This window comes from Homarus americanus, unplaced genomic scaffold (genome assembly GCF_018991925.1).
Source record: "Homarus americanus isolate GMGI-L3 unplaced genomic scaffold, GMGI_Hamer_2.0 scaffold21914, whole genome shotgun sequence".
NCBI classification, from domain to species: Eukaryota; Metazoa; Arthropoda; class Malacostraca; order Decapoda; family Nephropidae; genus Homarus; species Homarus americanus.
The window spans coordinates 1,331,587-1,448,578 of record NW_024719665.1 but is presented as its reverse complement, the minus strand read 5'-3'; the positions used below and the strand labels follow the sequence as shown (position 1 = coordinate 1,448,578).

Here is a 116,992-nt window from a genome sequence, read left to right as displayed (position 1 = left end):
TATTACATATATATATATATATATATATATATATATATATATATATATATATATATATATATATATATATATATATATATATATATATATATATATATATATATGTACCGGTCGGAATTTGCTGACTTTAATTTCTCACTTGACTTGGGGTTTATTAAAATTTAATAGTTAAAGGTGAAGCGCCTTTGAGAAAAATCGAACCAGCACAAGAACACTTAAATCTACTACACAAAATGAACTGTCCGTGACCCGTGGAAGGATAGCGTCTGGACTGGGATGAATGAGACACACTGTAAAATTTAGACACTTATATTCCCTCCAACACTACAAACACAATCAAATAATGGTACACCAATATGCGCACCTCTTAACTTAAACTTTAACCACTACTCTGGGGAATAAAAGTTATACATGACATAGAAATATTAGACACACAGGCAACAATAAATTTAAAGTATTAAGAAATGTTAATTGCACATATAACAGGCTTAAGGCTTTCCCAAAATAATATCAGTCACTTAGGAAATGGTACTAAAAATAAATTAAATCTACAATGAATAGGCCTTAAGGGCTTTCAGCAAGATAATATCAGTCACTGAGGAAATGGTAATAAAATTTAAGGAAATTAAATACTCTACAATGAATAGGCCTTATAAACTCAACAAATTATATCAGTCACTGAGAAATGGTAATAAAATTTAAGGAATTAAATACTTACACTGAATAGGCCTTAAGGGCACTCAGCAAATTAATATCACTCAACAAAATTATAGCACCCCAAGAGGTGTACCTTCAACCTAACCTAACCACTGCTCTGGGGAACAAGGTTATACCTGAGATCAGAATTATGAAGAATTAGAGGCATTAAAAAGAATCAAATCACAGTATCACTCTGGTTCCACTTAATGACAAACATTCAAAAAACACTACTATCAAAATTATTTAGAAATATTAAACTACACACGTCAAGATAATATCAGTCTGAGGAATGGTGTTAACTACACCGTGATAAGGAAGATAAAATGTTCTCTAGGTATCTCCTAGAGTCCTAGACTCACGGTCTCAGTGTGACCATTAATATACTCAGATAGCCTCAGTGTACTCCCAGTGCGTCCATAAAGCGGAAGGGGTGAGCCAATCAGACCTTGTACAGTTGAGAGAAACTTTAGCTTCCCGTTAGCAAGAGGGTTTCACTAGCTGCTCGGGACATGTGGGGTTGTGCACCGGAGTGGTAACTGATCACCCACTGCTGATGCTGGTCCCGTGTCGTTTGGTTGTCAGGAGCACTCGTTCACTCAAGATCCTTTGCTACCCGCTAAACAGTGACAGGCCTACACTATCGGTCCAATGGCGACAATCGCCCTCAATCATCAACGGCAGTCAATCTCGCAGTCAACTCCGGTCAACTCCAGTCAAGTGGGTTCTGACGGAAACCTGAAATGAACTCACTGTTAGCTCTAGTTTACTTTATCACTGCCCTATCTAACCCTGTCTGAGATCGAATGAGACTTACTTGTTATACTGCAATAGCGCAGGTGACTAGGCCACGTGACTATTTCTGATGGACAGCGGAACGTCTTGTCTGTGTGAATGCTCTCCGGAACTGGCCTAGCCAGCATCGCGTCTCCCCAAGGCGCTAGCTTGGGCCCATTGATATATTTTCCGCCTAACTAATAACTCCTTGGGACACCGTAACATTATTCAGACTGCTAAACGATCTATAATAATTTCAAATTCAATAATAGTCCTTAACTTCATGAATCGCATCATTATTAATTCGGTAAATCACATTTAATATCATATAGGCCTAGTTCCGCAATCTCTCGCTACGAGCAGGCAGGCTACCTCCCTCAGATGACCTTGAACGCTCAGTATCACTCATGGCAGGGCATTTGAAATTACTCTGAAATTTCTGGATATCATATATATATATATATATATATATATATATATATATATATATATATATATATATATATATATATATATATATATATATATATATATATATATATATATATATATATATATATATATATATACCTTAGATTTCGCTATATATCTGTATATCAGTGGCGTATTCTTAATGAATGCAAGGCATACATTACATGCCTAGTAGAAAGCAAAATATATTATAAATAGTATTTTCAGTAATACAGATTTAATTTAACTTTAGTCTTCACAGATTTCACTCAGGAAAGTAGAGGAGACTCAGCGTCCCTCAATGGATAAGTCGCGTGCCCTCGATGGACATATAGACGTAACCATTATATCAATAACATACTAAAATAAACTTTATTGTGTTGGACCATAAGGAATTTAAGCCATTTTAGTCAAATTTAATATTTTTTCCCTTAATAAGCCTGAAGTCTTATGTTATATAGTGATATTATATTACCTAAGAGTTGTTGTTCCATAAGAGTGGATATTTAATAAGGTTTCTGTAAATGTAATGGGTACAAATGCATGCAATTGGAAAACTACATTCACTTGAGAGGCTATGTAGGCCGGTGGCGGCTCTCCGTCAGCTGGACAAAACTGATCCACATTAGTTTTAATATTTCTAAATAACCCAACAGTCAGCTTTCTGTTATAGTTTTTTCACTTGGGAAAGTTATTAAGTTTTCTGTTTTACTTGAAATAATAATCGGATCAATTCAATTTTTTCAATTTCAATTGTTTATTCCATGATAGAGGAAGCGGGATCCTAGTGCTGTCACTAGGTACCCCTGTACAATAACACCAGAATCATCTGGCAAGTGTCACAAGTATATACAGTATAAATAAAAACAGTTACTAATTATTTAAATGTTCAGCAATAAAATCATTGGCAACGTTACAGAGAGGCAACGTCATTTATTAACTTCTTTATTTTTAATTTACTGTAGATGACACTGATAGCTTAATATTCTTTTACCCTAAGTATTATTGCTCCCATTATTTAAGGATTTACAATAGATACTTTGTCAAATGCCACTGATATAATTTAAGAAATTAGCTGTTTATAAAAGCTTGACAACCCTTATTTAGAGAGAGGCCATATCCCACACGCACACTGCCCCTACATAGACTACATACACACAACAACCTTCAACACATTCCTACACACACAAGCCATTACCCTCCCCCCCCCCATGCAAACAACAGTCCGAAAGTCACAATAAATAAAATACCCTTATCTACACACCCACAACACCCTCCCTCCCCACACCCCTTCCCCCACACCCATTCACAGCGTAATATTCCCACACACACCCTCCCCACACCCACACACCCTCACCCTACACCAAAAAGTGGCCCCCATAAGCACATGATTACAATGTTGTTTTTTAAGCCCTCCTTCCCCTCACTACCCCACCCTCCTCACTACGCCCCACCCCACCTCACTTGGCCTCCCCTCCCCAGCCCCGGGCGTGGCCAGGAGGGGCTAAGGGATAAGGGGTAGGGGGAGAGGAAACCCTTAAAGGACCTGATAATTGAACTGTGGTTAATATGACAACCCGAGGGAAAGTGTCGGGAAGGGAAGCAATCATACGAGGATAAATGGGGAATAAGTAGACGGGGTGAAGAGGGGTGAAGAGGGTGAAGAGGGTGAAGAGGACACGTAAAGAGGGTGAAGAGGGTGAAGAGGGACACGGGGAAGAGGGTGAAGAGGACACGGGTGAAGAGGGTGAAGAGAGGACACGGGGTGAAGAGGGTGAAGAGGGGACACGGGTGAAGAGGGTGAAGAGGGTGAAAGAGGGTGAAGAGAGGACACGGGGTGAAGAGGGAAGAGGACACGGGTGAAGAGGGTGAAGACACGGGTGAAGAGGGTGAAGAGAGAGGACACGGGTGAAGAGGGTGAAGAGGAAGAGAGGACACGGGTGAAGAGGGTGAAGAGGGTGAAGAGAGGACACGGGTGAAGAGGAAGAGAGGACACGTGAAGAGGGTGAAGAGGACACGGGGTAAAGAGGGTGAAGAGAGGACACGGTGAAGAGGGGGTGAAGAGGACACGGGAAGAGGGTGAAGAGGTGGAAGAGGGACACGGTGAAGAGGGTGAAGAGGACACGGGTGAAGAGGGTGAAGAGGGGTGAAGAGAGGACACGGGTGAAGAGGGTGAAGAGGGTGAAGAGAGGACACGGGTGAAGAGGGTGAAGAGGGTGAAGAGAGGACACAGGTGAAGAGGGTGAAGAGGGTGAAGAGGGACACGGGTGAAGAGGGGTGGAGGACAGGTGAAGAGGGTGAAGAGAGGACACGGGTGAAGAGGTGAAAGAGAGGACACGGGTGAAGAGGGTGAAGAGGGTGAAGAGAGGACACGGGTGAAAGGGTGGAAGGAGGGTGAAAGAGGACACGGGTGAAGAGGGTGAAGAGGGTGAAGAGAGGACACACGGGTGAAGAGGGTGAAGAGGGTGAAGAGAGGACACGGGTGAAGAGGGGTGAAGAGGGTGAAGAGAGGACACGGGTGTGAAGGAGGTGGAAGAGGGAGAAGAGAGGACACGGGGTGAAGAGGGGAGATGAAGAGAGAGGACACGGGTGTGAAGAGGGGTGGAAAGAGGACATGGGTAAAGAGGTGGAAGAGGACATGCAGATGAAGAGGGTGAAGAGAGGACACGGGTTGAAGAGGGGGTGGAAGGACTGGGTGGAAAGGAAGAGGTGAAAAAGTGGACACAAAGGTGAAGAGAATAGAGGACACAGGTGAAGAGGTGAAGAGAGGACACGGGTGAAGAAGAGGGTGAGAGGACACACGGGTGAAGAGGGTTGAGAGAGAGAGATTGAAGAGGGACACGGGTGAGAGTGAAGAGAGGGACACGGGTGGAAGAGGGTTGAGAGGACATGTGTGAAGAGGGGGTGAAGAGGACCTGGGTGGGTGAAGGGGTGGAAGAGGGTGAAGAGAGGACATGGGTGAAGAGGGTGGAAGAGGGGACGTGGGTGGAAGAGAGGGAAGGGAGGACACGAGGTGAAAGAGGGGTGAAGAGGGGTGGAAGAGGGTGAAGAGGGACCTGGGTGAAGAGGGGTGGAAGGAGAGGACACCAGGTGAAGAAGAGAGATTGAAAAAGAGGACACGGGTGAAGAGGTGAAGAGTGGACACGGATGAAGAGGTGAAGAGTGGACACAGGGTGAAGAGTGGAAAGAGAGGACACGGGTGGAGAGAGGTGAAGGGGGACACGGGTGAAGAGGTTGAAGAGAGGACAGATTGGAAGAGGGTGAAGAGAGGGACACGGATTAAAGAGGGGGTGAAGAGGGTTGAAGAGGGTGAAAGAGAGGGACACGGGTAAAGAGGGTAAAGAGAGGACACGGGTGAAGAGGGTGAAGAGAGGACACGGATGAGAGGTTGAAGAGGGTGGAAGAGGTTGAAGAGAGGACACATGGGTGAAGAGGGTGGAAAGAGGACACGGGTGAAGAGGGGTGAAAGAGGACACGGGTGAAGAGGGTGAAGAGGGACATGAGTGTGAAGAGGGTGAAGAGAGGACACGGGTGAAGAGGTTGAAGAGAGGACACGGGTGAAAGAGTTGAAGAGGGACACGGTGAAGGGGTGAAGAGTGGACACGGGTGTGAGAAGAGGTGAAGAGGACACGGATTGAAGAGGGTGGAGGACACGGGTGAAGAGGGTGAAGAGGACACGGGTGGAGAGGGTGGAAAGAGGACACGGGTGAAGAGGGGTGAAGAGGACACGGGTGGTGAAGAGGGTGGGGACACGGGGTGAAGAGGGTGGAGGACACGGGTGAGAAGAGGGTGGGGGACTGGGTGAAGAGGGTGGGGGGACCTGAGATGGAAGAGGTGCATTTGAAGATTGAAGAGAGGGACACGGGTAAAGAGGGTGAAGAGGGTTTGAAAGAGTTAAGAAGAGGACACGGGTAAAGAGGGTTGAAAGGGACACGGGTGAAGAGGGTGAAGAGGACACGGGTGAAGAGGGTGAAGAGAGACACGGGTAAGAGGGTGAAGAGGGTGAAGAGGGATGAAGAGAGGACACGGTGAAGAGGGGTGAAGAGGACACGGGTGAAGAGGGTGAAGAGGGATGAAGAGAGGACACGGGTGAAGAGGATGAAGAGAGGTGGGGAAAAGGTGAAAAAGGGTGAAAAGGGGTGGGAAGAGAGGGACACGGGTGAGAGAAAGAGAGGACACGGGGTGAAAAGGGTGAAGAGGGTGAAGAGGGGACACGGGTGAAGAGGATGAAGAGAGGACATGTGAAAAGGGTGAAAAGGGTGGAGGACACGGGTGAAGAGGATGAAGAGAGGACACGGGTGAAAGGGGTGAAGAGAGGACACGGTGAAGAGGATGAAGAGGGACACGGGTGAAAAGGGTGAAGAGGGTGAAGAGGGGACACGGAGTGAAGAGGATGAAGAGAGTGACACGGTGAAAAGGGTGAAGAGGGTGAAGAGGGGACACGGGTGAAAGGGTGAAAAGGGTGAAGAGGGGACACGGGTGAAGAGGGTGGAAGACGGTGAAGAGGACACGGTGAAGAGGATGAAGAGGGACACGGTGAAAAGGGTGAAGAGTGAAAGTGGACACGGGGTGAAGAGGATGAAGAGGGACGGGTGAAGAGGGTGAAGAGAGGACACGGGTGAAAAAGGGAAAAGGGTTAAGAGGGTAAGAGGGTGAAGAGAGGACACGGGTGAAAAGGGTGAAAGGGTGAAGAGAGGACACGGGTAAAGAGGATGAAGAGAGGACACGGGGTGAAAAGGGTGAGTGAAAAAGGACATGGGTGAAGAGGATGAAGAGAGGACACGGGTGAAAAGGGTGAAGAGGACACGGGTGAAGAGGATGAAGAGAGGACAAGGGTGAAAAGGTGAAGAGGACACGGTGAAGAGGATGAAGAGAGACACGGTGAAAAGGGTGAAGAGGACACGGGTGAAGAGGATGAAGAGAGGACACGGTGAAAAGGGTGAAGAGGGTGAAGAGTGAAAGAGGACACGGGTGAAGAGGGTGAAGAGTGAAAGAGGATTAATTATATTATTATATGGTATCTATTTATATTATTTACATTATTGTTATTATTATCACTGTTATCATTATTGCTATTTACTAACATCATATATTATCATTACACAATAAACAAACTTTTCTTATTAAAAGTAAAATAACAAATCAACTTTCAGAGAAAACTTCGGGACTGACAGTGAGCATGTTGTAATTCCCATTCCTGCATCGTTCCCATTCCAGGTTCCCGGGGCACCGTTCCCAGGGGCCCCCACCTCGCCCCCTCACTTCAGATTGAATTACCGTTCCCAGAGATTCCTACTGATATCACCTAATATATATTGATTCCCAGTTTCCCAGATTCTCACTTATATTTATATTCCTAGCGATTCCTTCTTACACTTGGATTCTTATTAATTCTTACTTTTAGATTCCAACTTATTCTTAGATTCTGAGTGATTCTCACTTTACATCAGGGGTCCAAATGATTCTTAATTCTATCTAGATTTATACTTATTCCTGCAGATTTTTTATCGATTCAAAAATTCGTAATTATTCATTAAATTTCTCCAGATATGCACTACATACATACATACATACATACATACATACATACATACAAACAACGGTTGACCCTCATGTTAGAGGATGGCCGGCCCTATGGTCACCTAGGCGTGAATTTGTTAAAAGTGTAGAAGCTGTCGCCAACACAACAACCACACCCTGAGTTAACGAGCTGCATGACCCAGTGTTTAAGGTGTAGAAGTAAATTTCTTGAATATGCACTACATACATACATACCTTACATACATACATACATACATACATACATACAAACAACGGTTGACCACTCATGTTGGAGATGTAAGCCGGCCCTATGGTCTTAGTAGTTGTTAAAGGGTGTAGAAGCTGTCATAACACAACAACCACACTGAGTTAACGACTGCATGACCCAGTGTTTGGAATTATTAAGCTGTCGCCAACACAATAACACACTGAGTTAACGAAGCTGCATGACCAGTGTTTAGGTGTAAAGCTTGTCGCCAACACAATAATCACACCCTAAGTTAACGAGTTGCATGACCCAGTGTTTAAGGTGTAGAAGCTGTCACCAACACAACAACCACACCCCTGAATAACAGGTTGCATGACCCAGTGTTTGGGTGTAGAAGCTGTGTAACACAACAACCACACCTAAGTTAACAGGTTGCATGACCCAGTGTTTTTGGGTGTAGAAGCTGTCGCAAACAACAACCACCCCGATAACGAGTTGCATGACCCAGTGTTTGGGTGGCCAAAGCTGTCGCCAACACATAACCACACCCTAAGTTAACAGCTGCATGACCCAGTGTTTTGTAATTGTGAAGATGTCACCAACACAACAACCACACCCTAAGATAACGAGTTGCACTTGACCCAGTGTTTGAGTGTAAAGCTGTCCTCCAACACAACCACCCTAAGTTAACGAGATTGCATGACCCAGTGTTTAAAAATTGTGGCTGTCGCCAACACAACAACCACACCTTAAGTTAACAGCTGCATGACCCAGTGTTTTGGGTGTAAGCTGTCACCAACACAACACCTACACCCTAAGATAACAGTTGCATGACCCAGTGTTTTTGGAATTGGCCAGGCTGTCGCCAACACAGCAACCACACCCTGAATAACAGGTTGCATGACCCAGTGTGTTTAAGGTGGCAAAGCTGTCGCAACACAATAACCACACCCTAAGTTAACGAGTTGCATGACCCAGTGTTTGGAGTGTAAGCTGTCGCCAACACAGCAACACACCCTGAGAATTGGCTGCCCAGGCTGCACTTGACCCAGTGTTTGGAGTGTGGCTTTGTCGCCAACACAACTAACCACACCCTGAGTTAACAGCTGCGCGACCAGTGTTTAAGTGTGGCTGTCGCCAACACCAGCCATCACACCTAGGGTGCCAGGTTGCATGACCCAGTGTTTAGGGTGGCAAGCTGTCACCAACACAACAACCACACCCTAAGATAACGAGTTGCATGACCCAGTGTTTGGAATTGGCAAGCTGTCGCCAACACCTTAACCACACCCTAAGTTAACGAGTTGCATGACCCAGTGTTTAGGGTGTGGCTGTCGCAAAAACAACAACCACACCTAAGATAACGGTTGCATGACCCAGTGTTTAAGGTGTGGCTGTCGCCAACACGCAACGACACACCTAAGTTAACGGTTGCGCGGTGACCCAGTGTTTAAGGTGTGACTGTTACCTACAACAACAACCACCTGAATAACGAGTTGCATGACCCAGTGTTTGAGTGCTTAAGCTGTTACCAACACAACAACCGCACCCTAAGTTAACGGCACCATGATCGAGTGTTTTTATGGTGTAGATGTCACCAACACAACAACCACCTAAGTTAACGAGTTGCATGACCCAGTGTTTAGGTGTAGAAGCTGTCGCCAACACAACAACCACACCCTATAAGACTAACGAGTTTGCATGACCCAGTGTTTGGGTGTGAAAGGCTATTTACCAACACAACAACCACACCCTAAGTTAACGAAGCTGCGCCCAGTCAGTGTTTATGGTGGCAAAGATGTCACCAACACAACAACCACACCTAAGTTAACGGTTGCATGACCCAGTGTTTTAAGGTGGCAAGCTGTCGCCAACACAACAACCACACCCTAAGATAACGAGTTGCATGACCCAGTGTTTGGGTGGCAGAAGCATACCAACACAACAACCACACCCCTAGGATTGTGAGTTGCATGACCCAGTGTTTGGGTGTGGCTGTCGCCAACACAACAACCACACCTTAAGTTAACGAGCTGCATGACCCAGTGTTTAAAATTGGCAAAGCCTTCACCAACACAACCACACCTAAAATAACGGTGCATGACCCAGTGTTTGGATGTGGCTGTCGCCAACACAACAACCACACCCTAAGATAACGAGTTGCATGACCAGTGTTTTAAGGTGTAAAGCTGTCGCCAACACTTAACCACACCCTAAGTTAACTTGAGTTGCATGACCCAGTGTTTGAAATTGCTTGGCTTTGTCACCAACTTGCTTAACCACACCCTAAGATAACAGGTTGCGCGGCCAGTGTTTGAGTGTGGCTGTCGCCAACACAACAACCACCTAAGTTAACGAGTTGCACATGACCCAGTGTTTGGGTGGCTGTTACCAACACAACAACCACACCCTAAGATAACGAGTTGCATGACCCAGTGTTTGGGTGTGGCTGTCGCCAACACAACAACCACACCTAAGTTAACAGGTTGCATGACTCAGTGTTTTGGAGTGTAAGGCTGTCGCCAGCACAACAGCAACCACCTAAGTTAACGAGTTACATGACCCAGTGTTTAAAGGTGTGAAGCTGTCGCCAACACAACAGCACACCTAAGATAACGAGTTGCATGACCCAGTGTTTAGGAGTGTGAAGATGTCACCAACACAACAACCACCCTAAGATAACGAGTTGCATGACCCAGTGTTTAGGTGTAAAGCTGTCACCAGCTTCAACAACCACCACCTAGATAACAGGGAATTTGCACTTGAGCCAGTGTTTGAGTTAAGCTGTCGCCTTCTCCTTACCTAAGTTAACGAGTTGCATGACCCAGTGTTTGGGTGTAAAGCTGTTACCAACACAACAACCACACCCTGAATAACAGTTGCATGACCCAGTGTTTGGGAATTGGCAAGCTATTCGCCAACACAACAACCACACCTAAGTTAACAGGTTGCATGACTCAGTGTTTTAAGGTGTAGAAAGCTGTCGCCAACACATTAACCACACACTAAGTGCTTGAGTTACATGACCCAGTGTTTAAGGTGTAAGCTGTCGCCAACACAACAACCACACCCCTATAACGGGGTTGCGCGGCCAGTGTTTGGGTGTAAAGATGTCACCAACACAACAACCACACTGCCCTAAGAATAACAGGTTGCATGACCCAGTGTTTAGGAGTGTAAGCTGTCGCCAACACAACAACCACACCCTAATTTAACGAGTTGCATGACCCAGTGTTTAAGGTGTAAAAGCTTGTCATAACACAACAACCACACCTAAGTTAACAGGTTGCATGACCCAGTGTTTAAAGGTGGCAAGCTGTTATAACACAACAACCACACCCTGAGTTAACAGGCTGCATGATCCCAGTGTCAGGAATCGTCCAAGAAGACCGGACCCAACTCGCCAACTGCACTGGCTAACCATTGCCGGAACACGATCCTGAAATCAGTTGTATCCAGGTCACAGTACTGCTGGGTGAGCAGGGCAAATAGCGTAAAAAGCTTTTGCCCATAGTTTCACCCTGCCCGAGATCCAGGCTCAAAGGTCCCCTTTGCAGAAACGTCATACTAACAGCCACCCACAGTGTACGAGCAAATACACAAGACATTCACAAGATACACACACACACACACATTACTCATCATTGAACGAACTACCCACAATGGCTTGGTATATACTGTCTCATAAAACAGTAGAGAGTGCATTACTAGTACAGGATAAGTAGTATATAAAACAGCCTTTTTGTCTTCTTTGAGAAAGAGGGTAAGTAATGCAACAACCACACCCTGAGTTAACGAGCTGCATGACCCAGTGTCAGGAATAGTCCGAGAAGACCGGACAACTCGCCAACTGCATTGGCTAACCATTCCCGGAACACGATCCAAATCAGTTATATCCAGGTCCCCAATTACTGCTGGGTAGACAGAGGCAAATGGCGTAAAGAAACTTGCCCATAGTTTCACCCTGCCCGGGGATCGAACCAGGGTCCACCCCTTTGCGAGGCGATCATACTAACCAATACACCACAGTGTACAAACAAATACACAAAGACATTCACAAAGATACACACACACACACACACACATTACTCATCATTGAGCGAACTACCCACAGTAAGCAGGTATATACTGTCTCTATAAAACAGTAGAGTACATTATTAGTACAGGATATTAGTATATAAAACATCCTATTTTTTGTCTTCACTACAGAGAAGAAATTAATTAATGTATTGTCTAATGGTGAGGCCGCTGTGTGACCTCCTTCTTCCCTGCCGCATTTCTCACCCCAACCATGATCCTGTACCACCTTCTCCCTACCATGATCCTGCATGACCTACTCCCCCCTACCATTCTCCTCCTACTGACCTACTCCTCCCCTACCATGACCTACTCCTCCCACCCCCCCCTCCCTACCATGACCTACTCCTCCCCTACCATGACCTCCTCCTCCCTCACCTCCTCATCATCATCTCCTCTTCTCTCCGTTTCTCTTTCTGTCCTTCTCTCCCTCCCTGTCCTCCATCCACCATCTTCTTCAACCTCTTCTTTGCCTTACCCTTCCCCCTCACCATCACCTCCTCCTCCATCACCCCTCCTCCATCACCCCTCCTCCTCCTCCTCCATCACCCCTCCTCCTCCATCACCTCCTCGTCCTCCATGTCCTCCTCCTCTAACCCCAACAGTACAGAAACACAACAGAGTACTCTCTCCGTACTACCTCACCCCCTCCTACCTACCTCCTTCACCCCTTGTCTCTCCACGTACTACCTCACCCCTCCTACCTACCCTCCTTCACCCCTTGTCTCCCATTGCTACCTCACCCCTCACCTCACCCCTCCCCACCTACCCTCCTTCACCCCTTGTCTCTCCACGTACTACCTCACCCCTCACCTCACCCCTCCCACCTACCCTCCTTCACCCCTGTCTCTCCACATGCTACCTCACCCCACCTCACACCCCCTCCCTACCTACCTCCTTCACCCCTTGTCTCTCCACCTACCTCACCTCACCCCTCCCCTACCCTCCTTCACCCCTTGTCTCTCCATGCTACCTCACCCCCACACCTCACCCCTCCCACCTACCTCATACCTTGTCTCTCCACATTACTACCTCACCCCTCACCTCACCCCTCCCCACCTGCCTCCTTCCCCTTGTCTCTCCACGTACTACCTCACCCCACACCTCACCCCCTCCCCTACCCTCCTTCCCCTTGTCTCTCCACGTACTACCTCACCCCTCACCTCACCCCTCCTACCTACCCTCCTTCACCCCTTGTCTCTCCATGCTACCTCACCCCCTCACCTCCCTACCTACCCTCCTTCACCTTGTCTCTCCCGTACTACCTCACCCCCACACCTCACTCACCTCCTACCTCCTTCACCCCTTGTCTCCACGTACTACCTCACCACACCTCACCCTCCCTACCTACCCTCCTTCACCCCTTGTCTCTCACATGCTACCTCACCCCTCACCCCCTCCTACCTACTCTCCTTCACCCCTTGTCTCTCCACGTGCTACCTCACCCCTCACCTCACCCCCTCACCTACCCTCCTTCACCCCTTTGTCTCTCACGTGCTACCTCACCCCCACCTCACACTCCCTACCTACCTCCTTCACCCCTTGTCTCTCCACGTGCTACCTCACACCCCACACCTCACCCCCCTCCCTACTACCCTCCTTCACCCCTTGTCTCTCCACGTACTACCTCACCCCCACCTCACCCCCTCCTACCCTCCTTCACCCCTTGCTCTCCACGTACTACCTCACCCCTCACCTCACCCCTCCTACCTCCTTCACCTTTGTCTCTCCGTACTACCTCACCCCACCTCACCCCCTCTACCTACCCTCCTTCACCCCTTGTCTCTCCACGTACTACCTCACCCCACCTCCCCCTCCACCTCCCTCCTTCACCCAATGTCTCTCCACGTACTACTCACCCCTCTACTCTCCTTCACCCCTTGTCTCTCCACGTACTACCTCACCCCTCACCTCACCCCTCCTACCTACCCTCCTTCACCCCTTGTCTCTCCATGCTACCTCACCCCTCACCTCACCCCCTCCCCACCACCTCCTTCACCCCTCCCTACCTACCCTCCTTCACCCCTTGTCTCTCCACATGCCTCTACCCCACACCTCACCCCCTCCCACCACCCTCCTTCACCCCTTTGTCTCTCCACGTACTACCTCACCCCCACCTCACCTCCCTACCTACCCTCCTTCACCCCTTGTCTCTCCACGTACTACCTCACCCCACCTCACCCCTCCCCTACCTACCTCCTTCACCCCTTGTCTCTCCATGCTACCTCCACCCCCTCCCTACCTACCCTCCTTCACCCCTGTCTCTCCACGTACACCTCACCCCTCACCTCACCTCCTACCACCCATTCTCTCCATGCTACCTCACCCCACACCTCACCCCCTCCTACCTCCTCCTTCACCCCTTGTCTCCATGCCTACCCACCTCACCCCTCCCTACCAACCCTCCCTTCACCCCCTTGTCTCTCCACGTGCTACCTCACCCCTCACCTCACCCCTCCCTACCTACCCTCCTTCACCCCTTTGTCTCTCCACGTACTACCTCACCCCTCCCACCTCACCCCCTCCCCACCTACCCTCCTTCACCCCTTGTCTCTCCGTCTACCTCACCCACCTCACCCCCCTCCCTACCACTCCTTCACCCCTTGTCTCTCCACGTGCTACCTCACCCCCACACCTCCACCCCCTCCTACTCCTCCTTCACCCCTTGTCTCTCCACGTACTACTCACCCTCACCTCCCCCTCCCTACCTACCCTCCTACCCCTTTGTCTCTCCAGTACTACCTCACCCCCCACCCACCTCACCCCCTCCCCCACCCTACCTACCTCCTTCCTTGTCTCCACGTGCTACCTCCCCCCCACACCTCCCCCCCTCCTACCTACCCTCCTTCACCCCTTGTCTCCCATTGCTACACTCACTCACCCTCCCACCTTCCTGCTCCATACTCACCTCATCCACCTCTCCCTCATTTATCTCACGTGCTACACTCCATCACCTACCACCTCTCATTATCTCCATCATACCTCTCATCACACCTCAACACTACTACCCTGCCATCATCCTTGTTTCTCTCCATGCTACATCCACACTCACCTCCTCCTACCACTCCTTCACCCTTCTCTCTCACGTGCCACGCCTCCACCTCACCCTCCACCTACCTTCCTTCACCCCATCATCCGTCTCTCCATACTACCTCACCCCCTCACCTCACCCCCTCCCCACCTACCCTCCTTCACCCCTTGTCTCTCCACATGCCTCACCCCTCCCTACCCTCCTTCACCCCTTGTCTCTCCACGTACTACCTCCCCCCACACCTCACCCCCCTCCTAACCCTCCTTCACCTGTCTCTCACGTACTACCTCACCCCACCTCACTCCCCCCTCCCCACCTACCCTCCTTCCCCTTGTCTCTCCATGCTACCTCCCCCCACACCTCCTCCCCTCCCCTCAACCCTCCTTCACCCCTTGTCTCTCCATGCCACCTCACCCCCCACCTCCTCCCCCTCCCCTGCCCTCCCTTCTTGTCTCTCCACATGCCTACCTCACCCCCACACCTCACTCCCCTCCCCTCCTTCACCCCCTTGTCTCTCCCATGCTACCTCACCCCCCCCTCCCCTACCAACCTCCTTCACCCCTTGTCTCCACGTACTACCTCACCCCTCACCCCCCCCCTACAACCCTCCTTCCCCCTTGTCTCCCATCCCTCACCCCTCCCCTCCCCACCACCACTCCTTCACCCCTTGTCTCTCCGTACTACCTCACCCCTCACCTCACCCCTCACCTCCCCCTCACCTACCCTCCTTCACCCCTTGTCTCTCCATGCTACCTCCCCCTCCCCTCCCTGCCTCATCCCCCTTGTCTCTCACATGCTACCTCACCCCCCACCTCCACTCCCCTCCCACTACCTCCTTCACCCCCTTGTCTCTCATTGCTACCTCACCCCTCCTCCCCTACCTACTCCTTCCCCTTGATCTCTCCACTCTACCTCACCCCACACCTCACCCCCCTCCTACCTACCCTCCTCACCTTGTCTCCACGTACTACCTCCACCCCACCTCCTCCCCCTACCTACCCATCCTTCACCCTTGTCTCCACGTACCCCACCTCCCCACCCCACACCTCACCCCCTCCCTCTCCTCCTTCACCCCCTTGTCTCTCCACTACTACCTCACCCCACCTCACCCCCCCTCCCTCCTTCACTCCTTCTCTCTACCTCCCACCCCTCCCTCCCTACCCAGCCTCCTTCACCTTGTCTCCTCCACACTACCTCCCCCACACCTCACCCCCTCCCTACCAGCCCTCCTTCACCCCCTTGTCTCTCCCGTACTACCTCACCCCACACCTCACCCCCTCCCTACCAGCCCCCTTCACCCCCTTGTCTCTCGTACTACCTCACCCCACCTCCTCCCCTCCCCACCTACCCTCCTTCACCCCCTTGTCTCTCCACGTACTGCCTCACCCCCTCCCTACCCTCCTTCACCCCCTTGTCTCTCATCTACCTCACCCCACCTCCCTCCCCTCTCACCAACCCTCCTTCACCCCCCTTGTCTCTCCACGTACTACCTCACCCCCCCACCTCACCCCTCCCCACCTACCCTCCTTCCACCCCTTGTCTCTCCACGGAACTACCTCCACCCCCTCACCTCTCACTCCCCCACCTACCTCCTTCACCCCCTTGTCTCTTACTACCTCACCCCCACCTCACCCCCCTCCACCCTACCTCCTTCACCCCTTGTCTCTCCACGTACTCTCACACCCCTCCCTACCTACCCCTCCTTCACCCCTTGTCTCTCCACATGCCCCCTTCACCCCTCAACACGTTAAACCAACAACTTAACATATATTAAGCTGGTTATCTTACATCATAAACTTTTCATATATTTAATAAAGATAATATAGCGTATGTTAATTGCACTCCGTCATACCATTAGTCATATATTAACAAGGTAGATTTTTTTTATACTAATTTTAGTATGAACATTATAGCTTAGATTAATTATACACACACACACACACACATGTCAGGACAGTGCAACTTTGAGGCTTCGTTTGTTCATTTGGTTTAGTTAGTGTTTCAGGTTAAGTTCGAGTTGGTCGCTGAGGGTTGGTGGCAATGAGTCACCCAGGCTGTGGTTGAGGCAGCATGGGTCGCCCTCGTGTGGAGGGAGAGTTAACAGGTGCTGGAGCAGAGGTGACCGGTGTTGTGACCTGGTGGGAGGAGCCTGAAGAAAGTGCTGGGGGGGTAGGAGAAAACAGTGAAGGGCCTGAAGAAGGGCACTGGGGGTAGGAGAGCAGTGAAGGGGCCTGAAGAAGGTGCTGGGGGTAGGAAGGCAGTGAAGGGCCTGAAGAAGGGTACTGGGGGGGTAGGGCAGTGAAGGGCCTGAAGAAGGACACTGGGGGTAGGAAGGCAGTGAAGGGGGCCTGAAGAGAGTGCTGGGGGTAGGAAGGCGTGAAGGGGGCCTGAAGAAGGTGCAGGGGAGTGGGAAGGCAGTGAAGGGGCTGAAAGAAGGTACTGGGGGATATAGGAAGGGCCTGAAGAAGGGTACTGGGGGTAGGAGAGGAGCAGTGAAGGGGCCTGAAGAAGGGTACTGGGGGGTGGGAAGGCAGTGAAGGGGCCCTGAAGAAGGGTGCTGGGAGTAGGAAGGGGTGAAGGGGCCTGAAAGCTGGGGGGGGGGTAGGAAGGCAGTGAAGGGGCCTGAAGAAGGGTACTGGGATAGGAAGGTGAAGGGGCCTGAAAAAGTGCTGGGGGTAGGAAGGCAGTGAAGGGGCCTGAAGAGTACTGGGGGGTAAGGAAGGCAGTGAAGCCTGAAGAAGGGGTACTGGGGAGTAGGAAAGCAGTGAAGGGCTGAAGAAGGTACTGGGGGATTGGAAGGCGGTGAAGGGGCCTGAAGAAGGGTGCTGGGGGGTAGGAAGAGCAGTGAAGGGCCTGAAGAAGGGGCTGGGGGGAGGGAAGACGGTGAAGGAGCCTGAGCTCTGGGGGTAGGAAGGCAGTGAAGGGGCCTGAAGAAGGGCACTGGGGGAGGAAGGAAAGTGAAGGGGCCTGAAGAAAGGCACTGGGGGGGAGGAAGACGAAAGGGCCCTGAAGAAGCACTGCGGGATAGGAAGAGCAGTGAAGGGGCCTGAAGAAAGGTACTGGGGAGGAAAGGCAACGAGGAAGGTCACTGAACTAAATACTAAAATGTGGTTGGTGGACGCCTAGAGTCAACACCTCCTACCGTTAAGAACCCAACGACAACACTCACCTGTTGAAGAGAAAACACACTCATACAACAATAACAACAACAACAACAACAACAACATAACAACAACAATAACGACAACAATAACAACAATAACGACAACAACAACAACAACAACAATAACGACAACAATAATAGCAACACCAACAATAACAACAATAACGACAACAACAACAACAACAACAATAACGACAACAATAACGACAACAACAACAACAATAACGACACCAATAAAATAATAATAATAATGATAATAATAATAATGATAATAATAATAATAATGATAATAATAATAATAATAATAATAATAATAATAATAATAATAATAATAATAATAATAATAATATATCTTCTACAACAACGACAATAACAACAACAATAATAACAAAAATAAAAACAAAAACAACAATAATAATAAAAATAAAAAAAAATAACAATAACAAAAATAAAACAAAACCACAATAATAACAAAAATAATAACAACAACAATAACAACAATAACAAAAACAACAACAATAAGATCACCAAGGTTTTGTTGAGGTTATAGAAGCTGTCTATGAGCCAGTATCAGAGTAACCCAAGAAGACCGGACAACTCGCCAACTGCACAGGACAACCATTACACTGAAACTCAATCTACCAATCCGTTAAAATCCAGTCTCACAATACTGCACTGCTGGGTAGGTTAGGTTAGGTTAGGTTAGGTTAGGTTAGTAATAATCTCCCTTACTTGACACACATTATAGTCTGTTTATTATAGAAACGGCAAATTGCCCCGCCCTCTTTCTCTCGTCTTGCCTTGTGATTGGTCAGTTAATGAAGTGCTGTACACTAACTAATATTTCCTGCCACATTATCCAATAAGAAAACCACACGTCATATTGGTGGGCGGGGCCGAGTGTATTTACATAGTGAACAGACTATAGTTTAATGAAGACAAAATATACAAAAACTATCTGTATTTTCCAAGTATTCCTGTATAGCCAGACTTACACATACATACATACGTACATACATACATACGCATACATACGTACATACATACATACAGTACATTCGCACAAAATTCCATAGACAGTACTTAAGAGAGTTTGGTGGAGATGGTGTCAATGCTTGTATAATATATAACATGAACACTGCCCTCACTAGTTATGTGAGGTAACAACACAAGCGAGGATAATATTGCTATAGTAAAACATTCACGCCTTCTCTACAAAAACCTGTAAAGCTGTGTGTATATTTCTAAACGTCCTGTGCTGTATGTAAAAGGTGAGATGGGAGGTAGTGAGTGACCGCCACATCAACTCCTGGGGTATATAAGCCACCAGTACCCTCCTACAGGCTATTGTTACGGTCACTGAGGGAGAACGAGTGCTGAGGCGACTGCTGGTGCTGGTGGTGCGAGAGGAGGAGGAAGGAAGGGGGGAGAAGGAAGACCCTGGTATATCCTTCTGGTGCTGAGGAAGGACTCTTTACACACGAGTCGGCGGATACAGAACAACTTTCCTGTTGATCTTGATCGGATTTGAGGAGCTGGAGTAAAAGCTGCGTAAGGATCTTCACACCCCAGAGCCATATAGAGTTGGGTCTGGTGTTGGTGGTATAGTGTTGGGTCTGGTGTTGGTGGTGTTAGTGCTGGGTCTGGTGTGGTGGTGATAGTGTTGGGTCTGGTGTTGGTGGTGATAGTGTTGGGTCTGGTGTGGTGGTGATAGTGTTGGGTCTGGTGTTGGTGATAGTGTTGGGTCTGGTGTGGTGTGGTGATAGTGTTGGGTCTGGTGTGGTGGTGATAGTGTTGGGTCTGGTGTTGGTTGATAGTGTTGGGTCTGGTGTTGGTGGTGATAGTGTTGTCTGGTGTTGGTGGTGATAGTGTTGGGTCTGGTGTTGGTGGTGTTAGTGTTGGGTCTGGTGTGGTGGTGATAGTTGTCTGGTGTTGGTGGTGATAGTGTTGGTCTGGTGTTGGTGGTGATAGTGTTGGGTCTGGTGTGGTGGTGATAGTGTTGGGTCTGGTGTTGGTGGTGATAGTGTTGGGTCTGGTGTTGGTGGTGTTAGTTAGGGTCTCTGGGTGGTGGTGATAGTGTTGGGTCTGGTGTTGGTGGTGATAGTGTTGGGTCTGGTGTGGTGGTGATAGTGTTGGGTCTGGTGTTGAGTAGGTCTGGTGGTAGATAGTGTTGGGTCTGGTGGTGGTGATAGTGTTGGGTCTGGTGTTGGTGGTGATAGTGTGTCTGGTGTTGGTGGTGATAGTGTTGGGTCTGGTGTTGGTGGTGATAGTGTTGGGTCTGGTGTTGGTAGTTATGTTGGTCTGGTGGTGGTGATAGTGTTGGGTCTGGTGTTGGTGGTGATAGTGTTGGCCTGGGTGGTGGTGTTAGTGATGGCTGGTGTTGGTGAAGGTCTGGTGTGGTGGTGTTAGTGATGGGTCTGGTGTGGTGGTGATAGTGTTGGGTCTGGTGTGGTGGTGTTAGTGATGGGTCTGGTGTTGGTGGTGATAGTGTTGGGTCTGGTGTTGGTGGTGTTAGTGTTGGGTCTGGTGTTGGTGGTGATAGTGTTGGGTCTGGTGTGGTGGTGTTAGTGATGGGTCTGGTGTTGGTGGTGAGATTGGGTCTGGTGGTGGTGTTAGTGATGGGTCTGGTGTGGTGGTGATAGTGTTGGGTCTGGTGTGGTGGTGTTAGTGATGGGTCTGGTGTTGGTGGTGATAGTGTTGGGTCTGGTGTGGTGGTGTTAGTGATGGGTCTGGTGTGGTGGTGATAGTGTTGGGTCTGGTGTGGGTGTTAGTGTTGGGTCTGGTGTGGTGGTGTTAGTGATGGGTCTGTGTTGGTGGTGATAGTGTTGGGTCTGGTGTGGTGGTGATAGTGTTGGGTCTGGTGTGGTGGTGATATGTTGGTCCGGTGTGGTGGTGATAGTGTTGGGTCTGGTGTGGTGGTGATAGTGTTGGGTCTGGTGTGGTGGTGATAGTGTTGGGTCTGGTGTGTGGTGATAGTGTTGGGTCTTGTGTGTGGGTGATATGTTCTGGTGTGGTGATAGTGTTGGGTCTGGTGTGGTGGTGATAGTGTTGGGTCTGGTGTGGTGGTGATAGTGTTGGGTCTGGTGTGGTGGTGATAGTGTTGGGTCTGGTGTTGGTGGTGTTAGTGTTGGGTCTGGTGTGGTGGTGATAGTGTTGGGTCTGGTGTTGGTGGTGTTAGTGTTGGGTCTGGTGTGGTGGTGATAGTTGGGTCTGGTGTTGGTGGTGTTGGTGTTGGGTCTGGTGTGGTGGTGATAGTGTTGGGTCTGGTGTTGGTGGTGTTAGTGTTGGGTCTGGTGTGGTGGTGATAGTGTTGGGTCTGGTGTTGGTGGTGTTAGTGTTGGGTCTGGTGTTGGTGGTGTTAGTGTTGGGTCTGGTGTGGTGGTGGTGATAGTGTTGGGTCTGTGTTGGTGGTGTTAGTGTTGGGTCTGGTGGTGGTGATAGTGTTGGGTCTGGTGTTGGTGGTGTTAGTGTTGGGTCTGGTGTTGGTGGTGTTAGTGTTGGGTCTGGTGTGGTGGTGATAGTGTTGGGTCTGGTGTTGGTGGTGTTAGTGTTGGGTCTGGTGTTGGTGGTGTTAGTGTGGGTCTGGTGTGGTGGTGATAGTGTTGGGTCTGGTGTGGTGGTGATAGTGTTGGGTCTGGTGTTGTGGTGTTAGTGTTGGGTCTGTGTTGGTGGTGTTAGTGTTGGTCTGGTGTGGTGGTGATAGTGTTGGGTCTGGTGTTGTGGTGTTAGTGTTGGGTCTGGTGTTGGTGATAGTGTTGGGTCTGGTGTTGGTGGTGATAGTGTTGGGTCTGGTGTGGTGGTGATAGTGTTGGGTCTGGTGTTGGTGGTGGTGTTGTGTTGGGTCTGGTGTGGTGGTGATAGTGTTGGGTCTGGTGTTGGTGGTGTTAGTGTTGGGTCTGGTGTGTGGGGATAGTGTTGGGTCTGGTGTTGGTGGTGTTAGTGTTGGGTCTGGTGTGGTGGTGATAGTGTTGGGTCTGGTGTTGGTGGTGATAGTGTTGGGTCTGGTGGTGGTGATAGTGTTGGGTCTGGTGTGGTGGTGATAGTGTTGGGTCTGGTGTTGGTGGTGTTAGTGTTGGGTCTGGGTGGTGGTGATAGTGTTGGGTCTGGTGTTGGTGGTGTTGGTGTTGGGTCTGGTGTGTGGTGATAGTGTTGGGTCTGGTGTTGGTGGTGTTAGTGTTGGGTCTGGTGTGGTGGTGATAGTGTTGGGTCTGGTGTTGGTGGTGATAGTGTTGGGTCTGGTGTGGTGGTGAAGTGTTGGGTCTGGTGGTGGTGATAGTGATGGCAGCCCTGAAGGAGTTGGTCTTACACCCCACCCCCTAGCCGTGACCGGTCAGGCGTCCTACCCAGATGTGACCCACCAGCTGTGGTCCTAACCTTGGTCCCAGCCTGAAGTTGTGGTCCTAACCTTGGTCCCAGCCCAGAAGTTGTGGTCCCAAGCATGGTCTAACCTTGGTCCAGCCTAGAAGCTGTGGTCCCAACCTTGGTCCTAGCCCAGAAGCTGTGGTCCCAAGCATGGTCCCAACCTTGGTCCCAGACCAGAAGTTGTGGTCCCAAGCATGGTCCCAACCTTGGTCCTAGCCCAGAAGCTGTGGTCTAACCTGGTCCTAGCCCAGAAGCTGTGGTCCCAAGCATGGTCCCAACCTTGGTCCCAGACCAGAAGTTGTGGTCCTAAGCATGGTCCTAACCTTGGTCCTAGCCTAGAAGCTGTGGTCCCAACCTTGGTCCCAGCCTAGAAGCTGTGGTCCTAAGCATGGTCCTACCCCAGAAGCTATGGTCCCAACCCAACCCAACCGAACCTAGAGCACCAAACAGTCGGGCGAATTCACCTCCCCCACTCCGTCCCCTCCCTACCTCCCCCCTCTCTCCCTTCCCTCCTCCTCTTCCCCTCCCTCCCCCTCTCCTCCCATCCACCCCTCACCTCCCCCTGTCTCTCTCCTCCCTTCCCTCTTCTCCTTCCTCTCTCCTCCCTTCCCCTCAAGCAGCAACAAGCACCCACCCCACCCACTATCCTTGCCCAGCTCAGAGCAGCGTGAAGATTGACTCATGAATATTTGAAAATAAAGTTAGAAAGAGCGAGTTTGTTCTGGCTGAGAAAGACGTAAGAGCGCTTTTAGGAGTCTCCTCACTGTTACCCGAGAACCAAGACCAAAAAAATAAAACCCTTTCGTTTCCTCGTTCGTTGTTGTGTGTATATATATATATATATATATATACTGTATATAGCTTGTTATAAGATAAGCCAGTGCCTCGTTGTGTGTAGGTAAGACACACACACACACACACACACAAACAATTCTCAAGACAAAAGCTTAAATGTTTGTCATATTTTAAAAATTATAGATGCCTGTGTGTGTGTGTGTGTGTGTGTGTGTGTGTGTGTGTGTGTGTGTGTGTGTGTGTGCAGGCTCTATCAAGGCTCGGGAGGTAACAAAGCCATCTATCTCGCGTTTTATGGACGAAAGGAGGAAATTTTTTGTGAACTCTCGACACAATAACGCGTAATAATTATCGCCGTCCGGGAGGCCTTTTGAAGACGATTTCCTGAGATGAATTCAAAGTAGGTGCCGCAAATGAGCATCTGTAAACACGACAAAGCCAAAGGAAAGACACAAAGAGAAAAAGATTAATAAGGAGGAAATAAGCTCTCGGGCCAATAATCGAAAACAAAACTAGATATATACACAAGACGGGGAAAATTCGTCCCCACTGATATTCCTTTGTTTGGAGACGGTTTTGTTCACCTGCCGGGGGAACAAAAGCGAATCGATCTCAGTCTTCAGGCGGGAACCTGGGAATTGGGCAACCAATGGCGGACCTCCGTTCATCTCCGCCACCCACCCAACCCAACCCTCCCTCCAATCCAGAAAAAAAGTCCTTTCAGATAAGGTATAAAAGAGGACGGCAAGAAGAATACGCTTTGGAAAAAATGGAGTATTGCTTTACCGCGTTGTCTCACGAACCGCGTAAGACGGATTCTTGTAATTGTCTAGAAAGCATTGTGTTGACAGCCCACAATGGCGTCAACCAGGAGACTGATTGTAAATAAGCTTAATAGGCGAACTTCTCATTTGGATTGGACCGAAAAAAAGAAGTCTGTGTGTGTGTGTGTGTGTGTGTGTGTGTGTGTGTGTGTGTGTGTGTGTGTGTGTGTTTGTGTGTGTGTGTGTTTCTTGATAAAATGTTTTGTAATCTCTTGGTCTTGTTCATAAAGATGTTTTAATTGATAACTATATTAATATTTGCGGATACGAGGAACTCTCCTCTAAATGTTACCACCTCCCCCACCCACAACATGATCCCCTGCCATACACACCCACACCCCCTCCCCCACCCACCAGCAATCCCCCCATACCCACCCACAACACCTCCCCATCCACCCACAAAATCCACCCTCCCCACCCACCCACAACACCTCCCTCTCCTCATATCCACCCACAAATCCTACCTTCTCTCCCCACCCACCCCGCCCGCCCACTTAGCCCCCCGCTAGTGTTTGTCACTGGTGTATGGAAAGGCGTCATAAAGAGGGCGCTAATTGTATTACCCGTCATGACAAATCGCGCCCGCCGAGCTTCTCCCCTCAACAACGTCTCCCACCCATTTAGAAATTGACTCCCATTATCCATTATCTCCCTCGAGGTGACTATTGGCGCCTTTTGTCCTTATTAGTTGTTTATTATCTGGTTCTTATTGACTTACAAACAACATGAAGGTTTAAATAGAGACAGATGTCGTAAGAGTCAAAAATAGTTTACGTTCGTGGTCTCTGGATTGAGGTTCTCCGCCCCGACGAAATCAAGGAATGTTTGTTTGGGTGGCAAGTGGCGTCATCTATCGGCGGGTCGGGGAAGTATCAGAGAGTTAATGTAGTAAAAGATGGATGGCGGCTGTCTGGTGGATGATGATAATGCCGGAGTTTCTTCACCCTCGCTGTAGTTGCTCACCACCTCACCCTCATAGCAGCCCTCACCACCTCACCTCATAGCTGCCTCACCACCTCACCACTCATAGCCGCCCTCACCACCTCACTCATAGCTGCACCACCACCTCACCCCTCATAGCCGCCCTCACCACCTCACCTCATAGCTGCCCTCACCACCTCACTTATAGCTGCACCACCACCTCATAGCAGCCTCACCATAGCTGCCCTCACCACCTCAAAAGCCGCACCTCACCACCCTCATAACCACCCCCACACCCCACTCATAGCTGCACCTCACCACCTCCTCACCACCTCACTCATAGCCGCCCTCACCACCACCTCATAGCTGCACCTCACCACCCTCATAACCACCTCTACACCCCACCTCATAGCTGCACCTCACCACCCCCTACACCCCACCTCATAGCCGCCCTCACCCTCATAGCAGCCTCTCACCACCTCACCACCCCCTCCTAGACGCCCTCACCACCACTCCTTATAGCTGCCCTCACCACCCTCCTCCACCACCCCTCATACGCTCACCACCTCACCACCTCCTAGCTGCCCTCACCACCTCACTTTATAGCTGCCTCACCACCACTCCTCATAGCTGCACCTCACCACCTCATAGCCGCCTCACCACCACCACCTCATAGCTGCCCTCACCCTCACTCATAGCCACCCCTCATTACCGCCCTTCACCACCCCTCATGACACAGGTGCTCTAACTCAGCCCCACAATTGTTCAAGATTTTACTATTGTGCTAAAAATTATCTATATATCATATCTCACTACCTCATAATGTGTGTGTGTGTGTGTGTGTGTGTGCATCTCGATCAATGTAAACAAACTCACTTGTGAATCGTGTCTTAATTATGTGATAATAAATACCTGTATATATCGGAAAAATCTAAACATATCTAAACACGGAAAAATCGGACAATCTGACACAAATCGGAAAAACGAAAACAATAACAAAAAAATCTAAAAAAAAAAAATAATAATCGGAAAATCAGAAAACAAAAAAAAGACCAAAATATAAATCAGAAAAATAAAAAAATCAGATTCTGAAAAATTCTACAAAAAATCTAAATCTGGAATCTAATATTAAGTGGAGCAACACAAACTACGTGATCTGTCCCCTGGTACACACACTGAATCTGCCGCCCTCCCCTGCCCACCCCCGCCTACACAAACACCCCCACATGTGCACAAAAACTCAAACACCCACACTTCTGGCCTTCCACACCACCCCCACACACGCACATAACACCCACACACTCATTGTATACCCACGTACCATTATACACACACACACACACACAGTCATACACACATATGCACTACTACAGAGCACTCTCACCCCCTAGAACCCTTTGCAGCAACCCGCCGTCTAGGAATGGTGTGCCCATATGTCCACTGAGGGGAGAGGCACACTGAGGGGAGAGGCACACTGAGGGGAGAGGCACACTGAGGGGAGAGGCACACTGAGAGGAGGGGAGAGGCACACTGAGGGGAGGTGGGGGGAGAGAGAGAGGGAGGGTAGAAAGAAAGGAGGTAGATGGAACAGAGGGAGGAAGGAGGGAAAGACGAAGGACGGGAAGAGGGGAGAAGGGGAGGAGGGATGACGATAAGAACAGAGGGGAGACAGCAAAGAAGGAAGGAGAGGGAGATATGAGAGATAGGGGAAGGGTAGAGACAAGTGGAAGGAGGGGGGAAGAGGAGGGTTAGGAAGAGAGGAAGAGGAGGAAAGTAAGAAAGGAGGGAAGGAAAGGAAGAGGGGAAGAGAGAAGAGAAAATAAAGAAGTAGAAAGAGAGACATATGGAACAAAGAGAGGGAGGAAGGGAGGGAGAGAGGGAGGAAGGGAGGGAGAGAGGGAGGAGAGAGGGAGGGGGAGGGAGAGGGAGGGAGGAGGGATGGGAGAGGGAGGGGGGAGGAGGGGAGGAGGAGGAGGAGGAGGCGAGGGGAGAGGGAGGAGGGAGGAAGGGAGGAGGGAGGGAGGAGAGGGAGGAGAGGGAGGAAAGGAGGGAGGGAGGGGGGAGGGCTGAGAAAAGCCACGGTAACAGTGCCAGTGGGGTGCTGAATGGTCATGTGGTTCCTGTAGTTAAATACAGTGTGGAAAAATATAACCCTAGCTGTATTTCAGAGTAAATTACAGAACGTGTATTAATTCCTGTATTTGTGACCTTGGCAGATCACTGTACCCTGTATAAGAATAGCTGTATAAACCTGTACTGTATCGTGGTTATGATGTTCTGTGTACCCAGATCTGCCTCACCCACACCTCACCTCACCTCACCCCACCCCCTCACCTCACCCACACCTCACTTCACCACACCTCACCTCTCCTCACCTTCACCCCCTCACCCACACCTTCACTCATCTCACACTTTCACACCCCCTCACCTTCCTTCACCTCACCCCTTCTCAAACCTTCACCTCACCCCCTTCCCACCTCCTTCACTCACCTTTACCACACCCTTCACCTCTCTTCCCTTCACCACACCCTTCACATCACCCTTAACCACATTCTTCACCTCACCCTCACCTGCCCTCACCCTCCCTGGACTGAACACACAGACCCCCATCATTAATCTTCCCCTCGGCCGTGTTTAACCTGGCTGGCAAGACTGTGTGACTTACCTTAATTATGGAAGGCAAGACACCGCAATTATATCCCGCCGGTAAAGACCCACTCACCCGTACTCTCAAACACTCCTAAGATCATTTTTTTTTCTCTTATTTCATTATGTGAGAATATCTTAGACTGGTTAACTTAAGGTAGAAAAAAAAATAATGGCGTCATAACTACACAGAGACTTTACCGTAACTATTCCTTCTCTCTTACACGGTATATTATGAAGTCTGTACCGTAGAGGATGGATCAATACGTATCATAACTTAAGTGACTGAAGCAGGTTACGCTCCGTATCATATCTCAAGTTAGGAGAAAAACTTAAGAGGCGTAACTTTGAAAATCCATCTTATCTTCCGTTAAAAAGTTAGAGTTAGAGTTAGAGTTAGAGAAGGTAAGTTAATGATAAGAAGCTCTGACAATCCACCTGTCTACTGAGCCTTAAGTGAATCACAAAGGAAAATTCTCACATACGAAAAAAAAAATTACCGTAGGAACCTCTGAGACTCTACCTAGGGTCTTAAGTCGAAATCACATTAACGTATGAAAGGAACTTAAGTGTGTTTGAGAGTCCGGGCGAGCGAGATAAGAGGGTCGAACGAGATCTAGTTCACACACACACACACACACACACACACACACACACACACACACACACACACACACAGACACAATTGCAAATTGCTGCGTGATGACAGCAAAATTAGCAGGAGCTCTGAGGGATAAATAATGCGACCTTCAATATTGGCTCTGTGTGGAGAGGTGAGGGAGGTGCTGGGTGAGGGGTGAGAGGAGGAGGTGCTGGGTGAGGGAGGATGTGCTGGTGAGGGAGGGAGGGAGGTGCTGGGTGAGGAGGGCTGGAGTGAGGGAGGGAGGTGCTGGGTGAGGAGGTTGGGGAGGGAGGGAGGTACTGGGTGAGGAGGGAGAGGTGCTGGGAGGGAGGGAGGGAGGAGGTACTGGGTGAGGGAGGGAGGTGCTGGGTGAGGGAGGGAGGTGCTGGGTGAGGGAGGAAGCTGGGTGAGGGAGGGAGGTGCTGGGTGAGGAGGGAGGTGCTGGGTGAGGAAAGGTGAGGGAGGGATAAAAGCAGGGGAGGGAGGTGCTGGGTGAGGGAGGAGGTGCTAAGAGGAGGGAGGTGCTGGGTGAGGGAGGAGCTGGGTGAGGAGGAGGTGCTGGGTGAGGGAGGGAGGGTGCTGGGTGAGGGGAGGGAGGTGCTGGGTGAGGGAGGTGGGAGGGAGGAGGAGGAGGTGCTGGGTGAGGGAGGAGGTGCTGGGTGAGGTGCTGGGAGGAGGGTGCTGGGTGAGGGAGGGAGGAAGCTGGGTGGAGGAGGTGGGGGGTGAGGAGGAGGTGCTGGGGTGACGGAGGAGGTCTGAGAGTGCTGGGAGGTGAGGAGGGAGGAAAAGGGGTGAGGGAGGGAGGTGCTGGGTGAGGAGCTGGGGTGAGGAGGGAGGTGCTGGGTGAGGGAGGAGGAAGGTGAGGGAGGGAGGTGCTGGTGAGGAGGAGGGAGGTGCTGGGTGAGTTGGGTGAGGAGGAAGCTGGGTGAGGGGAGGTGCTGGGTGAGGGAGGTGCTGGGTGAGGAGGAGGTGCTGGGTGAGGGAGGAGGTGCTGGGTGAGGGAGGGAGGTGCTGGGTGAGGGGGAGGTGCTGGGTGAGGAGGGAGGTGCTGGGTGAGGGAGGGAGGTGCTGGGTGAGGGAGGGAGGTGTGGGTGAGGAGGGAGTGCTGGGTGAGGGAGGGAGGTGCTGGGTGAGGAGGGAGGTGCTGGGTGAGGAGGGAGCTGGGTGAGGGAGGGAGGAAGTGCTGGGGTGAGGGAGGAGGTGCTGGGTGAGGAGGAGGTGCTGGGTGAGGGAGGAGGTGCTGGGTGAGGGAGGGAGGTGCTGGTGCCAAGGAGGGAGATGCTGGGTGAAGGAGGTGCTGGGTGGGGAGGGGGCTGAGGTGAGGGAGAGAGGAGGCAGAGGTGGAGGGGAGGGTGGGTGGGGAGGGAGGTGCTGGGTGGGGAGGGAGGTGCTGGGTGAGGGAGGGAGGTGCTGGGTGAGGAGGTGGGAGGGAGAGAGGTGCTGGGTGAGGAGGGAGGTGGCTGGGTGAGGAGAGGGGTGAGGAGGAGGTGCTGGGTGAGGGAGGTGCTGGGTGAGGGAGGGAGGTGCTGGGTGAGGGAGGAGGTGCTGGGTGAGGGAGGTGCTGGGTGCTGGGTGATTGGGAGGGAGGGAGGTGCTGGGTGAGGGAGGGAGGTGCTGGGTGAGGGAGGGAGGTGCTGGGTGAGGCTGGGTGAGGGAGGTGCTGGGTGAGGAGGGAGGTGCCTGGGTGAGGGAGGGAGGAGGGAGGTGCTGGTGAGGGGAGGTGTTGGGTGAGGGGCTGAGGTGCCGGGTGAGGAGCGAGGTGCTGGGTGGAAGGGGGAGGTGCTGGGTGGGAGGGGAGGTGCTGGGTGACGGAGGAGGTGCTGGAGATAAGGAGGTGCTGGTGACGGAGGGTGGGGTGACGGAGGAGGTGCTGGGTGAGGAGGGGTGCTGGTGAGGAGGGAGGTGCTGGGTGAAGGAGTGCTGGGTGACGGAGGAGGGTGCTGGGTGACGGAGGAGGTGCTGGGTGAGGAGAGATGTCTGGGTGAGGGAGGAGGTGCTGGGTGACAGAGGAGATGCTGGGTGACGGAGGGAGGTGCTGGGTGAGGAGGGAGGTGCTGGGTGACGGAGGGAGGTACTGGGTGAGGAAGAGGTGATGGTGAGGAGGGAGGTGCTGGGTGACGGAGGGAGATGCTGGGTGAGGGAGGGAGGTGCTGAGTGAGGGAGGTGAGGTGACGGAAGGTGCTGGGTGAGGGAGGTGCTGGGTGAGGAGGTGCTGGGTGAGGGAGGAGGTGCTGGGTGAGGGAGGAGGTGCTGGGTGAGGGGAGGTGCTGGGTGAGGAGGAGGTGCTGGGTGAGGAGGGAGGTGCTGGGTGAGGAGGTGCTGGGTGAGGGAGGAGTGCTGGGTGAGGGAGGGAGGGAGGTGCTGGGTGTGAGGAGGGAGGTGCTGGGTGAGGGAGGGAGGTGCTGGAGTGAGGGAGGGAGGTGCTGGGTGAGGAGGGAGGTGCTGGGTGAGGAGGGAGGTGCTGGGTGAGGGAGGGAGGTGCTGGGTGAGGGAGGGAGGTGCTGGGTGAGGAGGGAGGTGCTGGGTGAGGAGGGAGGTGCTGGGTGAGGGAGGAGGTGCTGGGTGAGGAGGGAGGTGCTGGGTGAGGAGGGAGGTGCTGGGTGAGGAGGAGGTGCTGGGTGAGGGAGGGAGGGTGCTGGGTGAGGGGAGGGAGGTGCTGGGTGAGGGAGGGAGGTGCTGGGTGAGGGAGGGAGGTGCTGGGTGAGGGAGGGAGGTGCTGGGTGAGGGAGGGAGGTGCTGGGTGAGGAGGGGAGGTGCTGGGTGAGGGAGGGAGGTGCTGGGTGAGGGAGGGAGGTGCTGGGTGAGGGAGGGAGGTGCTGGGTGAGGAGGAGGTGCTGGGTGACGGAGGAGGTGCTGGGTGAGGAGGGAGGTGCTGGGTGAGGGAGGGAGGGAGGTGCTGGGTGAGGGAGGGGGTGCTGGGTGAGGGAGGGAGGTGCTGGGTGAGGGAGGAGGTGCTGGGTGAGGGAGGGAGGTGCTGGGTGAGGGAGGAGGTGCTGGGTGAGGGAGGGAGGTGCTGGGTGAGGAGGGAGGTGCTGGGTGACGGAGGGAGGTGCTGGGTGGGGAGGGAGGTGCTGGGTGAGGGAGGGAGGTGCTGGGTGAGGAGGAGTGCTGGGTGGGGAGGGAGGTGCTGGGTGAGGGAGGGAGGTGCTGGGTGAGGGAGGGAGGTGCTGGGTGAGGGAGGAGGGAGGTGCTGGGTGAGGGAGGGAGTGCTGGGTGAGGGAGGGAGGTGCTGGGTGAGGGAGGGAGGTGCTGGGTGAGGAGGGAGGTGCTGGGTGAGGAGGAGGTGCTGGGTGAGGAGGAGGTGCTGGGTGACGGAGGGAGGTGCTGGGTGAGGGAGGTGCTGGGTGAGGAGGTGCGGGTGAGGAGGGAGGTGCTGGGTGACGGAGGGAGGTGCTGGGTGAGGAGGAGGTGCTGGGTGAGGGAGGGAGGTGCTGGGTGAGGGAGGGAGGTGCTGGAGGAGGGAGGGTGCTGGGTGAGGGAGGGAGGTGCTGGGTGAGGAGGGAGATGCTGGGTGACGGAGGGAGGTGCTGGGTGAGGAGGAGGTGCTGGGTGAGGAGGGAGGTGCTGGGTGAGGGGAGGGAGGTGCTGGGTGACGGAGGGAGGTGCTGGGTGAGGAGGGAGGTGCTGGGTGAGAGGGAGGTGCTGGGTGAGGAGGGAGGTGCTGGGTAGGGAGGAGGTGCTGGGTGAGGGAGGGTGCTGGGTGAGGAGGAGGTGCTGGGTGACGGAGGAGGTGCTGGGTGAGGAGGAGGTGCTGGGTGAGGGAGGGAGGTGCTGGGTGAGGAGAGGTGCTGGGGTGAGGGAGGGAGGTGCTGGGTGAGGGGAGGAGGTGCTGGGTGAGGGAGGGAGGTGCTGGGTGAGGGAGGGAGGTGCTGGGTGAGGGAGGGAGGTGCTGGGTGAGGAGGGAGGTGCTGGGTGAGGGAGGTGCTGGGTGAGGGAGAGGTGCTGGGTGAGGGAGGGGTGCTGGGTGAGGGAGGTGCTGGGTGAGGAGGGAGGTGCTGGGTGAGGGAGGGAGGTGCTGGGTGAGGGAGGAGGTGCTGGGTGAGATAGGGAGGTGCTGGGTGAGGAGGGAGGTGCTGGGTGACGGAGGGAGGTGCTGGGTGAGGGAGGGAGGTGCTGGGTGAGGAGGGAGGTGCTGGGTGAGGAGGGAGGTGCCGGGTGAGGGAGGCGAGGTGCCGGGTGAGGAGCAGGGTGCTGGGTGAGGAGGAATGTAAGTGTAGGTGGATGCAGATGATGGATGAACAATGATGATGATGATGATGATGTATGTATGTGTGCGTATGTGTGTGTGTGTATGTGTATGTAATAATAATATAATAATAATATTAACGGTTTATTGAAGAGCTTGCAGCCAGAAGGCTGAAAATATACAGTTACATATTTGGGGAATGGGTTACGAATTACAAATAATATACAAGTAACATAAGTGATACAAATAAGATATATAATAACTAGATGGGAAAGCTCAAACTACAGTTCATTTCAACATAGTGACAGTGCAAGGAGTAGTGTTTACTGGGAGTGAATACACTGATTTATTACAAGTTATTGATAATTTCTACAATGGTTGGGACTGGGCTGTTCTTATAGCGATCAGTTCGTGCACGTATGGGCTGGATGCGGTTGTGGTGTCGAACAGCAATTCTCGGACAAGGGATCTCAGGTGGTAGTAGGAGCCGGTGTCGAGGATGGTGTGACTCTTACCAAATTTGCAGATGAGGTCGTGGTGATGGTCAGTGAGAGTCAGAGGGTCAGTGTGTTGAGCCTTCTTGATATGTGGAGTAGGAAGGAGAGAATAATCTTGCATGCCCTCTTTTGCACTTTTCTAGGTGTTTACGTGGGTGTGTGTGTGTGTGTGTGTGTGTGTGTGTGTGTGTGTGTGTGTGTGTGTGTGTGTGTGTGTGTGTGTGTGTGTGTGTATGCATGTGTGTATGTGGTGTGTGAACCATCAGGAGGAACACAAGGGTAATTTACACCCCTCAACCTCCCCCAACACCTGTCATTAGTAAACATGGCCAGCAGCTCTCCACTCCCCACTCCTCCCACTCCATCTCCTCTTCCCGCTCCTCCTCCCTCTCTTACTCCTCCTCCTCCTCATCATCACATTTCTTGCAGCTTTTCTCTTCATTCTTCTACATATGTCCCTGTTTCTCCCCCCCCACCTTCCTTCCCCTTTCTCCTCCTCCCCATCACCAACGTTAGAGAGAGTAAGTGTGGGACACGACGTGGTGGGGGTGGCCAGCGTTTACAGCAGTGAGAACAGCAGTAGCAATAACAGCAGTACAGCAGCAACAGAAGCTATAACAGGGAACAGCAACAGGAAACAGTAGTCAGGTAAGCAGGCATGGATATAGGCCACAGCTGGGCACAAGCAGTAATAGCACAAGACACAGCAGGAAGCACAGCAGAAAACGGGAGAAACAAAAAGAACAGGCAACAAGAAAAAGAGGAACACAAGGAACAGTCAAAATTGGGCACTAAAAAACAGCAGGTAACAAGCAGGCAACAGCAGGAACCACAACAGAGAACAATAGGAACCACAATAGGGAACAGCCAAATAACAGCAGGAAACACAGCAATAACAACAAGAGGAACCACAGCGGGTAACAGCCAAATAACAGCAGGGAACAGCAGGAACCACAGCAGGGAACAGCAGGAGGGGAGGGAGGCAGCACAAAGAGGGCGGCAGCAGGAGGAAGAGGGTAAAAAGCGCAGCACGGGGCCGATCACGTATCAAGGAGGCGCTTCACGGAGACAAATGTTAGGTCAATAACCCAAACAACGCCAGCAAACAGGGCCAAACGGGGCGTTAACAGTACACACAAGAGGACAAACAGAAGGGGAGATGTGGTAGGGAGGAAGGAGAGGAGGAGTTTGAGGTCGATAGCGGGGCGGCTTGATAAGTGAGGTGACGAAGATAGCTGGGGGAAAAAAAGAGGAAGGGGAGGGAGGGGAGGGGAGGGAGACAAGTAGCAACAGCTAGTGGCACTGAGAACACTGATGGTTGATGGTACTACAATGACGGCTGGTGGCACTGTTGTCAGTGCACCAGCCGTCAGCACTGACAACATCATCATATCGGCTAGTTCAGACCTGCACTGTCAACACTATCGGCTAGTTCAGACCTGCACTGTCAACACTATCGGCTAGTTCAGACCTGCACTGTCAACACTATCGGCTAGTTCAGACCTGCACTGTCAACACTATCGGCCAGTTTAGACCTGCACTGTCAACACTATCGGCTAGTTCAGACCGCACCGTCAACACTATCGCTAGTTAGACCTGCACTGTCAACACTATCGGCTAGTTCAGACCTGCACTGTCAACACCATCGCCAGTTCAGACCTGCACTGTCAACACTATCGGCTAGTTCAGACCTGCACTGTCAACACTATCGGCTAGTTCAGACCTGCACGTCACACATCGCCACGTCAACACATCGGCGTTCAGACCTGCACTGTCAACACTATCGGCTAGTTCAGACCTGCACTGTCAACACTATCGGCTAGTTCAGACCTGCACTGTCAACACTATCGGCTAGTTCAGACCTGCACTGACAACAATGAAAGTTGGTAAAATAAGGCGTCAGCAGTGTTAGATGTTGGCAGGGTCATCATATCAGGTGTTGGCACGGGTGATCACGGACCCATGGCACCAACCTGGCGTGTTTACAGGTGCTTAGTGGCTCTCCTCCTCTTTCTACAACCCTCCCTTCCTTCACCCTTCTCTCCCTAACAAACCTCATTATTCTCTCCTTCCTCACTCTTTCCTCCCTCCTCCATCCCTACAAGTGATGATGGATGAAGGAAGGAAGGAAGGAAGGAAGGAAGGAAGGAAGAAAGAAAGGATCGACATGACTAGCCATCTGTGTGTGTGTGTGTGTATGTGTGTGTGTGTTGTGTGTGTGTGTGTGTGTGTGTGTGTGTGTGTGTGTGTGTGTGTGTGTTGTGTGTGTGTGTGTGTGTGTGTGTGTGTGTGTGTGTGTGTGTGTGTGTGTGTGTGTGTGTGTGTGTGTGTGTGTCTGTCTATCTGTCTGTGTGTGTGTGTGTGTGTGTGTGTGTGTGTGTGTGTGTGTGTGTGTGTGTGTGTGTGTGTGTGTGTGTGTGTACCCTCCAGATCCTAGAGGGCCCTTGAGTCCACTTATTCAACCCCTGTTGGTTTTTTTAAACCCACCCTTCACCTCTTCGTTACCCTTATCTCTCGTATCCCCTTCCTTCCCCTACCATTTGTGATCTTCCTTTCTTTTCTCCATTCCCCAACCTTACCATTAGTATTTCCTCCCCTTTCCTACCAGCCCGTCCCCTCTTTCCCCTTCTTCCCTATCATTCGTCTCCCCTTTCATTTTCCCTCACCAATACTCCCTTTCCTCCCTCTTCCTTACCCAACCTCACATCCTCTGCCTATCTTCTCCCTCCTCTTCCACCCTTCCCCATCACTCACCCTCACCCTCCCCCACCTTCCCTACCACTCACCCTCACCTCCCACCTCCTTCCCTACCACCACCTCCCTCCCACCTCCCCTTCCCTACCACTCACCCTCACTCTCCCCCTCCCTACCCCACCCCACCCTCCCCCCTCCCCTCCCCCCCCCCCTCCCCCCCCCCCCCCAGCCCCCCCCCCCCCTCCCACCCCCCCCCTCCCCCCTCCCCTCACCCCCTCCCCCCCCCCCTCCCCCCCCCCCCCCCCCCCCCCCACCCCTCCCTCCCCCTCCCCACCACCACCCTCCCCCTCCCCCCCCTACCACTCACCCCTCACCCCCTCCCCTATTCCCCATCCTCACTCCACACCCATGTAGTTGCGTCCTGTCGTTGTTATGAAGTGTCCTTGTCGAGTTGTTACAGCCGTCTGGTGTCCTTGTCAAAGTGTATGAGAAGGTGGGCAGGGCATGGACGGTGGTGGGCAGGCATGGGAGGGACGGTGGTGGGCAGGAGGGACGGTGGTGGGCATGGGAGTGGTGGGCAGTGGGCAGGTAAGCCTGTGGGGGCATAACCGAAGGTGGTGGTGGTGGTATAGCTGTAACTCAATGCCCAGGGATATACTTATACCTACACTACACCCTACACTACCCTACACAGCACACTACACTCTACACCACACCCTACACACATACACACACCCCACACTACACCCCACACACACCCACACTCACACTCACACCCCACACCACACCCCACACACACCCTACACTACACCCTACACACACCCTACACTCACACCACACCCCACACCACACCCCTACACTCACACCCTACACACACCCCACACACACTCACACCTACACTCACACCACACACACCCCTAACACACACCCACACTACACCCTACAATACACCCTACACTGCACACTACACCTACACCACACCCCACACACCCTACCACACTACACCCACAATACACCCTACACTGCACACTACACCCCACACACACCCTACACCACACCCACACACCACAGCACACTACACCCCACAACCTACAATACACCACACTACACCCTACACACACCCTACACTCACACCACACCCCACAACACCCCACACACACCCACACCACACCCCACACCACACCCCACAACACACCCCACACAGCACACTACACCCCACACAGCACACCACACCCTACACTACACCCTACACTACACCCCACACACCCCACACGCACACTACACCCTACACAGCACACTACACCCTACACACACCCCACACCACACACCCCACAATACACCCCACACAGCACACCACCCCACACAGCACACTACACCCTACACACACACTACACCCCACACTACACCCCACACACACCCTACACTGCACACCACACCCTACACCACACCCTACACCACACCCACACACCCTACACAGCACACTACACCCCACACAGCACACTACACCCCACACACACTACACTCTCACCACACCCTACTACACTCTACACAGCACACCACACCCTACACAGCACACTACACCCCACACTACACTCACACACACCCCACAATACACCCTACACAGCACACTACACTCCACACCACACCTACAATACACCCCACACTACACCCCTACACCACAACACACCTCCACACAACAATATACCCTACACAGGCAAGGAAACCCCAGCGGGTGGTAGTAGGGTGACCACCTGTTGTGTCGTGCATGGCTTCCACCCCTCCCTCCTCCTTCCCTCCCTGAGGCACCGCCCCAACCCCCTCCTTTCCCTTCTCTTCTCCTCACTTCTCCTTCTGTTCTTCCTCTCTTCTTCCTCCGTCAGTACATTTTATTCTCATTCTCTCTCACAACATGGTCATCTTTATTTTATCTAATTTTATTTTTCAATTCTTAAGACAACCTCTTATAATATCCTATGAGCCTGACCCACAGTTATTCATGTTTGTTACGATATATATTAACACATATACCAGCTATTCTTTTTATCTAATGACAGAATTTCCCGCCCAAATTGGAATATTTCAACCATTAAAAACCTCATAAAAACTAGAGATTTTTTAAAATATAATCAATATATATCCCATCAAACGTTGTGAAACCTAAACATAAAAAAATGCTAAAACTCCTGAAATTCAAACATTTAAATATCCAGTTAAAACTCATGAAAGATAAATAAAGTATTAATATATCCTGCAAAACAAGTAACGTGTATTTTACCTTATTGAAATCTCCCGCCAACACCAACATTTTAACTATAATAACAGAATCTTCCGCCAAAACCAACACATCTAAATTAAAATATTATCAACACCATCTCAGGAGTCTTCCCGCTCCCACGGCGCCAAACTCCCTCAAACAACTGACTCTCACTCCACATCCTCTCCGATCCCTTTCCTCTGCGGCGGCCGATTCCCTAAAACTGTCTGTGATCCTGTTAAGGGGGAGGGAGAGGACGATCCAACCCCCAGGTAGCGCGGGTAAGTGATCCTCCGCCTTCTGTCACCGATATCGCCTTCTGTCACCGATACCTTAGCAGTGACGGTGTAAGCGATACCGGGCGTCTGGCGAGAGGAACTAATTAACCTGTCCATCTCGGAGGTCGAAAATCACAAGAAAGGGAGATAGAGGCTTAGTCCTTATGCTTAAAACCGAATTGTGGGGATTTTGCGCGGTGAGAGTGTAGGTGTATTGATGTGTGTATGACCTGGTGGGTGTATCAGATTTATATGGAGACTTTAAGGTATACTTATTGATGTTGTGTTGTGTTTTAAGGGATCTTCCGGGTGATATATGAGGGAAATACAACTTAACATATACGATAATAAATATATTGTACTATAATTTATAAATAGACATATACATTAATTCATACATTATGTAAAATCAGTCAGTAAATAAAAGGTTACGTCCATATAAACTATACTTATATACAAAAAATGTAAGGGGCTGCACACTTAGGTCTCATAATATATACGCATACACAAACACGTGCACACAAATGCATACAAACAAAGTTCACACACGCACTTGCATACACACATACATTCATAAACAATCACACATGCATACACACAAAATACACATACATGCATAAACATAACATACATACATACATACATACATAAACATATACTGTACACACACACACACACGGAGTACTGTAGCAAAGATGGTGTATCGCAAGAGTTGCAGTGCAGATGTTACTGTTTAATGTATAGCATTTAGACAGACTTGAAGGTATACCATAGACGGAGTTAACAGTATAGTATACAGACAGCTGACAGTGTAGTATACAGACAACTGACAGTATAGTATACAGACAGCTGACAGTGTAGTATACAGACACCTGACAGTGTAGTATACAGACAGCTGACAGTGTAGTATACAGAGACAAAGGATATATACAGACAGCTGAAGTGTAGTATACAGAGAAGCGATAGTAGATACAGACAGCTGACAGTGTAGTATACAGACAGCTGACAGTATAGTATACAGACAACTGACAGTGTAGTATACAGACAACTGACAGTATAGTATACAGACAGCTGACAGTGTAGTATACAGACACCTGACAGTGTAGTATACAGACAGCTGACAGTGTAGTATACAGACAGCTGACAGTGTAGTATACAGACAGCTGACAGTGTAGTATACAGACAGCTGACAGTGTAGTATACAGACAGCTGACAGTGTAGTATACAGACAGCTGACAGTGTAGTATACAGACAACTGACAGTATAGTATACAGACAGCTGACAGTGTAGTATACAGACAGCTGACAGTGTAGTATACAGACAGCTGACAGTGTAGTATACAGACAAAGACAGTAGTATACAGACAACTGACAGTGTAGTATACAGACAGCTGACAGTGTAGTATACAGACAACTGATGTAAGTGTGGCAGGCAAGCAAGCAGACAGCTGGAGTGTATACAGACACCTGACAGTGTAGTATACAGACAACTGACAGTGTAGTATACAGACAGCTGACAGTGTAGTATACAGACAGCTGACAGTGTAGTATACAGACACCTGACAGTGTAGTATACAGACAGCTGACAGTGTAGTATACAGACAGCTGGACGGTATAACATAGACAGCTGACGGTATAACATAGACAGCTGGTGGTATACCAGACAGCTGACGGTATAACATAGACAGCTGGCGGTATAACATAGACAGCTGGCGGTATAACATATTGCAGCTGACGGTATAACATAGACAGCTGACGGTATGAATATAGACAGTTGACGGTATAAATACTACAGCTGACGGTATAAATTATTAGACAGCTGGCGGTATAAATATAGACAGCTGGAAAGAATATTGCATTGGAAGCTGGACGGTATAACATAGACAGCTTACGGTATAACATAGACAGTTGACGGTATAACATAGACAGCTGACGGTATAACATAGACAGCTGACGGTATAAATATAGACAGCTGGCGGTATAACATAGACAGCTGGCGGTATAACATCATAGACAGCTGGCGTATAACAAAGACAGCTGGCGGTATAACATAGACAGCTGACGGTATAACATAGACAGCTGACGGTATAACATAGACAGCTGACGGTATAACATAGACAGCTGGCGGTATAACATAGACAGCTGACGGTATAACATAGACAGCTGGCGGTATAACATAGACAGCTGACGGTATAACATAGACAGCTGACGGTATAACATAGACAGCTGACGGTATAACAGACAGCTGACGGTATAACAGACAGCTGACGGTATAGCAGAAAGACAATTAGAACAACAGCATTAGCTCCTAGCCGCCCGCCTTCCTTGACCTGACTGGTAGATGTTGGCCCCGAGGCGGAATGTTGCCATGGTCAACTCTTGGTTACCCTTGTTTGAGTAATAATAATAATAATAATAATAATAGTAATAATAATAATAATAATAATAATAATAATAATAATAATAATAATAATAGTAATAATAATAATAATAATAATAATAATAATAATAATGTCTCAAATTACAAAAAAAAACAGAGTAGTGAGTTAGGATAGGCATGCTTGTACGTTTGTACAAACGGGCTAGTAGTTATGGTACGGGCTAGTAATATACAACCGCTAGTAAGTTCGGACAGACGGACTAGCAACTCTGGCGGGCTAGCACATACGCGGCAGATTAATTCGGCTTCATAAATAAACATCAAACGTAATAACGGCATTTTACCCCCTATACGTATTATAAACCCGTATTCAGTTTTACGTTGAATATAAAGTTTTATCCCAATAATCTCTTTATGAAACGCAGTGAAAAGTAACAAAATAAAAAGCAACGTCAAAAACAAAAAAATATTATATAACCCGCGACCACAATATTTGGAGATTTTTGACCCCGCGCCATACCTTTCATCGACACTCATTTGTTTCACTTTTGTTGGCTGGCAATTTTAACACCAGCGAGAGAGAGAGAGAGAGAGAGAGAGAGAGGGAGAAAAATATTTATTACCCCCTGGCGTTGGCCTTTAACCTCACTGTCGCTCCTGGTCGACCGCAAATTGTCCGTTTTAACAAAGTACGGGGATGACGACGAGTTTTCACGGACGGGCACGGACGAGCGCTGGTCGTAGTTATATACCAGTTTGCCCTCCCTCTCATATGGTCAACACTGCCGCCTATTGTTTGTTTACAAGGCAGCTTTAACCCTTGCGATAACAGGCCTAAATTTTTAAATATACTCGTCTATATACAAATCCTAGTCGACTACCCCGGACCGCTTTTAATTCCATTTTTTCTCCTCGTCTACGGGCTTTAGTAATAATTTAAGTCATGTGCAAGATTTAAAGGTAACTGAAAGAAAAGAAAGGGGAAAAAAGTGAAAGTTTCAGATATTTCGCGACCATCACTGTTGCCGCGATAAGTTACCCGCCCCCGACTCCATCCTCGCGCGCTGATTGGTCCACGGGGTAGGCAAGACACAGATCCCTCATCAACCCTCAACCTTCCTTAATCCACTTACAAGATTACCGCCAAAATTAGATCTTAAATCGCTATAGACACTTGCGTACTTTACTATTTACGCAATCACGACCTCCACATTGTGTTAAGAAAAATGGAAAGACTTGGAAATAATGATCATGGAGAGAGCGCCCCAAGCAAGGAATCAATATCTGTTAATTCCGCAGCTGTCAGGCGTCCGGTACGACACTCTGGGCAGGAATTGGGATGATGAAGAGCACGTGTACGGAGTCAATACGCACATAACGCGTGCAGGCACCGCCGTCGAGGGACCGCTTCGCTACATTCCCACCTCCTCGTCCTTCAGATAGTGAGCTGCTTGTGGTAAACGCAACAGTAGCTGGCGTAGACGCTTTTATTTATCAATTAACTGAGACAAAGAAATGAAGTGACTTTAATATTCCCCGAGTGGTGTCAGTGATCGGAAGGCGAGAGTGAACAGCTGAGAATAAAAAAAAAAAAAACTTGAGTGATCTCTTTAAACGTGGACATTTTAACCGATATGATTCTCTACGGGAACGCGGCCTTGACTCCCTCGCCATCCTCCTCCTCCTCGTCGTCGTCGCCAATATCTCAAACAACAATGTCGCCTCAGTGTGGGCTCGGGGTTGGTGACATCTCCCTAACACACTGCAAGAGCGAGTTGAACGACCTCCTGCTGCCTCCTAACATCCACCCCATGTTATTGTGTGAGTCTAAAGCGCCTTCACCTGCTGTCATGTTCCCTCTTATTATACGTGTGTGTCAGTGAGCATATGTGGGGCGTAATTTAAGCATGTATGTGTTTATGGGCGTATTAGTGAGCGTATGTAAGCGTAATTTGAGGTGTTTGTGTATGTTTAAGCATTAAGCGTAATTTGAGGTGTTTGTGTATGTTTAAGCATTAAGCGTAATTTGTGTGTATGTGTCTTGGTGAGTGTAAGACCTTAATGTGAGTGTTTATGTATATATTAGTGGGTGTATGTAGACCTATGTATGTTGGCGGCTGTATTCGTTTGTAGAACCTTTTTGTTTGTTTGTGAGTGTATGGAGGCCTATGTGTGTGTGTGTGTGGAGGGTTGTTTGTGAGCACTGTATATGTAGGCCTATGTATGTCTAGGTGTGAGTCTATATTGGTCTATCTGTGTGTGTTGGTGAATGTGTAGGCCTATGTTGGTGAAACTATATGTAGGCCGGCACTATAAAAACATACGGTCTATCTCTAAGAACCTGGTAAATATTTGACTATCCCAGAGTACAATAAACTAAGTACTGTCTGACTCAAACTCGGTAAGGTTGGTACTTCTGATTGTGTGATGCATTGCGTAACGATGTACTCAGTATATCAAGTATAGTTAATATAGAGAAAATAACAGGAATCACCCTAGTAAATGAGTGTTGTTGAGAATTCTTAGTCCGGTGCAGAAATGTTTTTTTTTTTTTGGTTGACTGTTCAATACATAAGTCATTACAGTACAAACGAATGTAGGTGTTTGTGTACCGGAGAGTGTATAATACATTGTGTTTGTGTGTGTGTGCATGGGTTCTAAATGGGTGTGCTTATGGGTGTTTGGAGAATGAGGAAGGACAACGGTGTGGGCTAAACAATACCCATGAATATCTGAGTGTGTGTGTGTGTGTGTGTGTGTGTGTTTATTTGCTGATGTATAGGCTTTTGTGTGCGGTTGTTTGAGTAACGTGTGTTTGTGTCTCTGTGTGTGTATACAGTATAGAGGTATGTGTGCGTTGGTGTATGTTTGTGTGTTTTTTGTGTGTAGACTGCATATATACGTACACCTTGATTTATGTATAAATGTGTAAGCATGTAATTAAATGCAGGATTTTGTACATATGATGAATGTGTTTGTGTAACATTACTTTACATTCGATAAATCATTTAAAAACAATAAAAGCTTTGTAAAATTTATCCTTTGGTAATATAATATAATAATTTTATTTTATTTATGTCATCGGTGTCTCCGGTAAAAATATAATTTAATTCTACTTCTATATAAATATTTTTTTCCGATCGGGGTAAAATTGTTGTGGGTTATGTATTTACCTTCTGTTGTGTATCGGAATATTAAGACTGTGCTGTGGTGGTTAGCGTCAGGTATGGTGAAATGTTTATTGTTATTAGTGTATGTCTATTATTATTATTATTATTAAAAACTAATACAACGACAATTGTTATTATTTAGGCCGCCAACTTAGTGTCTGTGTACAAGGAGTTAGTAACATCCATTCTCATATCATTAATTAGGAGGAAGTAAATATACCCGTATTAACCCTTGAGACACAACCTGACAAACCTTAGCCCCAGTAAGCCACTTCCTCACATCACCTGTTAAGAGGAAATATTACCTTTGTGAGCCAGAGAGAACCTTGGCGTTAGTCCGTCAGCCAGCAGTTAAACACATTACCGTGCCACTCATATACTCCCAGATATACAGCCTGCACAGGTGTTGAGCTTATCGCTTATTTTATGAGTAACACACACACCTGTGGAAGTGAGTTATACACTCTGGAACGTTCTAGTAGTATGATCATACAGCCTGTGCAGTTTTATCGGGTTCTGGGGCCGATTTATCTACATTTACTTATAATGCCGTACAGAAGTTATACAGTTCACCCCATTTTCCAGATTGTATTTGAGCGATATATATGTGTGTGTGTGTGTGTGTTACGTTATTTTTGCGAAATCGGTTATTTTGCAAAATTCCCGGCATGCATACTGGTAATTTTGTGAAATAACTTACAAACAGACTAACCAAAGTAAAAAAAAAAAAGAACAGGACCACTGAACTGTGTATCAGTCTACACGAGCCAACCTAACCTAACAACCTAACCTAACCTAACCCAACCTAACCCAACCCAACCTAACCTAACCTAACAACCAACCTAACCTAAAACCTAACCTAACCTAACCCAACCTAACCTAACCTAACCTAACCCAACCCAACTAACCCAACAACCCAACCCAACTCCAACCCAACCCAACCCAACCTAACCTTAACCCCTAACCTAACCCAACCTAACCTAACCTAACCCAACCTAACCTAACCCAACCCAACCTAACCCAACCTAACCTAACCTAACCTAACCTAACCCAACCTAACCCAACCTAACCTAACCTCTCACTTAACCTAATAATAAGGTTAGGTTAGTTTAGGTTGTCTGTTTGCAAGTTATTTCGCAAAATTACCAATATGCATGCCGGGAATTTTGCAAAATAACCGATTTCGCCCCAAAACGTAACATATATAAATGAGTACAGTATGTATATCTCAAACACATAAACCTATCAATATACATTAATATATAACTAAATTACTGATCAAAAAAATTACAATATCAAACAGAAAAGAAAAAAATGCTGATTTCTTGATCTGATGAAACGATTTTTTTTTATTTAACGAGAAAATCACTTGGTGGGATTTTCTCCGTGATTCAAATTTTTTTTATTATTTTTCCTGAGTGATGGGTTACGTTCCCCGCCATAATGAACTGGCTTTACTCATGATGATTATTTGAGTCACGAATTATATTGAGAAAAATGACTCTGGTAATAATTATAGGAAAAAAAAAATGCCAGTGGATAAAATTCTATGAGGAAAATTTCCCGAGACAAAATCACTTCTGAATAATTGTCACTCGATACCATACCCGCAACGACAACCCTGACACCATATTTCTCGCCATCATTATTATTATCAGTCAGTCATCATCATTATGTCATTATCAACATCATTATCGTCATCTTCATTAATCATTCATCTTAATCATTATCAGTAGGATATCTTCAATATCATCATTATCATCAATACCATCATTATCAATACCATTATTGTCACCACCATCGTCTCTATCATCAATACCATCTCTATCATCATCATTATCAATACCGTTATTATCATCACCATCATTATCATCACCACCATCTCAATCGTCATCATCATCATCATTATCACCAATACCATTATCATCATCATTATCATCAATACCATCATTATCATCACCATCATTACCATCAATACCATCATTATCATCACCATCATTATAATCACCATCATTATCATCACCATCATTATCATACACAAGTACAGTAAGAGACAGTGTAACAACATACGTGTCTCTCTAACAGGTGTACTCTTTTAATCACATATACTGTAGCTACTTAATGGTACACCTGTGAGTGATCAGGTGTGTACCCTGTTACATTGGCACACCTGTATTTTATAAGCGATTTTGCCGTTCTGTCGTCCATGCCACCGTACAAGTGCGGTTGTGAGTTCATCTCGCGCGGGTAAAATATCTTTCAGTTTTGTCAAGCAAGGCCGTAGGTGATGGGTTATGTGGACGTAGACAACTAGAACATAAGAGTGGAGGAAACTGCAGTGGGCAGTCCCGTTTACACCCAACCCCTATTATTTGTATTTGTGTTCGCACCGCCCTCTCTCTCTCTCTCTCTCTCTCTCTCTCTCTCTCTCTCTCTCTCTCTCTCTCAGTAAACTCAGTAAGACAGAGGCAGGAACTGGAAGGGACTCAACACAGCCCCAAAAAGAATTACTGTTCCGTACTGTTCTCGGTGACTTCGTGGCTGAGAAACACACCCTGAGAGTCGCCTGGCAGTGTCTGTGTTTGGTGTAATCAATGAGTGATATAGGCTTTCTGTTTAACCAGCCACGGGTTACGCTCACACAGTCACTCACCCTCACCACCAGTCATCACACACACACACACACACACACACACACACACACACACACACACATAGCGCTTGCCCCCGCTTACAACACCTCCTCGTCAGCGCACCGGCAGACAAGTAAATAATAATGTCCGTCTACGCCTGCGTCCCAGACATGTTCCCGTAAACTTACATGTTAATCAACCACATGTCTACAGACGCTTAAAACTCTGAAGGGAGAACAATAATGTAAAGTTAATGTGTTATTATTATTATCATTTGTAGTTTTGTGGCTGTGGACACTTAATACCACAACCATAACAAGGACTCCAACCAGAAAAACAACCACAACACCCGACGAGTGTTTATTGTTGCTAAGGGTGGCCATACAGCAGCCTGGCCAGGAGACAATATAACAGGTGCAACGTCAAACAGTCATAACCAAGGTCCAGTGAGTAAAGCTGTGAACAGTTAGGTTAGGTGCCTAGGAACACACCTGCATGGCTTCTACAGGTGTTCCATATAAGTCATCACCCTAGCAACACACCTGCCTACTCCCCTTCCCTCCCGAAACTAAGAATGTTGACACGCCATCGAAGTCTACCGTGTTACGCAAAAGTAATACGTAACATATTATTATACAACATACAGGGTGGTGCGAAAATAATTATATGCCTTTAGCGGCTATAAGGGAAAATTACGTGTAATGTTAATCGTTGTAATGTAAAAAAAAAAAAAAAACTTACAATGAACCAAATTTGTATGCAAAGAAAATCAAGGTTAAATTTACACTACCAATGTACAGTGTACAGTTGCCAGCAAAAGTTCTCCCACAGCCCTGTGTAGCAAGTTTGTGGGAGGACTTTTGCTGGCAGCTGTACATCAATTAATTCATGAAATACGAACTAGCAAAGACTACGCTCCTTTCCTTTAAATCATCCCTTAAAAAATATCTATTGTCTAAGTATTAATATTTCTTGTAACACTTACTATATTTACGGTACCTTTTTTTTTGTTTTTTTTTTTGAGCATCAAAACCGTTTTATCGGAAATTATCATGTAAATAGATAAGTAATTACCATTGCAATAAACATATTTGCCAACTAGGCATAATCCTGACAGCTCTGTCCTCTTGTTCAACCTTATTACTGTACAACCCATGATGTACTGCTCCCCATTCTACTTATGTTTTTCAATTCCACTCTAATGTATGTATACAGTATATAAATAAAAAAAATAAAAAAATAAAATAAATAAATAAAATAAATAAATATTGAAGTGATAACCGTGGTAACATGTTCTTATTACCACCATGCTATTGTACTATTCCAGGTGATACTAAATGCTACATAATACTTCCTTGAGATAAATGTATAGTATATATCAGGTGCCTCAAAGAGAGCTCAGGTTCTCAACTGGCTCAGCCATGTTAATATTGTTATTATTATCCACTCTGTATCTGTGTTTTTCTGACTAAATAAACTGTTTCAATTAAATTCAATTCAATAATATATCGGTATAATTCTTCAACATTAACACCACAATCTGTTAGATACTGGTACACCATCATCATACCTCACGACTTACAACACACACAAACAAATGCCTTATCATCAAGCCAACCTGTGAATACTTTATCCCTAAAACAATATATCCTTCAGTCACATCAACCCAAGAAACGTTTACATGGGAGTTACAAGACTACAAACGTTTGGCTCAAGAGTCGCAGACATGAAGTACCTCTATAACAAAATCGTTCGTCAGACAATCAGACTAAGAGACAAATGTCTTAGGCCACAATAAACTAAATCTCTCATCACAAAATCAAACAAAATTTTCCGCCATAATAACATTAAGCAGTTAATGACGTCGGCAAGTGACCCTAACCATCAACTGTTTGTTTACCAACAGCGACCATCCCCAAGTGTGCGGGGTGCTCTGAGGCCATCCTGGACCGGTTCATCCTTAAGGTGCTGGAGAGGACGTGGCACTCCCGTTGCCTTAAGTGTGCTGACTGTGGGGCGCAGCTCACAGACAAGTGCTTCGCCAGGAACCAACAGGTGTACTGCAAAGAGGACTTCTTCAGGTAGGTATTCACAAGTGGTGGTCTATAAGGTTAGCGATGGGTCTGTTGTTAATGTGTTGTGATGCCTCGCGCGTCGACGTACAGTACATAATAATATATCAAGTTGCCACAAGAAAGAGCAAGAGTTAATGATGAGTTGTGTTTCGCGCGGGGCTGGCCATCTTGCTCCCGTCACCAATAATGGCCCCCAACCAAACGAGCAACATATCGTACTGGTCGATCAATGTTTTATTTTTCTTATATCAATAACGATAGCGGGACAGTAATACAATTAACATGATTGATTTATTTGATAGCATTAACTCTGTAACTAAAGCAGGGGATACTACAGTTGTTGCTGCAATAATCATACGTTTGGCAGCGTCGTGTGAGCTGCCAAGGATATAATTTGTCTTAGTGGGTCAAGAAAGACGACCACAGAGCTCAGTAAATGCAGAAAAAAAAATTACACTAACAGAAATTAGGTCACTCTTGTACGTAGGAGGATCTGTCAATAGATTAATGTTGACAATTGTTATTTATTTATGAATATTATTTTTCGTTTGTCCAGTCTGTTTTAGTTCCAACCATTTTATTGTTAACAACTTAAAAGATTAACTACAATATAATACAAGATATTTAATATAATTTTTCTGACAATGTTGTAATATTTATTTTTCTTTTTTGTTTATTAATTCACAAAAGTTTTAATTTCCTCGATTTTCTTTCTCCCACCTCCACCACCACCACCACCACCACCACCACCTCCCCCATCCACACAACCACACCATCTGTCCCACCAACATAACCCCACTAATTCCCCCACCTACATGACAACCCCACCATCTCCCCCACTTACCCCCACCATATTCTTACAACCTTCACACAACCGACACCACCTCCCTACCCCCCCCCCTCCTACCCTCACCCCCCCTCCCCACAACTCCCACCTCCCCTACCCCCACCCCTCCCAGCCCTCACCCCCTCCCCCAACTCCCCACCCCACAACCCCCCGCCCCCCACAACTCCCACCCCTCCCCACATCCCCCACCCCTCCCCACAACCCCTACCCCTCCCCACAACCCTCACCCCTTCCCCCCAACTCCCACCCCTCCCCCCCAACCCCCCCCCAACCCCATCCCCTCCCCACAACCCCACCATCTCCCCAAACAGGCGGTACGGGACCAAATGCTCCGGGTGTGAGCAAGGTATCCCACCCACCCAGGTCGTGCGCCGTGCCCAGGAAAACGTCTACCACCTCCACTGTTTCGCTTGCGTCATCTGCCAGCGACAACTGAACACGGGTGACGAATTCTATCTGATGGAGGACAACAAACTGGTGTGTAAGAGCGACTACGAGCAGGCCAAGCAGAGAGGTATGTCGCTGAAGGGTAAGGTCGCCGTCTGGTTACGTTTTCACTCTTTGCGTGACTTGTCTGTTTACATTCTCCCGCCCTCCACCTTCCCTTACATTGGCTGCCGTGAGCATTTGTTGTTGAAGCTAGTAGGATATAATTCTGCCATTACTTAACTACTTCCTCACCAATTGAAAAAAAAAAGATCTTATATTTTTCCTATTTGTTAATCTTTGATATAATTTTATTTGTTTATTTAGCTACTTATTTTTTTCTCCTCCATCTGAATGTTATTTGCAACTGTGAATGCCAGCTAGCGACTCGAAAACTCAACCAACAATAATAAATTCAACACGAGAGTTTATTTTATTTGTAGAATGTAAATTACAAGGTTCTCAAGAGTGCATGTTCCGTGCGGAGTCGGTCCAGTTAACTTTGCAATATTGCCATTCAGTTAGTAGCGTTTAGTGCGTGGGGGTACAAATATAACCCAGGGCGTTCATCTGTCACGGGGAGCTATTTACTAGTCACAGTAGAGAGCTTGTGTTTCTCTACCACTATATATCTCGCCCAGGTCTACAGGTGTGTATCATCTAACTGTATGGATCTTTAGTTTGAGTTTTGACATCACACGATATATGACGGTGGTGTTTACTTTATCGTAGATCTTAGAACCACAAGGGGTCTTTGTATCACAGGGGGTCTTTGTATCACAGGGGGTCTTTGTATCACAAGGGGGTCTTTGTATCACAAGGGGTCTTTGTATCACAGGGGGTCTTTGTATCACAGGGGGTCTTTGTATCACAGGGGATCTTTGTATCACAGGGGGTCTTTGTATCACAAGGGGTCTTTGTATCACAAGGGGTCTTTGTATCACAGGGGGTCTTTGTATCACAAGGGGTCTTTGTATCACAGGGGTCTTTGTATCTAGGGGTCTTTGCATCTGGGGGTCTTTGTATCACAGGGGTCTTTGTATCTAGAGGGTCTTTGTACCAGGGGTCTTTGTACACAGGGGTCTTTGTACAACAAGGGGTCTTTGGGGGTCTTTGTATTACACTTTGTATCACAGGGCTTTGTATCACTGGGGTTCTTTGTATCTGGGGTCTTTGTATCTGAGAGGAGTCTTTGTTTAACAAGGGGTCTTTGTACAACAGAATCTTTGGGCTCAAAGTCTTTGTATCACACGGTCTTTGTATCACAGGTTCTTTGTATCACAGGGGTCTTTGTATCTGGAGGAATCTTTGCAACAACAGGGGTCTTTGTACAACAGGGTCTTTTACAACAAGGGGTCTTTGTACAACAGGGGGGTCTTTGTATTACATTCTTTGTATCACAGGGAGTCTTTGTATCACAGAGTCGTCTTTGTACAACAGGGGGTCTTTGTACAACAGGGAGTCTTTGTATTTCAGGGATCTTTGTACAACAGGGGGTCTTTGTATTATTTGTTTAATGATGTTTTTTATCACGGGGGTCTTTGTACAACAGGGGGTCTTTTAATCACAGGTCTTTGTATCACAGGGGGATTTTTTATCGCAGGGATATTTGCTCTTGAATCTAGCCTTAGAAATATTTGAATCAAGATCACTGAAACAATCTGTATTTTACACTTATTATTTTTATCCATCAAGTCAGTTTATTTTATTTTTTTGAGGCGCGGTAAAAATTTTGACAAAGGCTGTACACATTTTACATTAGTTGTCTAGATTTCACTGTAAAACTTTTCAGTAAGGTCCTATTTACACTTCACTGCCAGAAAGGGATTTTAGTCTCAGGCATTTTTTTATTATTTATTATTCACTGTTATCGTTTTATATTAATTATTTGGGTGTTAATTTTGGTTGACTGGAGAGTAAAGGCGTCAGTTGGGTAAAGGTCTTTGATAAAGTACTGTGCGTGTAAAGGTTATTTAAATAGTTAAATGTAATACGCATGTAAGATTCTTTACTGGGAGTGTTGTAGGTGTTGTTGTTGTGTTGAGTTCTCGTGTTGCCGCTGGCGTCACCCCCACCCACGCCCTCTACCGCCCCGCCCCACGCCCGGCCTAGCCCACGCCACGACCCGCTCACACCCGCATGCTATCAGTATTACCAACTTTTGCCAAAAATCAGCTTTCCAAAACTCCTTCACCCGGACTGTCCGGAAACCAACCCTCCTGAATGTAGGTGTTAGAAGCTGATGGTGTGGCGGCCGCTGCCACAGCTGCTGGGGCGGCTGCGGCGGCGGCGGCGGTGTTGGTGGTGGTGTAGGCTGGCCGCGTCCCCGCCACGCCCATCAGGAGACGTTCTGACTGTGTGTCTCGGGTGGCATGTGTTTACAGAGGACGACCTGAGTGGCAAGCGTCCGCGCACCACCATCAATGCCCGTCAGCTGGAGAAACTGAAGGCAGCTTACAGCAAGTGCGCCAAGCCGCCCCGCCACGTCCGCGAGCAGCTGGCGGCGGATACCGGCCTCGACATGAGGGTCGTGCAAGTCTGGTTTCAGAACAGGTACGTCTGGTGAGCTATGTGCCGCCCAGGCCGCCCGCCACCCACCCACACACCGCCCAGTGGTCCCCACAAACTCCCTTACTTCCTACTATTTCTTGCCTGTAGTGGAGCTTGGCATAAAACTTGTCACTTGCTGGCTGCTGTAACTGTCATCATCTCTCCCGTTTACTGTCTTCTGAAGACTAACTTTCTGTTTACCAGTCACACAAATAAAAGAACACTAAATTTATAAACCATCATATTCCATTGGTGAGTTTGGGGACCACTGGTGCTGAGGGACACTCGAGCTGTAACAGGAGGGGAGTGTGGGGGTCTGAACCAGCCAAACTGTCTGCCACCTCCACTGTTCATCAAAGCTGTGGTGATAGCAGCGCTGGTAGCTGACTGTCCACGCCCTAACACCCCGCACACCATCTTCTGTTGCCGCCTTCGTGTGCTGCCCAAAGGGGTAAGGTACAGTGGTGTCCTGAGCGGTACGAACACTGTAGAGGCGGCACCACTGCTCAGCCTAGCTGGTAGCCGCGGCAACACTGCTCTGGGAGTTAGATGGTACAGTAGTTGTATAGTAGCATTTTGCACCCTGGGCCCGGCGAAGGCTCCAGGCTGACTTTAGCAACTAATGTTAGAGCAACCATTTAGAGATTGTTAGAGCCAGGGTTGGGAGACTCCGAGACAGAGATAATATATTAGTGATCTCTGAGGACTGCTGCTGTGATTTATAACATTTCATGCTGACAGCACAATATGTCTTAGAGAAGCACTTAGACACTGCATGTTATGGGGCGATCACAGTAGACGCTAGGCTATAACCGGGCGGACTTTGCTAGCCCTAGTATAGGAATAATACTGTGTATTAGGCTGTTTCTAGACTGCACTATAGTGAAGGTATAATTTTAGCTTGTTAGGTTAGTTACCTCGACCTCTGCTAGCTGTATCATAGAGAAACACTTAACTGTCTAGGGTTTATATGGATGGGTTCTGCTGGTTCTAGTGTAGACATCTGGTGGACATCGGCTTAGGTGTGAGGCGACTTTGTACTGCTATCCAACGATAACAAAACACATTAGCATGAGTATTTTATTTTATTTTAGGAAGCATTGTTCATATGGTAAGTACATGTGGAACGAAATAAATGCTGTAGTGGGCGTTACTAGCCAGTACTAATAGTATTTACTGCCACCAGGCGGCCATAAGACAACTGATAAACACAATATTTACGTTCACATAATGGAAATAGACTGCACACGCCATTGTAATAGGGAGGTGACAAAGTTAATGGACATATAAGCTGGTTTATGTTACTGTTAGGTTTGGTGAGTTCAAAAGGCCTGCGTTCTGTCGATAAACGTTTGGTGAGTTCAAAAGGCCTGCGTTCTGTCGATAAGCGTTTGCACTACGCTACCATGAAGTACGTCATCACAGATAGCTTGGTTAGGTGAGGCTAAGCTGTTGAGATCAGAGTCGAGACTAAAGTGCCATATACGGTTCGATAAACGTGTGTACTAAACCACCATGAAATCTAGCAGTACCACAAATTTCCACCACCAATTACTGTTACAGCGTCTAATCCAAGATCACTCGAACACACACACCTGACCAAACTTGAGAACAGAAAAGTTTTTTGAGAGAAGTTGGATCTAAGTTTACAATTAGCTGATTGAAAAAAAAAACTGTAAATCAAAGAAACGTACAACATGAAACCCGAGGAGTGAAAGGCCAGCCAAGAAAGTTCTGGTCAACCCAACTTTGGTCAGCGGGATAACTAACCCCTCACAGGACTAATTTACAGAATGTGTTGATCACGTCAAACACCAACATTCTGGGTCCTTTCATCAAACTCATCTGGGAGAGAATTTGGGGTATGTGGTGATAATAAAAAACTAACTGTTTTTATACATAGTGTGTCATGCTTGTAGTAGTTTTAGGCATAATAGTAACAGTAAACTTTAATGTAAGCGTTAGAAATCCTATTAGAAAAAATAGTATAGCATTTGATTATGCCATAAGTGATGTTTACTTTGTGTACTATGAGAATGACGAGTGAAATGAGTGTTGTGACACTTTAGGAAGACGTCTGGTTTAAAAACAGGGGAGTAGTCAACTTGGGGCAGCAGACCGAGGAAGTCTACCGTAGTAATGGAGAAGTTTATATTGTACTGAATTAGCTATCAATGCTTGTACATAATTACAGTTTCCTTCCCCTTTTATTAGTAAGCGGGCTGTGCCGACCCTTCTGGCCCCACGGAAGTATTAGGTTACACTCACGCAATTTAAAAATTTTTCTTTAATAGTAATAACTATTTTTCATGCTTTTCGTATTCTGACTTACACATTCATTAGCTATGATGTTTGGTTTGTATAGCGTGCATCAAAGTGATCTAATATTATCAATACATTTTTTTAGAGTGAAGGAAAGGCGTTTAAATTAAAGACGAGCGCTAGTAAAGAAGCGTAGTGCCTTCAAACATTTATGTTCTCCCAGCCTCAAAAATTTGTGTATCTCGATAATTCATCACTATTTTATTGATGATGGGGTACACATATAAAGCAAAACAAAATCTACCATCTTTTCATTTTAAAATAAGACCACGGAATAGCGTTATGGCACCATGCTGGGAATGTTATCAAGAGACTGTCGGTGTGTCATAACCTGTGTTATAATTATGGTAGTGTGGGGTTCCTCTGGTTCAGTGAGTGGTGGTGAGGGTGTCCTGGGGTAATGAGTGGTGGTGAGGGTGTACTGGGGCAGTGAGGGTGTCCTAGGGTAGTGAGTGGTGGTGAGGGTGTCCTAGGGCAGTGAGGGTGTCCAGGGTAGTGAGTGGTGGTGAGGGTGTCCTAGGGTAGTGAGTGGTGGTGAGGGTGTCCTGGGGCAGTGAGTGGTGGTGAGGGTGTCCTGGGGTAGTGAGTGGTGGTGAGGGTGTCCTGGGGTAGTGAGTGGTGGTGAGGGTGTCCTGGGGCAGTGAGTGGTGGTGGTGAAGCTTTCTGAAAGTCTCCAGGAGCAGTTTTGTCTCTCAGTGTAAGATACAAGCCAGACCTGCACGATCCTCTTGTTGAACGGGATGTTGTTCACTGATTTTAAATCTTAAAATGCACTTAATTCATTCAGATCCCGTTTGTAATTTCCGTTTATAATGAAATTCCTACTCAGATAATGTTATAATAACTTCGAGTTGCCATTAGTCTTACTGTGGGTATAGTCTGGCATGATTTGTGTGTAAGTTTTCACCCTAACTGGTTTAGTCCCGCTAATAAAATCTACGGCTGTCATCTACCCACTTTCAGTTACCTTGTTCTTCCTCCTCTTTGTTCCCTGCATTCTCATCAGTCACTGATGAAAGTATATGTTTCTCTGTTTATACAAATGGGTTTACTTTCCTATTCTGTGTTTGTCTTTGTTTTCAAGTACGTTCCTATTTTAGCACGTAAAGGCTGCTCAGAAAATCACAACTCTGGACCGCAGATTGTGATATTCGGCAACTTTTATAAATCCTTTTCCTCCTGTCCGTTTCTGATAAACTCCTACCGTATTATAGTCTGTAAAGTAAGATTTTATTTATAATATATAGATCTTATATGATGGTGTCATATTTAAGTTTCTAAGATACTTAAAATTAAGTTAATAATATAACAGAAATATATTTATATCGATTTCATAAATTATATCTCTAAGGAACAATAGTTTTTATAAGAATTAATGAAATAATTAAGAGAGTCAAGATCGTGTGACTCAAGTTTGTTGATGAAGGTCAGGGGCGTTGTGTTGTGAGCGTGTTGTTAATGGGGACTTAAGCTGTTTACTGACGGCCGGTTGACGTCTGTTTGTTGCAGAAGGAGACGCGACAAACAAACGACCACGTACCACCATCTCGGCGCGGCAGTTGGAGCAACTCAAACAGGCCTACAAAGAGAGTCCCAAACCCGCTCGCCACGTTAGGGAACAGCTCTCTCAGACCCTTGGCCTCGACATGAGAGTTGTGCAGGTCTGGTTCCAAAACAGGTAAACAATCCCACCGCTGCCACCAGTTTTAGTCCAGTGTTAGGTAAAAATCCCCACCACTACCACCAGTATTGCCAGTGTCCAGTGCTGTTTGGAGGTCACTCCCACCACTGTCATTATCAAACTTGTTATCTAATGATTTATGGAGATCCCAGTTCCCTTCTGGGGATATTCTAATTTGCAGGAGGCAGTTTCCAGTCAGGGAAGCTATTGAAGTTGTTGTTCTGACTAAAGCAGAGGAGTAGGGAGGTAGAAAGTAAATTGCAGTTGTTCCTTCCTGCTGAACAGTCCGATAGGTCACTCCTGTCAATACTGACAAATTAAGGAAGGGAAAAAATCCATCGGGGTTACATCCTGTCCGTTGAACTGTTTTTCATTAGTGTTGAGCGAGTGTTGCCATGTTGTATGATCCTGGGGGGGGGAGGGGTTAAGAACCAATTTTATGCTCAAAGATTGCCAAAAATACACAAATTGCATGAACCAAAATACGATATACAAAATTAATAGACAGTAAATACAGTACTTAACCGTCTATATAAAACTACAACCGACAAACACAAAACAAGACTAAATACAATGAAAAGAAAAGAAAGAAACTTTGTCAAAACCTTTGGGTAAACTGTATTCAATCAACAACCAAAGCTAAAAAAAAAACATATCAATAAAGGAAACAATAACTTTATCACAACAATTTCCGAGAAAATCTTTATACGATCAAAACTCCAAATAAAAAAACAGATATAAATAAGAACGTCCTGTGTCAGCCATCTGTGAGAACATCCTGTACAGTGTAATCAAGAGTGATGGAGCCACAAGCCCAGAGATTCATCCACCATTTCACTGCCATGACTTTTATTCTTTCATTACCTATTGAGTGAGCTGGATTATTGAAGTAGAACAGAAATATTCCAGTCAATATATAATCTCCACAGCTCTCAATTAATATTTACGTCAGTTGGATTATTGAAATATTCCCAACAGAAATGCTCCATCTTCACCATCTACCTAACTGTGATGTTATTTTTTTTATTACCGATTACATAAACTAGGGGACGGCGGTGTTCACGTGTAATTAAGCCTAGACCAGGTGTGCGCTGAGTGGGGAGGGTTATACGAAACCTCAGGTGTGGAGGGGGAGGGGTGGTACACGCGTCCAACACCTGTACGGAACAACTGCAATAAATAAATGCTCAATACTCTTCGGGGATGAAGGGCAAAATAAGTAATAGGATGATGTCATGGAAGAAGTTTCGCGCGTAAAATAAGTAAGGATTGGCGTATAATAGGTAGGGGTTGGCGTATAATAGGTAGGTATTGGCGTATAATAGGTAGGTATTGGCGTATAATAGGTAGGGGTTGGCGTACAATAGGTAGGGGTTGGCGTATAATAGGTAGGGATTGGCGTATAATAGGTAGGGGTTGGCGTATAATAGGTAGGTATTGGCGTATAATATGTAGGGTTGGCGTATAATAGGTAGGGGTTGGCGTATAATAGGTAGGTATTGGCGTATAATAGGTAGGGGTTGGCGTATAATAGGTAGGGGTTGGCGTATAATAGGTAGGGGTTGGCGTATAATAGGTAGGGGTTGGCGTATAATAGGTAGGGGTTGGCGTATAATAGGTAGGGGTTGGCGTATAATAGGTAGGGGTTGGCGTATAATAGGTAGGGATTAGGGTATAAACGTCGAGACGGGTAAAATAATTAACATTTGGGAAAGTATTCATACGTTAAGCTGGCCATCTCTCTCTCTCTCTCTCTCTCTCTCTCTCTCTCTCTCTCTCTCTCTCTCTCTCTCTCTCTCTCTCTCTCTCTCTCTCTCTCTCTCTCTCTCTCTCTCCTTCATCCGTCCCACTTCCATGACCCCCTCCATCCTCTCGCCTTCCTCTCCTCCCCTCTTCCCTCCCATTTCCCTGTCCCACCTCCATTCGTTCCCCCCCTCCCTTCCAACCATCTTCCCTTCCCCATCACCGTCCCTCCTTCCCTATCTCCTTTCCTCCCTCCTTCAATCCCATTTCCCTTCTCCATCTCCCTCCATCTTCTTTCCTCCTTCCATCCCTTCTCGTATCCTCCCCTCCCTCCTGCCCCCCCTCCCTCGCGGCCCGGCTCCCTCATCTTACTAATGGATATGGAAGAAAGTCGTAAAAGTTTGGAGGAATATTTTTAAACGCCTTACGATGTTTCTAGTGACGTCAAATCTGGCGGCTCCTGAGGAAGTGGATAAGTGATTTGGAGAAAAAAAAAAACCCTCCCTGATATTTTTTTTGTTAATTGTACCATGAGTCACTTACGACCTTACACAAATGAAGGGTCACCTGAAGAATAGACACCCCAGTTTATTTCACCTGAAGATTAGACACCCACACGGTAGCCTCGCTTAACCTTACCTAACTTACCATAACCTAACCTAACCTAATACTAACTTAACGTAATGCTAACCTAACCTAATGCTAACCTAACCTAATACTAACTTAACGTAATGCTAACCTAACCTAATGCTAACCTAACCTAATGCTAACCTAACCTAATACTAACCTAACCTAATGCTAACCTAACCTAATACTAACCTAACCTAATGCTAACCTAACCTAATGCTAACCTAACCTAATGCTAACCTAACCTAATGCTAACCTAACCTAATACTAACCTAACCTAATGCTAACCTAACATAATACTAACTTAACCTAATGCTAACCTAACCTAATGCTAACCTAACCTAAGAACAAAAGGCTAATCTAGTTTAAAGCGAACTTAAAGGTAACACAACGTAATGTAACCCAAACGCTAACCTAACCCTCATCTAACCACACACTAACCTAATGCTAACTTAACCTAATGCTAACCTAACCTAATACTAACTTAACGTAATGCTAACCTAACCTAATGCTAACCTAACCTAATGCTAACCTAACCTAATGCTAACCTAACCTAATGCTAACCTAACGTAATGCTAACCTAACCTAATGCTAACCTAACCTAATGCTAACCTAACCTAATGCTAACCTAACCTAATGCTAACCTAACGTAATGCTAACCTAACCTAATGCTAACCTAACCTAAAAACATAAAGCTAATCTAGTTTAAAGCGAACTTAAAAGTAACACAACGTAATGTAACCCAAACGCTAACCTAACCCTCATCTAACCACACACTAACCTAATGCTAACTTAACCTAATGCTAACCTAACCTAATGCTAACCTAACCTAATGCTAACCTAACCTAATGCTAACCTAACCTAATACTAACTTAACCTAATGCTAACCTAACCTAATGCTAACCTAACCTAATGCTAACCTAACCTAATGCTAACCTAACCTAATGCTAACCTAACGTAATGCTAACCTAACCTAATGCTAACCTAACCTAAGAACATAAAGCTAATCTAGTTTAAAGCGAACTTAAAGGTAACACAACGTAATGTAACCCAAACGCTAACCTAACCCTCATCTAACCACACACTAACCTAATGCTAACTTAACCTAATCAAATGCTAACCTAACTCTAACCAAACCTATCCTGACCTGCTTAAGCTAACCTAACCTATAATACTAAGTTAACCAAACATAATATAATCGAACCTAACAAAGCCAAATCTAATCCCACCAGGTTAGGTTGTGGTCTTTAATAATCAGGTGAAATAAACTGGGGTGTCTAATATTCAGGTGATTAGCAATATATATATAGATAGATATATGCAGCCCCCCTGTATATATATAAAATGTATACTTCAGGAATATGTTAATCAGCAAATGTATAGATTAAAAGCTTAACATCAACACCGGAAAAAGATAGAGGGATAGCAACGAATGCTTTTATCTGTGTCTCTTAAAGCTAACACAATATTGCTCTCCCTTTCTCTCTCTTTAACAGGCCTACGGTAATCTCTCTCTCTCTCTCTCTCTCTCTCTCTCTCTCTCTCTCTCTCTCTCTCTCTCTCTCTCTCTTTAAGCCACAACTCTCCCACATAGGCCTATTGTTCCTTCTATTGTTAAACTTCTGCCTTGTGTTTTGTTGACTGCAGTCCTTTTGTGTTCAACCCAACCACTCTACTATGCCTATCATCTACTATGCCTATCATCTACTATGCCTATCATCTACTATGCCTATCATCTACTATGCCTATCATCTACTATGCCTATCATCTACTATGCCTATCATCTACTATGCTTATCATCTACTATGCCTATCATCTACTATGCCTATCATCTACTATGCCTATCATCTACTATGCCTATCATCTACTATGCCTATCATCTACTATGCTTATTATCTACTATGCTTATTATCTACTATGCCTATCATCTACTATGCTTATTATCTACTATTCTTATTATCTACTATGCCTATCATCTACTATGCTTATTATCTACTATGCTTATCATCTACTATGCCTATCATCTACTATGCCTATCATCTACTATGCTTATCATCTACTATGCCTATCATCTACTATGCTTATCATCTACTATGCCTATCATCTACTATGCTTATTATCTACTATGCTTATTATCTACTATGCCTATCATCTACTATGCCTATCATCTACTATGCCTATCATCTACTATGCCTATCATCTACTATGCCTATCATCTACTATGCTTATTATCTACTATGCTTATTATCTACTATGCCTATCATCTACTATGCTTATTATCTACTATGCTTACCACCTACTATGCCTATCATCTACTATGCTTATCATCTACTATGCCTATCATCTACTATGCTTATATCAACTATGTTATTATCTATGCCAATCTACTATGCCTATCATCTATTCTACTACATCATCTACTATCCATATCTACTATGCCTATCATCTACTATGCCTATCATCTACTATGCCTATCATCTCCTACTATGCCTATCATCTTCTACCATGCCAATATCTCCTACTATGCCTATCATCTCCAACTATGCCTATCATCTCCTACTATGCCTATCATCTACTATGCCTATCATCTCCTACTATGCCTATCATCTCCTACTATGCCTATCATCTCCCTACTATGCCCATCTCTCCTACTATGCCTATCATCTCCTACTATGCCTACCATCTCCTACTATGCCTATCATCTCCTACTATGCTTATCATCTCCTACTATGCCTATCATCTCTACTATGCCTATCATCTCCTACTATGCCTATCATCTCCCTACTATGCCTATCATCATCTCTCCTACTATGCCTATCATCTCTACTATGCCTATCATCTCCTACTATGCCTATCATCTCCTACTATGCTTATCATCATCTCCTACTATGCCTAATATCTCTACTATGCCTATCATCTCCCTACTATGCCTATCATTCCTACTATGCCTATCATCTCCTACTATGCCTATCACTTCCTACTATGCCTATCATCTCTACTATGCCTATCATCTCGTACTATCTGCCTATCATCTCCTACTATGCTATCATCTCCCTACCATGCCTATCATCTCCTACTATGCCTATCATCTCCTACTATGCCTATCATCTCCTACTATGCCTATCATCTCCTACTATGCCTATCATCTCTACTATGCCTATCATCTCCTACTATGCCTATCATCTCTACTATGCCTATCATCTCCTACTATGCCTATCATCTCCTACTATGCCTATCATCTCTCTACTATGCCTATCATCTCCTACTATGCCTATCATCTCTACTATGCCTATCATCTCCTACTATGCCTATCATCTCTACTATGCCTATTAATTCCTACTATGCCTATCATCTCCCACTATGCTATCATCTCCTACTATGCCTATCATCTCTCCTACTATGCCATCATCCCTACTATGCCTATCATCTCCTACTATGCCTATCATCTCCTACTATGCCTATCATCTCTCCTCTACTATGCCTATCATCTCCTACTATGCCTATCCTCTCCTACTATGCCTATCATCTCCTACTATGCCTATCATCTCCTACTATGCCTATCATCTCCTACTATGCCTATCATCTCTCTACTATGCCTATCATCTCCTACTATGCATATCATCTCCTACTATGCCTATCATCTCCTACTATCCTATCATCTACTATGCCTATCATCTCTACTATGCCTATCATCTCCTACTATGCCTAATATCTCTACTATGCCTATCATCTCCTACTATGCATATCATCTCCTACTATGCCTAACATCTCCTACTATGCCTATCATCTCCTACTATGCCTATCATCTCTCCTACTATGCTACATCTCCTACTATGCCTATCATCTCTACTATGCCTATCATCTCCTACTATGCTTACTTCTCCTACTATGCCTATCATCTCCTACTATGCCTATCATCTCCCTACTATGCCATCATCTCCTACTATGCCTATCATCTCCTACTATGCCTATCATCTCCCTACTATGCTTATCATCTCCTACTATGCCTATCATCTCTCTACTATGCCTATCATCTCCTACTATGCTTATCATCTCTACTATGCCTTCATCCTCTTATGCCTATCATTCTATTGCCTATCATCTCTACTATGCCTATCATCATCTCCTACTATGCCTATCATCTCTACTATGCCTATCATCTCCTACTATGCCTATCATCTCCTACTATGCATATCATCTCCTACTATGCCTATCATCTCGTACTATGCCTATCATCTCCTACTATGCCTATCATCTCCTTGCCCATGATCTCCTACTATGCCTATCATCTCCTACTATGCCTATCATCTCTACTATGCCTATCATCCCCACTATGCCATATCTCCCACTATGCCCATCATCTCCTACTATGCCTATCATCTCCTACTATGCCTATCATCTCCTCCTACTATGCCTATCATCTCTACTATGCCTATCATCTCCTACTATCTATCATCTCTACTATGCCTATCATCTCTACTATGCCTATCATCTCTACTATGCCTATCATCTCTACTATGCCTATCATCTCTACTATGCCTATCATCTCCTACTATGCCTATCATCTCCTACTATGCCTATCATCTCTCTACTATGCCTATCATCTCCTACTATGCCTAATCTCTTACTATGCCTATCATCTCCTACTATGCCTATCATCTTCCTACTATGCCTATCATCTTCTACTATGCCTATCATCTCTACTATGCCTATCATCTCCCTACTATGCCTATCATCTCCTACTATGCCTATCATCTCTCTACTATGCCTATCATCTCTCTACTATGCCTATCATCTCCTACTATGCCTATCATCTCCCTATATGCCTATCATCTCTATACTATGCCTATCATCTCCTACTATGCCTATCATCTCCTACTATGCCTATCATCTCCTACTATGCCTATCATCTCTACTATGCCTATCATCTCCTACTATGCCTATCATCTCTCTACTATGCCTATCATCTCCACTATGCCTATCATCTGTCCTACTGCCTAGCATCTCCTACTATGCCTATCATCTCCTACTATGCCTATCATCTCCTACTATGCCTATCATCTCCCACTATGCCTATCATCTCCTACTATGCCTATCATCTCTATACTATGCCTATCATCTCCTACTATGCCTATCATCTCCCTACTATGCCTATCATCTCCTACTATGGCTATCATCTCCTACTATGCCTATCATCTCCTACTATGCTTATCATCTCTACTATGCCTATCATCTCTACTATGCCTATCATCTCCTACTATGCCTATCATCTCCTACACATGGCTATCATCTCCTACTATGCCTATCATCTCTACTATGCCTATCATCTCCTACTATGCCTATCATCTCCTACTATGCCTATCATCTCTACTATGCCTATCATCTCCAACTATGCCTAATATCTCTCCTACTATGCCTATCATCTACTATGCCTATCATCTATTATGCCTATCATCTCCTACTAACCTTATCATCTCCTCCTACTATGCCCATCATCTGTCCTACTATGCCTATCATTCCTACTATGCCTATCATCTCCTACTATGCCTATCATCTCCTACTATGCCTATCTCTACTATGCCTATCATCTCCTACTATGCCTATCATCTGTCCTACTATGCCTAGCATCTCCTACTATGCCTATCATCTCCTACTATGCCTATCATCTCTCTACTATGCCTATCATCTCTACTATGCCTATCATCTCCTACTATGTTTATCATCTCTACTATGCCTATCATCTCTACTATGCCTATCATCTCTCTACTATGCCTATCATCTCCTACTATGCCTATCATCTCTCCTACTATGCCTATCATCTCTACTATGCCTATCATCTCCACTATGCCTATCATCTCTCTACTATGCCTATCATCTCCTACTATGCCTATCATCTCCTACTATGCCTATCATCTCTTACTATGCCTATCATCTCTCATATGCCTATCATCTCCTACTATGCCTAATATCTCTACTATGCCTATCATCTCTTACTATGCCTATCATCTCTACTATGCCTATCATCTCCTACTATGCCTATCATCTCTACTATGCCTATCATCTCCTACTATGCCTATCATCTCTACTATGCCTCTCATCTCTACTATGCCTATCATCTCCCACTATGCTTATCATCTCTACTATGCCTATCATCTCTACTATGCCTATCATCTCTACTATGCCTATCATCTCTACTATGCCTATCATCTCCTACTATGCCTATCATCTCTACTATGCCCATCATCTTCCTACTATGCCTTCATCATCTCTACTATGCCTATCATCTCCTACTATGCCTATCATCTCCTACTATGCCTATCTCTACTATGCCTATCATCTCTACTATGCCTATCATCTCCTACTATGCCTATATCCTCTACTATGCCTATCATCTCCTACTATGCCTATCATCTCTACTATGCCTATCATCTCCTACTATGCCTATCATCTCCCACCATGCCTATCATCTCTCACTATGCCTATCATCTCTCGTACTATGCCTATCATCTCTACTATGCCTATCATCTCTACTATGCCTATCATCTCTACTATGCCTATCATCTCTACTATGCCTATCATCTCTACTAGGCCTATCATCTCTTGTATATGCCTATCATCTCTCTATATGCCTATCATCTCTACTAACCTTATCATCTCTACTATGCCTATCATCTCTACTATGCCTATCATCTCTTACTATGCCTATCATCTCTACTATGCCTATCATCTCTACTATGCCTATCATCTCTACTATGCCTATCATCTCCTACTATGCCTATCATCTCTACTATGCCTATCATCTCCTACTATGCCTACTCATCTCCTACTATGCCTATCATCTCCTATTATGCCCATCATCTCTACTATGCCTATCATCTCCACTATGCCTATCATCTCTACTATGCCTATCATCTCTACTATGCCTATCATCTCTACTATGCCTATCATCTCCTACTATGCCTATCATCTCTACTATGCCTATCATCTCTACTATGCCCATCATCTCTACTATGCCTATCATCTCTACTATGCCTATCATCTCTATCATGCCTATCATCTTCTACTATGCCTATCATCTATGCCTATCATTCTTACTATGCCTATCATCTCCACTAGGCCTATCATCTCTACTATGCCTATCATCTTCTATATGCCTTCACATCTTCCTACTATGCCTAATATTCTACTATGCCTTATTTACTATGTCTTAATTCTTCTATATGTCTAGTATCAGTATTTAGCAGAGAGAGAGAGAGAGAGAGAGAGAGAGAGAGAGAGAGTTTAGGTAAATGACGGGGTTTTTTTACTATTATTTTTGTTGTTATTGTTTTAAATAAAGTTTCTCCGTTAAAAAGTTTGAAGATGCGGGAAGAAACTTTTTTTTGTCAGGTTTTATTCACTACAGTTAAAACGTTTCTAAAACCTCCTTCCTTCATTCCTTCCTTCCTTTAAAACGTTCTCAACACTCGGTTTTAACTGTCAATAAACCAGATGATAAAAACCGGTTTATACTATCTAGTATTCTAACTAAATCTCAGTGACACCTTAATAAACCTGCTTCATAAAACCTCTCATTAAACCAGATGTTAAAAACCTTCGTCTCATCTTGTTTTAGTTATTATTATATCAGTATATAGATTACTTCACTGAATAAACCTTAGTGACATAATAAAACTAATCATCTCTCATATAAACCATTCTCGTCACTCTTTGGTTTAACTTTCATCATACCAACAGATAAAACCTTCTTTTCACTTCCCATCTGTTTTAATTGTCAATAAACCCAGTTGCAGTTTACCTATCTTGTAATGCTATCTACCATCCACGTTAAACCTTTACAATAACACATATAAACCTTCTCTTTTCTCCCTGTTTTAACTGTTAATAAACCAATGAACATAAAGATTTTAAAATATTGGATAAACTTACCTCATGTGTTGACCGTTACGACCGTTAAAACCACAACCGTTTCCTGAAATTAAAAAAGAAAATCAAACCACGAACCAATGAAAAATTAAATACATAAAATAAGTAAAGAAAGAAAGAAAGGAAGGAAGAAAGAAAGAAATAATATAGCTGTAGATTAACTGTATTGTAAGGGATTGAGGTTAGTACTGTATTGCATTCAGGGCCAGTTATCGTACCTCGAGTCGAGTGTACCAGTCATCTTATTGTACCTCGAGTGTACCAACCACCTTATTGTACCACGAGTGTACCAACCATCTTATTGTACCTCGAGTGTACCAAGCATCTTATTGTAACACGAGTGTACCAGCCACCTTATTGTACCTCGAGTGTACCAAGCATCTTATTGTACCTCGAGTGTACCAACCACCTTATTGTACCACGAGTGTACCAGCCACCTTATTGTACCTCGAGTGTACCAACCATCTTATTGTACCACGAGTGTACCAACCACCTTATTGTACCACGAGTGTACCAGCCACCTTATTGTACCTCGAGTGTACCAACCATCTTATTGTACCACGAGTGTACCAACCATCTTATTGTACCTCGAGTGTACCAGCCATCTTATTGTAACACGAGTGTACCAACTACCTTATTGTACCTCGAGTGTACCAACCACCTTATTGTACCACGAGTGCACCAACCACCTTATTGTACCTCGAGTGTACCAGCCATCTTATTGTACCTCGAGTGTACCAGCCATCTTATTGTAACACGAGTGTACCAACCACCTTATTGTACCTCGAGTGTACCAGCCATCTTATTGTACCTCGTAGTGTACCAGCTATGTACCGAGTGTACCAACCATCTTATTGTACCTCGAGTGTACCAGCCACCTTATTGTACCTCGAGTGTACCAACCATCTTATTGTACCTCGAGTGTACCAACCACCTTATTGTACCTCGAGTGTACCAGCCATCTTATTGTACCTCGAGTGTACCAGCCACCTTATTGTACCTCGAGTGTACCAACCATCTTATTGTACCACGAGTGTACCAACCATCTTATTGTACCTCGAGTGTACCAGCCATCTTATTGTAACACGAGTGTACCAACCATCTTATTGTACCTCGAGTATACCAGCCATCTTATTGTACCTCGAGTGTACCATCCACCTTATTGTACCACGAGTGTACCAGCCATCTTATTGTACCTCGAGTGTACCAGCCACCTTATTGTACTCGAGTGTACCAACAATCTTGGGATATGATGAAATATTAGGGGGATGAGTGAGGGAAGGAAGGAGAGTGAGGGAAGGAAGGAGAGCGAGGGAAAGGCGGAAGGGAAGGAAGGAGAGTGAGGGAAGGAAGGAGAGGAGGGAAGGAAGGAGAGGAGGGAAGGAAGGCGAGTGATGGAAGGAAGGAGAGTGAGGGAAGGAAGGAGAGTGAGGGAAGGAAGGAGAGGAGGGAAGGAAGGAGAGGAGAGAAGGAAGGAGAGAGAGAAGGAAGGAGAGGAGGGAAGGAAGGAGAGTGAGAGAAGGAAGGAGAATGAGGGAAGGAAGGAGAGTGAGGGAAGGAAGGAGAGTGAGGGAAGGAAGGAGAGAGGAGGAAGGAAGGAGAGGAGGGAAGGAAGGAGAGTGAGGGAAGGATGGAGAATGAGGGAAGGAATGAGAGAGGGAAGGGAAGGAGAGGAGGGAAGGAAGGAGTGAGGGAGGAAGGAGAGTGAGGGAAGGAAGGGAGAGGAGGGAAGGAAGGAGAGTGAGGGAAGGAAGGAGAGGAGGGAAGGACGGAGAATGAGGGAAGGAAGGAGAGGAGGGAAGGAAGGAGAGGAGGGAAGGAAGATGAGGAGAAGGAGGTGAGTAGGAAGGTGAAAGAAGGAAGCTGAAGGAAGGGGTGAGGATAGGGAGGTGAGGGAAGCAAGGTGAGGGTGGGGAGGGGGGTGGAGGGAGGTAGGGAAGAAGGTGAGGTGAGGGTGGGGAGGGGGGTGAGAATAGGGAGGTGAGGGTGGGGAGGGGGGGGTGAGGGGTATGGGAGGTTACCGGAGTGTTTCCAATTATCGAAATTGCTCTATGAATAACAAATGATTTGTCTGAGTGCACCACCACCCACCCACCACTCGCCACCCATCATCAGAAAATGAGCTAAAGGAGGAGTGTCTTTTTCCCTTTTTCTCTCTCTCTCTTTCTTACTTTAGGGGAAAAAATGAGAGATGGAGAAATAACCTCTTAGGTAAATTTACCTTAGTAATGGGAGGGAGGGAAGCAGTTCATATTTAATTCTTATTTTAGATTAACGTTGATAGTCAGAAACGGGATAGATAGACAGATGGGAGAGGAGGTGGTAGTGATGATTTCAGTTGTTGTTTATATTTAAGGTTTTCAAGGAGTCAGGTCAACTAAGTGATTAACCCCGGCAGTGGGCGACGGTGAGGAGACAGTTAAGTCTTGCCTCTCAAAGATGGTGGAACGCACGACACGCCACCGCCTCCATTGGAAAATTGAAGCCCACACTGTAAAAAATTACCGGGAATATTACAGTGGTTCACTAAAAATCTACGGTTGGCCACCGTAGTTTGTTTTACGGTGATTTTCTGTTAGTTTCGCGCTTTACAGTGACACACCGTCGTCGTCTGCTATGACATTTATGGGCGCACTGTAAATTCTACCGTGGAACACTGGCAACTGGGCTGTCAGTATTTCACCGTAAAATTTACGGTACATTTTTTACAGTGCACCTGCACCCTCACCTCAATGGGTTCCGCCCTGGGAAGAGCACTGCTCACTGTATCGCTCACTACATGACGAACACCTCAGCCAAAACTTTCCTCTTCGTCGACTTCAAGGGAGCATTTGATAAAGCCAACAGTGAAGTGATCCTTTAGGGCCTCACGCACATGGATGTGAAGGGTCCGGGTCCGTTTTCAGGGCCACTACGCTATGATCAGGGACCTTGATCTTGGCACGCCTCAGGGCGGTGTCCTCAGCTCTACACTCTTTAATGTGTAGGGCTGTGTGGATTCCTGAGCGCCAGGCCCGCAGGAAATTCAGGATCCACGACTGGGCCTCCTCCACTAACACTGAGAGCATAGCCATCCTCCCGGGCATTCATGAGGGGGCGGCCTATGCTCGCACTGAACGCCAGAACCTCCTTATAATCAGTGACAGCACTTCTGCGCTAGCGAGGCTCATATTACCCTCCCCCTCCTCCCCGGCCGCCCAACACAGCCGGGCTAGAACAAACTGATGACATCCGTGTCAAGTTTATTTGGATCCCGTCACATATAGGAATAGAACATAAGAAGAACATAAGAAAATAAGGCGTCTGCAATAGGCCGGTTGGCCTGTGCATGGCAGCTCCTGTCGAGAGTTACTACCACTCTCTATCATCCATGAATCTATCCAGCCTCCCTTTGAAACTTTCCAGGGTTCCAGCACTTACTACAAAGTTGCTAAGCTTGTTCCACTCGTCCACCACCCTATTTGTAAACCAGTTCCTTCCTATCTCCCTCCTAAACCTAAACTTATCCAACTTGAATCCGTTGTTCCGAGTCCTATCCTGCTCGGATATTATAAGAACTTTATCTGTATCACCTTTATTGATTCCTTTCACCCACTTAAATACTTCTATCATATCTCCCCGCTGTGACACTGTTGATCGGCTTGCCAAAGAAGCTACACAAGAAGAAGATATTGAAGCCACTCTCGCCCTCTTCCTGAATCATCTCAAGTCTCGCATACACGCCACACAACGAGAAGCATTCGACGAATACTGGACACACCTGAAACAACGGGGTAGCGCCACACTATGCCACTATGACGCTGTAACCGGTGACGACAACCGCCACTACAAAGAGTATCAATCCCTGACTCGATCTCAACAGATTATGTACATGAGACTGCGCCTAGGGTACAGGTACCTATGGGAGTACATTGGCAACCCTGAGCCAGGCCGCACTGTTTGTAAACTTTGTGGCCAACCCGACTCTCACACCCTCTCTCACTACATCCTCACTTGCCCTATGACCTCCTCCTACAGGTCCCCAGCCGTTACCAACACCTCTTCCCTCCCTGTCCAGATATCCTTCCTCCTAGAGACAGGCCCGGCACTGGGGACCTGCCACTCTTTGCCATAAACAGATAAATAAATTGTTCCGGGAACTTTCCGCCCACATACTCATTATTCTCTCACTTCATGTAACTTGCTGACAAAACCTATGACCCTTCAGGCTTTTACGCCCTTAATGCATGAGTCATAAAGGCAAGCATGAATTCCGCATGCTTCCCTGTTGGGAGCTGTAAACGCTTTTGCGCTCCACCGTGCACAGGATGCAAGGGGGTGCCCAATAAACTAGCCCCCTCGCGTAGCAAATTTAAAAAAATTCAAGACGATCGTAGTCCAAGAGAACTGCGAACGTGTTAAACCTTCCTCTTTTGTTTGAGATCTGCGAACGCATTTAAATAATTCACTCTAAGCTAAAAAATACTTACCAAAAATGGATTCAAATTGCCACCTTACCTTACCTTACGGTTAGTAGTTATCATCTTATTAACAAACTAAAGGAGCTACAGTTCCCCAGTTTAATATTTGTTTACTCCTTGAGCACAATGACTGCACACACCCCCGAGTACTGTGCCATCGCACTCAAGGGATTAATTCATCGTATTCAAAGGGTTGGGTGTAAACGGGACTGCCCAGTATGGGCCAATAGGCCCGCTGCAGTTTCCTCCATTCTTATGTTCTTAAGTACTCAAGCTATTAAGTCATCGTACTCAAAGGATCAAGCAATCGTACTCAAGGGATTGTTATCGTACTCAAGGGGCAAAATATCTCAATGGGCTAATTAATGTACTCGGGGCATAGGTATCGTACTCAAGGGGTCAAGTTATCGTACCAAGTGGGCTAATTAGAACATAAGAACATAAGAAAATAAGGAGTCTGCAATAGGCCGGTTGGCCTGTGCATGGCAGCTCCTGTCGAGAGTTACAACCACTCTCTATCATCCATGAATCTATCCAGCCTCCCTTTGAAACTTTCCAGCGTTCCAGCACTTACTACAAAGTTGCTAAGCTTGTTCCACTCGTCCACCACCCTATTTGTGAACCAGTTCCTTCCTATCTCCCTTCTAAACCTAAACTTATCCAACTTAAATCCGTTGCTTCGAGTCCTATCCTGCTCGGATATTATAAGAACTTTATCTATATCCCCTTTATTGATTCCTTTCACCCACTTAAATACTTCTATCATATATCCCCGCACTCTTCGTCTTTCTTTAACCTATCCTGATATGGAAGGTTTCTAAGTCCCGGAATCATTTTCGTCATTCTTCGCTGCACCGACTGTAGTGAATTTATATCCATTCTATAATAAGGGCACCAGAACTGAACCACATAATCGAGGTGCGGCCTGACTAGCGCAAGATATAGTTGCAATAAGACCTCTGCACTCTTATGACTTACACTTCCAGATATAAAACCCAATACTATGTTTGCCTTATTTCGAACATTAACGCACTGTTTTCTAGGCCTTAGGTCCGGGCTTACAAGTACCCCTAGGTCTCTTTCACAAATCGACTTCTCTAGGTTGATGTTGTTAAGGCTGTATACATTGACAGTATTTGTTCTTCCAATATTAAGTACGCTGCACTTGCTGATGTTGAATTTCATTTGCCATTTTTCAGACCACCCCTGCAGTTTATTTAGATCCTCCTGTAATGCATTTGCATCCTGCCCTGAATTAATCTGCCGCCCTATTTTGGTGTCATCCACAAACTTGCTTATGTCACTGCTGATCCCAGTATCTAGATCGTTTATGTAGATTATGAACAAGAGTGGGCCTAGTACTGACCCCTGGGGAACCCCACTGGTTACACGGCCCCACTCAGATTTTACTCCATCTACGCTGACCCTCTTCGTTCTATCGGTGAGCCATGATTTTATCCAATTTAAAACTTTCCCCTCGATACCATGAGCCTTAATTTTTCTCAGAAGCCTCTGATGCGGTACTCTGTCAAATGCTTTGCTAAAGTCTAAGTAAATAACATCGTAATTTTCGTCATTATCTACTACCTCGAAGACTTTCCTAAAAAATGTCAGCAGATTTGTTAGACAAGATTTTCCCTTTGTAAACCCATGTTGAGAGTCGTAGATTAAGTTAACAAAAAATAAAAATGGCTTTACCTTCACACACACACACACACACACACACACACACACACAGTGTTCCTACAGTGCACTCCAAGGAAAAGCACAAACACACAGCAGTGTAATACTGAGTGTGGCTGGATCTGACCTAACCTGACCTGACCTCACGGTTTCACCTGACCTAACCTGAAGGATGGAGCACACCTGCAATGCCCCAACCTTCTGTCCTGGCCACGTGGCCACACACCTGCCCAACAGCATCCAGCCCATACGAGCACGAACTGATTGCTAAAAGAACATAAGAACATAAGAACATAAGAATGGAGGAAACTGCAGCGGGCCTATTGGCCCATACTGGGCAGTCCCGTTTACAACCAACCCCTATTGCTCATATGAGCATCCAACCTATGTTTGAAGCAATTCAGCGTATTCGAGTTAATGATGATATTTGGTAACTTGTTCCATTCATCCACTACTCTGTTTCCAAACCAGTGTTTACCTATTTCACGCCATGTTACTTGTTTATAATCTACATAAACGATCTAGATACTGGGATCAGCAGTGACATAAGCAAGTTTGCGGATGACATCAAAATAGGGCGGCAAATTAATTCAGGGCAGGATGCAAATGCATTACAGGAGGATCTAAATAAACTGCAGGGGTGGTCTGAAAAATGGCAAATGAAATTCAACACCAGCAAGTGCAGTGTACTTAATATTGGAAGAACAAATACTGACAATGTATACAGCCTTAACAACATCAACCTAGAGAAGTCGACTTGTGAAAGAGACCTAGGGGTACTTGTAAGCCCGGACCTACGGCCTAGAAAACAGTGCGTTAATGTTCGAAATAAGGCAAACAGAGTATTGGGTTTTATATCTAGAAGTGTAAGTAACAAGAGTGCAGAGGTCTTATTGCAACTATATCTTGCGCTAGTCAGGCCGCACCTCGATTATGCGGTTCAGTTCTGGTGCCCCTATTATAGAATGGATATAAATTCACTAGAGTCGGTGCAGCGAAGAATGACAAAAATGATTCCGGGACTTAGAAACCTTCCATATCAGGATAGGTTAAAGAAACTTAACTTGCATTCCCTAGAAAGACGAAGAGTGCGGGGAGATATGATAGAAGTATTTAAGTGGGTGAAAGGAATCAATAAAGGGGATATAGATAAAGTTCTTATAATATCCGAGCAGGATAGGACTCGGAGCAACGGATTCAAGTTGGATAAGTTTAGGTTTAGGAGGGAGATAGGAAGAAACTGGTTCACAAATAGGGTGGTGGACGAGTGGAACAAGCTTAGCAACTTTGTAGTAAGTGCTGGAACGCTGGAAAGTTTTAAAAGGAGGCTAGATAGATTCATGGATGATAGAGAGTGGAAGTAACTCTCGACAGGAGCTGCCATGCACAGGTCAACCGGCCTATTGCAGACTCCTTATTTTCTTATGTTCTTATGTTCTTATATCATTTGTAAATCAAGAGACCCATTCCCCAATTATGTAATTGTATATTTTCAGCCTTCCGGCTGCCATGCTCTTTCAATAAAACCGTTAATTATTACACACACACACACACACAGAGCAAAAAAACAACATTCCTCACAAACTAGGAGAAAACATCCATCAGGAAATCAGTAAAAGCTAAATCAATCCAAACGTTGCCACCCCCGCCCCCCCCCCGAAAAAAAAAATAATAATTATCCTGAAAATTTGAGACTCGGGCCCTAGATTAGACAAATGACGTCACACCACACCAGCCCGGCGCGTCGTTAAGTAACAGGTGTGTATAAGGCGTTAAGTAACAGGTGTGTGTGTATAAGGCGTTAAGTAACAGGTGTGTGTATAAAGGCGTTAAGTAACAGGTGTGTATAAGGCGTTAAGTAACAGGTGTGTATAAGGCGTTTAAGTAACAGGTATGTATGGGCGTTAAATAACAGGTGTGTATAAGGCGTTAAGTAACAGGTGTATAGGCGTTGGAGTAACAGGCTAATGTGTGTGTATAAGGCGTTAAGTAACGGGTGTGTATGGGCGTTAGTAACAGGTGTGTATAAAGGCGCGTTAAGTAACAGGGGTGTGTATAAGGCGTTAGTAACGGTGTAAGGCGATTGCCGTAACAGGTGTGTGTATAAACGTTAAAGGCAGGTGTGTATAAAGGCGTTAAGTAACAGGTGTGTCTGGCGTTCAAAGTAACAGGTGTATATGGGCGTTAAGTAACCAGGCGCCTTATAAGGCGTTAAGCAACGGGTATTGTGTATAAAGGCTGATTAAGTAACGGGTGTGTGTGTAGGCGTTATTAACAGTGTGTGCCAAGGCGTTGTAAGTAATAGGTGTGACGTGGCAGGCGTTAAGTAACAGGTGTATATGGGCGTTAATAACGGGTGTGTGTATAGGCGTTAAGTAACAAGGTGTGTATAAGGCGTTAAGTAACAGGTGTGTGTATAAGGCGTTAAGTAACAGAATTGTGAGCGTGTATGGGCGTTCATGCTGGGTGTTTAGGCGTTAGTAACAGGTGTAATGTATAAAGGCGTTAAGTAATGGGTGTGAGCGTGTATAAAGCCGTGGCAAGAGTGTATATAAGGCGTTAAGCCAAGGTGTGTGTGCTGGGCGTTAAGTAACAGGTGTGTATAAGGCGTTAAGTAACAGGTGTGTGTATAAGGCGTTAAGTAACAGGTGTGAGCGTGTATAAGGCGTTAAGTAACAGGTGTGTTTAAGGCGTTAAGTAACAGGTGTGTATAAGGCGTTAAGTAACAGGTGTGTATAAAGGCGTTAAGTAACAGGTGTGTATAAGGCGTTAAGTAACAGGTGTGTATAAGGCGTTGAGTAACAGGTGTGTATAAGGCGTTAAGTAACATAAGAACATAAGAAAATAAGGAGTCTGCAATAGGCCGGTTGTCCTGTGCATGGCAGCTCCTGTCGAGAGTTACTACCATGAATCTATCTAGCCTCCTTTTGAAACTTTCCAGGGTTCCCGCACTTACTACAAAGTTGCTAAGCTTGTTCCACTCGTCCACCACCCTATTTGTGAACCAGTTTCTTCCTATCTCCCGGGTATTAGGTTCAGATTATTAATTGTCTTGTGTCAGGTATTTGGAGAGTTGTAGAGGAGGAGAAAGGGTCGGGTGAGTTAACCGTGTATTATATAGGGTGGGTGAAGAGGAGTTTGTTTATTGGTAGGGAAATGCTTCCAGCACATACGTGAATCAAATCAAATTTTCCACCCAAAAAAAACTTTCCTGGGTAAAAAAAAAAAATCAATAATCTTTCCATTAGTTAAAGTCTTGTCCTCCAGTATATGTTTAAGAATTAGTATTAGAGGAATATTGCAGTGCACAATAATACAGTACTGGGCGTTACCTTAGACGTTAACGAAGAAATATATATTAATTGGGAAGGTAATACAGTTTTAATCAAGTAGTATGGGATATATTCTTATTTATGATTACAATAGAAGCAAATACTTCATATATACCTATGTATGGTCCGTATAAGACAGTACATCTCTATGTGGTTAATTCACAAACTGTAGTACCAATACAAATTTACCTAATAATGGTTCATATATTTATAAACTTGTAGCCTGTGTGTGTGTGTGTGTGTGTGTGTCTGTGTGTCTGTGCGTGTGTGTGTGTGCGTGTGTGTGTGTGTTTTACCCCCAAATACTAACCTCCTCTGCCCCCCACCACCAAGCCAAGTGACTGTCTACTGTGTGTAAAAAAACTGTATTTACACGCGAGTCATTGAACAGTACTCCGTATACCCGATCATTACCTAACCACTCACCCCATCACCCCTTCACTCCATCACCCCTCCACCCCATCACTCCTTCATCCCATCACTCCTTCACCCCATCACCCCATCACTCCTTCACCCCATCACTCTCCCCATCACCCCTTCAATTCCCCACTTCCGTCCCATCCATCCCTTTACCCATCACCCCATCACTCTTCATCCATCAATTCCATCACTCCCTTCATCCCATCACCCCTTTTACCCATCATCACTCTTCCATCCCATCACCCCTTTACCCATCACCCTTCTCACTCCCATCACTCCATCACCCTTCACCCCATCACCCATCACCCCTTCAACGTATCACTCCATCACCACCTTCCTTCTTCACCTCAACATCACTCCATCACCCCTTCACTCCATCACCCCTTCACTCCCATCACCCCTTCCTCCTTCACTCCTTCACTCCAATCACTCCATTACCCATTCAATCACTCCATCACCCATCACCCCTTCCTCCCTTCACTCCATCACCATCACCCTTCACTCCATCACTCCATCACTCCATCACCCCCACCCCATCCACTCCCTTCACTCCATCATTCCTTCAGATTCACTCCATCACCCCTTCACTCCGGCTTCAGCCCATTACCCCTGATCACCCCTTCTTCACTCCATCATTCCATCACCTTCACCCCCATCACTCCATCACCCCTTCACCCATCACCTTTCACCCCATCACTCCATCACCCCTTCACCCCCATCACTCCATCACCCCTTCACTCCATCATCTCTTCATTCACCTTCAATTCACCATTCATCCCATCAACCACATAGTCACCCCTCACAAGACCGCCCATCACCCCATCATCCCACCACTCCACCCATCACCACACTACTCACCCCCATTCATCCCCGCCCATCACCTCGCCACCACCACCAACCCCACCCATCACCCCACTTATCACCCCTACCCATCACCTCTCCACCACCACCACCCATCACCCCGCTACCACCGCCCACCCAACACCCCGCCACCATCCTCCCCTTCAACCCGCCACCACCACCACCCATCACCCCACTACCATCACTTTTTAACCCCTTCACCCCATCACACACACACCACCCATCACCACCACTCAACCCCATCACCCCATCACACACAGGCGCGCCAAGGAGAAACGACTAAAGAAGGACGCTGGTCGCACACGCTGGGGCCAGTACTTCCGCTCAATGAAGAATGGCGGCCGTGAGAAGCGACGGGATGATGATAAGAGTGACGCCGATCTCGACATGGACTCACGTGAGTTTATCATCACTGTCTCTCTCTGTCTGTCTCTCCAATAGTGAAAACTCGCGCACCTAACACACTCTTTTGTTTAACCTTGCCGTCATCATAGTCACTTGATTGAGATGTTTTGGGTAATAATTAACTTGTCGTATATGTGTGCCAATTTTTAAATCACGAGAATATTTTTTTTTTAATAGAAATAGTTGACAATTGGAATATCTGAAGAATTAAGTCTCCCTCCTGTTTATTTCACTTGAAGATTAACCACCCTAATGTTAACCTAACCGAATGCTAGCCTAATCTAATCTAATCGAACTTAACTTAACCTAATCTTGCATAACTAACCAAACCAAACGCTAACCTAACCTACCTCCCCCATGTGGCATTACAATGTTCGATCATCAGGTAAAATAAGCTAGGGTGACTAATCTTCAGGTGATTCTAAAATAACAAACATATGTGTATCAATTTGACCCAAGATTCACCTCCATTATTGCCACCAAATTCTTGCTGTTTCATAAATTCAAGTTTTTTATTAACCATCTCGCTGTAGAGGAGATGTGTGGTGACGAGGCTTCACTCTTACTATAGCTCTTAAGAAACCTTCAGTGTAGGGATCATGGGTGACGCTGTGTGTGTGTGTGTGTGTTAATACTGTATCTCCGTGTACAGGAGACGTTAATACTGAGTGTATGTGTGTATAGGAGACGTTATTACTGAGTGTACGTGTACAGGAGACGTTAATACTGTGTGTATGTGTGTATAGGAGACGGTCAATATGTCTTCGGGTCTAACAATCAATAGCAGCTGTTTAGTTAACTGTGAACCTCTAAGATGAGCTGTGGTCCAACACTCACCTGAGTTGGAGGTATTTACCTTCTGGCACCCGTAGTCACCTTAATACTAGTGGGGCTTTTGGGGGGTGTACTGTATGTATGACAGCAACGTGTCCTGTAATCACACACACACACACCAGCATGTGTGAACCCCCCGATATGAACCTTTAAAAACAGCCCAGTTTAAGCCTGTACAGTGTTGTGGTACTGTACTGTGCTGTACTGTGTTGTACTGTGTTGTACTGTACTGTGCTGTACTGTGTTGTACTGTGTTGTACTGTACTGTGCTGTATTGTACTGTACTGTGCTGTACTGTATTGTACTGTACTGTGCTGTACTGTATTGTACTGTACTGTGCTGTACTGTATTGTACTGTACTGTGCTGTGCTGTACTGTGCTGTACTGTACTGTGCTGTACTGTGCTGTGTTGTATTGTACTGTACTATACTGTACTGTACTGTGCTGTACTGTGTTGTGCTGTACTGTGCTGTACTGGTTGTATGTGTGCTGTGCTGTGCTGTGCTGTACTGTGCTGTGCTGTGTTGTGTTGTGCTGTACTGTGCTTGTGCTGTGGTGTACTGTGCTGTGCTGTGTGTACTGTACTGTGCTACTGTACTGTATTGTACTGTACTGTACTGTACTGCTATGGCTAGTACTATGACTGTACTGTGTGTGGCTGTACTGTACTGTACTGTACTGTACTGTACTGTACTGTACTGTACTGTACTGTACTGTGTTGTACTGTGTTGTACTGTACTGTATTGTGCTGTACTGTACTTTACTGTACTGTACTGTACTGTAGGTAGTCTAGACATAAGTCATCTGTGCCGGCTGCCGCTCATGTTCCCTGTATTTGTCTTTTCGCTGCAGAGCTCGACGCTTGTAAGTACTGAACCTTTCTTGTTTATATCACCCATTGTTAGTTCACACACTGTATAGAAATATTTATATATGTTACGCTAAATAGGGATAATCGCTGATTAAGTTTTAAAAAACAACTAATATTTTTGCCAAATACGGATAACTTTTTTTTGCTAGATTTTAATAGAAATTAATTCGTATGACGTAAAATTTGTTGTTGTATTTAAGACGTCGTTTACCACCATAGCCAACTTATACCTAAAGTATGTTAGGTTAGGTTAGGTTAGGTTTTCAATAAATTATTCATGTGGCTGTATTATGATGATCTAATTTGATCGTCTACTGTACAGCCAGTCACAAGTTAAACAACGATATTCACAGAAATTATCGCTTTTAGGCAATTATCCCTTTTTAGTATTATATATATATATATATATATATATATATATATATATATATATATATATATATATATATATATATATATATATATATATATATATATATATATATATATATATATATTTTTTTTTTTTTTTTTGCCTGCGTGTTTTTATATTACAATCATTTTATTACTGTTATCATCTTTAATAATAATAGTAATCGTAAAGGTAATAAGATTAATAAAATTTTATTATTATTATTATTATTATTATTATTATTATATTATTATTATTATTATTATTATTATTATTATTATTATTATATTATTATTATTATTATTATTATTATTATTATTATTATTATTATATTATTATTATTATTATTATTATTATTATTATTATTATTATTATTATATTATTATTATTATTATTATTATTATTATTATATTATTATTATTATTATTATTATTATTATTATTATATTATTATTATTATTATTATTATTATTATTATTATTATATTATTATTATTATTATTATTATTATTATTATTATTATTATATTATTATTATTATTATTATTATTATATTATTATTATTATTATTAGAATATATATTTTTTTATTTGTAGGTGTCGACTGTACTGTACCTTTACACTTCACACGTATACTGTATAATAACAGCCGTAATGACAGGCAGAAGAGTAAATAAACGCATACAAGAACCAATAAAAGCAAAACTAGTCCTCTTATAAAGAATTAGCACCGAGTATAATAATAATAATAATAATAACAATAGTGACACTACTACTGGGTCGCCCACCAAGGTCTTACGGGATAAAACATATATTTCAAGGGGATAAAATACTGTAGATGATTCGTGCGATGTTTTACGAAAAAACATAATGAAATAAAACAGGTGATTGGTGGTGAGGTTTTTTTTTTCCGAATAAACAAATAATTAAACCAGGTTATTGGTGTTGTTTTTTACCAATACACAAAAAAATAAAACAAGTGATTGGTGCGGGTTTTTATAAATAAACAAATATAAAATAAAACAAACGATTGGTGGTGTGTTTTTTATGAATAAATATAATTAAATAAAACGAATAAATGGTTGGGGATTTTTTACCATGAAAAATAATGAACTTAGTAAAATATGTGGACGTACAAAAAAAAGTATATATATATATATTTTTTACTAATGGACGATAAAATTGACTAAAACTCATAATTAACGTAATTTTTACCAACAGACTTAACAAAAGTAGAAACAGTGTACTTACATTTACTGAAAAATAAAAAACATAAAAATAAAACAACTAACAAAAACAATTAAATGAACAAGGACATTAAATTTAATACACACAACAACAACAACAAAACCATTTAATTTAATATTAAAAACAGACTTCACTATCATCTACCACACCTCATCGCTTCACTATCATCTACCACACCTCATCGCTTCACTATCATCTACCACACCTCATCGCTTCACTATCATCTACCACACCACATCGCTTCACTAGCATCTACCACACCACATCGCTTCACTATCATCTACCACACCTCATCGCTTCACTATCATCTACCACACCTCATCGCTTCACTATCATCTACCACACCTCATCGCTTCACTATCATCTACCACACCTCAACGCTTCACTATCATCTACCACACCTCATCGCTTCACTATCATCTACCACACCTCATCGCTTCACTATCATCTACCACACCTCATCGCTTCACTATCATCTACCACACCTCACTATCATCTACCACACCTCATCGCTTCACTATCATCTACCACACCTCAATGCTTCACTATCATCTACCACACCTCATCCCACATCACCACACCTCATCCTTCACTATCATCACCACCCACCACATCACCACACCTCATCCTTCATATCATCTACCACACCTCATCCTCCACTATCATCTACCACATCATCCTTCACTATCATCTACCACACCTCATCGCTCATATCATCTACCACACCTCATCGCTTCACTACATCTACCACACCACGCTCACTATCATCACCACACCCACTCACTATCATCACCACCTCATCCCCACTATCATCACCACACCATCACTTCTCATCTACACCCCTTCATCATCTACCACCTCATCTCACTATCATCTACACACCTCCCAAATCCCACACCTCATCACTTCACTATCATCCACCTCATCACTTCACTATCATCTACCACACCTCATCGCTTCACTATCATCTACCACACCTCATCGCTTCACTATCATCTACCACACCTCATCGCTTCACTATCATCTACCACACCTCATCGCTTCACTATCATCTACCACACCTCATCGCTTCACTATCATCTACCACACCTCATCGCTTCACTATCATCTACCACACCTCATCGCTTCACTATCATCTACCACACCTCATCGCTTCACTATCATCTACCACACCTCATCGCCTCCTTCCTTTAAACTGGCTCCTAAACCAAAGACAAAAGGTGGAAAAGATGGCAGAAGAAATGCTTGTGGTGGCGTCCATACAACGCCTGGCGAAGATGGAGGGGGCGGGGCCAAGGGGAGGAGGAATGGGTGCGGGGGGAGATGGGAAGTGATGGGGAGCCGCTCCGATAAGCCCATTGGTTCAAAAGAGGAGGAGCTTGTATGGCGGCGCGTGATTGGTCTGTCGCATTAGTGGGAGGGGTCTAAAGATGGGAGCGGGTCTGTGATTGGCTATGGGTGGGCTGGGAGGGGAGAGGAGGGGGTGCTTGAGTGAGGGGAGAGACGCGGGTGTTTGTAATCAATAACAACCCTCACCCTTCCTCCTCCCCCACCTCCCCTCACTCTCCCTCGACCTTTCTGCTGCTGCTACAGTCCCCTCGTTCAGCTAAATCGTACTCCTTTCAGCTAACTATTGTACCGTTCTGCTAATTCTTGTTCCGTTCAGCTAACTTTTGTTCCGTTCAGCTAATTTTTGTTCCGTTCAGCTAATTCTTGTTGCGTTCAGCTAACTCTTGTTTCTTTCAGCTAACTTTTGTTCCGTTCAGTTAACTTTGTTCCTAGCAACTCTTTTTAAACTTGTTCAGCTAACTTTGTTTCAATCTGATAAGTTTTCTTAATCCACCACACACACACACACACACACCCAAGTAAGCAAGTCAATGGGCAGTTAGCTCGTTAAGTCAATTGGGCCATTAATGCAGTCATTTACTCCTTCACTCTCATCCTCCTCCCTAATACCACTCCTCACCTCCAAGCTCCCCACCCCACCATCCCCTCACCTCCAACCCCTCACCCACCTCCTCACCCCACCATCCCTCACCCCACCTCCCCCACCCCACCATCCCCTCACCCAACTCCTCCCTCACCCCACCTCCCCTCACCCCACCTCCTACACCTCACCATCCCTCACCCCACCTCCCTCAACCAACCCTCACCAACCTCCTCACCCCACCATCCCTCACTCAACCCTCCTCACTCCCCACCAACCCTCACCCAACCCTCCCTCACCTCCAACCTCACCCCACCAACCTCACCCAACCACTACCCCACCAACCCCTCACCTCCAACCTCCCTCACCCCACCAACACTCATCCAACCTCCTCACCCCACCAACACCCTCACCCAACCTCCCTCACCCCACCAACCCTTCACCTCCAACTCCTCACCCCACCAACCCTCACCTCCCCTCCCTCCTCACCTCAACCCCTCACCTCCAACCTCCTCACCTCTTAACATCCCCACCCAACCTCACCCAACCTCCCTTCACCCCCACCCAACCCCTCACCTCCAACCTCCTCACCCCACCATCCCTCACCCAACCTCCTCACCCCAACCAACCCTCACTCCAACCTCCTCACCCCACCAACCCCTCACTCCAACCTCCTCACCCACCAACCCTCACCTCCAACCTCCTCACTCCCACCAACCTCACCCCACCAACCCTCACCTCCAACCTCCTCACCCACCAACCCTCACCTCCAACCCTCACCAACCCCTCACCTCCAACCTCTCACCCCCACCAACCCCTCACCTCCTCCAACAACCTCCTCACCCCACCAACCCTCACCTCCAACCTCCTCACCCCACCAACCCTTCACACCTCCCTAACCCTCCTCACCCCCACCAACCTCACCTCCAACCTCCTCACCCCACCAACCCTCACCTCCAACCTCCTCACCCCACCAACCCCACCTCCAACCTCCCCTCACCCCACCAACCCTTCACTTCCAACCCCTCCCCTCACCCCACCAACCCTTCACCTCCAACCTCCCTCACCCCACCAAACCTCATTCCTCCAACCTCCCTCACCCCACCAACCCTCACCTCCAACCTCACCCCACCAACCCTTCACCTCCACCCTCACACCAACCTCACCAACCTCACCCCACCAACCCTCACTCCAACCCCTCACCCCACCAACCCTCACCTCCAACCTTCCTCACCAACCCCCACTCAACCTCCCTCACCACCACCTTCACTCCAACCTCCCCTCACTCATCAACCCTCACTTCAACCTTCCCTCACCTCACCAACCCTTCACCTTCCAACCTCCCTCACCTCACCAACCCTCACTTCAACCTCCCTCACTCCCACCAACCCTCATCTTCCAACCCCTCACCTCACCAACCCTTCACCTTCAACCTCCCTCACTATCAACCCCTCACTTCCAACCTCCCTCACCCCACCAACCTCTTCCAACCTCCTCACCCCACCTTCCCTCAACAAGGTCGTACTAATCGTTTCGTCATCCTCCCCTCACTCACTCTATATTCCTCCTCATTATATTTCTCATCTCCCCCATCCTCCCATTAACTAATTGACTACAGCAACAGCGAATCATCTTTATGGCACTGAAGAGGGAGACAGTCGAGTGAGGGGAGGAGGGGAGAGTGAGGGAGGAGGGAGAGGGAGGGAGACAGTAGAGTGAGGGGAGGAGGGAGAGAGGGGAGACAGAGGAGGGAAGGAAGGAGAGTGAGGGGAGGGAGGAGAGTGAGGGGAGACAGTAGAGTGAGGAGGAGGGAGAGTGAGGGACGAGGGAGAGTGGGGGAGGAGGGAGACTGAGGGAGACAGAGTGAAGGGAGGAGGGAGAGGAGGGAGGAGGAGAGGAGGGAGGAGGGAGAGGGAGGAGGAGAGTAAGGGACGAGGGAGAGTGGGGGAGAGGAGACTGAGGGAGACAGATAGTGAAGGAAGGAGGGAGAGGGAGGAAGGAGAGTGAGGGGAGGGAGAGAGTGGGGGAGGAAGGAGAGTGAGGGGGAGACAGTAGAGTGAAGGGAGGAGGAGAGTGAAGGGAGGAGGGAGAGGAGGGGAGGAGGAGAGGAGGGGGACGAGGGAGAGTGAGGAGACTGAGGGAGACAGTAAAGTGAAGGAAGAGGGAGAGGAGGGGAGGGAGGGGAGACTGAGGGAGGACAGTATGAAGGGACGAGGGAGAGTGAGGACGAGGGTAGAGTGGAGGACGAGGTAGGAGGGAGGGGAGGGAGGGGAGGGGAGTGAGGGGAGAGGATTAGGGAAAGAGGGAAAGACATGATGAGAGAGAGAGAGAGAGAGAGAGAGAGAGAGAGAGAGAGAGAGAGAGAGAGAGAGAGAGAGAGAGAGATTGATGGACTGGAGGGGAGGAGAGGCGCCTTCCACCTCATGGCCTCATGGAAGACGTAGCCAAGTCTTGCAAGGGCAGCAGGCAGAGTAAGGGCTGGTGGCAGAGTAAGGGCTGGTGGCGCAGTAAGGGCTGTGGCAGAGAAGGGCTGGTGGCAGAGTAAGGGCTGGTGGCAGAGTAAGGGCGGTGGCAGAGTAAGGGCTGGTGGCAGAGTAAGGCCAGGCAGAGTAAGGCTGGTGACAGAGTAAGGGCTGGTGACAGAGTAAGGGCTGGTGACAGAGTGAGGGCCGGTAGCAGAGTGAGGGCTGGTGGCAGAGTAAGGGCTGGTGGCAGAGTGAGGCTGGTGACAGAAAGGGCTGGTGACAGAGTGAGGGCTGGTGGCAGAGTGAGGGCTGGTGGCAGAGTAAGGGCTGGTGGCAGAGTGAGGCTGGACAGAGAGAGGGCTGGTGGCAGAGAGGGCTGACAGTGGCAGAGTAAGGGCTGGTGACAGAGTAAGGGCTGGTGGCAGGCAAGGGCTGGTGGCAGAGTAAGGGCTGGCGCAGAGAAGGGCTGGGACAGAGTGAGGGCCGGTGCAGAGTGAGGGCTGGTGACAGAAAGGGCTGGTGACAGAAGGCTGGTGCAGAGTGAGGGCTGGTGGCAGAGTAAGGGCTGGTGGAAGGCTGGTGAGAGGGGCTGGTGGCAGAGTGAGGGCTGGTGGCAGAGGAGGCTGGTGGCAGAGGGGCTGGTGGCAGAGTAAGGGCTGGTGGCAGAGTAAGGGCTGGTGGCAGAGTAAGGGCTGGTGGCAGAGTAAGGGCTGGTGGCAGAGTAAGGGCTGGTGCAGAGGCTGGTGACAGAGTAAGGGCCAGACAGAGGAGGGCTGTGGCAGAGTGAGGGCTGGTGACAGAAAGGCTGGTGACAGAGGAGGGCTGGTGGCAGAGTGAGGGCTGGTGCAGAGTGGGCTGGTGCAGAGAGGCTGGTGGCAGAGTAGGGCTGGTGGCAGAGAAGGGCTGGTGGCAGAGTAAGGGCTGTGGCAGAGTAAGGGCTGGTGACAGAGTAAGGGCTGGTGAAGAGTGAGGGCTGGTGGCAGAGTGAGGGCTGGTAAAGTGAGGGCTGGTAGCAGAGTAAGGGCTGGTGACAGAGTAAGGGCTGGTGGCAGAATAAGGGTAAGGTCTGGTAAGGGCTGGTGGCAGAATATGGTAAGGTCTGGTAAGGGCTGGTGGCCGAATAAGGGTAAGGTCTGGTAAGGGCTGGTGGCAGAATAGTAAGGACTGTAAGGGCTGGTGGCAGAATAAGGGTAAGGTCTGGTAGGGCTGGTGGCAGAATAAGGGTGTAAGGGCTGGTCCGAAAGGTAGGGTCGGGGCTGGTGGCAGAATAAGGGTAAGGTCTGGTAAGGGCTGGTGGCCGAATAAGGGTAAGGTCTGGTAAGGGCTGGTGGCAGAATAGGGTAAGGACTGGTAAGGGTGGTGGCAGAATAAGGTAAGGTCTGGTAAGGGCCAGGCAGAATAAGGGCAAGGTCTGGTAAGGGCTGGTGGCAGAATAAGGGTAAGGTCTGGTAAGGGCTGGTGGCAGAATAAGGGTAAGGTCTGGTAAGGGCTGTTGGCAGAATAAAGGTAAGGTCTGGTAAGGGCTGGTGGCAGAATAAGGATAAGGGCTGGTAAGGGCTGGTGGTAGAATAAGTGTAAGGGTCCGTGAGGGCTGGTAAGGTTTGGTAATGGCTCGAAACTTCTGGTGGCAGAATAAGGATAAGGGCCGGTAAGGGCTGGCAGAATAAGGGTAAAGTCTGGTGAGGGCTGGTGGCCATGGGGACTGCGACCAGCTCTAGGACACAATTAACTGATTGCCTTTTTATAGCTTAAAGGGGGGGAGGGGAGGGGAGAGGGGGGGGGAGGGAGAGGGGAGGAGGGGGAGAGGGGAGGGTAGGAGAGGGGAGGGAGGGGAGGGAGGGGCGAGGGAGGGTAGGAGGAGCGGGGAGGGAGGGGAAAGGGAAGGTGAGAGAGGGGGAGGCAAGACGAAGTGGAAATTAGTAAACATACAAATGACCTCGATAGAAGAGTATTTAGATAATGAAGAAACCTGCGACACACACACACACACACACACACACACACACGGTGGCTAACTCAGGACCAAAAAGTACAGTATATGGCACGGAAAGGGAATATTTATGCCAGGTAACAGTAGAGAAGTAAGGAATACACGGCACACAGAACAGTAACGATATTCTACAGAGGACGTGACAAGGAACAGTAACAAAACTCGTGACACGAAAAACGAGAACACGTGTCAAGGCGGAACACAATGGGTGATCACCTGATGCAATCATCAAATGGCCGGTGGAGATAGTGGTGGAGGTAGTGGTAGTGGAGGTAGTGTGAGTGGGAGGTGTAGTGGGTAGTGGTGGGAGGTAGTGGTGGTGGTGGAGTAGTGGGAGGTGGTGGTGGTGGAGGTAGTGGTGGAGGTAGTGGTAGTGGTGGAGGTAGGGTGGTAGAGTAGTGGTGGAGGTAGGTGTAGTGGTGGGAGGTAGTGGTAGTGGTGGAGTAGTGTAGTGGTGGAGGGTAGTGGTGGTGGAGGTAGTGGTAGTGGTGGGAGGTAGTGTGGGGTAGTGGAGGTAGGGTAGTGGTAGGTGGAGGGGGGTAGGTGGTGGGAGGTAGTGGTGGTGGGAAGGTAGTGGTGGGAGGTAGTGGTGGGATAGTGGTGGAGGTAGTGGTAGTGGTGAGGTAGTGGTAGTGGGTGGAGGTAGTGGTGGGGATAGTGGCGGAGGTAGTAGTGGTGGAGGTAGTGGTGGGGTATGGTGAGTGGTAGTGGTGAGTAGGTAGTGGTGGAGGTGGGTAGTGGGGAGGTAGGGAGGGTGGGAGGTAGTGGGTAGTGGTGGGAGTAGTAGGGGGATAGTGGTGAGGTAGTGTGGTGGGAGGTAGTGGTGGTGGGAGGTAGTGGTAGTGGTGGGAGGTAGTGGTGGGGGATAGTTGGGAGGTGTGTGGTAGTGGTGGAGGTAGGGTGGGGATAGTGGTGGAGGTAGTGGTAGAGGTGAGGTAGTGGTAGTGGAGATAGTGGTGGAGGTAGGGTAGTGGTGGGAGGTAGTGGGGGGATAGTGGTGGAGGTAGTGGTGGGATAGTAGTGGTAGGGAGGTAGGTGGGGATAGTATGGAGGTAGGGTGAGGTAGTGGTGGTGTGGTGGGAGGTAGAGGTAGGGTGGAGGTAGTGGAGGTAGTGGTGGGAGGTAGTAGTGGTGGGAGGTAGTGGTGGAGGTAGTGGAGGGAGTAGGGGGGAGGTAGTGGTGGGGATAGTGGTGAGGTAGTGGGTAGTGGTGGGAGGTAGTGGTGGGGGATAGTGGTGGAGTGTGTGGTTGTGTGGGAGGTAGTGGTAGTGGTGGGAGATAGTGGTGGGAGGTGGGTGGTAGTGGTGGAGGTAGTGGTGGGGATAGTGGTGGAGGTAGTGGTAGTGGTGGGAGGTAGGTAGTGGTGGGAGGTAGGGGGATAGGAGTGGAGGTAGTGGTGGGAGGTAGTGGGTAGTGGTGGAGGTAGTGGTGGGGATAGTGGTGGAGGTAGTGGTAGTGGTGGAGGTAGGGTGGGGATAGTGGCGGGAGGTAGGTAGTGGTGGGAGGTAGGGTGGTGGAGGAAAGGGTGGGAGGTAGTGGTGAGGTAGTGGTAGTGGTGAGGGAGGTGGGGAGTTGAGTAGTGGCGGAGGTAGTGGTAGTGGCAAGGTAGGTGGAGGTAGTTGTTAAGAGGTAGGCAGGCCAGCCCCCAAACACAAAATCCAAACAACAAACCAAACCCAAACCAACCCCAAACCCAAAACAAACCCACAAACCTGGCACACTGCTGCTAGGGCAAACCAAGCTATGACAAACCCAAGTGATGTGGTATGTGCCAAAAAGAAAAACCCAAACACAAACAAAAACAAACCAAACCCAAAGCAAAAACACAGCCCATATACTAACCAGTGCAGCAGTCAACACACAAACAAACCCCAGCCAAAAACCAGGCAAACCAAAGCAAACCCAAACCAAACACCAAAAGAAACACAAACCCATGGTGCAAACCATGGCAAACCATGCACCCACAGGCTGGTGTGAGGTAATGATAGGGTAATGGTAGGGGTAGTGGTAGTGGTGGGGGTATGGTAGGTGTAGTGGTAGGGTGGGGGTAATGTAGGGGTAGGTAGAGGTAGTAGTAGGGGTACGAGTAGTGGTAGGGTCAAGTGGTGGTGGTGGTAGTAGTAGTAGTAGTAGTAGTAGTAGTAGTAGTAGTAGTAGTAGTAGTAGTAGTAGTAGTAGTAGTAGTAGTAGTAGTAGTAGTAGTAGTAGTAGTAGTAGAATATAACCCAGCATGTTGACGGCTGGAACGACTCGACAAGCAACATCAAAATGCATTAAAACCCAACACCAAGAAAGAGCCACGCCACAACTTGCTCTAAAGGTCGACAATCCTATCCGGTGCGCTGTTAGATGTCACCCCTGTGGACACCTCACCTCCAGCGCCCCCTTGTCCGGTGGGCGTAATTGTGGTGGTCCAGATTTTAATGGGCGGCGTGCGGAGAGGGAACAATATGTGGATGATTATGGCGATGATGGTAAGACGCATATGGCGCAGACCAACCTGCTGCCTGCCTGGTGGTGGGGAGTGAGGGAGGGGTGGTGAGGGGTAAGGGGTGAGAGAAAGGGGTAAATGAGGATGAGGAGGTTGGGTGGATGGGAATGGTTGGTGGTGGTGGGGTGGATAAGCAAGTAATGGGTAGACACGACGTAACAAGGTGATTGGTGGGTAAAAATGAAAACGAGGGAGGTGATAAAATGGCTGGAAGAGTTGGTGGTTGTAGCGCAAGGTGTAGATGGTGAGTAGGGGTAGATGGAGGTGTGTGTGTGTGAGAGAGAGATCAGAGAGACACACGGAACCACGACTGGAGGCGACGTACGCTCATGTTTACACTGGTTGGGGCTCACATGGATGGGGTACCGTAAACACACAACGCGGGTAACATTCAGTGGTTATCGGTCTCTCTCCTCCTCCACCATCCTTCCACACATCTCATCTCCCAGTCAATATATGAAATCAATGTTATTTACTCACCAATATTTTTTTTTCTTATTCGGGAGAGACTGTAAACACACACACACACACACACACACACACACACACACACACACGCTCGACCCCAACACCCTAAATGGACCATATTTTCACAGCTTAGTCGAGCGAACAGGAAACAGGAATTACTTTTAGGCGGGAAAGAAAAGCCAGAATTTATGAGGTTATTACGTGATTATGTGAGACTGTGGAGGTGACCTGAGGTGTGTGTGTGTGTGTGTGTGTGTGTGTGTGTGTCGACCCCACGAGACAGATAGCACAAGTTATCCCATTACCTGTATACTGTAGGTGCAAAGTACAGACAGTTATTTACAAAAGATTACATAGTTGTCAGAGATACAGGTACAGGTTTAGGTATAAAGTAGAGGTACGTAACACCAGAGCACCAACACGTAGTACCTTGTCTTGCATAAGTTCTCAGTTTAGCTTCTGTTGTGATAATGATTCAGGGTTGTGTTGACATGGTTAATCGGGGCCTGTGTGTGTGTGTGTGTGTGTGTGTGTGTGTGTGTGTGTGTGTGTGTGTGTGTGTGTGTGTGTGTGTGCTATTATTCTTAGTAGTAGTGGTGAGTAATTATTATTATTATTATTATTATTATTATTATTATTATTATTATTGTTATTATTATTATTACACCTTAGATCCGGTCCCAATTTTTCAACAAACAAAAACTAAGCCACACATTATAAGGAACACTCCTCAACCAAAACACTTGAGACACGAACTGACAGTCCAGTGTCTAGGACGGGAGACACGAGTCAACAGCACACGACGACAAACACACGATACGCTACTATCCATTTCCGATTTGACTGAGTGATTATGTCATTAAAAATTTTCCCACCACCGTACAGAGGGGTAATGCGTTTTTGAGGCGACCGAGGCAAAATAGAGTTAGGTGATATAAAATACGAAGGGATATAACAGATTCTCCACTGGAGAAAAAACCCGGAAATCATAAATATTGGTATTTAAATTTCTACATAAACAGTACCGATTTTTTTTCACGCGTTTTTTTTTAAGTTAATGACCCTCATTTTAACTGGGGAATTTTATACCACCGCCGACGAGCCAATGTGATTTCTTTCCGCTGGTCAGGTTTTTAATGGCGTGTTTTAGGTTTTGGGGTTTTTAATTGAAGAAATGTTTACAAAAATATTTTAATTATCTTGATACTGGTGATGGTGTGGTAAAAATGACCAGCGTGGCATTTAAACCACCCCCCCACACTGCCTCTCCCTCCTCTCATCTATCACTTTGCCTCCTCCTCCTCCTCTCTTCCACCAGCTACACATTTACCCAAACTCCCCCCTCCACCATCTCCTAACCCCTTCCCCTACCATCTCCCCAACCCTTCCTCACCATCTCCCCAACCACCCTCCCTCACCGCCTCCCAACCACCTTCCTCACCTCTCCCCAACCCCTTCCCCACCATCTCCCCAACCCCTTCCTCACCACCTCCCAAACCCATCTCACCATCTACCCAACCCCCCTTCCTCACCATCTCCCCAACCCCTTCCTCACCATCTCCCCAACCCCTTCCCCTCGACACCTCCCCAACCCCTCACCACCTCCCCAACCCCTTCCCCTCACCACCTCCCCAACCCTCACCACCTCCCCAACCCCTCACCACCTCCCCAACCCCCACCACCTCCCAACCCCTTCCCCCCTCCCCAACCCCCTCACCACACCTCCCAAACCCTTCCTCACCACCTCAAACCCCTTCCTCACCACTTCCAAACCCTTCCCTACCACCCCCCAACCCCTCACCATCTCCCCAACCCCCTTCCCCACCACCCCCAACCCCCTCACCATCTCCCCAACCCCCTTCCCCTCACCACCTCCCCCCAACCCCTCACCACCTCCCCAAACCCTTCCCCACCACCTCCCCAACCCTCACCATCCCCCAACCCTCACCACCTCCCAACCCCTTCCTCACCACCTCCCCAACCCCTTCCTCACCACCTCCCCAACCCCTTCCTCACCACCTCCCCCAACCCCTCACCACACCTCAACCCTTCACCACCTCCCAACCCCCTTCTCTCACCATCTCCCCAACCCCTTCCTCACCACCTCCCAAACACCCCTTCCCTCACCATCTCCCCAACCCCCTTCCCCACCATCTCCCCAACCCCTTCCCTCAGCACCTCCCCAACCCCTTCCCCTCACCACCTCCCCAACCCCTTCCCCCTCACCACCTCCCCAACCCCTTCCCCTCACCACACCTCAACCCCTTCCCCACCACCTCCCCAACCCCTTCCTCACCACCTCCCCAACCCCTTCCCCTCACCACCTCCCCAACCCTTCCCTCACCACCTCCCCAACCTCCCTTCCCTCACCACACCTCCCCAACCCCTTCCCTCACCACCTCCCCCAACCCCTTCCCCTCACCACCTCCCCAACCCTTCCCTCACCACCCCCAACCCCTTCCCCCACCACTCCAACCCCTTCCCTCACCACCTCCCCAACCCCTTCCCTCACCTCCCAGCCTCCCGTCACACCTCTACCTCCCTCCCTCCCTCGCATCCTCTACCTCTCCCTCCACCTATCCCCCATCCTCCTCGCTATCCCTCCCACTCTCCCCGTTATCCCTCCACCTCTCAACCAACTTCCTCTTCCACATTCCCCTTCCCGCCACCACCCTGTACCACAAAACGGAAGCCGCGCCTACCAATCGATCCCTCCCTCCATGCAACTCATAACCCCAGGCAGGTGAGAGCCTGACCTGACCTCCCCGACCAGCTGTGTGTGTGTGTGTGTGTGTCCTTCGATTGGCAACAACTCGTCATGGTAGTACTCATCATGGTAGTACACCTCGTCATGGTAGTATTCATGGTAGTACAACTCGTCATGATAGTAATCATCATGGTAGTACACATCGTCATGGCAGTATTCATGGTAGTACAATCGTCATGATAGTAATCACTGGTAGCACATCGTCATGGTAGTACTCATCATGGTAGTACAACTCGTCATGGTAGGACCCTGTCACAGGGGTGGTGAATGGACCGTAAAAATGGTCCAATGGAAGCGTTTATTAGAGAGCAGCTATTGTCACGACCAATAGGAGACAGATGATGGTGTGACGTCACGCCAGACTGACTGACTGCAGGCTGGCGTGTGTTGAGTCTGGTGAATTATGTGATTGGATGTTACCCTCTTAGTAAATTATATATATATATATATATATATATATATATATATATATATATATATATATATATATATATATATATATATATATATATATATATATATATATATATATATATTGTATGCAAATTTATTATCGTATTATCGTATAGTACCTTACATAAAACATATACTCTTAAAAATAACTTACATTCTCGAAAATTACCGAAAATGGAAAATATACAGTAGTACCCATTTGATTGTCTTATTTTTCTTTAACCCATTATTCTACATAGACTCATTACTCTCGAAAGTATGATGGCAACTACAAACATTTACGCAGTACAGCTTAAATTATTTGGCAATAGTAATCCATGGATTATGTATGTGTACAGGGAATAATGGAAGCTGATCAACAAAGGGAGAGCAATTAGAGCATAGTGGTTATTATGAAGTATGCAGGCCAGGCCGCCGGACTAGTGAAATTAGAGCAGAGGTCGCGGGGTTAATGTTGATTTGTCGTGCGTTGTGTTGTCAGTATAACCGACCGTCCAGGCGTCCACGTCCGCTGCCGTCACCCGCTGGCAGTTGATCCATACCCGCTGACCTCCTGCTGACCCACCAATTTTACGCTTTTTAACTCCTTGATTTAATGTTTTTTGAATTTGACGAACGGACACGATAAGCTAAATCATTTTAATGGAGTTCTTCACGCGAATGTGTGGGCGGGAGATGATGGCCAGAGTAACTTAATATAAAGCGCGCCGTCAGAATTATGTTCACAATTTATGTTCCATTATTATTTTTACCATGCAAAGAGTATAATTTACTTAGCGGAACATAATAACATGTATTTCAATTGCCTCACAACAGCTTTATAGAATTTTCCTTTTTTTTCAAAACCGTTTTATTGTGACCAAGAACAGATGGTCATCGTTCGCCATTTCGGTAATTTGGATGCTTATAAAATTATGGTGACTAGTGTTTTATACTAGTGTTTTTATAGTTATTGTGGAAATTGCTGTTTACCGAAATGACACTATTAAAGAGAAATAATTCTGAAAAATATTGGTTAGTTACTGGCCTGGGAGAAACATCGCAGACATCAAAACATCATAGGAAACTTGGCCCTGGCATTAATAACATGTTTCATTAACAACGGAATAAAAAACCTGGAAGACCAAAACACATTTTTTACACCAAATTACAGATACAAACCAAGTGACTGCTTTCAGCCTCTAATAGTCAAAACTCAGCTTAATTTTTACAATAGTAGTTGCTAAAACACTAAAACCAACCTTCCATCCAGTGTTATTAAGCCAGGAATTACATTTATAAAGCACCTCGGTATACATAACTGAGGATGGTAGAACAAAAAGTGGTTAAAAATATCGGTGGAGATAAAACAGGTGTTTTTTTTAAGTGTCTACGGTATATCAAAGCTCCAGGGCAACGCCACGCCTGTTAATGTGGGAAATATTAAAATTTTAGATCAGGGAGACCATAAAACTACTCTTGTTTACATCGTATTGTCATCAGCCATCTTTAAATGTATTCCTTCTCTCGACCTCACAATGCATCTCACAAAACAAATCATGACGTCACTTGGAAATCGGACTATTAACTCCCAACAAACACCAACAGTAAAAAATAAAAAAAGGAATAAATTTTAAAATACAGAACTTCAATTATCGTTTACACTGACTCGTAAAAATATCTGATAATTTTTTTTATGGAATTTCTAATGTGAATACCTGTACCTCTGTTAGGATGTGCTGGTTCCCTCGCTGTCGTCCAAACTCGTATCTGATTGGATAAATTAAAATCTGTTAAAAGAAAAGTGAATTCTTACGTCATCGACTAGTACACTATACTACACAACAACCGTGAATTACCCATGTTCCGGTATTGATCCGAAAGTTGGGTTGTACATAAAAAGGGTATGGAAAGAGGTCTAGTGTTGATCTAGCATAGCCAGTTGTTAGACGCTGAATTATTTTTCTTGCCCTTCCGATTAAACTACCCACGCACTCAAAAATTTACCATGTTCGTATAACAGACCCTAGTGTTAAAAGATGTGAGCAACAAGTCCTAATAGATCTTGTTTTACCTCCGGCTGTGCTGCTCTTATGTTCGGTGTACTTAACCATCTTCTCTGCTCGGTTCCAGTAAAACTTCTAACATTGTTTTATATCCCACTTATGTTCCTCGTGACAGGAAACCGAAGTACACTATATACGTACTGTTCAGTGTATTAAAAAGTTTTACGCGGACGAAACGGAAATGATGCCAACATTTGAACAGTCTTCTTACAGCTGAACTATCGACCGCTCTGATCTTTGACGTCAACACTTGATAATTTGTTTCAATTACATTGGCTTTATAAAGTTAGTGCACAGTAAATGGGTAGCTAACTTTACAGTTAGGTACAATCCCTGTTTACCCAGGACTTATTTAATACCTGTATAGTGTCCCTAACGGGCAGCCAGGCCTATGGTACCCGTTTCCCACTGTTTAACAATTAATATGTGTGTGTGTGTGTGTGTGTGTGTGTGTTAGTATAGATGTAATTCACAATTTACTGTTCTTTCCAAAAATAATATAATTAAGAAACAACAAGCTACTATTATAAACAAGTGTTAGTCAAGAATGAAGCAATAAATTTTACTGGAAAGTTTAAGTTATGTTAATGCAGTCTTGGGGTGCTGCATATATGTGAACAGCTGGAGCTACCATATATGGTTACCAAGCTGGATCTACTAGTATGTGGTCTACCGAGTTGAGCTACCATATGTGTGGTTCACAGAGCTACCACTTGGATCTACCATAGTATGTGGTCTCAAGCTGCACAGGCTACGAGTGGAGCTACCATAGTATGTGGTCTACCGAGCTGAGCGCCTAGTATGTGGTCTACCGAGCTGGAGCTGTTCTCTCCAGAATATTTACACTGTAGCATCTATTAACCCAGCCTAACCTAACTTAATCTATCTTAACTTAACCTAACCTAACTTAACCTAACCTACCTTAATCTAACCTATCTTAACCTAGGTTAGGTTATGTTAATGGATGCTAGTGTAAATATCCCGGTAGACACAACTCCAGCTCAGTAGACCACATACTATGGTAGCTCCAGCTTGGTAGACCACATAATATGGTAGCTCCAGCTCAGTAGACCACATACTATGGTAGCTCCAGCTCAGTAGACCACATACTATGGTAGCTCCAGCTTGGTAGACCACATACTATGGTAGCTCCAGCTCAGATCACATACTATGGTAGCTCCAGCTTAGTAGACCGCATACTATGGTAGCTCCAGCTTGGTAGACCACATACTATGGTAGCTCCAGCTCAGTAGACCACATACTATGGTAGCCCCAGCTCGGTAAACCACATACTATAGTAGCTCCCTTTAAAGTCCCATCAAAAACAGTATTAACTCAACAGTAAATGATTCGGTATTATTTCACTTGTTACCATTCAAAGAATTGTTTGAATTTTATGGTTGTAATCAATAGTTTAGATAATTCTAAGACACTTTTCTTCTATGACGGGGGGGGGGGTTAGGGTAGCCGTGGTTAGGTTAGGTCGTTTGCGAGAGATATCAAAGAAGAAAAGTGTCTTGGATTTGTCTAAACTATTGATGACAACCATAGAATTCTCAAAATTCTTTGGGTGGCAACAAGTGAAATAATACCGTCTAATCACGACCAAACTAATACCAGGCCAGGAATCTGACCCAGATGGGAAACGCTAGGTTAGGATATATAAGAGTTCGGGGTACGTACGATGAGGTTGAGTTAAATTAGGTTCGGTGCTTAAAAAAAAATAGGGCGCTTTAACTAATCATTGGGCCGAATGTTAGGGTTATTAAATAGACTCAGTCAACAGCAAATGAGTTAATACATTTATCGTCACATTTCACACATAAGTATTGCTTCGGGCACTTGTCATTATGATTTTTTTTTTTTTACGGGGAATAGCCCACCTGGCACAGGTCATCGACCCACAACGGGGCCTATGGGGCGAAAAATAAGAATAAAAAGAAATACAAAATAAAAAGTTTAAAAAAATCATATAAATGTACACCACGAAGATGCTGGAAACCAGCTTTTTGAAGTGAGACAGAGTTATGAGTATGGAAACACAGAAGAAGGCAGAGCATTCCACAGTTTGGCTGTGTGAGGAAAGAAGGATGTACTTGTACTATAACGGGTTATTCTGGTGTGACCGACATCCAGAGTATGGGCACCGCGGGCAAGACGAGTGTTACGAGCCCACGGTCTTACCGGCGGTACACAGGATGCCAAATCCACCGAAGATTGCCCGTTAAAGTATCTGTAAAAGAGAGAGTGCGGCGAAGAGAAAGGGAAGAAAGAGTATCAACTAAAGGAGGAGAGTAATAAGACGAAATGCCTTTGATTCCACCCTATCTAACAGTTGGACAGAAGAGCAACCCCAGATATGAGTTGTCAACTTGTTACGTATATCAATTTAAATTCTTGTGAAAGAAATCATACAAGGTTAAAGAAATTATATGGGTGCAGTTTACATTAAGGAACGTGCAAGTTTGATGAATCGATAATTTACCTTCTTTATGTCCATTTTTTATGATAATCTGTAAAGCAATGCACAAGACGTGTCAAGATCACTTTGTTTACTTCTAGAATGAATGGCGCGGAACTTTACCAGGAACTCCGCTAAAAGTTCCAAGAACGTCAAAAATATATGATGACTGGATATTACTGTGACAAAAGTACATAATAATTATTGTGTATATAATATAAATAAAACAAAGGTGAAAATAATTTTATTACTTATAATTTTAAGTTAAAGAATGGTTCATGCAATTCGCAGCTTGGCAGAAATTAGCCCAGTTGCTGAATATTTGTACAACTGTGATTAGTGAAATAAAATTAGCGCAAGACTATACTGCAGTGTATTTTCGCAAGGTTATTTAGCTACATAGACCACAGCATATTATGCCGAACGTAATATTACTGACTTTTTTCCAATCCGAAAAAGCACCACTGCTCACTGACTTCAAGTAAACTGTCTTATTATAAGAATTCTGGTGCCATTTTTTCTAGTAACCACCTGGTGAGCACAATTAGTGAAATACGGGAATTTGATTGTCAGTTTCTACCTCCTGCCCCTCCCATAAAAAAACATCAACTAGAAACTACCACCTCGCAATTTCTCCATTCAAAGTACAGTACTTTTGAATTATATAGAGTTGTGAACTTGTGAGCTATATATAGAAAACAATAAAACTTACGAGCAGAAGTTTTGTGGGCGATTTTGTAAGTAGGGTGTGACCGATTTGTCATTGAATTAACAATGGCTGCTGAGATGTTCACAGCATGTGAGGTTTGCTACTGGGGAAAAAATAAGTTTTTATATAGCGTCAGTGTTACAGTATATATCTATACCAGTATTTGGGGGGTTTATTGTGATAGTTGGCAGGGTATGTATGATTAGTAAAAGTTCACATGATATTATATATTAATGACAAGTACACTCCATAGGTGAGACGTGTAGTATAAAACAATGAAAATATATACTGTGCAGCTGTTATGATCAATGCTTGATAACCTCCAATGTGTATATCATAAATTATAAATATTTTCAATCTTATACGAGGAATAAACACTTGAGTAATTCTTTAGGGAAAAAAGAGGAGCAACACAACTATGTGATGTGGTATTTAACAGCTATATGTCGATGGCCAGAAAAACAAATCAATCATTCAATCAACAGCCATCCTCTTCCATCTTCTTTATAGACGACGACATGATCATCGAGATGCCTGACGGGTACCGCACGCCGGGGCCACCACTGGACCTGGAACCTGGGCAGACGGCAATGAGCCCACACCTTGGGCCCCCTCACCCAGGCCCTCCCCACCACCCCTTCATTCATGGTAAGTCAGTACTGTACTGTACTGTACTGTATATGGCTGTGTAAAGCAGAGGTATTTCTTTTGAAACATTTCAGTGTCTGAACATCTCTCTTTAATTATTAAGAAAAGCCAGTACTGTATATTTGTAAACAGTATGTAGTCTTATTAATTTGTTTAACTACAGTACAAGTATACAATATACTAGTACAGTACTATAATATATGCAACAATGTAAAAAATATACCAAAGTTTAATACTGTATTTGTACTGGTTTGTCTAATTGTGAACACCCAAGAAGTGTTATATTTGTGTTTTACTACATATATAACAGCAAATACTGTATACGGAAAATGTGTTGAATATTATTGTACTACTCCAGGACTCAAATTGTCTGTGATATGAGTGTTAACAACAGGTTATGCATGAATTGTCTTGTTAGGAGTCTTAATTTTTTTTACTGTAATTAATCATATCGTAAAATTAGTTTATCATAAGAAGTAGAGGTACAGTATTAAAGTTAACACACCTTACTGTTGCAGGAGCTGGAACACCCCCATACATGGCAGGGGGCGGTGGACACTCCCCCAGCGCCCCTGTACCTCCTCACCCCATGGCTGCCCCATTCCCATATTCAGAGCCTCTACCGCCCTACCAGACACCCATGAGTAAGTTCTCTATGATTTATTTTTTATGATTAGGTGAGAAATAAAAGATTTTAAGGTGTAGGACACTGTACCAACCTATTACATCACAGTTCTGGTATCATTAAAATTCTCTGCCAATATCAATATCATACCCTTTATTACTAGGGATTTGAACCTGCTGGATAATAAGAAAATTTCCTCAGTGAAAAAAAAAATTATGTAATACTGTGTCCAGTATTTGAAATACTTTGGCTTTACATTAAATCAGGGCAGATTAAAAAAGCTGTGGGTGGGAGAACATGGCGAGCACAGTGAACCTACCCAATTGGTGGGCACTGTAAGACCCCCAGAATTTGTTGAAATCTTACTAATATCATGGGCATTTTCAGGCTATTTTGAAGCCATGTGCACTTGATATTAGGAGATATTGTGAGGATAATAATAATTACTTTTTACTATAAAAACAACCCGAGTATAATAATCCATTAAATAAAAGTATTGGATGCCCCTGCATTTATATACAGTAGAGTACTGTACAATATTTATATAGGTTTAATCAAAGACAGTATTGTTAAGTATTCATACAAATTCAAGCTTTTTCTCTGAGCGTTTTTTATTCTTTAAAGAAATCATTATCTTCCGATACTTTGGCTGGTTTGACAATTACAGTATGTAATCAAATATCCATTGTTGTGCACCAGCTGTTTTTAATGCTTTTGCAGGTATGGCTGAGTGGCACCAAGCACACACACACAAATAAAATACAGTAAAGAGATAAACTGATTTTTGCATGCATTAGCCAAATGTAGAAATGTATAGTATTACTTCACAATGAATTTTCCTGTTTTCCAGACATCTGTTTCCCAGTTTTTATTGTATTTCTGAAAAATATTTAGTACTATACAGTAACATATTTATTACAAAGCTCTTTGTTTTTTCTCGAACAGCAGCAGCAGCAGCAGCGGCGGCGGCGGCAGCAGCAGCAGCTGCAGTAGCTAGTGGTGGTGTCAGTGTGTTGGGAGGTGGTCCAGCCAGTGATCTCAGTTCTAACGGATCTAACCCTAGTTATCCAGAGTTCCCACCATCCCCAGACTCATGGCTTGGGGACATGCAACAGGACCATCACCCACAATACTAACTCCCGTCTCCCCCGTAACACCCATCCACACAACTTAAAAAATTCACTACTGTTGTAACTGCCTACCCTGGAACTTACATTATGCTCATTACTACCCACCCCATCCCACCACTCACATTACTAGGTTTCACTTAAATTTCAAAAAGTGGCTCTCATATTCATGCTTTATTTACTTGTTACAGTATTGCTTCATCAATACACTACACTGTATTTCAAAATGCCTCAAATAAGCAGTCAGGTTGTTTCATAAATTTGTCAACTGGAAACTCTCAGTACAGTACAGTACAGTACCGGTAACTCATCTGCTGGAACTGAATCAATACCAAAGACTTTAGTCATATTTCATACATATTTTTTTGATGAGTGAATATTGCTGCATGAAATGGTACAGTACTTTTTCTCAGTGATTAATGATGCAAGTATGTACCTTTACGAGAATCATACAGAAACTAACCTAAATACCATTCTAAACAAAACAAATGCAGTCTTATACTGAGATGGTATTTACTGGTAATTGGTCCTTAATATTCTGAATAATATTTTTATATGTTCAGAGCAATGGCTCTTTAATTAGTCTGTCATAATGCTGTATTCATCGGCATGACAATTAACACAAGGCCCTCAAAACTTAAGAAAGGTTTTATCATTCTTATATTCCTATTCTGTAAATCACTTGTTACGAACCTTTGAGTAACATTAAAACAAATTTTCATCGCTTGTCCTCGTGTTCTCCTCAAATGCTAAGTACAGTATGCTGTATTTTAAAAGATTTTTTTACCTCCACACCAAAGAATGCAGACCAAAGAAGAACATTTATATCCTAGTCATTCATGTAAATAGTGTTCCCTCAAAAATAATTAAGGCATTGTGAGGTCACCAAGTAACATGAGAAAATAATGGGCATTGCATTATTCACTTTGTCTTTGTTTAGATTGTAAGTAAGAGTATTTAATCAAAATATAAGAGTAAGATATTTTCACCTAGTCAAGCATATGTACAAAACCATAAAAAAATAATTCCTGGGGGAAGATCGTTTTCACTTAAAATGGAGAGCCTAAAGATGAGATAATCTCAGATCTTATTGCTATACAAGATAGCAATAAGTCAAGCTAGCTACCTGATGGTTTCAATATGATGCTTTCTTAGGTTTACTTTTCAATACAATTTCTTGATTGGCAAACTTTAAAGTTATTCTTGTTGATATGTAGAAGATAAATTACCAGTTATACTGTAAAAACAATTAAAGAAAATCAACTTGATAACAAAAATACAAAACACTTTATGTATTTATTAACACATTTAGTCCCTGTAACAACTCTGCATCATTCAAGCTGTGAACATGTGGGCATCCAGCATAATGGGTACAGTAGACAGTTCTTTATGAGTGGTAAAGATTTTTCCAGGGTTTGTTGCTGACCTTTACTTTAAAGTTCAAGTGGGTGAACAGGTGATCCTTCATAAGTTATAATCTCTTAGGTTGTGGGTATTTGGTCATCAATTTACACAATATCTCCCTCCCCTCCATTGTTGGATGGATAGATTGGGTCCTTGTATGAAATAAAAACAAGTGCTACTGCCAACTGTATCAGGTGATAGAGCCACCTGGTGCATGCCAAAGATGCAAGTGGTGCAAGTGTACAGTAATGTGCAGTTACAATCAGAACAAACGGTGTGAAGTCTTGAAGATTGAGAAGGGACATAGCCGCTACAAGAATCAAAGTCTTCTGCCAGAAGTCCAATGTCTTCAGTGAAAATATCTCCCTAATCAATGACCAGACCTGATGATGTACATATACTTAAAATGTGATGGTCAATACATAGATGAAACCTTAGTCACAAAGGACAATGGCAGGTTAAGGTGAAAGGATATTTTTTATGTAGCTAATCTATGTCTGTCCTTTCATGGAAGAAGTTTAAATGTATATATCTATATGAACTGAATTATCTCTTTAAGGGAAAGTAGAAAACATTTTGCCCACTATTGTGGATTAGAAATGATTTGTATATAAGAAAGAATCTGCAATATGTGTGGTATGAGTGTAACTGGTTAAGTAAGAGTTTATGTATTATTTCCTTTATAATTTTGCAGCATACCAAAGATGCATCACCTATGATGTTTAAATCTAATGTATAATTTTGGTGTTGGAGTGACACAAAATGTTGGAGTTGTGACTTTTGTTTTGTTTTATTACAAAACTACCCGAGTGAAAACTTCTCCCTCGCCGTTCATTTCACGGCACGGAGAAGAATTATCACGTTTTTTTTTAACGATGCATCGTTGATTTAACATTTACACTGGACACAAGTATAGAACAAAGATATTCTGTTGACAGCGTACCTGATCACAAGAGAAGCTACAAGTTGATCTAAGTCATCTTAAACATGAAGCACGTGTCTTTAGATATCCAGTGTTATGAAGTTAAAGGGGATTCAGCTTGATGTGAACTGATCCTCTCATTACTACTCTGCTGTGTACAGTAGCATCTCACATTCTGTTGACTCTTTTATACAGTACAGTACTCTGATATAAATCTTCATTTTACTGCTTATTCTTCAATACTGTATAAGTTCTGTACATAGTTATAGAGTATGTATGTGTGGAGCTGAATGATAATACTCATAACTGTTTTATTAATTGTCAAAAATACATTAATTTGAAACAGACACCTCAGAATGACTTCATCAATCAGTGTAGCATCTTATTTGAGTGTCATTTATACATAAGACTCAAGTTTTAATATCACTGGGAACTGTGTATCTGCTATGTAGACATGTATGTGTCCAATGTATGTAATGAACACTTGATGTTTTTCTTGTATTAAATTTTTCATCTTTGGCCAAGTTAACATGAGCTAGATATTTTAGCTTCTGTACCAATACAAATTGTCAAACACAGTTCTTATAATTTATATTCATTTAAACAGGCAGGGAAGTTAATTTTCCCCTTGTTATAAATGTAATAGTTTAATGACCACTAAACACAAGTAATTATATTTTGTTGATTATTCTCTTACTCTCTCTTATAAATCCTGTAGACAGACACAACACGTCATGACATGTACACTTATTTTATAATGAGAGAAAAAAAGAATCAAAATGTTATTTACAAAGGAATATTTCTTTATTTTTATTAAGTTGAAATAAGACAAAAGTGAGAGTAATCACCATCCACTGTACTAGTTTCACCTTTTGTTCCCAAACCCATGAGCAACCTACCTTATGTGAACATGGCCTTTTAAATGGTACAATCTCGAAACAGTTTTTTGAGGGATCCACGTGTGGTCAACTAGAAAAGTGTTAATACAGTATTATAATCTGATTTGCATTGAATTAATAACCTTTACCATCAGTACATCTTGTGAAGAATCTTATGATAAGTTGTCAGCATTCATAGGTATTTGGACCACAAAAAGTTTTCCCAAACGACAGAAAGATTTTATGTTGACATTCAAAACTTTGATAAATGAGAACTAAACATGCCATTCTTGGTGATTGCATTTCAGAATTTTTGTGTGAACACTTGTATTAGTCTACCATACAAAGATTTCCACTATCTGGTGACTCCCTCTACCTTACATGGAGAACTGTTCATAGTTCGACCCTTCACTAAAGATCACTCATCTACATGTATATGACATTTTGTGCAGCACAAAATCAGTTATTCTTCGCTCAATGATAGCACTTATGATTTTGTTGTTGGTGTTGTGAGAAAGTCAAGCTAGATAAGGGAGTATTCAGTGTATTGAAGCAGAGGCAGCCAAGGTAATCATTTACAGTATATATATAGATTAATATATTATTTGTATCTGTATTGATTTGCTCTTTACTGACATTATGGATGTTTGCTGTATGTTCATCTTGACTTGCTTCTGGCTGGCTGGAACCTAAAAAAAGAAACCCTTCCAGCTGGAACCATAAGAAATGTATAATAAATGAATTTATGTATGAGGCATTTCCATTACACCTATTTTTTTAAACACATTACCTGGAAGCACTTCAGATCAAATGTCTTGTTTAAGATTGCTCATAACCAGTCAACAGGGAAGATAACAAAAGTCAGCAAAAAGATTTGAAGAAAACTTATCAGACAGACAAATCTTCATAACTACTTCAACAGGCAGGGCAGAGAGTAAAGAGGGTTACAGACAGTAAATTTCAATCTGATAAGAAAATGGATACGGTGGCATTGCCCAATAATAAGTACAAGTTAGGGGCCACAGAGGCCTGCCTAGGTGTGTTAAAGTGTGGCATAGGTTTATATGTCAAATGTACCACTGGATCTTAACGTCAGAAAATAGTACACACAAAAAATTGTGAAATACAAACTAAAACTCTTAAATACACTAATAATGGCTAAATAGTTTTATTCTACCAAAAGTATAGAGCACAGTATACACTACAGTTGGGTCTCACTTCTGCGCGGTTAATGTAACCCGGAGGTTACGTGGAAAGTGAGGAAGCCGTAAAGTGAACAACATAACATATGGGATTAATTGAAATGGAGTCAGGCCGATCCCCAAACTCCACTTTTGACGACACATAACTATGTTGCAGTAAAATTTTATCTTAACTTTATGATGGTATGAAAAAACAAGTAATATAGAAGAGGTTAGGTTAGGAAGATAAAGGTTAACATAGGAAAATAAAAGGTAAGGTTAGAAAACTAAAAATTATGTGGAACTCTACGGTAGTAGAAGAGATGGGTCGGCATACGGGGATGGAGGCTGGTTCGAGGCAGAGGGCAGATTACTGGCCCTCAGGTGAATCACCATTACTAGGTGAATCATTATCACTGTCACTTACAGTTGTCAGGGCTTCCCTGACAAATCCCTCAAGTCAACTTCACTGTCACTATCACTGGCTTAGGCTGGCTGTGGTGGGTTCACGACCATGAATGTGAGCATGTTAGGTTCTGGCAAGGCACCGCGTTAGCGGTGAACCGCGGAATCACGGGACCGCGTAATGTGAGGGTTGACTGTATAGGTAAATTACAGTAAACAAACAAATACTGGTTTGACCTAAAGTGAAGCAGTCATGAGCAGTTGTAGTCCATGCTATAGTAGACCCCTGGCATAGTAGACTCAGGATCATGGTGTGGTGTGAGCAACAACACCTGCCATAGTGCAAATGAACTACTGAACCACCACAGTCTGTTTTGATCATGTGCAGTGCCTTTTAACTATGCTAAAATATAATTACCCACCATTATTCAGAAATTAAGGTTGTAATTAGGGATGCTGTGTTATTCTGTTGTGCATAATGATGGGGCACATTATTGGGTAACTCCACTGTACTAAACTGGCATGGACAAGATGACTGTAATACACAAAGTGCCAGTATCAACAACACACTTTACCAATATAAGACTCACACTCCAGACAATAAAAAAGTGTACACAAAACAGAGCCATGTTATTATACCTCCAGTTCTCAATAGGTATACAGTACAGCATAAACATTGAGACAAAAAATTCATGATACCCTGTACTGTACTGTACTGTGCTGTACTGTACTGTACTGTGCTTTATACTGTACTGTGCTGTGCTATGCTGTACTGTGCTGTGCTGTCTTTGTGCTGTGCTGTGCTGTGCTGTGCTGTGTATACTGTACTGTGCTGTGCTGTGCTGTACTGTGCTGTGCTGTAACGCTGTGCTGTCTATGCTGTGCTGTGCTGTGTACTGTACTGTACTATGCTGTGCTGTGCTGTGCTGTGCTGTGCTGTGCTGTGTGTGTGTGCTGTGTGTGCTGTGCTGTGCAGTAACGTGATTGTGCTGTGTACTGTGTGTGCTGTGCTGTGCTATGCTGTGCTGTGCTGTGCTGTGCTGTGGCTGTGCTGTGCTGTGCTGTGCTGTGCTGTGCTGTGCTGTGCTGTGCTGTGTGTGCTGTGCTGTGCTGTGCTGTGTGCTGTGCTGTGCTGTGTGTGTGGCGCTGTGCTGTGCTGTGCTGTGCTGTGCTGTGTGTGTGTGCTGTGCTGTGTGGCAGTGTGTGCTGTGCTGTGCTGTGCTGTGCTGTGCTGTGTGTGCTGTGCTTAACGTAACATTAACTGTAACAGTGCTGTGCTGTGCTACGTGCTGTGCTGTGCTGTGTAGCATTAACAGTACAGTACATACGTGCAGTAACAATGCTGTGCTGTGCTACAATGCTGTTACGTGCTGTGCTGTGCTGTGCTGTGCTGTGCGCATTAATGTACTGTGCTGTGCTGTAACTGTGGCTGTACTGTGCTAGTAACAGTGGCTATTAGCTGTACTGTAGCAGTGCTAATGCTTTAATACAGTGCTGTCTTAACTAACAATGCTGTGCTGTACTGTGCTGTGCTGTTCTGCTGTGCGCATGCTTTGCTGTGCTGTGCTGTGCTGTCGATAGCTGTAACTGTTACTTTACTGGCTTACTGTGCTGTGCTGTGCTTCAATGCTGTGCATAACAGTAACAATAACATTCCGCGTCATAACAGTGCTGTGCTGTGCTGTGCTGTGCTGTGCTGTGCTGTGGCACCAGCCTTGTGCTGTGCTGTGCTGTGCTGTGCTGTGCTGTGCTGTGTGTGTGTGCTGTGCTGTGCTGTGCTGGCCTTGTGCTGTGTGTGCTGTGCTGTTGGCACCACGTGGCGTGCTGTGCTGTGCTGTGCTGTGCTGTGCACAATATGTGCTGTGCTGTGTATACTGTGCTGGTGGACTGTGCTGATGCTTTCATAACAATGCATGTAACAGTGCTGTGCTGTGTTGTGCTGTGCTGTGCTGTGCTGTGTGTGCCTGTGCTGTTGCTGTGCTGTGCTGTGTGGTGTCAGTGCTATGCTGGTGTGTGTGGCAGTGCAGTGCTGTGCTGTGCTGTGCTGTGCTGTGCTGACAGCAATGCTGTGGCACCTGTGCTGTGACAGTGCAATGGCACTATTGGCATGGCCTATGCTGTGCTGTACATGTGTGTGCTGTGTTGTGCTGTACTGTACTGTACTATGCTGTACTGTACTGTGCTGTACTATACTGTACTGTACTGTGCTGTACTGTGTTGTGCTGTACTGTACTATGCTATATATATATACTGTGTTATGCTATACTGTACTGTACTGTGCTGTATATATATACTATACTATACTGTGCTGTACTGTGTTGTGCTGTACTGTACTGCTATGCTGTACTGTACTATACTATGCTGTACTGTACATACTGCTATACTATGCTATATGCTGTGCTGTACTGTACTGTACTGTGCTGTGCTGTACTGTGTTGTGCTGTACTGTACTGTGCTGTACTGTACTGTGTTGTGCTGTACTGTACTGTACTGTACTGTACTGTGCTGTGCTGTGCTGTGCTGTGCTGTACTGTTACTTTTGCTGTTACTTTATGAAAAATCATTATTTTTTAATTCTTGCCTAAAATAAATTTATCATGAATTAAGTTCATAAGAACATATCAACGCCAGGTGAATAATACATGAAAAGCTTTCTAAAATATATAATATACTGTATTACAATATGTAAAAAAATAAAATTTCATTAGTTTCACCACCACTGCACTGGCAAACCATTACCCCAAAACACGGTCTGCAAACTGATTAATATCCAGCTTTCCAATTACTGCTGGGTAGACAGAGGCAAGTGGCATAAAGAAATTTGCTCATAGTTTCACTCTATCTGGGAATCAAACCCAGATCCACTCACTTGCGAGGTGAGCATGCTAACCATTACACCACAGGTCGTCACTAAAGTTAATACATCACATTACAGGATCAACAAGTGTACTGTGCACATCATTGTCATTCCTAAAAACCCCATTTAATTCATATTACGCTATATAACATGCAAATCCACCGCGCTTGTAGAATCTCAGAAAACAGGAAACATTGATAAAGGATAACTCACCTACTCAATGTTACTTGACCATGTGTTGTATTGTACCCAGGTACAGTTATATCATATTAATTGTATGTATTCATAGCATTAAGGAGAACTCAGGGTATCCATAAGATGAATGTTAAAGTCCAGTTGAGCCGGACTAGTGTACTGTAGGACTAAGTGTGGATCAGGGTTTGAAGGTCATACTATTTACGTCTGTGAGAGGAGGATCCCTCATTACAGTTTTAAGTGAAGTTGATACACCCCCGCCATGATCATTCAGCCTTTGTTTCAAGGCGCGTCATGTACCTGCCTCGGGTGTGCCACGTTGATATTATAACCCTATGAATTTACCCACGAACTAGCAAACCAAGACCTTGCCTTAGTGTGCAATTTAGGATTAAAATATGTGTTTATACGGCATGAGTGACAATATACCGAAAAGTGTTCAGGTGAGAACCGTAAGATATAAAAGTAAAAATTAAAGATTGGAAACTGTAGGCCTATGCGGTGACGAGCGGCAGGGCACTGCCCTCAGTACCCTCCGTTCTACCATCACCTCAGGTCAGTGCCCTATCGGCCGCCCTATAATTAAGGCTTATATAGAAGTTATTACAGTTTAAAGCTTTGCTCGATATATAAGTGCAATAGTAATGTGTTAGGGGGTGTGATAACCGCCCGTCAGGCATTATTTCTCAGTACCCTCCGTTCTACCGTCACCTCAGGTTCCATGCGGTCTGAGTGCCTTGCTGATCGGCAGCCATTATCCCTATGAGCGTCCCAACAGGTGGTGACTACTCCCAGCTATGCCAATCCACTGTGAACCTGTGGATTTCCAGCACACAACTCCAAATGAGTAGTAACAAATAAGGAGACCGTGAGAAACTCTGCGGTCTTCACTTGGAGCGACCTATAATACCAGGCGTAGAAATAGTACTGGTATGTCTCTTGGTGAAGCCCTCGTCTTTACCCACCGAGGGCGGTGTGCGAACGAGGTGCCTGATGTGTATACCTAAAAGTTACAAGGAGTCACATACCTGCAGGGGTGGAGTGTAACATTTACATCTCCCACTACCCTTTCAAAACACCAAATTGAAAAAGAAAATTTCTATCCCATAACATCTTGCTGGACATGTTATAAATATAACCACGTATCAGCCAATTGCCCTAATAAAGACAAAAAGTTCTGCTCGGAATGTGGAGCTGAAGGGCACACATTCAGGGAGTGTAACAGCAAAGAAAACCCAAAATGTCTGAATTGCAAAGGACCTCACCGTACTTTGGCAGCACGCTGCCCAGTAAGGAAGGACATCATTAAAGACATGAAAGAAAAGGAAAAGTCGAACAAACATATACTGTAGAAACTGACCCAACCAACACCTATGCTGCAATAACAAAGTTGCAAGACACCACTTCTAAAATGTTAGAAAAAAGAAAAGATAAAGCCAATGCAGAAAACACTTACTCGAAGCTAAGTGAAGGTCTACCCTTCACCATACTAGCCACACTGATACATGCCCACATAAACAATGTGGCTAAACCGGGTACATTCGGAAAAACTATCAGAGAAATGTTTGCAATGAACGACCTACCACAGGTAAACTTCCCAGACGATGCCCCATCAGCAGACATTTTCAAAATAAAAACCGAAAACAGTCTAGGAATCACCAGCAAGGACAAGGAAGAGAGAATAACACAGCAAGAAGATTGCACAGGAGAAAAGACTGAAATGGAAACAACCCACTCCCAACTAACACAACACACTACGAGACCCTAGAGAACACAACCGACCAATCAGCGAAGCCACCATCAGTAAAACCATGTAAAGAGATCCCCACTGGTTAACGGCCAACCAACGCCGGAAACAGCATAGGAAACAGATTTTACTCAGTCACCTCCCAGCCAACAGTAACAAATGAGAGACTGTTAAAAGATATTCAAGAAGGAACAACCAAATACACATACAAAGACAACAGGGTAGAAGAGGGACTCATAGAAACACTAATACGTGGAGGAAGAATAAGCAGTAAACATTATAAAATCTAGAGGGTAGACCTAACGAAATTAAAAAAAATAAGAACAGGACTGAAGGAAGAGAGACAGAAACACTCCACCGGAGAAACCCGAGCAACCAAACAACACGCACCAAGTTCCTGCCACCCACGATTACGCAAAACAGAACACTGAAAATAATACAACACAACGTCCTGGCCTGGACACATACAAGAAAAACAGAACTGACAAACATATACAACAGCATAGACCCAGACATAATTCTCATAAACTCACACCGACGGAAAAACAGTGACAAAATAAAACTCTTCAACTATTACACACATCAACTGAACACACACGAAGAATTTAGCCACGGAGCAGCAATAGCCATCAAAAGAAACATCAAATACAAACTCATAGACAACTTCCAAACCAACTTCTTCGCAGTCGAAATCAATACAACTAAAGGCCCAATAGCAACTGGTACAACATATTTACCTTGCCGATGACTAACATTCCCGACTGGTGACTTACTAAAACTAATGAGATGTAACACACCAGCATATTTTATGGGAGACTTAAACGAGAGACACACCATACTCGGACACCGAACCAGAAACCCAAGGGGGAAGATAATACACGACTTATTAGAAAACGGCAACATCACACACCTGGGCCCAGATTTCGAAACCTACACAACAGCAGGAAACACTGTGAAGCCGGATATAGTTCTGACCAATAGACACCACCATTTGAATACACACATGAAACCTGGACCAACCACCACTAGCGATCACCTGCCCATAATTATCACCAATACAAATCCCCTCCATCCCTAGATTCTCTTTTAACAGAGCAAACTGGGAGGGTTTTAAGGCAGAACTCAATGCAACTAAAACAAACAAACTCAAGCTGCAAGCAGTCCAAAATACAGCACTAAGAAGAGCAGTAAAACAAAGGCCGCCATACAGTCAAAAAATACGAGACATACACATCGAACATAACATAGACACAATTAACATAAGAACACACAAACAAGTAAAAGCGGTATGGGACACACTACACTGAACACAAGACCCTATTTTACAGGAACTATTACAGGCAAACAACAATATATCACACAGCTGGTGGCCAAGAAGCATCAACATTAAGAGAATCAGCCCGGAACCATCATACGCGAGAGAATAACACCACTCATATAACCTAAAAGATCGGGACTATCCTGCCAGTTACACAAGGACCTGATGGGACCCCCCCCCCAATTACAAAAGATGAGGAACATCCCTTCAGCAACACAAGGACCTGAAGGGACCCTCCAACAAACCCTAAAACAGCACATTCCCTTGGATCGCACTTTAAACTAGCTTAGCTTAGTTCATCTAACCTCCCTTGCCCCTGGAGGACTGAGGGACGCAAGGTGGAAAGCCCACCTGCTATCATTCTTCTTCTGTACTTCCCACTTCATAACTATACCTTGCACTAAATCTCCTTGTTCACCTCAGAGCCACGGCTCTCTTATCTCGGTGTTCTGACTGACTGAGTATTATAAAAATGTTACCCACCAATCACAATCACCTTTACATGCAGCCTTCCTTTACCAAGTATTGCCAGCACGAGATCCAGGGTGGGGTCAGTGCATCTATGGCTGACTGTACATATGTTCTTGATATTGTCTTCTTGAAAATTTTATTGTCAATTGAAAATAAAGTTATAAATGTAAACGGTGCTCCTGTTATTGACCTACCAGTACATAGGGCAACCCTAAACCCATAATCATATCTCTAACAAAGAATGTAAAGGAGTTAACTCAAGTTGACAACAACTGACAAAACTGAAGTAACTGTGAAGTAGTAATTACTAGTAAGTAAAATATAATAAAAATACTGTATTCACTTTCTTCATGACTTACCGGTAATCCTGTTAATCCTAATGAAAGACAATAAAGCTAAAAATGGTTTGCCATTACAATACTTACATACAGAATAACAAATGCCTATCATCTACTTACAAATTTATTTACTGGGGTTAACTGAGGTCTTGTTTGAGACGGAACTTAGAGTTGAATATTTTCCTGTATACATCAATACCAACAGGCTTCTTTCCTTCTTGTAAACACTTCTCTATATAGGCTATGTGTAGTTTCTTTACACTAGTTTCCTGCGATGTGCAGCTCAGGTTTGACTGCATTCCAGAACCAGCATCTTTCTGGGGACCTGGTAAAAATATTAATTTTTTTAATTTCTAACTTAATAAATGGTTCAAGCTATCAATGCTAACTTTTGCAACGAAATTCTTACAATGTGTAACAAATGAAGACAACAAACTTATTCTGTATGTGCTTTATGTGTGCAATTATAATCAATGAGACAAATAATCATTTAGCAATCTCATCACAATATGCTTACTGTATTAACCAAATGTAAAGTTAATGGTTTTAAGTACAGTAATGTAGCAATGTGAATACATAAACAGTACTGTACTGTATATAAGTATGAGGTGCAATTATGTACAGACCAATTTACTGATTGGGAGCCAAAACACTGAAGAAAATGGTACCTGGACAAATATTATCACTCATGACTTAACGGATTATTCTTTTAAAGGAGACTACTGAGATGGCAGTTGAGTAATTTGTGTAAGAGCATTGCAAAGTTAATTGTAAGTTAGCATGTATGGAGAAGTTTATTGCAAGACAGGGACATGGTGTGAACATATCACAAAATGGGTTTGACAAGAAGGTATCCCAATATTACGGAAACTCAGGTTGCAGAAACTTAAATTTAACTTTAAAATATTATAATTGAGACAGTACTGTACAGTAATCCCTTGGGTTACGGAAGGCATGTGTCCTTGAAAAGTTGAACGTAACGTGAAATTCTGTAACGTGGACTGAATTTTCCCATTGGCTTTCGGTATATAATTGGAGATGCATTCCTAAAGAAACTTTTTGGGAAAAAGAAGTACAATAATAAAAGCACATTTATGAATGAAAATACACATTTTTAAGCACATACTGTACATTGATTACTTAGATATAATATGATAATACACAAAACACTTGAATTTAACTCGCCACAAACGATGTTGACTACTGCATGAGGCGAGGTGATGCAATCTGAGTTATTGGCAGACATAGCAAGCCATTTTTTTTTTACAGGGCATAGCCCTACCGGGCACAGGTCATCGACCCACAACGGGGTCTAAGGGGCGAAAAAATAAGAGTAAAAAGAAATTAAAAATAGAAAAGAAAAAGATTATATTACAATAATCTACACCACGAAGATGCTGGAAAACCATCTTTTTGAAGTGTAACAGATTGTATGAGTATGGAAACACAGAAGAAGGCAGAGCATTCCACAGTTTGGCTGTATGAGGAAAGAAGGATGTACTGTAACGCGTTATTCTAGTGTGACCGACATCCACAGAGAAATGGTAAGCACCGTGGGCAAGATGAGTGTTACGAGCCCACGGCCTTGCCGGCGGTACACAGGATGCCAAATCCACCGAACATTGCCCGTTAAAGAGAGAGTGAAGCAACATTGCGGCGAAGAGAAAGGGAAGAGAGATTATCGACTAAAGGAGGAGAGTAATAAGACGAAATACCTTTGATTCCATCCTACCTAACAGTTGGGAAAGTCAGAGAAGAATTCTCGCAAGGATTGCCGGAGCGCCCTCCAATAGTGCCACAGTTGGCATTTAAAGGGAGGTGGGGGAGGTGGTCATGCCCAGTGTGATTTAACAGAAATAAGATCATGATCAGAAGACCCTAAGAAGGCAGAAATTAAGTATGAATAGTGTGAGGGTTTAGAGGTAAAACAAAGATCAAGAATCTTAGCATGTTGATTGTGTCGATCTGGAATGCGTGTAAGATATTTGATTATTTGTTCCAGATCATTAAGTAAGGAAAAAGAGAGTGCCTCAGCTCCACCTGGGTCATCCCTTGCAGAGCCAAGCCACTCACTGTGATGTACATTGAAATCCCCTAGGTAGAGGACTTCGGTGTTGGGGTGTGTGGATAGCAACGACTCATGGCAAGAAGTGAGATAGTCAAAGAGTTCCAAATAGTTGGTAGAGTTGGGAGAACAGTATAGGAAACAAAGAAAAGAAGTCATAGTTGGTAGAGATATTTTGAGCCAGATGACATCATAAAGAGAAGATTCAAGATCCGTGAGTCGAGCTAAAGGTATATGTGTGTTGCAGTAGGCGCATACACCTCCCTTAGGTATAAAGGTTGTAGTTGGAGACTTGAAAAGGTTTGGGTGAAGCCGCTTTGGTTAGTTGAAGTTCAGACAGTGATAAAAGATCGGGGGAAGAGGTTAATATAGATGGAGCTCCACAGAAGAAAAATTGAATATCAGGCGGCGAATGTTTGAAAAATGAACTGTGAAAAAAGCTGATCCTCCAGCAACCACAGTGACATCGGTTGAGGCCCCAGTAGATTGACAATGGTCAGGTTGGACCTGGGGTCCACAACCTTCCCGATCAGCGGGACCCATCTGAGAAGGCCCTGCTTTAATATTATTGTCAACTGATATCATAAGAAAATAAAAGAATAGAAAGAATAAAACAGATCAATAGTGAGAAAAGTTATACAGGTTGACAACCCTTTATCCGAAATTCCGAAAACCGAAAAGCTCTAAAAACCGAAAGTTCTTTGTGGGGCTTATTTTTTATTTTTTTTTTTATTTTTTTTAACAGGGATTATTAGCCCAGCCAGGCACAGATCACTGACCCACATCGGGGCCTGGGGGGCAAAAATGGAATAGTAATAATAATTATAATTATAATAATTATTCATAGTAAATAAAATTTTTAATAAAAATACACCAAAATAGAATAATAATGATGACAATAATAATAATAATAATAATAATAATAATAATAATAAAATATAATAATAAAAATAATAATAATAATAATAATAATAAAATATAATAATAAAAATAATAATAATAATAATAATAACAATAATACTGTAATAATAAAATAATAATACAGGAAAGAAATACAAGAATGAAAAAAAGATCAAAAGTGAGAAACACGACCTAGACCTATGAATTATTATTATTATTATTGTTATAATTTTTATTATATTTTAGACCCCCAGGCCCCAATGTGGGTCAGTGATCTATGCCCGGGTGGGCTAATACACATTAAAAAAAACAAAAAACAAAAAACAACTAACCATTCTGAAAACCGAAAAATTCCGAAAACCGAAATGCCTCTGGCCCCAAGGATTTCGGATAAAGGATTGTCAACCTGTATATGTTGTGTTGTCAATAATAAGAGAGACAATTAAGACTGCAATTTTTATTTCATTTTTCTATATCCTGATTTTTGTGTTAAAATTTTTGAAAATTTACCCATTTCCGTATGGCCAAATTTACATGCCGTATCACCAAACTCAGTGGCCATAATTTACAAATTTCGGATGTGCAAATATCCACAACCCGAGTTTTCATGATGTGGGGGACACCCGTACGTATATACGTTGGTATATACCATGACCAACTAACAGAGGACAGCTACTAAAGATAAGTGAATTATAAGAGATGATAAAAAAAATACTTCATATATATTTAAAACTTCTAACATGAATTATTAAAATAGTGTGATGGAATTTTACATCTTCAAAATTCTTCCTAGCATTTTAATTCATGGCCCCTGATTGTTGTTTCCTAGTCAAGGTATGTCTGCACCTGTTAATTCTGGTGAACAAGACTGGATATGTTGATAGGCATACTGCAAGTCTTCCTCTGAAGTCTTGTTGGCTGGGGACTTAATGAAGCAGTTGAATCTGAAAGTCAGAATGAAAATGAGTTGGGTGACCAAGTGTTAACTTTCAATAAAAAATAATAATAACAGGAGAAACTCAACATAATAATGACATATTGAGAAACACTTCGATAGCATATTGTGGTATAGTATTGTATAGCATATTGTGGTATAGTATTGTATAGCATATTGTGGTATAGTATTGTATAGCATATTGTGGTATAGTATTGTATAGCATATTGTGGTATAGTACTGTATAGCATATTGTGGTATAGTACTGTATAGCATATTGTGGTATAGTATTGTAT

At 45.4% G+C, this 116,992-nt stretch overlaps 2 protein-coding genes across 2 annotated transcripts in view; one reads left to right on the top strand and one right to left on the bottom strand.

Moving 5' to 3' along the window:
• The first annotated feature begins 41,765 nt into the window (after positions 1-41,765).
• On the top strand, positions 41,766-100,811 carry LOC121860205 (LIM/homeobox protein Lhx3-like). The gene is made up of 8 exons (XM_042357284.1): positions 41,766-42,222; positions 48,111-48,285; positions 49,438-49,655; positions 55,934-56,102; positions 77,418-77,554; positions 79,249-79,260; positions 99,192-99,329; positions 99,848-100,811. Exons 1-8 carry the CDS (start codon positions 42,036-42,038, stop codon positions 100,000-100,002), a joined length of 1,191 nt encoding a protein of 396 aa, XP_042213218.1. The 5' UTR covers positions 41,766-42,035; the 3' UTR covers positions 100,003-100,811.
• Positions 100,812-111,838: 11,027 nt separating this feature from the next.
• LOC121860204 overlaps positions 111,839-116,992 on the bottom strand; it is a 12,852-nt gene continuing 7,698 nt past the window's right edge. Inside the window, exons 4-5 of the mRNA XM_042357283.1 lie at positions 116,609-116,706; positions 111,839-113,122 (exon numbers count right to left, since the gene is read on the bottom strand). Of these exons, the coding sequence (XP_042213217.1) occupies positions 112,935-113,122; positions 116,609-116,706 (286 nt within the window). The 3' untranslated portion in view covers positions 111,839-112,934. The remainder of the gene's footprint in view (positions 113,123-116,608; positions 116,707-116,992) is intronic.

Coding starts and splice junctions, on each gene's coding strand:
- LOC121860205 (XM_042357284.1), top strand. CDS start 42,036: ATGATTCTCTACGGGAACGCGGCCTTGACTCCCTCGCCATCCTCCTCC. Junction 56,103..77,417: donor CAGGTCTGGTTCCAAAACAG/GTAAACAATCCC, acceptor CATCACACACAG/GCGCGCCAAGGAGAAACGAC. Junction 99,330..99,847: donor CCACCACCCCTTCATTCATG/GTAAGTCAGTAC, acceptor TTACTGTTGCAG/GAGCTGGAACACCCCCATAC.